This window comes from Lepisma saccharinum, chromosome 5 (genome assembly GCF_977018435.1).
Source record: "Lepisma saccharinum chromosome 5, izLepSacc3.1, whole genome shotgun sequence".
NCBI lineage: Eukaryota > Metazoa > Arthropoda > Insecta > Zygentoma > Lepismatidae > Lepisma > Lepisma saccharinum.
This window is the reverse complement of record NC_139233.1, coordinates 46,332,721-46,461,484: the sequence shown is the minus strand read 5'-3', so window position 1 is coordinate 46,461,484 and position 128,764 is coordinate 46,332,721. Positions and strand designations below refer to the sequence as shown.

At 37.1% G+C, this 128,764-nt stretch overlaps 3 protein-coding genes and 1 pseudogene across 5 annotated transcripts; 2 read left to right on the top strand and 2 right to left on the bottom strand.

Annotated features, from left to right (window-relative positions):
* Nucleotides 1–5,231: 5,231 nt before the first annotated feature.
* senju (UDP-galactose transporter senju) lies at nucleotides 5,232–32,543 on the bottom strand. 2 transcript variants are annotated; one of them, XM_083122499.1, is made up of 6 exons: nucleotides 32,210–32,543; nucleotides 22,865–22,982; nucleotides 18,473–18,519; nucleotides 15,875–16,014; nucleotides 14,602–14,778; nucleotides 5,232–12,548 (listed from the first exon to the last, which is right to left on the bottom strand). In XM_083122499.1, the coding sequence occupies exons 1-6, from the start codon at nucleotides 32,358–32,360 to the stop codon at nucleotides 12,060–12,062; spliced, it is 1,122 nt and encodes a 373-aa protein (XP_082978625.1). In that variant the 5' UTR covers nucleotides 32,361–32,543; the 3' UTR covers nucleotides 5,232–12,059. The 2 variants fall into 2 exon arrangements, with proteins under 2 accessions (XP_082978625.1, XP_082978626.1); XM_083122500.1 differs by lacking the exon at nucleotides 32,210–32,543 and adding an exon at nucleotides 31,900–32,031.
* An 8,534-nt stretch (nucleotides 32,544–41,077) lies between these two features.
* LOC145987795 (calmodulin-lysine N-methyltransferase) lies at nucleotides 41,078–121,414 on the bottom strand. 2 transcript variants are annotated; one of them, XM_083122497.1, is made up of 7 exons: nucleotides 121,161–121,404; nucleotides 110,331–110,471; nucleotides 58,678–58,750; nucleotides 57,011–57,145; nucleotides 53,065–53,314; nucleotides 49,239–49,491; nucleotides 41,078–42,302 (listed from the first exon to the last, which is right to left on the bottom strand). In XM_083122497.1, coding segments are annotated over exons 2-7 (924 nt in total). In that variant the 5' UTR covers nucleotides 110,333–110,471; nucleotides 121,161–121,404; the 3' UTR covers nucleotides 41,078–42,091. The 2 variants fall into 2 exon arrangements, with proteins under 2 accessions (XP_082978623.1, XP_082978624.1); XM_083122498.1 differs by lacking the exons at nucleotides 41,078–42,302; nucleotides 49,239–49,491; nucleotides 53,065–53,314; nucleotides 57,011–57,145; nucleotides 58,678–58,750 and adding an exon at nucleotides 71,712–74,377 and having other exon boundaries at nucleotides 121,161–121,414.
* LOC145987793 (glutamate--cysteine ligase-like) lies at nucleotides 111,672–115,947 on the top strand. Its single transcript, XM_083122496.1, has one exon. It carries the CDS (start codon nucleotides 111,908–111,910, stop codon nucleotides 113,819–113,821), a length of 1,914 nt encoding a protein of 637 aa, XP_082978622.1. The 5' UTR covers nucleotides 111,672–111,907; the 3' UTR covers nucleotides 113,822–115,947.
* A 2,259-nt stretch (nucleotides 121,415–123,673) lies between the features above and the next one.
* Nucleotides 123,674–125,826, top strand: LOC145988351 (glutamate--cysteine ligase catalytic subunit pseudogene; annotated as a pseudogene).
* Nucleotides 125,827–128,764: the final 2,938 nt, after the last annotated feature.

Sequence of the window (128,764 nt, the reverse complement as noted above, 5' to 3'; positions counted from 1 at the left end):
GGGAACCCATGTTAGGAATAAAATGCACGGTCATGAAAATAGGTGGCTGGGCAGAATTGCACTGGTGCCACATTTGAGAAAAGCAAAGCGAGCGTGGGACAAAAGTCACTGGTTCCCGCAGACTTTTTGGCAACATCAACCAGACTGCGTTGCCTAGTTCGAGCATCAGACGACTCTCTCTATGGGTCATATTTGAGTCATCCCTGATCTTTCGAGCAAATACTGTCAGTTTGAATCACATGGATTACAAAGACCAACTCTACAATGAGATCTTTCATTCTCTTAAACCTCCGAACACATGGGGTTGCACTCTGACGTGGCAACAGCACGAACTTCTGCAACCCACCCAATTTCATGGCCAGGCATTTAGTTTTACTCCTTGTGCTATAAAATACGTTAGTATTATGATTATCATTTAATTAGAAAAGTGGTAAAAAGGAGTTGGAATGCACTGACTCAGAAGTAAGAGTACATGCAGACACTGTATATTTTTAAGGATTTGTTCCTCTCTTGGAGGTTCCTGAAAAATTTTCCCTCAGATTATGCAAGATCTTCAAGAATTTTTTGAAAATTTAGATTACATAATGTTGAATACAGTTTTGCAGATTTTGGGAGTAGAAGGATAAGGATAATTACTGGAATGGGTAACTATGTGAACTGGTTTCGAAGGGGAATAGTGGTAGGTGCGATCCAGACCATGTTGGCACAGACAAGGCCAAATGTTTGTGTGCACGAAACTAATTCCTACCTTTGTAGCTTTGATTTATTCCCTAAATTCAAGGAACACTCATCAGCTACTGTTTCCATACGGTTCCAGACATTATGTGTGCAGTTCGCCGCTCCCTCCGTGACATCAAAACATCTGGGGCTGCTGACGGCATAATGCAGCTACCACAACAATGGCACAGGGTCATGGACAATGCCAGAGACTATATTAAGGGAACATAAAAGTGATTCTGTGCTATGCTCTTCCTGTACTTACATGTACCATCATGATCACTATACATTTCCAACCCATGTACTTTGCCATGTAGTTCCACGGACCACGATAAACACCATATCACGTTACCTCATTTCATTGTTGATTCATATCATGTTAACACTTTTTAAGTCTCATACTGCGATATGACACATGAGTGTTATGAGAGGATTTGCACCAGTGTCTTGTAGAATGCTAATTTGACACCATATGACTATCACCATTATTCGCTTACAAATATCTGCAATGGGATTGAGATTGATTTACTTTAGCTATTTTACTTTGCTTTTTGTGCCACTTTGGGCTAATTTGTGAAGATGGGGATGAGTGATGATATGATGAAATTGATGAATGGACAATCACAAACATCCATGCCCAGGCCGGGATTCGAACCCGGAACCCCTGGCATCGTAGCACGATGTGCTAACTACTCTGCCACGGGGGCCGGCTATCTGCAATGGGAGAGAATGAATCGTGCACAAGTCGGTGTTACAATGAGAATGTTGAAATACTGATAATATCCTGCTTACTTTCTGGCTTCTGATCATGCCAAAAGTCCATCTGATAAGCACCTGTTTTTCGCTACACACCTATTTGGCACACCAACACTAATGTTACATTTGCATCTACAGCTGCAACCATTCTCTTACTGCCTCAAACCCAATTACAGCAGATCCAGACATTGGCAGGAAAGTAAAGAACAGCTGCCAGAATGTAATTCTCCACGTGTGTATTAACATTTTGTAACGCACTCTGTATACAGAAAAGGAACACAGCATAATAAATAAGTGGACATTCTTATCGGCAGTACTTTAAAGAATATCCACAAGAGCAAAAGGTAAAACTGGCAATAGAGCTGTTCATTACATGATGTATACCCATGCCTATATGAAAAAAAGAGTTCTGTGCTGGGCAGAGCGGTAGCGAAGGGTTAAGAATATTCAGAGCATGAGACTCCCAGGGTTCATTCTTCTCCGCTGCCACTCCAACCAGGCACTGGGAAAGGGTAGCTGCCATTTATTATTACTATTCTTGGTAAAAAGAATGAAAATAAATAGCTGTCAATTTATACTATAATCTATTCTAGAATGAAATAAACAAAATCAATAGGTACAACTCTCCCACCCATTTGTTTACATAAAATAAAACCCCATTGGCCAAATAAAAAAAATTAAAAATTTGTATTGTGAGTTTGTTCAGTTCGTGCACGTTAAAAATTCAACTTAATAAATTGGAGGTACACACGCTTACCTTCCATATTTCCTCTGTCCGTGATGGTTTAGGAGACGAGGGGCAATAGCAGAAAGTGCTACTGTCAGCCACTACTGCAGTCTGACTTAACTTACATGTCTTTCTGGATCAGCTAGCCTTGCCTGCAGAGCACTAAATTGTTCTGGTGGTAGAAGCTCATCTTCTCGTGGTGTAGAATAACTGAGTGGAAAATATATCCTCTCATCCACTGTACTTTTGTTCCTTCCACTTCACCAAAAGACACACAGGAGTACGAGAACAATGAACGTTCTTCTCCTTTCCACACTTCGTATAACACCGTTGCACACCTCCTCTCGTCAGATTCTCAAACACACTCTTCTAAAATGCACGTTTCCCTCTTCCAACAAAATTTCTTAAAAAAAGGAAAGAAAAAAACAATCAGTTCTATCGCCCTTTGGCTCCTCTGTCCTCCCTTGAACCAATGGTCAAACATCTTGCATGGTTCCTCTCCATTTACCGGGTTTTGCAGAAAAAAGAGAAAAAAAAAATCACTTCTTGGGACCCCCTTTCACATAACACACACAACTGCCAACGTGTGTCCTTATTTACCCCTAACTTAGTTCCTGTACAAATTCTTTGTTGTAGCTTTAGTACTCTATTATTACATGTATAACCACTCATGATGACTATGCAATGGATAGATGATCCGATTATTAATTATTTTGTCCAAATGATGAAAATGTAAAGTTTAGTTAATTATATAGGGGTTTGGTTATAGTGGATCCTGGGGTGTTGCTGGAATGCAGGAATTGGGGTAGCCGTACAGCTTCTCTGTCTTCTGGGTTGACAAAGAAAAAGACAAGAAACGGTCGACTAAGAAAAACGAAGAAAGAAAAAAATGATGGGCTTGCCAATGAGGAAAGAAAATATGAAAAATTAAAAGCATAATACTAATAATAATAACAAAATAAAGGTGCGCAGTACAGTTCAAGTGTAGCCTTTGGTGCAAGCAGTCCCATGCTCAATTCCCGATGGCAGCTCTAAGTCTTGTTGGTCCAACATAGTTATCAATTGGGGAGCTCCTTGAAAGTAATCAGAGGAGACTCGCCTAGAAACCAGAAAACAATGGTGATAGGACTTGATGGGCAGTGACCATGCATCATGCAATTGAAAGCCACTTGGCAGGTTTTGGTCGTTCAAGTTTAGTATTATGTGAAATTGCTTACTATGCACAGAAGATATACAGGGTGTCCACAAAGTCTCTTTATAACTTTGCACATTTATTACGGACACCCTGTACTATATAAGTTCATAGTATTTGCTGTACACTCAACTGTCAATATCAAAGCTTAAATTGACATTGCCATTGTTTGTTTCAGGTGTCCCACTGACGTAGCAGGCTGCGACGTTATGAAAATGTGGTCCTCGCAAGGCAAACCACATCTGATACACAAACGTAACGAGATCTCCAGACTAAGTATGATAAAACCAAGGCATCTTGTCCTACTATCTGCCAATGGCACCATAAATTTATGGAGACTGGGTCCGTGTTGGATCAAGATCATAGTGGTCACTCACAAACACTGAATTAAATACTGCAAATTCTTTTTGTTCTGGTCTATCATTTGGTGCAAGTGCTTGGAACAGTTGCACTTTTTATGCATATAGGCATAAATGTCTACATAGGATCTTGTGTACCATTGACTGGAGCATTTGTGGTTCGCTACCAGCAGAATGAATTGACTTCTTCAGAACTTCGTGAAAATGAATCACGAACACATTTGATGTTCGTGAGCAGCCACTTGAATCTTTCTGGTGCTAATAACTGATAGTAGGACTAGATGATAGGGTTTTCTCATACTTACTCCGGAAATCTTGTTGTATATCAGATTTTGTTTTGATGAAACAAGTGATGCACTGCACTTTCTCTTGAAGGGAACACATTTTCATACAACACAGCCTGCTACATCAGTGGGGCACCTGAAGAAAAAAAAAACAAAAAAAATGGTAATGTCAATTAAAACTTTGATATTTACAGTTATACAGCAAACACCATGAACTTACATAGTGTCTGTAATAAAAGTGTAAAGTTGTAAAGAGACTTTGTGGAGAACCTGTATTATTTCGACGTTATTATTCTCACAGCTTGGTGTTATTTTTCCAAAAAAATATTTTAAAAAGAGTTTTCCTCAGTATTAAAATAAAGAGTTTTCTTTCATGCTTATTCTTAGTTCATTATTCGCACGACAGAACTTCAGAAACAACATTTTTAAATTAATCAACACCTGACTGCGTGGAACTTCAGAGTCTAATTAATTACAAAAAAAATATTGGAAAAAAAATTGTTCTACTTAAAACCTGATTTATATTACATAACATTCAATTAGAAAAATGTGGCATTTTGTCTCTTCATTACAAGATTAATGGCTATGAAAAAGATAACTGACTGAAAATCTAACAATTAGATTGAGAAGGATCGATTTTAATGTGCATTGTCATCTGAAAAATTTAAAAACAAAAGATAAATAAACATATATTCAATAAATTATGATGATAATAGAAATATATTCAAGTACTTTGGACTCCTCATATGCAGAAAAGATAGTCAAAATAACATAGTAGAAGCATAGTAATGTACAAAAATATGGCTACACTAAAAATGTGGTTAGCTGCAAATTTTCCATTTTTGTGGGATTTTTCACCACATATGAATAAAAATTGACAATACAAGGCCTAAATCAAGTTATTTAGTAACTTACTATGCGTAAAAAAGTGTTTAGCATATAATTTTATCCATCTTCTGAAGCAGTGTTATCACGAATGTGAAAACTAAAGCTCTCTGTGGCTTAGGAATTCCATGCCAATACTCTACCAAGTCAACCTCTGGCTTCCCCACAATTTCCACAACTTAGATGTCTGTAGCCAATTAATTTTTAATTAGTTCCTCCAACTGATGAGATGACACTAGTGTCAACATGCTCAAAGTTACCCAAAGACAAGATGTTACAGTTAATGTAAAATGGATATATATTTACACAGCATACATCTTTTTCATGAAAAGGAACTCCTTTTATTTCTCAAACTTCATTACATGTACACAACAAAAGCTATGAAATTTCACAACAGTTGGAAATACTATTCATCCCTGTTGTCACAATTCTTTGGTATTTATGGTAGGCTGAACCAATACTAATTATACCAATGCCGATACTTTTAACGATTCGCGACGTTACCTGAAAATTGTAACAATTGAAAGTAGTTCAGAATATATCTGTAAAATTCCGACAGAACTATACCATATCAATCTACCAAAGTTTTGGTTTGAAATGTTCATAATTTCACATCAGATAATCAATTCTTCTCCCAACAACATTGTTGCAAAAATTTTGAAGATTATGAATTTTGCATAATTTTCAGGATGTTTAAATTCCACAAAAGTGCTGCACAGCATTCTTGCAGACTACATAAGATGCCCACACACCTGAAATACTTTATGATATCGATAACAATACATTGATATTTGTATCACATCAGCCCTAGTTAATACACATCATTCCTTTTCCCCTTTTACCATAGAGAAATAGTAAAACTAACACCAACAACTTGACTAGAATACATTTGCAACCAAGCACCAACAGTTTGGATTAAGATAAAGAGACAACCCACTCACCAACACTATCACGTCTTTTATAAAGCAAAAACAAAATAATTTATCTAGAAATACGCAATTCAATATGTTTTAAGGTATACCTACATCACTCAATTACTTCATGCTTTCGCCTTCGCACTTTCCTTTCACATTTGTAAACAAATCATATTTGCCAGCAAATGATAATGTGTCATTCACATTTAGCTTCATTTACATTTCAAATTAACAGATATTAGGCAAAATAAAATAAGTAATGTTTATTTCTGTGAACTTAAGTACAGTCATCAACAATAAAAATGAGACACCTATATCCTGAAATACTCACTTCCCTGCAAGGCGTTATGTGTGTGTTGCCTAACTCTATGGCAATAAATGGATTTCAATAGCAAATTTACAATAACAAGTTGTACCACCACCGTAGAGTTAGGCAACACACATAATGCCTGGCAGGGAAGCGAGAATTTCAGGATATAGGTGTCCCATTTTTCTTCCCAGTGACTGTACATATTCAAAGAACTAAAGGTAATTTTGTAAGCACTCATCATAATCTAAAGTTTTGCGTTAATTAAATCTGGCATCTTTCACATGTAAATAAAGTTATTACACATGGTTTCTACTAAACATAAATGTTAGAATACAATAATTCAAGTCTTTTTAAATTCAAGCATGATAATTTTTGGAAATAACATTAAAAATATTAAACACTATCTAAAGCATACCAAATTCTTCCTGTTTTAGTATTTAACACATACCATTCTTTTTGACAAGTCAATGTAATTACCACAACAAAATTTTAGACTAAATGCATTGAATATTTCTTGCATGAAATAAAAATTAAATAAATCTAAAATTATTCACGTAAAAAAAGATAAATTTAATTACACTACCATACCTTCATAAGTATTGTGCAACTTTGTCTCTAAACTTTTTAAAAATTACATACAGTGAAACGTAAGGTGACCCAATACCACTTTGAACTAATGCCAATACCCTTAACAATTTCCACCAATACCATACAGATACTTGAAAATTATAATTAAAAATATTCATTAATATTAATACATAAACATTCCACTGCCTAGAGTTTTGCTTTCATTGGAATTTTAAAATAGCTCTTATTTAATCACAAAAGCAATTTTATTTCATATAATACTACTGCCAAGTAATTGAAAACTTTGAAATTTGCATATTTTCTTGGATATTTTGAATTTGTATAAGTTCAAAAGCCAAACACCAGAAAAGTATTGGCCATTATCACTGAATAACTCCCAACTGATAGTTTTCAGATACTATTGCTGCTGGTATCAGCCAATATTGGTATCGGGTCAGCCCTAGCAAAATGTTTGTTACACATTTGTCACAAGTCAGTGGATAAATAACCTAACCCAAAAAAAAAAATGCAACTCCACTCTATTCTGAAAATGAATTGCAGGTATATTATAAAAGAAGACATAACATCCAAGAATAGAAAATTGGAGGTACAAGCAAACATGAAAAATAACAAAAAAATAAAAACTATTCACCTTGTAGTTTACAGTTCTCACAAGTGCATGAACACAATTTTTGGTATAAACTAAAATTAAATGTCTGATGAAGAGTGTGTGTGATCTCCAGAAATGTTACATCAGAAATTGTCTTTATGTACTTCTAAGAACCATAAACTACGAGGGAAATAATTCAACAACGCAAGCAATACGAATATACAAAAAAAAAACTAAGGAACTGTATTAATAAAACATTTTCCATTACAGCTTTCCAAAGATTTGTTTGTATATTAGTAAAAATCATTGTTAAAAAGCAAACCTCTCTCTTTGTACTTATATAAGTTAAGATATTTCTTACATCCATATTACTCAAATGCATATATATTCATATACACCTTTAATTACACAAAACTATGGATTGATATCCATAAGGAATGTTGCACATAAAACTGTACAGTGTACCAATATTATACTTATTCATTCATATTTTCTTATTTTATAAAAATCAATGAAGTACATACCCAATCTTAATAATATACAAGATTTTTAATGGTTTATAATTTCATTTGTACATATTTTTCAAGGTGTTTCTTTGTAATACACAAGTAATGCACATTTACACACCTGAACTCAACCAAAGAAAAAAAATGTACTGTGAAAATTAAAATGCATCTTGTACCAAATTCTTTAGCTGAATATCAAAACATCAAATAAAATTATTAATCATAACACACTGTTCAAGACTGAATAATTTTGACCTGGTATTAAGTAACATTAGACAAAAGTAGGAAGAATACAAAACCATTAGTTTAAAATGCAATACTTCAAAAACATGACTTTTGTTTTGATTAAAACTTTAAGAAGCAAAAACAAAACTACACATTGAAATAGTTTTATGTATACTTAAAGTCTTGTAATTTGGTGTTTCTTTGTAATGCACAAGTAATGCATATTTTATATGTGTATCTATACGAATATACACACAATTATGAACAAATTAACATATGAAGAGTAACAATGCCAGAGAACATAGGAAATACCTGAAACTAAAAATACATTATTTTCTATTAGAGAAAACTTTTTAAATATCATATAACAAAACTCTGACTAGGCATACAAAACACTAGAATTGATTTTACGAGCACCTACTGCAAGTCAAGCACTCACAAAAAAACATGTTATTCAGTTTCATAATTACTTCATATGAGGACCATATCAAAAGTTTTGCACATTGTATCTTTCTTTTTCAAAAAACAAATAATTTTACAAAATTAATTTACAAGCCTTCAAAGTTATCTTCAGTTTTTCTTTATCACACCCCCCTCAATGTACTGGTAAATCTTGTACTCCCAAATGACACATTCATTGTTTCACACAAATTGATTTCTTCAGTTTCGGGGAAAGTATGAATGGGATCTACTTACTTCCTCACCCACCCTACAGTCCTGACATGGGTCCACCAGACTTTGACTTGTTCCCAAAAGTGAAGGAATCACTCCATTGGAAAATAATTCAGTAACATTCAGGATGTTTCTGATGAGGTGACTTGAGCAACCAGGTGAAAAAAGGAAGTGCCTGATGGAAATACGAGGCTTGCTCAAACATTGGGTCACTGTGATGACCCTCAAATTAATACAGGTCTATTAAGGTGCAATGTAAAGAGATAATGTAATACACCTAGGTCACTGGCTCACACTCCATTTATAAAGTTTCAGGGCAAAATTATACTGTCAACTTTTACAATACTAAACTAATGTAATAGCATAATTAATAAATAAATATAATAAAAGCAATTGTCAAAACTCACACAAAATATGACAGAATGGTAACTACAATATTCTCCTTCCTGCAATTCAGTGTGCACATGTAAAGATTAGGAATACAATAATTATCACAACTGATTCAGTTTATAATTACTAGTAAACTGGTTCAGTTTATAATTACTAGTACACTAACTCAAAATACATTGAAATCAGTGCACTGCAATTTCATTGTAGCAGTTTTTTCTGTAGAACAACTATTCCATTTTGCTTAAACATTTCTTAGGAACTGCCTGTAAACTGCATAGCCAAGATTTTTTAGGTGGTGCCCAACCTTTGATAAAATGTATTGGCAGTTGTTAGGGAAAAATTGTATTGAAGTAACAACTTACAATGTATCTATCATTATTTATATAAATTGTAACAGCTAAATTCATAAGATATTACTTTTGCCAAAATGTTATCGAACACATCAAACTCGCAGGGGAGAAAATTTATGGTCTTTACAGTTATTCTGCAACATTTACAATAATCACGTAAGATGCTAAATTTGCATTATTTTGCAACTTAGTATGAATGAATGAAAAATGTATAATATGTCATTATATCCACTTGTAAACACATTCTGGCAACAAGTAACATTCTTTATCATCACAATTGCAAAAACAAAACTTCCTACACATAAAACATGCAATATAACATTTCGGCAAGTCTCTTGCACGGCATGAAAGCAAGCAAGAATAGATTGGCATGCAATTGTCAGAATCTCATTTGCAAACTCATCACCCCATATCGAAAATAAATGACTACTTTCACTTCATTGCAGAGCAGTGTAATTTGACCCAATTTTGGGAGGGGCCCTGGCCCATTAAGCCCATACATTACTACGCCAATGAGCCATGCCATGGTATCCCATCAACAATTTGCCAATGAAGCAGACAGAGTATAACCAAGTAATTGACAACTCTGTTGACAACTCTTCTGACATAATCAGGAAGGTATTATTTATTTGCTTTTCGAATCTGTCATTTAATAGTGAAATGAAAATGAACACAGAAATACGAAATGCATACCATCATTACAATTAAAATGAGATTCAGGTAAAAATAAGCAAAGAAGAAGCACGTCATGGTAAATAACGAATGGTATAAAAATTTGATTAATGGCATACAGGCAAGAGTGTGGCATGGGGTCAGGGGACATCAGTATGCAAGGAAAAAGAGTCATGGACACAAAAGATCAAAATGGTCTGATGGCCCTCCTTTGCAATTGATAATCATTAATTTGATTATAGAAAATGGCAAGCGACTTCATATTTATGACAGTCAATAAAAGCAATATACATCAGTTACTTAGAATTTTAGTAGAATAACTGAGGGGAAAATGTATTACTTTGAAAAGTGGAGTGTAAAATGCAAATGCAGTTAGGAACTTGCACCACTTATATCATAAAATAAATGGTTACATAAGAGCTCTTTCCAATTTTCATAAACTCCTCAAACAAAAAAAAAAATCACCTAAACTTCAAAAACTTTCCTTGGCTGAGACTGGGTATTTTTTTTTTTTTTTAATTAGAATGATTATGTATTTCAGTGCATTAATCATCTGAAACCTGAAGAAAAATAAATAAAATCGTTGTCTCATCTGGTGTAAGTAAAAAAAAAAAGTCTTCCCTGATATATTGTAATAATAGTTGTTATTAATTTCTAATATAGTTGTTATTAATGATTCTTTATGACTGTTGAAACTATAATTATATTATTAGTCCATGAATTTTATATATATGACCAAACCTCCCTAGGAAAATTTTTGGTGATACCAATGCTAAGAGAGAACACCCACAGAAAAATACAACTCAAACAGATGTTCTCACATGATCATTCAGGCTAGATGGGGAATTACGTTCAATGTATCAAGAACTAACATAGCTCTCATCATAAATCAAATAAAGTTGATAGTTGTGTCATGTCTCGAAATGTAGAACATAAACTCCAATCTAATTTGGAAGATCACCCCAAAACATTTTTTCTACTTGGATTGACTAAAGAGCTTTAAAAATAAAAACTACTTAAGTATCTGATCTGTTAATTCAGTACCTACTTTTAAGTACACAAAATTATTTCACACAACCCTACCAACACGAATTACTGTACTTGAGCATTTTATATCCCATGTTGAGGATATTATCAACTACATAGTTTATCATTATGTATAATCAAAAAGGACAAAGAAAGAATATTATTGTAAACTAGTAATTTAACTAATAATTTCTGAACTGAATATATCTGCATATTATGTTGATTGTCAAATGTACATCCTGCACAAATTAATCAAAGTAAAAAATGTTGGTAGTTTGTCATGCAGTTTTCAAATTCTATGTAATAGTTGAGAGTGCACAAAATTAAAACTTACAAAAATATAGCTTGAAGCATAATTTCTTCAAATGTCACTTGCAGATACATAATTTCAATGTTGCTAATGTCAAAACTATAACATAGTTTTCTAGATTTCTAACACCATTTCTAGATATTATACTAAGTTTCTTAATTATTGCATTGTGAAACATAAAAAAGGTAAAGTTCCCTGTGCATATAGCACCATGCCATGAGGTGAAACGTGGGAAATTGAATATATTTTACATGCTGACAGACAGAGAAAAGTACAACTTCAATATAAATTCATATTTTAAACTATTAAGTACTTTCGAGTCATTAAAGTACTAGCCAACTTAGGTAACAGATTTTTGATAGTTAAAACCAAAATAAACTCAGGTTGGAACTTACAAAATGGAATGATTGTTCCACAGATCTTGAAACAGAGCTCACCACACTGCTATTAACCATTGTAAATACAATATATACAGATAAACACACATAAAATAAATAATTAACTATACAATCAAACAATACTGCAAAATAATTGTGCGTCTATTCTAAAGCATTTTTTTCTGTCTTTTAAAATAAGATTTCTTCCATTTAGACTGACTCCACCAATTTCTTCTCATCCTCCTCTTCGCCTTCTCTAGCATGATCTTGCTTTAGTCTATTCACAACAGGATTTTGCGAATAGAGAAACACAGCATAGGAAACAATAGCAATAGCAATAACAGTATTTACATAAATAGGAATACCAAAGAGCATCCAACAGACAACAGCAGTAAACATTAACTCCAGCGCACTCGCAAATGTTTTCAGTACGGAGTTCATACTTCTGAGGAAGAGGCTAGTTATAATTCCAATCCCAGCGTTATTGATCATTATCACAATTACCTTTGGTTGTATAACATTGCTAAGGCTGTAGTAGGAGAAGGCACTTATCAGCTCCCCCTTGGCCAGCAGAACCCCAACGTTGCATACAATCGAATCGAGGTACATGAAAACATTCTGCACCATTATGTGGATGTCGGCGCCATCTTGTTTCAATAGATACTCATTGTACACGCCAGCAAACACTGAACACATAGCCTACAACAGTAACATATATGATAATAGCATGATACAAATATTTTTTAAATAGGAATAACATAACCATAAAATAAATATTTTTGAAGCATGCTGATAATGTGCTGATTGCTCACAATTAAATACAAACTAAAGGTTAAAAGATTAAAAATCAGTAACTTACGTGTGTGAGCATGAGATTATTCAAACTACTACTGAAGAAGGAGGTAGTAAAACCTTCGAAATGTAGTTTGAATAATCTCATGCTCACACACGTAAGTTACTGATTTTTAATCTTTTAACCTTTAGTTTGTATTTTTGAAGCATCAGAATTTTTTTTTGAAAAAACTGTTTTGGCAGCGTCTGCTTCAAAATTCTGACTATTTATTCACATTATGAACAAAATTTAAATTTTCTTCTTACGCAGGTACATCACAATTCCGTGTATCTCTTGTGAAACATTACTTTTCTCGCCTAATGATTTCAGTGACACTCTGTCACCAAAATTAGTAGTGAATGAAGTATTTTTTCACAAAACATATGTGGAATTATTATATATTTCAAGAAGAGAATTCAACCATGCTTGTGCTATGAATATACAGTGAAAATTGAGGACTGAAAGTGGTAACCGTTGTAAGTGCCAAAAGCAAAAGTGTTGGGAAATCGCATCGTTCCGCAAAATCAGTCCGTAAGAACATTCACACTAGTGACCTCTTTACACGCCCTTTGAACTACTTATATGGCTACCAGCCACTTTTCACCTTTACCACATTATAAACCTTGCACAGTTTAACGTGGAAAACGGTGTTTGAATTATTGTGGCACTTACAGCATTTACCAATTTTAGTCTGCAATTCTTAGCAATTATACAGGTAAAAACAGTAGTTATTTTGTGAACAGTGATTTACACACCACTTAGCATTCTATATTTTCTCTACATTTTGATGCCACATCAGTTTCAAGAGCTACAAATTCAATACAATTAAATACAATATTTAAATTCTCAAGAAATTCTATATTTCAGTTTTATGAATCAAGCTTTTGACTTGATACATAAAACTGAATTTTTTTGAAGAATAAAGAAAAAATAAAAATTAGGTAACATAAAAGTAGTAGAAGATATAAAGACTGTGAAGAAAGAAGATAGAGTAGTTATGAACAACATTGACATAATCACAAAGGAAGAAACAATAATTAAAGAGTTTGAGTTTTGGTTTTAAGTCCACTTTATGCACAGTAAGGCTAATCGGGACTGGACTTACAGTTTAAAGTGTGATCTGAACCACCTTGCACCCTGGACCCCTTGAGTGCAAGGCAACAACACTACCACTATGCTACCACGGGCCATCGGAGAGGCCCGAATGATTGAAGAAAGAAGAAAAGAGAGAAGCAATGAAAGAATGAAAAAAGAGAAAGCATAATAACCATATAAAAGATAAACAAATGCAATCCTGAAGTGAACGAATCATTATGCAATGTGATCAAATCCATTCCTTGAGAAGAAATTTGAAGAAAGAGTAACTGCTGCCAGGTCATGTTTTTTCCATGTTTCATGATGTAGAGTGACTTTTTAAAAATTACGTACTTTTTGTACTGTGGACATCTATGAATAACGCAGAGTTCCACATGCATTAGCATTATTTTCAATTTGCAATAGGACTGAGCTAATACCAATAACATTTCATATACTTCACACAGGTAATATTCACTTTTAGCGCATATCTTTACTTTCTCAAGCTTTCAACATGCCATGTGGCATCTTTAGGAGGACACACAAGATTTGAGGTAAAAAGTGGTCAAAAGGTAGAGAGAATGTTTAAAAAGTTTAAAACGTAGACAGGAACGATAAAAATAAAATAGCAGCTACCTCGTCATGATGATATTTCTTCCATGTTCATATACCTTAACTTTTTTCACCACATTCTAAACTTTCTACGCAATCTTTACCTATTTACAATGTTTAGCCCAAATCTTGTCTGGCCCCCTGAGGAAGTCTCATGATGCAATGGAAGCTTTCAAAAGTAAAAGTACATGCCAAATGCATGAAAATGTTAGTATGTGTATTTCATATGCTTACCTGAAAAAGTAGCAGTAAGATGTTAAAACTCATATGAACCCCAGTGTAACTTTTCTCGGTTGAATCTGATTTGCTGGAAGATGAAGTGTCAGCAGGCAACTGCTTGATTATGCAGCCAACCGTAAGAATAATCAATGACACCCATTGCTTTGGACTAAGTTTCTTCTTAAAAACAAACTGGAAAACAAAGATGAAATCTAAGTACATGGAAATATGAACAATGTATAAGGGGGAGAAATAAAATAAGTATCCCAATTCAAGGCATGGCTCAAAATTATTGGGGTGGTGGGGGCAATCGTAGACATTGTTTTCTTTTGATTTTAGGGATGGGACAAAGGAACTACACTTATACAATATGGGAAAATAAACCCTTGAGTTTCAGGCTGTTGGCCACATTACTAGAAATAATCTAATACAGGACTCGCCCCACCAGACCTGCTGCTGAAGCAGATGGGATAGCCACACTTGCCTTCAAGAAATCTTAACACTAGAATTCTCAGTAGCAAATTGCATCTGGAGCTTTGTACAATTTATGTTAACATTACGGTTAATATCAGGGCTCAACCGAAAACACTTTGTGCAGACACTAATACTCTTATTGATTCCTACCTATATCAATACTTGAAAATATTTATAAATTTTAATGTACAAGTTTTCGGTTGATATAGTTATCGCATATCATATCAACCGACCAGAATTTGCTTTAGATTGATTGAAATAAATATGTTTAGTGCATCCACTTAGGCTATTTGCCCCCATCACAATATATAGGGCCAAGCTTTTTACCATATCTAAAATCAACATGAGGACTAAAATCTCCTTACCCACATTAAAAGCTGTGGCTGTAATAGGTCACTCAGCACACATAAGGAGAAAGCACAGCCCTACAAAGGATTGTAAGGACTGTAGACCCAGACACCAGAACCTCCTTGGCCTCCAACATTTCAGGTTGAAGCTTGGCTGCCTTTCACAAGTCAACCCTCAAACCCCAATTTTGCTTCAGAATTTTCACAATTTCAGAAAGATATTCATTTAATTACAAAATCAATTTCTCCCAAAATTGCTATTTCAAAAATAGTAAAAATTATGCAAAATGCATTTTTGTGTACTCTAAGAGACATCCAGATTCCAGAAAAGTGTCAGCCGGTATCAGTGAGACCAATACCACTGGTATCAGCCAAGTCCATATCTGAAAATAATAAAATGTGTATGCAGATCTATAAGTGAGTGTTATCTTACAATAATGGACCATGCAGGTATACATAATACTCACCTGAAATGCAACGCCAGTCAAAACAACTCGGAACTGTAGCAACAAAAAATATGTTGTAGGGTCAAATGCTGATAGGTTGACAAATGCCAAATTATTATACAGGCAATACAGAAATGCAGGAACAAAATACAGGAACAGCACTGGAAAAGAAATACAAATCAATGAACAATTGTTACAGTATATAAGAGGAATGATGCAAATTGTCTAAACTATTTTCAACCTGTGCCCACTCAATGCATTTTCAAACAGAAATCAAGTTTTGAATATTTTCACAAATTTCTGTAAACAAATAATGGTAAATATGCGATATCGCCCGGACGGATTTCTTCAAATTTACAGGAGAAAGTACTTACTGAAATGAGTTTCTTTAGCATTCTGGACGTTCTTGGAGGTATTTTCTTTCACGGAAAGTAAAAACTTCGTGGTTTAATGCTGCCGAACAAGAATTAATCACTTTTTACGTAAGAAATTGGCATTGCCTGCCACATTATGCCATTGTTTCCATTGTGTGCATGCAGATGGCGAGAGCGTTGAAAGTCACGCGATCCCTGCAGTGTTTCCAAACATGCCTTCTTTCTATGAAAATTTATATTTTTAACTATGTTCACTGTGCTTTCTTTTTTCGATGAATTTAGGGGTGAAATGAGTGCTAATGGAACCCAACCTAATCTTGTGTGAATGGTTTGTGGGGCTATCCGTGGATGGTTTTTGGGGCTAACGTCAATGGTTTGTGGGGCTACCCATGGATGGATTTTGGGGCTAACATCAATGTTTTGTGGGGCTACCCGTGGATGGTTTTTGGGGCTAACGTGCATGGTTTGTGGAGGTAAACAAGAAAAAAAAAATCGAAATAGCACGTAACTTTCCGTCAAGAAGGTTTGAAACACTGCTTGTGCACTGAAAATCGACAAAACACAAGCTGGCACGTCATGACGCGCGATGATCCATTACGAGGGCATGCCATATTGTCTATTACAGAAGCGGAACAAGTAAGACAAATAATCAATCGTAGTATGAAAAGTTGACAGTATTTAATGGAAAAAGGCATAACTTCACCTTAAAGAATGTTCTGCAAGGCAAAATAGGTGAGTACCAGTGGTAAAATTAAGGAAATAAATGAGTGAAAGGTGTCCGAGCGTTATCGCATATTTACCCAAATAATTTCTTATAGATACAAAGGCACATCAGCAGTGCTTGTAAATGCTTCACTACTCAAACCCAATCAACATGGGCACTCCTGCGTGTGCCAATTATAAGGTAATACTGCTCCACACTGGGACAACCTAGGCACCCTAGAAGTCATGACTGTTTCAGAGGTAATAGATCGTGTTAACCTAACAAAGCTAATGCACCATCTTGCAGACTATGCATGTGGGGCCATTTTGTTGCTTCACCCCCTTCCAATTAACTTTTCTGCTCCCCACACCGTCTAGCTTCATTTGGGTCAGAGAGACTGACGGGGAAGTATCGGTGTCCTTTTACAAGCATTCCTTCAGTGTGTTTTCAACTGTTTCTAATTTTGTGTGGCCTGGAGGATGGAACGTCAATCTCTACGTACACCAAAACTTCCATGACAACTTCGCAAGATTTTGCTAACATCCTGAATGTGGAAATGCATAAAACTAATGCAGTTGCTCAAAAACAACCAGGAAGGAAGATTTGTGCATGCTGCCCCTCAAGCAAGCAGAGGATGACCAAATTCTTCTGCTGCAATTGCTCCAAAGCTATGTATGATGAACAACAGTCAAAGTGTTGTTTTGAATGTACACAAGACTAATAAAAATGTAATCTTGTATTCCTGCATGCTATTTATATCTCTGTAAGTAAATACTAACTTTTGTAGTAAATAAAATATGTTTTGAAAAATTTATACTGTGTTTTAATTCTAAATAAATCTGTAGTCCAGCAGACGAATGGTTAGCTTTCTAGAATTAAAGTAACACGGACAGAAACAATTCCACATAGGTAAAACAGCAGAAGCAAAAAATCAGACGAAACAAGGACTGGCTTCGTAGCTCAGTTGGTAGAGCAACGGCACAATATGTTAGAAACTTGGGTTCAAGTCCTGGTAAAGCATGCATTTTTTCTTGGATTTCTGATGTAGTACATCTCCTGTGTAAGCCAAATCATAAGCAGACATATCTTTTAGCAGAGTATTGCTACTTTGAGTCATTTGGAGGTATGCTGTATAATACATGTTGTGCCTTACACAAAACTCATGCTCTGAAATTGTGTAAATGTAAACTAACAACCTTCCAATTTCGATATCAAAATTACTGACTAATATTGCTAGTTTTGAATCTAAGAGTGTCTCGAGACTTACCATGTGGTTATCTAATTGAAGTGGAACAAGGGTTCACCAAATAGCTCATGCCATTTTTCATAATGAAGCAACATGTGACACGTGCCACCTGAGATTGAACCAATCAACAGCAATGCCTCACATTGCAGCAGCATGACAAGCCACACAAGTCTACATTTGATTGGTGAAATCCTGAAGTGCAAAATGCACTTATCCCTAAAAGTTATGCACATGTATGTTAAGAATGATTAACAATTTTCAATTCTCACAATATGCAATTAAAATGTATACTGTACCTTTCTTATTTTTTCCTATTTCCTTTAGTAAATTTCCTAATGTGTCACTGAAAGAAAGAAGATATTTTTACTCATACATGTAAATGCCTGTTTAACTACTAAGCATCTGATGGCCTATTTATTGCCATTTTACAAAACTTACTGCAAGTCCCTTTCATCTTAGGTTAAACAAGTAAAACAATATTCATTAATACATAACCTTACTTCCTCTACAACACACCTAATTTCTTGTAGGTCTGCCTGACAACTATTACATAGCTGTTCATCTGCTCCTTTTATTCTTCAGTATCCTCTAACAACTTCCGTTAATATACATAGTAAAGTTAATTCAAGACATATTACACCAAGTACAGTCATTAGGGTTTTGTGGCCACAGGGTATCTAAACTGCACAGGTGGCAGACTTCTATAATGACAGTACACAAAAGCTTGTTCCCTGTCTCCATTCTGCTAGCAACTATGATGAAAAGTAGTCTCCAGTCACAGTTGGAAGTTGTATGCCATTTTTTAAAAAATGACCTAACAAGTTACTCACTGAATAGTCCTCGTATATTCTCAACAATTTCGGCAAATCCATATTCTCAGCCAGTCAAATTTAGGGATGGCCAGATATGGATCCTGGCAGATCCAAAATCCGGATCCTAAAATTTTTCGGATCCGGAATTTTCAGATCCGGATCCGGTACTTTTGGATCCGGATCCATTTTGCCATCCCACATGCGCTTCTTTGGAAAGTAAGGATGTGCTTATAACATATTGTTACCTGCTAATATACATATATATATATATAGTGCGCGTGCGCGATTTGTAATTAATTAATACACTTACAAGGGAGGTCTAAGTCTCCCCCTCCGATTTCCATGAAACTTGGCAGGTGTATAGAGGCCCCCCCTCAAATGTCAAGATGAGGAGAAATTGAAGTGGGGATCTGACCCCGAAACCACGTAAATATGGCATAGGAAGAAACAGGAGGCATAGGGCCTCTCTATACACCTGTCAAATTTCATGCAAATCGGAGGGGAACACAGGAGTCAGATGATCCCCACGTCAATTTGTCATCTTGACATTTGAGGCAGGTTTTGCCCCCTAAAACAGTTTTTTAGCCGAAACAAAAAAACATGTATTTCTTCCTTTGGGCCCATCAATACACCTGCGAAGTTTCATGAAAATCGGAGGGGGACACGAGGGTCAGATTCTTATTTCAATTTGTCCTCATCTTGACATTTGAGGGGATATTGCCCCCTAAAACACTTTTTAGCTGAAACAAAAAAACACGTATTTCTTCCTTTTGACCCTTCTATACACCTGCCACGTTTCATGGAAATCGGAGGGGAACACAGGGGTCAGATCCCCACTTCAATTTGTCCTCATTTTGACATTTGAGGGGAGGTTGCCCCCTAGAACAGATTTTTAGCCGAAACAAAAAAACACTTATTTCTTCCATTGGGCCCACTATACACCTGCCAAGTTTCATGGAAATCGGAGGGAGACACTTAGATAACCTCCCTTGTTAGTCTTACACTTTGTAATTATATAACACTGCATATATTATAATGTTTTATTTTAATTTGTAAAACTGTAACTGTAGAACAATTGTATAATTTTTGTATAACATTTCTATCTTGTTATATGTGTTAAAGGTTTCATCCTGGAAGGAATGTCTCACATTTATGTGTGTTTTCATTTCCAATACATTCGAATGAATACATATTCGTTTCAATGGCATTTACAAAATCATCTCTGACATTTTATGTTAAACAAGTAAGATTATTTTTGTGCACGAGTGTGTTAACCGATGCGTAGCAAAGTATTTTAGGAACAACACTTGAAAAAAATTCTTGTAGGACTAACTAATGAAAAATTTCTTTGTATTCGAAGATCATAATACCTTTTAAGGTGTGGTAATATTATAATGGGATTGAGATACGAAACTCTCGGATCTGGATCCAGATCCGGAACTTTCGGATCCGAAACTTTCAGACCCGGATCCAGATCCATAACTTTTAGATCTGGATCTGGATCCAAATGGATCCGGATCCGTTTGGCCATCCCTAGTCACATCACCACCAACTTGTAAATTCATTTAGTTTTGTTTCAAACCTGATGACACATTATTATAATGCCCATTTTGATGTTTAGTGCCTATTTTAAATGATCTTTCATAAAAATGCATTACTTTTGGTATTTTTTACTTAGTCTTACTTTCCTTCTCTACATTGGGTATCTCAACAGCACAATGTACTAGGGATGGCCAGTACATCCGGTTGGTTCCGGATCCTTGGGATCCGGATCCTAAAATGTTTCGGATCCGGAATTTTCAGATCCGGATCCGGATCTGGATCCAGAACTTTCGGATCCGGATCCGGTATTTTTGGATCCAGATCCAGAACTTTCGGATCCGTTTTGCCATCCCACATGCGCTTCTTGGGAAAGTAAGAATGTGCTTATAACATATTGTTACCCGCTAATATATATATATATATAGTGTGTGCACGTGCGCGATTTGAAATTAATTAATACAAGGGAGGTCTAAGTCTCCCCCTCCGATTTGCATGAAACTTGGCAGGTGTATAGAGGTCCCCCCCTCAAATGTCAAGATGAGGAGAAATTGAAGTGGGGATCTGACCCCGAAACCATACTAAATATGGCATAGGAAGAAACAGGGGGCATAGGGCCTCTCTATACACCTGTCAAATTTCATGGAAATCGGATGGGGACACAGGGGTCAGATGATCCCCACGTCAATTTGTCCTCATCTTGAAATTTGAGACTGGTTTTGCCCCCTAAAAAAGTTTTTTAGCCGAAACAAAAAAACACGTATTTCTTCCTTTGGGCCCCTCTATACACCTGCGAAGTTTCATGAAAATTGGAGGGGGACACAGGGGTCAGATCCCCACTTCAATTTGTCCTCATCTTGACAATTGAGTGGGTTTTGCCTTGTAAAACCGTTTTCCGTTTTTTTTAGCTGAAACAAAAAAAACACGTATTTCTTCCTTTGGGCCCCACTATACACCATGCCAAGTTTCATGGAAATCGGAGGGGGACACATAGGTCAAATGCACACTTAAATTTGTCCTCATATTGACATTTGAGGGGGGTTGCCCCCTAAAACAGTTTTTTAGCCGAAACAAAACAAACACGTATTTCTTCATTTGGGCCCGTTTATACACACACCTGCCAAGTATAATGGAAATTGGAGGGGGACACAGGGGTCAGATCCTCACATCAATTTGTCCTCATCTTGACATTTGAGGGGGTTTTGCCCCCCTAAAACCGTTTTTAGCTGAAATGAAAAAACACGTATTTCTTCCGTTGGGCCCCACTATACACCTGCCAAGTTTCATGGAAATCGGAGGGACACAGGGGCCAGATCCTCACTTCAATTTGTTTTCATCTTGACATTTAGCTGAAACAAAAAAACACGTATTTCTTCATTTGGGCCCCACTATACGCCTGCCAAGTTTCATGGAAATTGGAGGGGGACCCTTAGATAACCTCCCTTGTTAGTCTTACACTTTGTAATTATATAACACTGCATATATTATAATGTTCTATTTTAATTTGTAAAACTGTAACTGTAGAACAATTGTATAATTTTTGTATAACATTACTATCTTGTTATATGTGTTAAAGGTTTCATCCTGGAATGGAATGTCTCACATTTATGTGTGTTTTCATTTCCAATACATTGGAATGAATACATATTCGTTTCAATGGCGTTTACAAAATCACCTCTGACATTTTATGTTAAACAAGTAAGATTTTTTTGTGCACGAGTGTGTTAGCCGATGCGTAGCAAAGTATTTTAGGAACAACACTTGAAAAAAATTCTTGTAGGACTAACTAATGAAAAATTTCTTTGTAATCAAAGATCATAATACCTTTTAAGGTGTGGTAATATTATAATGGGATTGAGATATGAAACTCTCGGATCCAGATCCGAAACTTTCAGACCCGGATCCAAAATTTTTGGATCCGGATCCGGATCCGAATGGATCCGGATTTTTCGGATCCGTATCCGTTCGGCCATCCCTACAATGTACACGATAATCTCTTCTTTTTTGAGTGTCCCTTCATCAATTTCATCAAACCACCATTCATCGTCATCATCATGGTAACTTGGCAAAAGTAACAGAAAAGCAATGCAAAAATATGAAAAATACAATACAAAAAAAATTCATGTTAATAAATGTGTAAAACACTAATAATCATAACAACACATTCATGTTCACTGCCTGTTTTCATCATTTTTCGTGGCTACATACATCTAATGCCTATAAATCCATGCTGTAGTTATCATAGGATAAAAAATTTTAAAAAAAATGTTCATTTGGCAGATAAACAACAAAAATTACAATTTTCACATAAAATTGAACTTTCATTTATTTACTTACTCCTTGAGAAATATAGTAGCAGCAGCAAGCAACTTTACAACTTCTGTCATTAATACAACTGTCACAGTATTGTATGAATAGGCATTTCCTGAGCTTTGAGAAGCGGTCACCAAAACACCTGGAAACATGTAAGTGCAAAAGTTGAGTGAACATCCTCACAAACGAACAATTTGTGGAACAATGCAGCAATTGTATGAAAGTAATTTGAAACCCTGAACACAAAACCAGACATTCTTTAATTTTCACCTGGTAGATGGTATGATCCTATAGATATTTAGACTTCAATTTTGAAAGGTTAGAATTATTATATCTCATTTCCTGCAACTAAATATACATAAATAAATATATAAAATAAGTATCTATCTAAACTTTATTTACATAAAATTACATAGTTTTTCACAATGAAATCTCCCTCATTTTTACTTATATTCGAGGCGGGGACATTTAAGGCTGACGCAATGCAATGTGTATAATTAGTATTCTCTTATTTGTGCCACATTAAATATATATTATTTTAAATGATAAGAAAAATTTCACCCTGCATGCTCCAAAATTGTTAGATTTATTGAATTTGCCTAATCTGACAATAACTAAATAAAAATATGTTTCTGTGCATCAAAATTTTATTCAAATTACATCTAAACACCCATTCTTCAATAAAAAAATTGGGACGCATAAAAAATCAATGGTAGATGATTGCAACATGGAGTGAAACCAGTGTGGTATTTGAAAAATGTTCAGGGGAAGGAAATTTCAGTATCCTCCTTCAAAGCCTGTGATACTATGTGTACCGCAGAGCTAAAATTTAGAACAAGATAGCGGCAATTCCTTTTCATCCCTCCTACAAAAGCTAACCTGCCCAAACTATAAATTACTTGTTTTATGATAAGTTTTGCTTTCTTCTTTGTTTAGTATTCTACAGTATTGTTACTTCATTCATTCAAGCTTTCAAATTGACACAGAACAATGCTACATTCCTTAAGTTCTAACACAATGCACAAATTGAAGTAAAACAACTGGCCTTGTGAATCAAGATTATGATTATGAATCTGCTGAAACCATTCATTCTACCTCCTGGAAGAACACACTAGGCAAAAGCGTCAGATGCAGTTTTGGTTTTGGACCATGCCCCACCCCTCTTGAACTATGAAATATTTTAATGAAACCTACGAAAATAACAGTGACATTTTTATGGGGGGACAAGAATTTCAATATTGTGCTTCCATAAATAAATGAATTTGACGTGGAGAGAGTAGAGTTGCAAAAAAGCTGGCTTCTTTGGGAAAAAAACTGGAAATTTTGGCTTTTTACCAATTACAGCTAACCTATTTCTTTTGAAGTTACTGTTATGAGTTTACAGGTTTGTAGTAACATATCTTACAACTAGCTAAAAAAATTTACATGATGTAGCAGCCAAGAGACGGGTATTGGCCAATCCCAGTGGACACATATTGTATAGTGGTTCACACACATTTTTTTTAACCCTAGCTCATCGAGGTCTTGCAGGCCCACCACCTCATTTTTTAAAAAAATTTTCAACTCTTTGAAAATAAATTACACTGTTCCCTAGGATGTTCCCAATATTTCTGTATAACTTTTGTTCATAAAAACATAAATGTATTGTAATTAGGAGGCAAAATGCACTTGGTGGGCATAACAGGTGCTAACTTTAAATGTGTCCCATACATGACACTCATGCCAGTGACAGTGTACAATTGGTTGGTAATAAAAAAAAAATGGTATGCAAGTTTCTTGTACGGCATGGGTAAGCTAGGGTTAAAACTAAACATATTGTCCTGATGAACACATCTGACCATGAAATGGACTTAAAACAAGCTTTTACATATTTGTGTCTCAATTTAAATGTAGATGTCATAAAATATGAAAGAAATGTTAATTTCAAAATTATTGATGTTTCAGGACAATTAAAAATCTTTACTGTTCACAACACATATGCAGAATGTGTGTATATATATCCTGTTTAACGGAGCACTGAGACGGAAGCGACAAGTGGCTCTTGGAAACCAACCCTTAGAAGTAAATGCTACCTTTCGAACCAAAGCAACATAAGCTGCAACTGTCACTTGGCCCTTACTGTTTCCTGAGGGAACTTTCAGACCGAAGCAACAAGTGGTCACTTGGAAGCAGACCCTCAGTAATCCATTCAACCTTTTGAACCGAAATGCAACGACGAGCTAAACATGTCACTTGCATGTTGCTCGGACTAGACTGTTTTCTCAATGGCGTGCATCGTGCCGCTTAGGTCTGTTGTTTTTGCATGCACGGTGAATGTATTGCTTTATACTGAAGGAGACTGTGTTGCTTGTCATCTGTGACTTTAGTCTGAAAGCTCCTTCAATGGCACGCATCGATCTTGTATGTGCATTTGTGGCTGATGCTTGCTTATAGACTGAAGGGGCTCATGTCGCTTGTCACTTCAATGTGACACCCCCCAGTCTGAATGTTCTCTATACTTAACAAGATTGTTAGCTATTTCATTAGAAATTAAGATTTAATTTAACCTGTAAATCACAGAGAACAAATTGCAAGTACAGTTGTTGGAAAAAGGCCAGCTCTTTGATAGAAAGTTCCTTTTATAATCATGGAGCGGAATAAAGTAATGCTGTTACCTTGTAACAAGAACGGGTCTGAGGTTCAATCCTCAGTTGAGGCAGAGTGCTTCAATTCTCATTTCAAACTGTACGCCCAGTCCAGATTTCTTATAGATTTTTTTTTTTTAATTTTCAGCCAGCCTTAGTTGCTTCTGCCTCAGTTTTAGTGCCAGTGTCTCAACAGCCGAGCCGCAAAAGGTCCATTGTACCCAGGGGTTGAAGACGAATTTAGATCTAATTTTATATTTGACAGCAAGTCTAGATACATAATTGAACCATTTACATATGATTGTGTCATAGTTTATATAATAATATTAATTAAGGGTGCATATTAATTTCCATATAATCTTTAAAGGTCAGAAATGTATTTAAGAGTGAAATTGTTGAGATCAGAGCACCGACTTGTAAGAAATAAATTTACTGGGCTGTGGTCTGACGAAGGTTGAGAACCACTGCAACAAGAAGCCAAAATACATCACTAGTTGCTCACTGACCAGGTTTAGTAGCATTTAACCTTATTACACATAATGTACTGGAAAGCCAGAATACAAATATATTTTACTGAACACAAAATTTAATGTAAAGAGATTTGATACTAGATTTTCAAAAGGTAGAGCTGGAGCAGTATTTTTTTTTTTGCTTCATGCATGTGTTGGTGTAACAATTTCAAACATTGGAAATCACCATACTACTAGGTTCTATTAAAAACACATACAAAACTACTCTAGTTATGTGAATATGTTTATACTACATAGGTACAGTACGTAACATTGTTATTCATACACATAGAATTTCCGAGGAAATAATGTCAAATCTCCTGCATATGGCGATAGCCAATAGCAGCGCACTGCAGCAGTGCCATGTCGAAATCTCACACGGAAAAGAGACAGTGTGTTTGAGCAAAACGCCTTGTCACGGAACTAGGCAACGCCGCACGTCTGTGATTTGCTGGTGCTGTTCAGCTGTTCAAGGCCATATGCAGGAGATTTGACGTGCACTCTAGTAAATACAGGGTGGGTCAAAAGTTGCAATACACCTAAATAAAAGAAGCCACTGTGGGGATAGGTGTCGGTGAGTGTTGGATATGCGTGTTGGGGGGTGGGGGAAAACTTTATGATGAGGTTGATCTTGATGGCCGCCATCTTGGATTCAACTTCATTTTTTTAAATGGGAAGGGGGTCGTGTGACATAATTTTAGGCTAGAATTTTGTCAGGAATTAAATGGTGTTGTCCATTTTGACGCATATTTATTCGTGTAGGAGTTACAAAGGTTTTCTCTTCGTTGCAGGTTGACAGGACAACATGAAACTAAGCGACGCTGAATGGGTTGAGATCATCCTAATATCAGGGGAAAGAAGTTCTCGCAGCATTGCAGCTGATTTCAACGCTCGCCATCCAGACCGACATCCAATTTCCCACGCCACAGTTGCATCACTGCTGTCCCGGTTCACTGCCACAGGGAGTGTGAAAGATACGCCACGGTCTGGGAGGCCACGTTCATCAACAGATGAGGCGACAACCATCGCCGTGTTAGGTAGCTTCGCCCTCAGTCCCACAAGGAGTGTGCGTAGCATGTCTCATGTGACTGGTGTTGGCAGATGCTCCATACGCCGGATCCATTCATCCATTCAAGCTGCAGTTATTACACCACCTTTCTGAAGACGATCCTGACCGCCGGCTTCAGTTTGCGGAATGGGCAACAGCACAACTTGCAGATAACCCACAGTTCGCCCAGAATTTGCTCTTTACGGACGAAGCTAACTTTTACGTTAACGGGGAGGTTAACAAGCAGAACCTGCGTTATTGGTCAGACAGTAATCCACATTGGACTGATCCATCCAAGATGGTTGGACATACCAAAGTCATGGTGTGGTGCGGGATCTGGGGAACACGGGTCATTGGTCATGTGTTCATCCACAACAATTTGAATGCCGACAGCTACAAAGAGATGTTGGAGGAGCTGGTGTTCCCATCCGTAGCGACGGAGGATGGTGACTTCCCCTTATGGTTTCAGCACGACGGGGCACCACCTCACTACGGTCTGCAGGAAAGTGGATTACGCAACGAACAGTTTCCACAGCGCTGGATTGGCCGTTGAGGTCCAGTGGAGTGGCCTGCAAGATCCCCCGATCTCACTCCCCTGGACTTTTACCTATGGGGCCACCTCAAAGCCATGGTGTAAGCGGTCAAAATCAATGATCTTCGCCACCTGGAACAGCGGATCATTGATGCATGTGTGGCTATTACACCAGATGTCCTGTTACGTGTGCATACGGAGTGGCAGAAGAGAATGGAAATGACTGTCCAGCATGAAGGAGGCCACATCGAACACATCATGTAAAATGTGCCACTTTTCAAAACTTGAAAAAAGAAACCTTTGTAACTCCTACACGAATAAAGATACGTCAAAATGGACAACACCATTTAATTCCTGACAAAATTCTAGCCTAAAATTATGTCACACGACCCCCTTCCCATTTAAAAAAAATGAAGTTGAATCCAAGATGGCGGACTTCAAGATGGCGGCCGTCAAGATCAACCTCATCATAAAGTTTTCCCCCACCCCCAACACGCATATCCAACACTCACTGACACCTATCCCCACAGTGGCTTCTTTTATTTAGGTGTATTGCGACTTTTGACCCACCCTGTATAATCATTTTCATATGTACCTGGAAATTAATGTTAATGAAGGTTTCACCAACAAATTTCAATAACAATGTATGTTCAAAGTGTATAAACAGAGCACATAATTTGTGTGAAATGAGAAAAAACACGCTGTTTCATGCAACATTGTTATTAGTACAGGCAAGAGTTTCAACCTTCCTCACATAGAGGAATCACCCATATTCGGGCGATTTCGTGCAGTTTGCAACTTCGTAACAAGTTTGAACATGCAGGCACGCTCCCCATCAAGCGGAATGTTGGCATAGGTATTGTTGTAGGCCTATCGTCTATCTATGGGAAATGGGCAAGGTGAAGGAACTTAGTTCCGATCTGAAGGATGTTATTATAGATTTGGCCCTTAGAGGTTATTCGTTAAGAAAAATTGGACAAACAGTCAATAAATCACACTCCACAGTTCAATACATAGTAAACAAATTAAGAGAGGAAGGTTCAACACAGAATGTGCAAAGAAAACCAAAAGAGAGACGGTCGAATAAACGTGATGAACGCTTCATTTTAAAAAGAGTGTGAGAAAACCCCCGACTAAGTGTTCATCAGTTACGACCGTTAGTAGAAAATGTTGCTGGCAAGATGATGTCCGATCAAACAGAATACCACGAAAGAGGCCATATGTAAATTAGGTGAATCGCAGGAATAGACTTTCATTCGCAAAAGAGCACATCCAGAAGGACCAGGAATTTTGGGATAGTGTCATATGGTCAGACAAGTCCAAGATTAATATATACGGGTCAGATGGGATAAATAGGGTCTGGAGAAAATCAAATAAAGACAATGATCACATTAACACAGTTCCAACAGTTAAACACGGGGCTGTATGTCGTCCAAAGGTGTTGGTACCATCCAGTTTATTGATGGTATCATGGATGCATATGTCTATTTGGACATATTGAACAATGTAAAGCAGAGTGCCCAAAAAATGGACATGCCACCTATCTACAGATTCCAACGTATTTTATACGTGTATTTAGAAATGAGTGTCTATTTTATAGTAGATAGATAAACGAAAACCATTGAACAGGAAAACTACTGCCAACTCCTGTATTTTCATTGATTTCTGACACATTTTCTGAAAAAAGCCCAACCAAAAAAGCCACGAAAAAACTCCGCTATTTTTTTTCTCCAAAAAAGCCGTTCTTTCTTTCCACCACTTCCAACTCTAGGAGTGAGGCAGGCTCCGGAAGTCTGCAGTCTTGAGTAGTTCCAGTTTTATAACCATTGATGCAAAGCTACAAGACCTACTATACCAAGTTAGTCGGGACAGTACATTATTTTTAATCCTTGTCCACACTTCTTGCAGTTGTGATGTGAAGATGTCTCGTTTTTTGGTTAACTCTAATATATGTGTAAATTAAATTATACCTATCAGCAATGATTAGCTATTGAAATAAAGAACATGCCAAAATGTATTTCTAAACATACAATTATCATGGCTGTTCAATGGTCCTGGTATAAGAAATTGAAAGGAAATTTGAAAACATTGTTAACTTGTGGAACATATTACTATTTGAATATTCCTGAGAATTTGATGTAAACAATAAATACCAGCTGTATGATGTGTGACAGCTTTTGTCTGTCAGTGACTGTATTGCTGATTGTCAGATTGGGGAAGATATCTATCAGTGAGTTATTTTTTTTTCTATTACTCTGGACCATTAAGTTGCAACTGTACAATTGTACATTTAGTTCTAGCTGCAATACTACCCTATCTTTGGTGGTCACATCTAATGCTACAACAGCATTTCTCCGACCACTGTGGCAGAGTGGTAAGCATGGTGTGCTGTGACTCCAAGGGTCACACAGTGTTCCACAAATTTACGTGGTAAAATTTAAGTATCCCCGAAACGCATTTCTTCAAATTTACAGGAGAAATTACTTACCGAATGCAGTTTCTTTAGAATTGTGGAAGTTCGGGGAAGTGTTTTCTCGTATCGTTCATACAATTTTGCCGGTAAATCATCTATTTTTCGATATAAATATGTGACCGATGCACGAAAGCTTTTGCATCCATTTACTTCCAGGTGGATGTAGCCTGTGTGTGATGACGTAATCCCAGTCAGTGTTTCCAAACACACGTTTTGTAACTGAAGAACGTACGTTTCCGCAAATGGTTTGTGGGGCTATGTCAATGGTTCGTGGGGCTATGCGACAATGATGTGTGGGGCTAAACATATTTATTTCGAAACCAATTTTTAACTATTGTAATCTATACGTGACCCTACCTAACCTAACCTTACCGGATATGGTTTGTGGGGCTATGCGTCAATGGTTTGTGGGGCTACGTAGGTATTTTCTGGTGGAGTGGGGTGGAAACAATGCATGCCAACTGTGAAACTGTGACCGCCATTTAGCGTGTTACGGAAGGGAAAAGAAACTAACAAAACTTACTTCATACGTCGAAAATATAATTATTTCAGTGAAAAAAATGAAATGGCACCTTGAAGAATCCTTAGGAAGGTAAATATGTGATATAGCCCGAACAGATTTCTTCAAATTTACAGGAGAAACTACTTACTGAAATCAGTTTCTGTAGCATTGTCGAAATCCTTCGAGGTATTTTTTTTCGTGGAAACTGAAAACTTCACCATAGAATGCTGCGGAACAAGAAATAATAACTTTTTATGTAAGTAATTTGCATTTTCTGTAAAGCGACAACATTTTGCCATTGTTTCCATTATGTACCTGCAGATGGTGCGAGCGTCGAAACTCACACGGTCTCACCAGTGTTTCCAAACGTCTTTTTTTTTATGTGGGGCTATCCATCAATGGTTTGTGATGACATAATGAACACGAAAGTAGGTATTTTTCAGTTAAGATAGTTGAAACACTGCATACCCACTCCAAAACGACAAAACACAAGCACGACGATCCATGACGAGTGCACATCATATTGTCTGTTAACCAAGCGGAATAAGGAAGGCAAATAATGACTCGTAATATGAAAAGTTGACACTATTTTATGGAAAAAGGCATAACTTCACCTCAGAGAATCTTCCGCAATGCAGAAAAGGTAAGTATCAATGCTAAAATGAACTAAATAAATGAGTGAGAGGTGTTCGGGCTATATCACATAATTACCCATAACATTTAATATTTACACAAAATCTACATTCCATGAAACATCACTGACAATAAAAAATAGAAAAAATCTCAGAAAATACGGCCATTTACACTCCATAGCACTTACATAAAATCTAAACAAACAAAAACCGAAAAAATATATTCACAGGTTTGCCTGTGAAAATATATTCTTATACTACTACCTAATCATCAAAAAAAATGGCTAGACTCTAGTTTACGTCTTTCTTGCGCACTCCTTCTTGCTCATTTACAAAACCGTGCTAGCAGACAGCTGACGCTGCGGCATCCGTAGGGTAAGTAAGTTTCTCTTTTTACACTTTGTCAGTAACCATTCACGGGAACGAGGTTAGGTTAGGTTCCATTAGCACTCATTTCACCCCTAAATATGTGCTTCATCATCGAAAAATGTCCTCAGTACGTTCAATCACGCATATCCGGACAACATCGGTTTTTTCTCGATTTTCTCCTCCAGGAAATTTTTCCTCGCCTTGGGATGTACTTAGTTGAATTCCTTATAAAATAACCTTTCCAACGATATATGACACGTATTCCTTAGGAAAAGGACGTAAACTAGAGTCTTACCAAAAAAATATTACCTCCACGTTAATTTAATTAATGATGATTATCAACTGGAATAAATATATGGATTTGTTTTACCATAGTAGGAAATATGTGTTGTCTGGAATATTTTCGAGTTAAAAAGCAAAAACAGGGTAATATGACCCTGAATATAATGCTTCCATTTTCGCCGGTTCGATAACAGCGACAAGAAGAATGTATAAATGAATAAACCAAAAATTACGAAAGAACCAACATGAACAGAGACTATAAGAATCAAAGACAAGAAAAAAAAATCGGAACGCAGTAGGCAACCCGAACAATTTGTCTTGAATAGCTTTGTGTATATAACGTTCATTGCACGGGTGATGCTATCAATAAAATGCAATCACAGTAACACGTCACTAACCTTGATTAATGAATAGAACCATGTACGTAACAAAAATCACAACATCCCATTTTGTAAGAAACAATTCTGACCAATTAATGCTACCCATCGTGTATGATTTCAATTGACGAATAATCTCCATAATATTACAACGACATATCGTAATTTTCATTTGTTACATTGGATATTGAAAAATGTACGTGTAAAGGCTTGACACTTCGTCCTGTATATTTATCATTTCTTCATCACAAGCACAACGTTGCGCGAATAAACAATAGACGCACGCCCCCTTTTTTCCTTTTCTTCTATCCTGGGGACTTGATTTGCTGTGTGATTTATCTGTGATTTATTTGAAGACTGGGGGGGGGGGGGGAGCCTACCGTGCTGGGCCCCGTCAAGTATCTGACGCTCGCTGAGCAAGATTTTCGCTCGTTGAGCAGACAGATCAGTTACTAAAAAAAAAAAATATACGTAACCCTCCACCCACACACACACACACCTTCCGAAAACACTGAACACACCACATTTGGAGTGCAAAACTGCTTTCTTTTACGTAGTTCGGGGAACTAGAACGAACTCCCAAGAAACATTTGGTAATGACAACTTACACCACAATATGTACAGCCAACGGCAAAGATAATAGTAGGCAAATTGTCCATCTATTTTCATTAGAGGTGCGCAGGATCCCGAAAAGTCGGGACCGGGATCGGCCATATTTATGTCCCCATCATAAGTGTAACCTGATGGGAACAAGGGGGCTCTCGCCACCCCAAAATTTCAATGTTTTGATTTTTTTTTTTAACCTTCTGGCGCCTGAGGTTAATGTTCTGCGTGACAAAATTGGGCCCTAACTTATGCTACTATCCCCCAACTGCCCGACCCTGTGGCCGAGTGGTTAGCACATCGCGCTGCGACGCCAAGGGTCCCGGGTTTGAATCCCAGTCGGGCTTGGTTGTTTGTGACTGTCCATTCATCAATTTCATCATTTCATCACTCATCCCCATCTTCGCAAATTAGCCAAGAGGCACAAAACGCGAAGTAAAATAAACTAAATCAATCAATATCCCCCAACTATAAGAGACCTGCAATGCAAGGTTCTATTATGGTTTTGAACAACTATTGCAATATCTGCACATTTTTTTCAACAAAGATAATACTATCTTTGCAGGAAACTATAAATTAATTTGGGGCTGGACAGGCAAAGGTAATTGTAGTTAGCAGAACGATAGTTCTGTACTTGCAGTTCAGACAACCAATTTTTCTCCCACTTAAATGCATGGAGATTCAATCCTGAACTTTTTGTTATTATATTAAATTGCACATTTAATTGATTTGAATTGAACAAGCATAATAATGGGATAAGTATACTACAGAGAAAAAAATATGTTCGTTAGGTCATCAACTTTGGAATGCTAGCACTACTAGTAAAGGACTTCCATAAGGTGCAATGTTAAGTCCAACATTCGAACAGGTGTTCTCAGGTTACCAGCCAGGTTAAATCGGCAAATTCCAGGAGAATACCGTATGCCAAGTGAATGTGGGACACCAAATATAGACCAAACAGGATGCACCATTGAACAAAGACGTAATGAACATCAGTGCAACCAGGGTGCAACATCAGATTATTCCAACCATCACTCATATCATCATTCAGATTATCCCCAAAATAATTTTGCTTAAGAGGATCTAATGTATTATTTTGCTTCTCTTGTAAAGTTTATAGCATTTTGTAGGTTTGGTGCATATTACTCACAATTCCAGAATATAAAAGGACGTTAAAAACAATTAAACGTGGTACTATGCTAAGTACCTAGTGTTTTCATATGAACCTGAAGAAGGAGATAGTTAATCTCTGAAACGTAGTTCTACAGAAAGAAAAATAGGATCACCATACTCGCATACGTAAGTACAGTTTTTAACGTTAAACATTTTTTAACGTCCTTTTATATATTGTAAAATTTACTCTGAATTGTGCCAGATAAACTTAACTTTAAATACAGATTTGAACTGTTCTAAACCATCACGTTTGGGGGGCTGAGACATCAACTTTGGGGGGGGGGGGGCTATGACCGGAGACAGCAAAACACATGACTTATTACTATATACTATGTATATAATTATTATTCACTTTTATACATATATTAATCAGAGACAAAATGAATTTAGCCAATGACTTGTTAAAGACTGTTCGGAAATCCCCTAAAAGAATGCAAATATTTAGGAATATTATTGATGCGAATGAGAAGGCTGGCCATACTGGACTGCAACCACTTTGCCCTCGTCGGTGGACATTGAGAGCCTTCAGTATGCAACAGATCTTAAGGCACTATGAAAACCTTCTCCATATTTTTGAGAAATTTCCTGAAGAATGTGCAAGATTCCTGGAGACAATGTTTTAGTTCAAGACATTTTTCTTTCTCTCCCTCTACTGCCATGTGATGGGTTCAATAGAAGAGGTAAGTAAACTGTAAGATTCAGTCTCCACGCATTGGTGCTACAGAAGTGGAATCAAAACTAAAATACTTGACTGACATCTTTCAAGAAAAGCGAATGGATTTTGAGCAGTTCTGGCAGAAATGCACGGAGGGCAAACCCAGCCTTGTTGATGAGCCAGAATTGCCCCGGCAACGTCACTTCCCTAAGAGACTTGAAAATCCTGATGCTGCCAAACCTCACAAGTTCTACACTCCGAAATAGTATTAAAAATCAATATACACTGACGTGTGTGACACAGCAAAATCATGTGTTAAACGAGGACATGAATCTACTGGACTACTAAAAGTAACAGCCGTAGAGAAAGAATGCATCATCTCAGCTGCAAACAATTGCACAACAAATTTTCAGCAAACACAAGAATTCTTTCGCCAAGATTTGGATGTCGATAGGCACTCCTTTAACATGTCCATGCTTGGTGATATCGCCAAGCAGAAGAAAGTGGTTCTAACTACCATGTGTGACATAAGGAAGTTTATTTTGGAAGACAGCACCCTCCGGGAGCTTCTGCCTGAAGTTGCCAAATTCATGATGGTCCTCCACACTGTGCCAGTGACGACAGCCAAAGCCGAAAGGTCATTCAGTGCTATTTGCCGACTAAACACATATTTGAGATCTACAATGAGGCAGAAGAGACTAAGCAGCTTAGCGGTACTCCACATACATCAAACTGTGCTTGATAATTTGGACCTGAGATCGCTCGTTAATGAGTTCATAAAATAATAACCCAGTGTATAGAGCAATTTTTGCTTTATTTTTAAATCATGTTCATATGTTTTTGTTGTGTATGTCACTTTATGTCTTAGTGTACATGCTTTTTTTTATTATTATTGCAAAATTAAATTAAAAAAGTAAAATATTGTAGCAAGAACAAAAAAGTAAAACTATTTTCCTGCGATTTATGTTAGAATTTATGTAAATAATTAAATAACTGTTAAATATTCGTTATTTTATGGGTACGTCAACACTAAAGTTATTTGAAACTCATCACATGTCTGTTGCGGACATAAAACACACCCATGCCCTTGCCGGGACTCGAACCCGAGACCTCTGGATCAAAGCGAGTTGAGTCAACCACCCAACATGCTTGTCTACCGAGCATAAAACTGTTAGGTTGACCTCTTAATGTAAATACATACTTTTCAATAAAGATGTTAATTATCTAAAAAACAAATGAGCAGACACAAAAGACAAAGATACTTTGAAACATTTTCTAAACGTTTTTGATGTTACATTTCATTTGCATGAGGAATATAATAGCTGCTTAAAGACTGCTATACGAAGACATAATTTTTATTTTTAAAAACGGCAAGGAGTGAGTTATTCATTCATTTATTTCAGTGATTAGAGCCCTCCCCCCAATAATTTTGACAAGTCGGCACCCTTGCCTGAGGTCGATAACAGATACTTATCATATCAACTGCTACACTGTTAACATAAAACATTCTTTCATTTGGACTCGTTAACATAAAACATTCTTTCACCTGGACTCCTGAGTGTACATCCATAGAAGGAAACCATATAGCAGATGCTGTAGCTAAATACACAGCTGAAGAATAAATTCATCAATTGTTTCGGATTAAATTTTCTACAAGAGTGCTCGAGTCGTTCGCTAAAACAAAATTATTGGAAAGTTGGCAGAAACAATGGCCAATTACAGGGAAGACTTAAGGGAAATACTATACAATTCAGTCACATATACCTAAAGAACTTTGGTATAAAGATATTAAACTTTCGAGAAATACTTTAACAACCCTTCTTAGATGTCGGCTAAACTAAGCCCCGCGTCAGGGTAAGTTTGCAGCAGGTTTTCGCATATGTAGATCCAAACGTGCGCACAGAATATAGTTCCGCTGAGACAGGTTCCATTCCGACACAACTGCACACTTGCAACAAAACAGTTATTTAATTTGTAATATGCAGACAAAATGATACATCCATTAGCAGGTATGGACTTGATCGGATGCAATCACTGTGCAGACGAACTTGAATCCTCAGATTCGCCAACAAGGCAGTCGGTAGTGCTGAAGGAACACAAAAGCTCAAGAGCGAGTTGAGTGAGACTGAATATGTTGCAAAGCGCATGGAATCAGTGATATCAGTGTTGGACATCCCACTATTTTAACCCTATTTTTGTCCTGATTCATTGCTATTTGTGCTGTACAGCTGCAAGAATGGCTGAATCGAGGTCTCCTGTTCAGTGCCTGGCTTTGCCCAAGTGTTATTTTGAGCATCATCTGAAGGAAAAAGCTCTTAAAAAGTTAAACAAGTTGTTTTAAATACATATTCCTCCTTACGGCAACAAGACCAAAATAAAACAGGGAGTGAGGTGATTTGCCGTCAATGAGCGCATGAACTATCTCGGATGTTGAATGATTTGCGGTTGAGTTTAGGAGTAGAAAATGATTGTTTGTTGTTTGACGACAAAAGAATCTCCACGGTATTAAAAGATATCGCCGTGAAAAAAGACACAACATGTTAATTATTTAGACGAGGCATGCGTCAACGTAGGTCGTACATTGATTCAACCATGGGAGCGTGCAAAACCACCACCAGGGCTGAAGCAACCCACAACTGGGGAGAGGGGAGGCTTATTGTTTCACGCACTGGCGGCAATGAAGGCTTTGTTGAAGATGCATGTTTACTGTTCTCTGCAAAGAAAGGGAAGGGTGATTATCACCAAGAAATGGACAGACCAACAATTGGCTCCTGGTTTAGTGAAGTGATTCATAAATTGAAACCAAACAGAGAAATAGTAGCAGACAATTCACTGCATTGTATATATCACCAATAACAAATCATGCTTTTTTGGTAGTATAAACTTGATGGGCGTGTATCTTATAGTAACGTATGTATTGCGAACGAAGCAACCAAGATTTTCATAAATTTATTTCTTTCTAAACAAGAAACAATAACTCTCATTAAATTCAAGAGGGACCTGTCATTTACTTTTACCTTTGTTTTTTTTCTTTTGCACGTGCTCGGCAATTACACACAGATATTTCGCGATTTATATTAAGTAGGGACACATTTATTACATAATCTATGCACAGAAAGTACTTCAAAAATTGTATGGTTCAGGAGACAAAAAGAAGCAAAAAATGCATTCCGCTTGATATGCATGTACGGGTTTTGATATGTTAAGGGGTTGGCAATACTGCCAATTCTCTCATTGTCTGCGATACGAAGAGTTCGGTGGTTCAGGCAAGACTGGCACGGATGATTCTGAGCTCCGTTCTCGTGTGGATTAATACCTAAAACCTGCTGCAAACTTAACCTGACGCTTACAACCTTGTCTCAAAGACTAGGAAGATTGTGCAATCCCCAAGCTACCAGTGTGGTGCAACTGAAGCAACACCTGATCATATTATATTTGAATGTTGCCTCAATGTAACTACATGTGATTATTTCTTAAGAGAACTAAAAAAGCAGGATATTATGGGGCACATGTTTTGTCAACACTTTTGAGGACCCCGAATATCAAAATAACATATATACTTAGCAGCTATATTAGAAGAGAAAAAATTGTATTATGAAATTGTGAAATGTAAAAGCAAATGTAACTGAAAAGCTAAAACCAAATAAAATAAAATAATAATAATTAAAAAAGTGTTCTTGGGTTACTAGCCAGGTTAATTCGACGTTACTGTCCAACGTTTCAAGCTCTTGTTCAAATCATGCCAACAGGAAAGCTGAAAAATTATGTTGTGCCCGTATGAAACAAATTTTGGGTTTTATTGGAAAATCATGGATGACCGCAGGATTTGTTCAAGGGGGGGGGGGGCAAGCAAGATCATTTTTCCAGGGGGGATAAAAGGCACATTTTTCCCTGTAATAGTGTTGTTGCCTCAAAAAACACTCCTTCAAACGAAAGTTCCTGCAACGCCCTTTAATTACCATAAATTACTGTGACTGAAATGAAATTATATGTGTGTAATAAATAGTGTTAGGTTTAAATTAATTTTCCAAGGGGGATTATACCCCCTTTTCCCCTTCTGAATGTGCTTGCCTGCAAATAAACAACAACCACTTAGAACTGGTCCTACAATTATTATTAAAGGGAAATGGCAAAGTTTCTTTATGTTGTTTAATAATGTTAATTATATGCATTTTTAGCGGCCATTTCATAACTGCGCACACAGCAACACCTACGCTGTATCAAATGACGTATCATGGTTCATCCCTCGCTTCACTCACAGCATCATTTAAATAGTTTCCAACAACTATCCAAGCACTTCAAAAACTAACAAACTTGAGAGACTGACAGGGTTAGTCACGTCTTCCCTTCTTGTCTAAGATTGCACCATCCTTTTACTTTGACATACCCGAAGTACAGCACCTGTACCTGAAGATATATTCTGTCAAAAAAGTACCGGGAATTGTTAAACAAAACGCACAATTTTCATTTATTCATCACTATTTATTTTGTCACCTTCAAAGTAGGCCCCATTTGATGCAACACACATATGCCAGCGTTTTTTCCAGTCTTGGAAACACTTTTTATAGGTGCTTTCCGGTATGGCCTTCAGCTCCTTCCACGAATTTTGCTGTATGGCTTCAATTGAGTCAAATTGGGTAGCCCGGAGAGGCAATTTTAGTTTTGGAAACATAAAGAAGTCACACGGGGACTGATCTGGTGAATACGGTGGTTATTTATTGTGTTTTTGGCCTTAAATTCGGTCACAACTGTCGCTCTATTAGATGGTGCATTATCGTCGTGTAAAATCCACGAATTGATCTTCCACAAATCTGGCCATTTGACGGATTTTCTCACGCAAACGCTTCAATACGGCCAAAAAATATTCTTTATTGACCATCTGTCCCTCTGGAACGAATTCATGATGCACCAAACTATGAATATCGAAGAAAACAATGAGCATCACCTTGACTTTTGAGCGACTTTGACGTGGTTTTTTCGGTTTTGGCTCGTCTTTTGTCCTCCATTCTGATGACTGTTGACTTGTTTGCATGTCAAACTCGTAGACCCATGTCTCATCACCAGTTATGATGTGTTCCATGAATGTGGGATCAGAATTGGCACGATCCAGTATGTCTAAAGAGACCTGCTCACAGTACTGTTTTTGAAGAAAATTCAGCTCTTTTGGAACAAGCCGTGCGGCGACGCGTCTCATGCCCAAAATATCCACCAAAATCGAACGAACAGACTCGTGAGAGATGTTAAGGTCAGTAGCTATCTCTCTTAAGCTGGAATGGCGATTATCAAGCACAATTTCCTTCACTTTTGCGATGTTTTCATCGGTTGAAGGTCGTCCAGAACGAGGCATCTCTCGGCCCTCCTTGAATGCTTTGTACCATTCGTAACCCCTTTTTTTATATATAAAACTGATTCACCACAAGTCCTTTCTAAAATTTTTAGCGAGTCATCACACAAAATTCCGTTCGCAACACAAAATTTAAGGCAACTCTTTGTTCAATAATTTCGTTCATTGTGAAAATCGTGGTGCACTACTTAAGTGGACTGATTCAACCTGCTGCTGTAAACAAACTGGTTGACAGATCGCGCTCATGTTTGGCATAGAAATTAAGTACAGAGCTACCAACTTACGGAAAAAAAGATTTTCAAAAAATCATTGCGCGGGCCTTTTAAATTACAAATTCCCGGTACTTTTTTGACAGAAGGTATTTCCACCGTTAAGAAAAAGTCTGAATGCATGCATGACCTATTCTGGTAAATGTCTCTCTTATTTTAATTTATCGTATCTAATTCCAGCTTTCATTCATTACTACTTGTCCTTCTCTGCAACAAGTTTGCATTTATTCCAAGAAGTTCGGCACAAAAATGATCCAAATAGAAGATTGAATATATAATGAATGCGCTTCAAACTTGAACCCCACAGGGCAACACTAAATGGGAGGAAGCAGCAAGGGAGTCTCACTTGCAGCGAGGACGGTTTTTTCTGCTGCGGAGAGCACGAACTGCACATGTCCATTTGCCTGATACGAAGGTTCAGCAGTATCCTCTTCCATGTATTTTCCCCATATAGCCACCCCGAGCTTCCGCCTGCCGCCAGATCTCTCCTGTATGGGTTCATCTTAGGAACTGCTCCTGCACGGCCGACTCGTGCTTTCTCTTCCTCAGCAAAAGAGTTCGCAATGTTACGGTTACGGTTGCACTTTAGCAAAAAATTGTGAAAAAGTATATTGTTCATTTTCGAGGTGAATACCATACATTACAGGGGTTTCATTGATCCTGGGCACTATTGGGCCAACCGCACCTGGTTCAACATATGTGGGAATTTGGTCCTGAGATTAACAATTAAAAGAATAGGTTTTATAAATTCATATTATTATGGTAGAGAAAAGGGAAATAGCCAACAGTATTGATCAATAAGAAAATCAGACTACAAAAAAATTGTACATATTTATTTCATCTGTCAACATGTTAATTTCTTATGTGTTGTGTGTTTGTACTTGATACAGAATATAAAAATGTTTCATGATGAATTTGCCAAGTTATTATTTTTTCCATGGAATGCACGATATAAGATAAATTCTTTGCAATTGTCCTTGGTACCACTTTTATTATATTAATAAAATAACTTGAAGATGTATGTACCTGTAGTGGTTAAACGTCCACTAAAATTGTCAACATTAGAATCGTATAGACTAAGGGACAGACCTTCAGTGATTTCTTGCTTCATCCTGTTTTATTGGTGTTTTAAAATAATTTGTCTTGAAGACTACACATCTACAGAGTTCAAACATTGATTCATTGATTTGATTAATTTTACTTCACTTTTCTGCCACTCTTGGCTAATTGCAAAGATGAAGATGAGTAATGATATGATGAAACTGATGAAGGGACACTCACAAAGAACACAGGCCAGGATTCGAACCTGGGACCCTTGGCATCATAGCATACTGTATTAACCACTGTGCCTCTGAGGTTGGCACAGTTTAAACATTGACAATTACAATGTATTTTTAACCACTGCAGGTATATCTTCAAGTCATTCTATTAAAAATTATATCAGTTAGGCAATGAGAAAAACTGAAGTTATACACAATTAACTTTCTTCTTACCAAATTTACCAACTGACGAAGTCCAGAAAATAAGATCATAAAGAAACAAAGTGGCAACTACAGATGCAATCAAGATAATTTACAACTGCATTACACTGGATTATAATAATTGTCTCCAGTGGATAAAAATAAGATTATATACATCATATATCACGTGAGTAAATTAAACTTACTCTTGACAGGTTAGAATTAATCTCTAGTGTGAAATATGCACACAAAAAACATTATGTAAACAGGTCATCAATTATGTCACATGTTTTCAAAAACACCGTCAAGTGTCTGTTCACACGTTACACACTTTTAGAAAACTGTCGTCTTTGCTCAACAGCTGGTTTTATAATATTTCACATATGCTTAAAAAAATAGTTAATCATCATCTAATCTTTTCCTCATGTTTCTCTTGTGCCCTGAAGGAACTTTACGTTTTTTAAATGATGTTGTTTCACCACTCCCAAAAGATTCAAGACCTTTCACTTTCTTCTCCTTGAACTTGAACTGTGGTTCCTCGGAAGCAGATGGTAACCTGATCTCAATGTATTCTTGTTCCGGAAGTTGTAAATCAACACGTTCTGTAGACCTGAGGAAATGAGAATAATGTTTACACTAGTTTTGTTGTCAGATGTCTCTATTGAAACTCAATTGAGATATCTATATGTTAGTAAAACAAAGTTGCACATGCCTGTGATACAAAAACAAGGTGGCCACTCTAAAACCATGATAAAATTCAAGTACAATTCCAGGGTTTCAAAGTGAACTTTCCAAAAATTCAATAGTACAATCAGATGTTTTCTCTTTTTCAACCTTACGTATTACCTCTAACCACCCACATGCACACAAACCAGTGTTGGCATTTTGCCATTTTTTTTCTTCAAAAATTAAAAATGAAATACATTTTTCCCTGATAGTAATATATTGGAACATTCATTTTGTATTGTTTTAGCAGTGACGTGCACTGATGAGTAGCTAGTCTAGCAGAGAAAGATCAATCAATCTCACAGCTCTAATTATTTTCAAATCACAAAGCTCGTGCTTTCAGGTCCACCAGTCTATCTCCTATAGGACAGATAGGGGATTGGTTTCTCTTCGATTCCTTTGTAAATCCTCTAAAGAACTCAGGAGAAAATTTTCTGCAGTACTTATGTTCTTTGTATTTACACAACCTTTTACACGTTGTACAATATGTATGTATAATGTAGGATGTAGTTTTATTATTTATGAAATGGGAACGTGTTATGTGCAGACAATAATGTTATGCTTTCTTTCTTTTCTCTTTTTTCAAATATGGAATATATTAGGTTAGTCAAAAAGTAAATGCAATGTTTTTCTTTTCTTCCGTAGGTTGGCTGTACAGCTTTCTGCACTCGCAAGCCGATAGATAGTATTGTTGTCTTCGCCTGTGGCAGGTTACAGCATCATCACTTCAGTTTGCTCTGCAGTGTTGCCAAGTAAACATGGCTGCGCCACTGTCCATGTGCACCACAGAAGAACAGCATTCTGTAATCCGTTTTTTGTGGTCTGAAGGTGTACCAGGAGCTGAAATCCATAGAATACTTTCAGCACAATACGGTGACAATGTTTTACCACTGCGAAGTGTTTACCAGTGGATTGAAAAGTTCAAAAGCGGTCGAACAAGTGTGAAGGACGAGGAAAGAACAGATCGTCCAGCCACATCCACTACTGATGACAACATTGAGCAAGTCCGTGAGCTGGTTCTGAATAACCAACGAGTGACTGTTGATGAAGTGGCAAACCATATGCACGTTAGTCATGGTTCTGCATATGAAATTATCCATAACAGGCTCAACTTTCATAAAGTCTGTGCGAGATAGGTCCCTAAAGAACTCACTGATGAGAACAAGCGAAATCGTGTGAGAATCTGTCAGCAATTATTGGACAGACATGCTAACATGCCTTTTTGAAACGAATCATCACTGGAGATGGATCCATCACTTCGAACCTGAGAGCAAACGCCAGAGCATGAAATGGAAACACCCTGAATCTCCAGTGAAAAAAAAAAAAAGTCAAGCGTCAACACTCTGCAGGAAAAGTGATGCTCACACTTTTTTGGGACTCAGAAGGGGTAATTATGGAACATTATGTGGAAAAGGGGACAACAATAAACAGTGAACGATACAGTGATATGCTTTCGAACAAGTTGAAGCCTGCAATTCAAAGCAAACGACGAGGTTGATTGTCGGAAGGCATTCTTTTGTTGCATGAAAATGTGCGTCCCCATACAACCGCCAACACCGCTCAAACTCTTCAGAATCTGGGCTTCGAGGTGTTAGAGCATCCTGCATACAGTCCCGATCTCGCCCCGTATTACCATCTGTTCGGTCCATTTAAAGATGCTTTAAGAGGCCGTCAATTCGACACAGATCAACAGGTGAAGGAAGCAGTGCATACGTGGCTTGCTACTCAACCGAAAACCTTTTTTTCTCAGGGTATCGGAAAGCTTGTGGAACGTTGGACCAAGTGTATTGAAGTGCAGGGGGACTATGTTGGAAAAAGATATAATTGTAAGTTTTCTATTGTTGCTGTGAAAAATAAAAATAAATGATTGCCTTTACTTTTTGACTGACCTAATATAATGATTAAATTACAAATATGTGCTCAAGCTCTCTCTCTCTCTCTCTCTCACTCTCGTTTTAGTAGTGTTTTATTGAAATATACTAATCTCTTGGCCTCGAACAGTCATAAATACGGATGTATTTATTTGGGCAAGAGAACGTGCATTCATATTGTTGTTGGTTTGGTTTATTTTTGGCTTTTCTGCCACATTTGGTTATTGCAAAAATGAGGATGAGTGATGATATGATGAAACTGATTAAGGGACCTCATATGAACAATCCAGGCCAGGATTCGAATCCGATGAGTGTGCATTCTTGTTCCTATGTGTTATACTCTGCAAATTTAGAATGAAAATGTATCTCCGAACACAAAGCCAAATGAATATTATTGAAGAAACTACAAAAAAATGTGTTTTGTTATCTGTGTTATTTCTGTGCATAAAGTGGACTTAAAACACCAAATCAACCAACCGTGGGGAGTGGTTATCACAGCATGCTACGACACCAGGAGTTCCAGGTTCGAACCCAGACCTGGGCATGGGTGTTCTTTGTGTTTGTCCCTTCATTACTTTTATCGTATCATCTTCGCAATTAACCAAATGTGACAAAAAGCGACGCTAAGTAACAAAAATGAAATCAAATCATTGAGTGATTGCTTGATTTGGTTTATTTTACTTCGCTTTTCCACCACTTTTGGCTAATCGCGAAGATGATATGATAAAATTGATGAAGGGACACACAAGAAGAATACCCATTTCCAAGCCGAGATTCGAACACAGGATATCTGGCTTAGTAGTCTAATCAAATGTTTTTTGTTTTTTTTTTCGAATGGGGGGTGAGGGTACTTATTTTTAGTACTCATTCTCATTTTGCAATCTTTTCCTGTGTTTGACGTTCCATCTTTTTGGAATACTGGGCCCTAAATGGGAAAGGGGCATGACCCACACCAAACCCCCCCCTTGAGCATGCCACTGATTGCTACCCCAAATGTCGACGTCACCACACATCACTGTGTTTTATTCACTGAATCAAAAACTATTTAATATTTTCTGTTAATATAGTTAAGAATTAACAATCATGGTCTCACACCTTGAAACGATTAAACTAAAAACATACATAATTCGTGCCGCAGCACACCATTGACTGCCGACTGCCGGCCGCAATTCCACCTGATTCTACTCTGAGGTGGGAGATCAACCAACCAGTTACGGGGTGACGTGTGGTCAGCACGACAAACCCCTAGTCGTCGTCGTAGGTTTTTAAGACTGGGTTATGCTACTCATTCGTAGCTCCCCAATTTAATCATGATGGTGAGTGTTCACCAGTCTCATAACAGTTGGGCTGAAAAGTTCGTAGGCTGATTCATAGATGGCGTTACTAGAATTAAATCCATGTGATTTTTACTTAGTACTAACCTTCGTGTATAAATTTCACAGCTGCCGGATAATTAGTTCGTGAGATATAGCATTGTGAGTGAAGCAGCTTTTGTTATTGTGAAAAAATGGATAAAAAAAGAATTTCGTGTGTTAATAAAGCATTGCTTTTTGGCGAAAAAAAATACTGTTGAAGCCAAGGCTTGGCTTGATAAACATTATTCGGACTCTGCACCAGGAAAATCAACCGTTGAGAAGTGGTTTGCTAAATTTAAACGAGGCGAAATGAGCATCGAAGACGATGCACGCAGTGGATGCCCCAAAGAGGCTGTTACCGACGAAAACATCAAAAAAGTCCACAAAATAATTTTAAATGATCGTAAAGTGAAGTTGATCGAGATAGCTGAGACTTTAAAAATATCAACGGAACGTGTTGGACATATTGTGCATGAATATTTGAACATGCGAAAGCTGTGTGCAAAATGGGTGCCGCGCGTGCTCACAATCGATCAATCTGATCACATCACCTTCAAACCGGCCAAGATCAAGAATATGTCGGGCCCTACCCCCATATCCCCTGAATGTTCCTTCATTGTGCGGTGCTATATCAGGGTGGCCACTTTAGGACCATGATAAAATTCAAGTATAATTCACAGTTTTCAAGGTGAACTTTCCAAAAATTGAAGGTCACCAGAAGATGTTTTCTCTTTTTCAACCTTACGTATTACCGCTTCTCACCACCCACACACATACACACAGAGATATATTAACAATATAAAGGGTTTGTGTGATTCCAATGTATCCAAAAATTCAAAATCAATTCAGATATATTTTCTTGTAGTTTACGGTTATTACAAGCATAAGAAAACAGTTTTTCGTTGTGACATTTCAGGAGAACTCGCGCTCCCTTCATCAGACATTTATTTATATTTTGACTAAAGATACAGTTATAACAATGGTTAGCAATTTTTTAAACAAAAAGAATCCATTATATGTTACATTCTTGTAATATAGCAACCTAACTGTGAAAAGAAGCAGTCTGTTTTATTTTTATTTCAGATAAAAAATTTTGATCACATTATTTCTTATTTAAAATTATGAATCCCAAATATCATCAGGTAATTCAAAATCATCATTGTTTTCACAAAGTTTCTTGATGTTTTCTGTTACATTAAATTTTAAAGATGGTGGCTTACTAAATTTGTGAAAAAGATTTTCTTTTTTTTTTTGATTTGATTTAGTTTATTTTACTTCGCATTTTGTGCCTCTTGGCTAATTTGCGAAGATGGGGATGAGTGATGAAATGGTGAAATAGATGAATGGACATTCACAAACAACCAAGCCCGACCGGGATTCGAACCCGGGACCCTTGGCGTCACAGCACGATGTGCTAACCACTCGGCCACAGGGTCGGGCATTTGTGAAAAAGAAAACTCCATACTGGATCTATTTTATCATTTTCATTATTTAATTTATTCCAGTGTTCTTCTGCAATAAACGAAGCTTCCCTCTACCATCTTTAAAATTTTGAGAAATGAAATGAATCTTCTGAAAAATGTTTGGTTTAATTATACCACAATTAACTTTATTCTACTTTCAAGACATTTCAATAACATGTAGTCAATTCTTCTTTGTAATGTTTTATTCATGGAAAAAATTATTGTAAAAATTGATCATCACAGGTGAAACTATGTGGCTTGAGAACATATGGAAGTGACTAATATTTAAGTGCTACCACATTTCAAAATTATAAGCTTTGTTCGTTCAATGTTTTATCTAAATATTTCAGATCCTTTTGATTTTTTGTTTCTTGGATGTAAGTTCGTATTATTTCTGTTAAAAGTCTATTTCTAGCATGATTTGAGCAAAATATCCTGAAAAAAAACACATTAATTATTTTGAGTATTATAAGCTTGGCTAAGCTTTTATTTTACAAGTTTTCTCAAAATGTTGACAATTCTAGAACCTTACAATCATTTAAAGCAATAATTTACTACATTTTCTGGAAAAACCCACAATTTTAGTTGGTTTTTTCATGGTGGGTTTTTCCAGGGGCGACCGCTCATAAGGACGATACGGACGCCGCGTGTAACCACAAGTGAACAAACATTACATTAACATTTATATATTAACTTTTACATTGTCTAAATTGCAAATATTCCATTGCTTATAGATCGTTGGTTAGTCAGTTCTGTATTCATTCTTCCGCAACAATTGCAAACTTTGCACGCCACCGTGCTGGGGAATATGCAACTTGGAGAGAAATATGGCGGGGTGCCATCCTCCCACTTTACGAGACGAAGAGCATTCTCGGGTGCGGTCGCGAGGGGTAAGAGGCGAGGGAACTGGCTGAATAACATGCGCGGGATCTGTGGCTGGGAGGACGGAGGGTTTGTCATCCGAAACCCACCCCCTAGGCGAAACTGGCCCTCTCTCCAGCCAGAGAATGGTGAACAATGAAGAGTTGCCAGAAGCAATGAAGTTAACATAAGAAAGAAAATTACCAACCGTTGAAAAAAAATGTACAGACTCTTGCTTGATTTTTGTTATTTACAGTCGTTTTCTGCTACTTTTCGGTAATCACGATGCAGCTTTTTTTTTCCTACCTCAACTAAAATAAAGTTAAACATTGAAAAACTTGCCTCAAGGCATTTATAAATATGTATAAATTCAATGGAATTTGGATTAATAAAAACTTGCAATTTTTCACGTCTATGGAGAAAAATTCAAGCAGAATTCATGCATCTTTCCCAGAGCTAATATTTCATGCATAATTTCTGGAATTCAAGGAATTCCCAATGAGTAGCTACCCTAAAAAAACATATTTTGATAATGTTAGCTTTCCATTATGTATTATGTAGTACTAATTTAAGTCATACACAGATATTTATCATAAAACTTGTTGTTTTTTTTACTGCAAAGTTCTTACTGGCTGTCTGTATAAAGACAGCCACTGTATATGTAAAGAAATGTTTATGTACTTGGTGTGGTTTTCTATTTTGTTTGACAATATCTCCGTAGAGTGAGGGGAACGAGGTTTGGGAGTGGAGGTGGGTTTGGGTGGCCTTGTAGAATTTATGGAGGTGTGGTTGAACTTATGACTGACGTATATGCCATCTCTTTCATACTGAGGTGTTGGCACATTGGGGTAAGAGGTGGATGATCGCTACCTGGAAACAGTCACTGATAGGGATATTGTAATGGTTGGTATACAGCAGCAGAGAAGTCCAAGTTTTGGGTGGAGGAGTGGTTGTTGTTGATTCTGAGGTTGAGAAAGTGGATGTTTTCCCCAGTTACTAACTCTCACAATCTGGAAATTACATTTAGAGTTGAGATTAAAAAAAATATCATGACCTGCGATCATGTACACTGGAATTTTTTTTACCATAGATTACCATAGACTAAAAAGTATTTTATGCTTTATGTTTGTCTGTATATTTCCTATAATACAATAGTGATTAATTCACGTGAAATGCACCAGATTACAGACAAAATACCAAACAATAGGTTGTGTGAAATAAATGGAATAATAGTAACAATCTTCATAATGTACACCTAAGAAATACATACCTTGTTTCTACAGCTTGCCAAGCACCATAGGGATCAGACCTTGGTGCTGGTCCAATTACAGTTTCTGGAATTTCTTCTTCCTCCTCCTCTTCAGCCTGAGCTGGCTCTTCCTCACTTTCCACTTCCTTTGTTTCATCATCATCATTTTCCTCTTCATTTTCATGTTTCACTTCTGATGTTTCACTTGGTTTGTTTATCTTCTCCTGATCACTTAGTGATAAAAATCCTTCATCTGGTGGTTCCCATTTTGATTCTGTTACAAAAAACATATATATTTTTTAAATGCCATGTGCTATAAATAACATTTTATTATACAAGGGAAAGTCAATATATAATCTAGTGTGAAATTCAGGATATACGTTTTATCAGTAGTACGTGGCAGCGATAGGAAAAGGGGGGGGGGGGGGGTGAAAAGCAGAATGAATGTGAATATGCCAAGGTTAGTAGAGTCAGTTGAACATGTGGTTGTCCTACATGAAAACAGCAGTTGTAAGTTTCTGTGGCAGAAATGATTCACCAGAGGAAACCCATAAAGAAACATGTGTAGTTTATGGCGATGGGTGTCCGACACAAAAAACTTGTACCAACTGACGAATAAGCTTCATCAACAAGGAAGTCTATGGACGTTACAACTGAGGCAAGTGGAGGAAATAGTCTTGTTTGCTTGGTTTTAAGTCCACTTTATGCACAGAAAGGCTAATCGGTACTGAAGCTGCAGTTTAATCCTTTTGGGGCAGGGCCTGTAGATGCCAGAAGTAACTCATGGACGGACGACGAATATTTCGTCAAACAAATGTTTTGGTAATACAAGTTTAATAAACAGGATACCGAATTAAAAAAAAAACAAAAACACATGGAATCTTTTTGGGTTTATTCTCCAAGCTTTCACCTCACATCTGCCGTCATTCTTGCATCGCCAGGCTAATTGTTGTGCTGTCATTTTCACCTTTATATAACTTGGGGCAATCAGCAACTAGTGGTGGTTTGCTCTGATTGATGGGCACTAGCGAATGGGCTTGACTTTGAGTTCTTCTTTTTTATAAAATTTACTATTTGTACTATCGTATTAGCCTTTATATTACTTGGGGCAATCACCATATAGTGGCAGTTTGCCCTGATTGATGGACGCATTTCTGATGACGTCACTGCGGCCAGTTGTAATGAAAATTCTCCTTGATTTTGAGTTTTTTCTTTTTCTTTTTTTTAAAAATACTATTTGTATTATCGTTTTGATACTACGTATTCGCCTTTATATAACTTGGGACAATCAGCTACCAGTGACGGTTTGTTCAGATCGATGGGCAAATTTCTGATGGAGTTTCCAGTCAGTTGTGATAAACATTCTCCTTGACCTTGAGTTTTCTTCTTCTTTTTTTTAAAAAAATACTATTTGTATTATCGTTTTGATACTATGTATTCGCCATCACATAACTTGGGGCAATCAGCGACAAGTGGTGGTTTGCCCAGATCGATGAGTGCTACTGGATGGGAGCTAGCCAAACACTGAAGAAAAAAAAAAATGAAATTCCTCTGTCTGTTGCTTCCAAAAATGGGTACACATCAACATGTTTATCTTACCAAAAGAAAGCCTTGGAGATTCTGAATAAAACGAGACCTCATTAGCATTTATCGTGTTATTACAACTTTTTTAAAAAAACATTTTCCAGCATGTTACATTTTGCTTAAAATGAGCACCGTCCTTGGGGAATTTCCATGCATGACGAATATTTCGTCATCCGCCTCGAAAGAGTTAAAGTGGGATCCAATCCGAGCCACTATGTGCCTCCACCAGGTAAGATAATCTATGCTAACCAGTATATGTCAAAAGACAAAGTAGCTGAGGCAAAGAGTTGCTCTCATGGGACTGCCTACATCATCACACACGAATGTTATTTGCTAGTCGCTGTTTCAACGATGTGAAAGATGTTATAAACAAACTCGCATGTCACACAACTAGCAGGTTTTCAAAGACTCGTTAAATGATGGGATAAGTGTTTGAATATGTTGGTTGGTTGATTTCGTGTTTAAAATCCACTTTATGCACAGTAAGGCTAATCGGGACTGGAGCTACAGTTTAAAGTGGGATCAGAACCACTATGTGCCTCCACTGGGTATCAAACCTGGAACCCCTTGAATTCAAGCCAACAACGCTACCACTGCGCCATCGAGGAGACCTGTCTGAATATGCGATTGTGTGGAAAGATAAACTCAAAATCAGGCAAATACTTTTTTTTCTCCTATCCCATTCTCCAACTTATATACTGGCTTACCCTCACATATGAAATCTTGCAACATACAAAACTAAAACACGGAAAACACTAGTAAAATGGTTTCTGATTTTTTACACACTTCTTCAACATGTAATTCTAATTTGTTGGTAGTCATAATTTTCAAATCAAACTTGAACCTTCTTCAGAGATGTGAAAAAAGGAGAAGAAGGGGAAACAAAAGTGAAACATGGTTAAAAGGTACAAAAACTTATCCCACAATCATGTCAGTGGCACTTGTTACTGGTGTGAAACCACATTTTGCTTGTCGCCTATTACGTGTTACTTGTCATGTTGGTCTGATGCTGCCTACGAAATCTTGGATTCTGGAAAAGAATCAGTCTTAGCTAAACTTCAGAGCTTTCAGAATACATTAATTATTGAAAATTAGGCAACTAGGAAACACTGGTCATAGTACGGTCAGTGTGTCAACTCCAAAATATTCAATCAGTCTTTTAGGTTGTACTCTGGGCTAGGCATGGCAAAATCTGGATAAAAATTTCATCTGGATATCAGATAATTTTCTATCCGGATTTCAAATATACAGATATTGGACATTTTGCTATCTGGATATCCAAATTATCTGGATATTCAGATTATCCGGATAAAATAAATTGCGATCTGAATACACAGATAATCTGAATAATTGGATGTGACAAATAACCGTATTAGTCTGATATCCAGATTATCCGAATACTTGTACTATTGGCATATATTCAGATATCTGTACTATCCACATTATCTGGATAGCTGTATAATCTGGATATCCAAATTATCTGAATATTTGGAATATCAGGATATCCATATAGTTTGGATATCTGAATTATCTGGATATTTGGATATCAGATAATTTGAAATCCAGATATCTGTTATTCGGATTTTGTGGCCATCCCTAATCTGGACAGCACAAAATAGTAGATTTTCATGAACACTTTTAGAACATGACAAATTCTTTCTATGCCTTCTCTTCCTATTTTATTTTTAGGTATGTATCTATTACTCTGCTATTTTCGTGCTCAGTGTCTTAAATGTGCAGTAGTGTATGCAGATGGGTTAGTGATGTAGAATTTATACAAGAAAAACCCAAAATGAGCACTCAAATTAAAAATGTGTTGAATTTTGTTTAAGTCCACTTTTTGCTCAGATAGGCTAATCACGATTGGACCTACAGATTAAAATTGGATCTGAACCACTGTGCAATGTACCTCCATTGGGGATCACACCTGGGTTCCAGACTATAAGACATCATCATTGCCACAATGTCATCAGGCAGACACTCTAAAAGACTCCTAAAATACCATATGAAAAATGGATATTTGTCCGAAGGGAACATTGATCTAGATTTACATGTTTGCTGGGGGACGCTAAAGGGGGACAGACTGGCCGAGTACAGGTGACCAGCCACCACCTTTCTAGCATCCTAACTGATGGAAAACTCAAACTTCACATAACACAGTTTCCTGAAAAATATCAATACAACTGAAACCGAATCCTAGACACAAATAAACTACTGTTAGTTTCAGAATAGAAAATAAATAAAAATGTGCAACAACTTTTACCTCCTGTAACACTGTTCCAATAGTATGTGTAACCCTCATCCGACTTTGCTTCATGCCAAATTTTCTCTTCTGTGTTGGAGCTGCTTTCGACAGCTTTATGATCTGCTTTCGGAACTTTTGCTTCATTTCCCTCCTTTACATCAACAGGTTGTTTTGCACTTTCAGCGGCTGCTGCTAATTGCTCTTTTAACATCTTTGACGTAAGGTCATCGTTTGTTTCCAGGTCTTTCATGTAGGCTTTCATTGCTGCCTATGTCAATGAACAAGAGGTTATTATATGAATTAAATAGACAGACCAATATGAAATTTACAAATGGCGATAACCATATTCTGCCGATCCAATTTTAAGTATCAAAAAATTGATGAAGACCCAGAATGGTTCGTTCACTATTTTAGTAATACACTAGACTCTCGCTAATCCGGCCCTCAATAGTCCGCCCTCTCAGTAGTCCGGCCCACATCCGGCCTGTAGTCACTCAAGCAGAAATGACGCGCACAACAATGAATTATCGTGTTCAACAATGTTGTTAGTTAAAAATGTTAAACAATGCTATACATACGTACAATATTTGAAATTGTGACTTTCTTACAGTAAAGTTCAGTACATACTATGGCTTCTAAAAGGAAACACGTAAAGTACAGCCTGTATAGTTCCTGTGTGTTTAAACTATATAGTAGTATGTAATTTCCGACCCTCTCAATAATCAGGTACTTCCGCAAATCCGGCACCCATACGTGCAAGGAATGGCCGGATTAACGAGAGTCTAGTGTATAGCCAGGGAAAGAAACTATGTATTTAGAACGTTACTTTACCAAAGTAGTGCACCTATATTAGACTTATACGTACAAAAAAGGAAGTACTCATCTATGAAACTACTTTTTAATTATTTGCTATAACTTTCAGTGATCCCATTTGAAAAAAAAATTGTACTATTTTCTTTCCTGTCTTGACAAAAACCTTCCAAGCAGTGGTCTAGTGGTTGCCAAAATAATAGCACACCCACACCCACAAATAAAGAAATGTTTTGTGAATAGTTGCATACTTCCCTTTCAGAATATTAATTTGCCATCACATCATTTATTTATTTATTTATTTATTTATTTATTTCGTCTTCTTTTACATGGCGAAGTTAAGGCTGTGGAGCCTTTTCTTCCACTTGACCATGTTTACAAAAAAATTGAATATGAAATAATTAAAATATTGAAAAAAAATAAAGAAAAAAATATAAAAATTACAGAGAAATAAAAAATACAAAGAAAAATTACATATAAGAAAGTTAATCTAACCTATAGATACGGGCACACACACACACACACACACACATACATATTTTTGCCCTTACACACGTACAAGCATATACATAACACTACACTTTCTTAAGCACAGTCCAATATTACACATACTTAAAACACAGTCCAAAACGATATACTTTGACGATAATTCATCTTAACTATTACGCTAAATAATTTTTGTGCCTTACGTCCTTCTATCATTCTCTGCACCCGCCATATTATTAGGGAAATCAAACATTTAATTTTCATTGTATAATATGTGTAACTTTAACAATTTTTTGAATGTCACAATTGAGGAAGAGACATGAATTTCAGGTGGCAACTTGTTCCAAAGGCCTGCTGAGTTAACAGTAAAAGAATTTGCATAAAAGTTGGATTTGTGGAGTGGAATGGAGAGCAGAGACCTTTCATGCGATCTGGTGTTGCAGCTGTGAAAGTCGAAAAGATGTTGAAATCGGTTATAGAGATATTGTGGGTGTTTTAATTGGAGGATTTTGTACAGTAAAATTAACTTATGAAAATTACGTTTATCGCTTAATTTAAGCCACTCGACCTTCGCAAAGTACGATGTCAAATGCTCTGAATATTTTAGATCGAAAACGAAACGAATGCAGGCATTTTGAATTCGCTGCAGTCATTTAGCTTGCTCGTGATTGACATCCAAGAAAGCAATGTCGCAATAGTCAACAATGGGAAATACAAGAGACTGGACCAGTTTAATTTTTATGCGTTCAGGGAGGAAGTTTTTGAGCCGATAGAGTGAATGCAATGCACCGAAAGCTCTTCTAGATACAGAGTTAACTTGCTCTGCCCAGGTGAGATGGTGGTTGAGTATCACACCCAGATTCTTAACAGTAATGGAGAAGGGCAGATGAATATCATTTACGTTGAGTCTAGGGAGGCTAGATTTATCTATTTTGCTCAAAATTCTAGGGGAACCTACAAGAATACACTGGGTTTTAGTCGGGTTTAGATATAAGCCATGGTGTGCAGACCAAGTACTTATTTGTTTAAGGTCATTGTTCACAATTTCTATTGCATGCAGTATTTCTTGCGGGGGGAAAGAGAAATATAACTGAAAATCGTCGGCATAGATATAGTATTTACAGCAGTTAAGCACCGTCGGGAGGTCGTTTATGTACATAGCAAATAAGAGGGGGCCGAGTACAGTGCCTTGAGGGACACCACATGGAATGTTTTTCCACGACGATTTTCCATATAGGTCAACGACACATTGTTGACGTTCTTGTAGATAGGAGTAGAACCAATTAACCGCGGAGTCGGTTATTTCCCAAAACATGAAAAAAATCTTATATTCACAAGAACAATATCAAAATGTCACAATTGGAGTTTGATACGGTATGTCACATACAGCTGTGAAAAGTGAAAAAGGTGGGAGTATTGCACATGATTTCTTGATTTTTATTGCTCATGAAGGAGAGAACATTCTGGGTGCTACATTCTACATAGATGAGGTATCCTTCCATTTGTCTAGGTACGTAAACAGTCATAGTTCCTGAAACTTGTCTTCCACCAATATATCATCATGTGTATAACTGCCATGCATGATCAGAAAATTAGAAGTTTCATGCAAATGGACTGTTTGTACCGGAGTGCACGCACATGTACTAGGCTACTTTGAGCAAGATGAAGTGATGGTTTACGTAAAACTTATGTCTATAGTAGTGATTCTCAAAATTTTTCAGTCCGGGACCCACCTTAGAGGTAATCATAGAACCCTTAAGCATGGGCGCTGGCAGAATTACTTGTAGGGGTGTGCACCCAGTTTATAATCATATTTTTGCTAACATCGAGTAGCTACTTTAAGAAGCCCTCTTTTACAACACTGGTTGAATTTAAATTGTTAAAACAATATATCTTAGTAATTTAAATGTCGTAGGATTTTAAAACATGGGAAATAAATTTTCGAGCCCAACTTCGCGACCCACCAAACGTCCACTTGGGACCTAGCAGTGGGTCGTGCCCCATAGGTTGAGAAACGATGGTCTATGGTGTTTGGGCATTATGTTTCTGGACACATTTGGCCTGTAAGATCCTTGGACCTTTTTGCCTATTTTTCCTGTGGTGTGCAATGAAACACACTGAATATTCAGATAGCCCTGCACATTGGACGAATTGAAGACTGCAACAAAATCTGGTAAGTTAACATGTGTCTGGTGACATGCAGGACTTTTTGATCACCCTGTACTTTTCAATATTATACTGCTTTCTTTCTAGTTGATTTAATTAGGTCATTAGGTATTTCCACTAGCAGAAAGGAAAGCATAAGCACTGCATTTGTTATTTTTGAAATAAAGCTTTCCTAATTCTATAGATGGAAGGGCTACCCAAACTATGATCTGTGAAAGTTTTTCTTTTTTCACTTTTATGGGGCCTGCTTTAGCACTCTCAAAACCTAATTATTTTGAGTACTATGAAATATGGTCCACAACAAATTGCTGAAGTAATAGACTGTCCCTCCATACAAAAAAGTTTGAACATCCTTATAAAATCATTGCAATGAGGATGAATGGTGATTGTATGAAAGAATAGGAACTGCAGGGATGATACTTTCAGTTACACATGAAATGCACTCAGCCACTCTGAGGTAACAATAAGAATAAATACAAATATAAACAACTGTTTTACTAACTTCCTCCATTTTTCTTATCTGTTCATCTACTTTAACTTGTTCCTTGAATTCCTTCGTGCTTTTCTTCCTTATTTCTCCTAGCCTTTGCTGAACATTTTCTTTATGCCTTTTCCCCTTCTCATGAAATTCAACGCTCTGAAAAAGTATAACACAGTATTATATTCACCATAATGATAGCCTAAAAAGTAGAGATATTACATTTTAAAATGTATTAACTCTTTTAACTCACGGCGAACAGGATTGTGCAGCAATGTAATTGCTCAATTTAATTCTTTCATTTAAAAATAAGATTAATCTAGGGTATTAATGGTTGACAACATAACATCAAACATTTTATATCAATTGGTAGGCATTGTAAGAATTGAATATGACATGCCATTCTGTCTATTGAAATGTGTATGTTCTAATAACAATTCCATTGAAAGTCAATAGAACCGTTACAACCCAGAAGTGTCCATGACTGTACAAACGTTGTTTCAAAAAAAGTTAAAGCTACTCTCTGCATATTGCAACATGCAGTGAAGGCATATGAGGGGAGAGATCTAGAGGTAGGGGCTCCACACATACATAATCTCAGCCATATGTGGAGGCAATATGATCACCACCATGCTCCAGGCACCTTTACCTCCCAGGTATATATTTTATTAGAGGCTGGATGAACCCCAGAGCAATTCCATGTAGTGACACTGCTGCAAAAATTCCCACTTGAAATCACCCACCCTGGGAAATGAACCCAGGTCTCCACTTGCCCTACCGACTGCCCTACAACACCCCACTGAGGTCACGGGATTGCCAAGCAGGTTTTTAATTGGCTGATGCATGGTCAGCTCATTCGAGTCCCATTGCTGCTCTTGTCTGGTTCTTGAGAATGGAACTCACTCCCAAATTTTCCTAATCATGCTTGCTAAACATAAACATTTTAGGGACTCCTACCAGGAACTGAACCTGAGGCTGTTCACACCGAAGTCAAGCACTAACCATTGGCTACACTGGAATTCTATGTATATCAAGGGTGAGCCATACAAATGCCAATATTCTTACGAATTTTCATTAATACTAATGCTTGGAAATTGCAACAATTAAAAGTTGTTCAAAATATTGATTAAAATTAGCGTGTAAGTATTCCACTTCCATTATATGCATCAATTTACCAGTTTTGCTTTAAAATATTCAAAAATTTTACCACAATATTAAAATAACTGTTATGTAATCACAAAATCCAATTTTTTCACACAAGACTTTGCAAAATGCAGCACGCTACAACACCAGCGGTCCCAGGTTCGAATCCTGACCTGGGTATGGATGTTCTTTGTAAAGTATTCCTTCATCAATTTCATCATATCATCACTCATCATCTTCCCGATTTGCCAAAAGTTGTAGAAATATGGAGTAAAAGAAACCAAATCAATCAAACTAGTGCAAAATGCATGGAAACTTTGAATTTGCATAATTTTCAGGATGATTAAGCTTGGAGAAAATGTCGTCCAATCTTTTTACGGGCCCAAAGAAAAGTATTGGCCACTATCTGAAAATAAATTCCAACATTTTGATATAGGTAGCACTGTTATTGGCCAATTCTTAGTCATTGGCTACAGTATTCCCTCAGCCCTAATACGTACATATGTATATGTATGTGTGTTCACATACATACTACAACAGAAACTTACTGGTTTGTTATCAGCTATCCAACACTTGCAGAAGTCGCAAAACTTCTTGGCTTGAGATTTCCAATAATCAGCCCTGAAAAAGTACAAATATTCATTGTTGTAAAAAATATTCTAAATTTTAAAAAAATACACACTTCAAAACTACTTGTATGTCATTAATTTTCAGTGTCATTCTTCTCTTGCATCTGGGTTGTATTAAAAGAATTGTAAAAAAACAATAAAAACACTACATAAAGGGTGGGGTAAAATTAACTCTCATGTTGAATTTTGGCCTTAATTTTTAAAACTTTTTACATGTGGCAGGTAGAATAGCTGGAAAGTCATCATGCATAAATACACAGCACAACAATATGCAGAAAATGTATTATTTTCTTTTAGAAACAGGTCAGTTGTGTTAATGAGAATATATCAAAGACGTCACAATCAATTGGTGGCCATGTCAATGAACAAAACACTATATTCTGGGTATGCAAAAACCCACACATCATTACATCCGCAAGAAGTTGTGCACTATTCATGCACAAAATATCAAAACATAATTTTTTGAAAACAAAAATGAACGAATATCCGTAAATGGGGAAAATTACCAACATATGCCTCAAAGGCATTTTAAAGCGAGATACTGGAGAACAGAGACTGATCAATATGTGGTTTTTGAACAAGACACCACAGCATGCAGACAGCTAACAAATTTAAATAACATGAAATCTGAAAGACCTTTTTCAAGGTAGATTAATTACTAATTTTGCTGATCAGTATGTCCTGAAAGCTCACCTGATTTAACACCTTCAGACCTATTTTTATGGGATTCTTTAAAGAACATGTACATGGATAAACAACAAACTCTTGACCAACTGTTAAAAACCATTAGAAAGAAATCAAAAACATACTGTTTGAAATTAAGTTAAACAAAAAGTGATTGAAAATACAAGATGACCCAACCTTATTGACTTTCAGAAGTCACCCAAATGCCAACCTTATTTCCATATACAACACCCTGGATTGCATTTTGCAGACTAATGAAGCTCTGGTGCATGGACCCATAGTCAGATATGGGGCTTATGTTCATGCATGTTTGATTATCTTTTCATCAATCATCTTTCATCCTCATCTTTATGATTAGCCAGCCCTCGTGGCAGAGTGGTTAGCACATCATGCTATGACTCCAGAGGTTCTGGCTTCAAATACCGACCTGGGCATGGATGTTTGCGAGTGTTTATTCATCAATTTCATCATGTCATTACTCATCCCCATCTTCGCAAATTAGCCAAAGGTGACACAAAAAGTGAAGTAAAATAAAACAAATCAATCAATCAACTTTATGATTAGCCAAAAGTAACAGAAATGCAAATTAAAATAAGTCAAACGAGTTCTAGTGTTGCTTTTTGTTGTTATTTTCTTATTATTCACCAAGAAATTGCAGTAATATAATTAGATGATCATCATGATCACATAAATGACTAACCACTTTCTCCCAAAAATTAATTCATCTTTACATAAATAAATATAAACTATTACACCATTTACTGCAATTGTTAATTAACAATAAAACAATTCAAATTGAGTTATTCAAACAAGTGTTCTCAGGTTACTAGTCAGACTAATTTGATATCAGGGTCCAATGTTTCAAGCACATGCATTGGCTGGTAGCCCGAAAACTCTTGTTCAAATCACGTCACTGAGAAAGCTACATTTCCTACTATCGAGTTATATTACATAAAGTTATCCTAATTCCTTTTCATCAAGTGAAGCAGGGTGTCTACCAAAATAACAAATCCAAAATTCTTGACTTTTTCCCCACTTTTTTCTAGCATTTATTTAACAAAATATATATTTTTATTCAATGAAAAAACCCTACCAGAAGGTTGGTTAAGATGAACTTTACTATACTTTAACAAGAGATTTAGACTTGCTTTAATTATTAATGCATGAAAAAATTAATGCTTCAGACTTCATCCTGGATGGGGAATGGCCAGATTACTTTATTTAATATTTTTACAAAACTTCAAGCATATAAGAATGTCATTCTTAAGAAACAAACTGAACAAATGCAACTACAATTCAAAACAATTTTAGATTTCCAAATATGAAATTTTATCAAATCCCAGTACAGGTATATTACAATGTATGTTCACTATACTGTAAAAAAATAGCAAAAATTCTTGACCAAGAGCATAATTTCTTGGTCAACTACCTGTTGATTTCTTGACTGGTAGACACCCTGTGAAGGGAATCACTCAGTTGTTGTGATATTTACCATCTGTGTGAAGTCTTTTTTTTCAAATATGGAAAATCACTTGGTGCAGAAAAGTACACGGTCTTATCTGAATAAAAATCAGGAATAAGGAACAACACAAAACAAAATGGAAATAAAAGACAGCAAAGGGCATTTCAGACATCTCATCCCCCATTGTCAGAATAAGGAAGATTCAGTTTCGACTGAATCTACAGGTTAAACTTGGATCCGAACCATTGTATTTCCTGGGCCTCCCCGATGGCATAGCAGTAATACCGTCAACTTGTAATCACAGGGTTTTAGGTTCAATACTAGAGGTAGGTACACACATGTTTGGATCCCACCATTATAAACTCTAGGTGGGGTCCTGATTAGCCTGTATGTGCATGAAGTGGACTTTTGCCCTCATTGGAAATTGACCTCTTTGGAAAGGGCTAGCAGAAAATTTAGTATGTAATTTGGGCTCCACTTCAGACTGAAATACAATCTCGGTCACTTCTGGATTGTAACATCACCATGTAAAGTCAATGCAGTTGTTACAACCCAGAAGTGTATATAACTGTACATTTCAAAGTACGTATATTCCAAACTACAATGTGCTCCACTGGCAAACCAAACTTGGGACCCTTTGTTTACAAGATGACATCAACCATTATGATATCGAGGAAAGACAGCTTTAGTCATGATAACAGAAACTACATATTTGGAATTGTATTTAAATATAGTACACATTGTTAGGGGGAGGGAGGGAGGTGGGAGAGAGAGAAGGGAAGGAACTCTCTATCTCTCACACACACACACAATTTCTCTCTCTCTCTCTCTCTCTCCCCAATCCCTCATCCTTCTCTATTATTTTCTTTGTAGCAAGAGGATGAAGGATGAAGATGGATGATCAGCATTTATACTGAATGATCAAAAAGTCACGCAACCCATGTAACATCTGGGTGCATCATTAAGAAGCCACTATGACCACCCAGGTCTCCCGATCTCACTCCGCCAGACATTTTCCTCATGGGGATTTCTGAAGTGCGCGGCCTACGTAACACATCCACACACTTTGGATGAACTGAAGACGAATATTCAACCTGCTGTGGACAACATTTCATGTGATACACTCCAGAGGGTCTTCAGGAACATGATCGAAAGGGTGCACATGTGTGAGGAACTGAATGGTGGCCATTTCCAACATCTGTTATAGTCCCTCCATGGGTTACGTGACTTTTTGATCACTGGGTAGCATTATTACATTGATAACATTTACTATTACTAAATCAATTAAATTTGCTGCTTGGAGCAGCAGTGCCTACCCATCAAAATTGTTCATAAGTGTTCAAATTACTGTCAATTTCTAATTATTTAAATTAATAATAAAATGAATGTACTTACATATGATATCTTAAATATTTGCATAACCACCACAATAAAATAAAAAAAAATGAAAAGGTATTTGCACGTGGTACTTAACTTATAATTTTAAAAAAAAACTAAAAATATTCAAACTTGAAGATCAAGGGAATCACAAAAAAACAGAAATAATTTCCAAACTTCTTTCCACATGTTTATTCTCTTCTGTATCACTTGGGTGAACAATATTGCATACAAAACATATATGGCACTATGCATGTGCTATTAATTTAGCTTAGGGAAAAATGCTATAATAGCAAACATTCCAGTGATAACAACAATATCACTCAATTTCTTTATAAACCATGTGGTAGGAACATCATTCCAACTTGGCCACTTTTTTGTTTTATCTTTATAAAATGGCACTTGCCTATGTAAAACATTTAAGGCAAAATATTTGGTTCGCATACATTAAGGCAGGGGGAAACCCAACTCCTACACTAGACACACACAAGTCGTAAAATAAACCATTGCAAATCTTTATAATTGAATACTCACATGGTGATTTAATACTGACATGGTGAAACACGTGCGACAAATGCACTTGTTACAAAATTTTGAATACTAGTTTAGTTTTTCACAGTAACTAACTGTGGAGGGATAATACATAAGGCTTCAGCATCACATTTCTGTTATTTGTCAATTAATACTTATTTACAAAGCACCATAACGCTATTAAAGTTCTATGTGCTATAGTGTGGTTCATTCTAGCATTAAAAATACATGTTCCTATTGTATACTACAATTGCAATTTCAATACAAAAACCTGTTTTTAAACATGGTAATGTAACGACGGATTGGATCATTTAACAGCAAAAAGTAATAAGTGAATGTCCATCACCATGTTTTTCACAACTCCATCCCTTAAAAGAATGTAGAATAAAAAGGAACAAAAGTAGTGATGGACAATTTGTCTATTGCTATCTCAGCCACTGATTGTACTACTCAGTTGATTCCGAAAATTAGTGTTGTAATTTGAAACGTAAATATGTAACTTTAATGATTTTTAACCAAATACATGCTACTCTTATTTATCACCTATTACAATGGATACAAATTTAGAACATTTTGGTGATTGAGCATGTTACCTTACATTGGACAATAAAGCGATTTGTATACTTTTGTAAGGAACAAATAAAGAACATGGGAGATGCTTTTTTAATGTCTTGACAATCTTTAAAAGTAGGGCTCAGCTGATAGCAATGCCAATACTCATGCAGATTCCTACTGATATGGATACTTGGAAATTTAAACAACTTTACACTTCTAATTGGAACTACATCATATTAATCTCCTGGCTTTAAAATATTCAAACTTTCACATAAGACAATTATTTAATCGTGAACTCCATTTTTCCCCTGATGATGTTGCCAAAAAATGAAAATTATGCATTTTGCACAACTTCCAGGGAATTTAGACTATGCAAAAGTGCCATACAGCACTTTTGCAGACTCTACGAGACACTGGCGTATGCAGAATTTTCTTTCGGGAGGTGCTGGAATTGTAAAAGTGGATAGCGCATAGTTTTGTTCTCGGTAGGATAAACAATTAAATATTTTGTATTTTGAGTTTTTGCTTTAAGACTACATTATACACAGATAGGCTGATCGAGAATGTTTCTACAGTGTAAAGTGGGATCCGAACCACTATGTGCCTTGGATCTTTTTCATTCTATTAAAATTGTACTCTAAGACAAAAGTGGTAATCTAGGGTCATTTAAAGGAGGTTTGAGTTTGCATCTTTCCCTTTTTTGAGTTCTTACCTTTTTCATTTGAAAATTGTGATCCTGTCAGGGGCTGATGGGGTCTGCAGTCCCATCAGTCCTTGTGTATGCTAGTGCTCCGAGACACCCAGACTCCAGTAAAATATCAATGAGTATTGGTGATTAATTTAAACTGATATTTGTGATACCAATTAACATATCAGCATCAGTTATCAGTTCAGCCCCAGTTAAAAGTCATGAAAACATGGCCCATTTATTGGCAGTAGTAAAAAATTTAATATGTTGAAAAATCAAAACCAGGTGTAAGAGATCCATCCCATCGTTACATAATTCAATCGAAATTAGGTCCACCCAAACTTATCGCAAATTTAGTCCCTAATTCAATTATTTTATTCAATGTGGCTGTGAACATAGAAACTACACTTAGTAGAGAAAAATGACATATTTTAAAATGGTACCCCCATTCCCATTGTTGCATATAATGCACTTCAGGATTTCAACAATACATTTCAACAATCACAACAGAGAGAACAAGTTATGACCACAAAGTTTTAACAGTGACATAAGTTCTATTTTGCCTGTACACACCAATAACATTGTTCTGAACACACCACAATAATTATTTGAGGCACATAGCTCTCATCTCTCATACAATTGATGGAAGTCATAGTGGTACTTAACAACTTAATATGGGGGGAATCAGAATCACAAAGCTGACAGCAGTAAAGGCAATGTAAAATTATATTCTTGAAATATCTATTTATAATGGGTGGGGACACACGTTTTGTAACATAGAATTACTGACTAGTAAAAGATAACGTGAGGACTCAAATAAAACACTGAACACAAATGAATTTATATACATGCAGTGTAACTTGGATCTTTCCAATATTTTTTTTTTTTTTACTATTGATATAGGAAAAACTCAACAAGCACAATATCAATTATTTCTTTCTTTGAAAGTCACAAATACAATATAAGAACAATAGTTTCAACGTGATGCAATGGAAACAACTTCATGTTTTTGACACATGTTAAGTATATGAAAACATTAATCATAAAAAAGGTCAAATGTATCAAAAATTAGATGAAGTCACAAGATGTACATTGTTTTATCTTCCGAATTTTCAGGCTGATCTTGATCATTCTTCAGGAAAAGGAGAAAAGAATGTGTGGTGGAAGGGTTAAAACCTGGTTAGGACAACATATTTGTCAATTAAAATTACATATTATTCGAAGGTGTGAAGTATAAAATTGAATGGATGTGTGCCGAATGAATAATACATGGTCACTCTGATCAGATGAAGTGTGAAATATGTATTTGTACAATTTTCTTGAATGTTCATAATAAAAATTCACTTTCTGTGAAATGGTTGTACATGGCACATGAATATAGTCTTATAATTTACCCTGCATTTATAGACTTTGTCTTGTTGGCATTTATTTTGGAATAAATAATAATATAAACGAGGTGCACTTGAATAAGAGTATATTGTACGAACACCTCCATATGTGCTGTTCTGTGCCTTAAAAATAGATTTTGTTCTTAGCTTTTAAGCATTCTATATTTGAGCTTCCATAATTAACTTGTTAACTGTGTTATTTTTTTTAGCTCATTATCTTTAACCTCCCCTGGGTATGTGGTATTTCTACAATGCCAGAGAAGATTAGCTATTACAATATATATATTTTTTTCTATTAAGTATTCAGAAATACTTAAAGCACAAACTAATTCTTAATTTTAATTGCTACAACAATAATTGTTATTGTTGAAGCACATAGAATTATTACTCAATCCAGCTATTTCTGTTGTAAAACTGTTCCTGCAGCATACCATGCTGTATAATGGTGTCCTCTGATGGACAAAATCTCAATTAGTAAAACAAATTCTGGCTTTCTTATGGCTTCTGGTAAAGAAAACAACATTACCGTGGAATCATAACATCGGCTCAAACTTCTCATAACCAGGGAATGTTGGCTGTTACACGTGGACATATTATGCCAACATACTGGAGGGAATACGTATATACACACGCCACACCCAGTTAAGGGGTTACGTGGGTAAAACAATCAACTCTTCACACAAAACAGTCAGAAAATGCAATAAGCAAATATGTTTCTAATAGCAAAAAAAGGCAGAATTAATACCATTTCCATGAGTGACAACATTAGTTGGTATAAACATGTGAATGATTTTAATTAAATGAAATTGTTCACACACAAAGTCAGACACACATGACAACCTTATAAATTATTTTTGCAAAGGTAGTGTGTTTATGACAATTCACAAGCATCTACATGTGCTTTAAATTAAAAAGAAACCAAAGTGCAATTTGAGAATTGGCTTATTAAAATATTTTTAAAATTTACACTAAAAGAAGAAATTCTCTATCAATCTATTTATTAAAAAATTGCACTCTAAAAATATTTTCAATACTAGAGTATAATTCATACTTATTATTTTTGGTCCCCTAGCTTTTCAGCATGACAAATTAGTCCTGTACTTGTGCCAAACTTTGCAAATTTGGTAATCAAAGGCTACACTGCATGTATACAATTTCAGAAATACAATTGTCTATCATACAAAGAAACACCTAGGTATATAAAGAATGTACAGGAATTTTAGTGAAAAGTATAATAATATTTGAAACAAGAAATGTGAAATATTTAGTACAGTACACTCTAATAGAAATATTTTTTTCTTAATTCCCAAAATAATTTTGTATAGTGCAGGAACATTTCACACAAGCATATGAAAATATATCAAAATTTAAAGACTACGATGCACACATAATCAATAATTAAGAGAGCAAGAAAACTTTGAGTAATCACTTATTAAAATTGTCAATAAATTTACACAAATAACTTTTATTTGTGACTTGTCATGTTTGTACTCTGCAACTCACTAATTTACATACAGACTTAGAACACAAAATCAAAGGTCGGCAATATGACATTAAGTAAAGTGCCAAGTAATGTACGCTTAATAAAACATTTAATGAACCATCTACTTACACACATGTAGATAATGTCAAATAAATAAATATACCATCATAAAAGATGAATCACACAAATGTGTCATATTCTGCAAGTCATTTTTCCATATGATTATTGATACAGATTGCAAAACATACTAACATACAAACATAATAGTGTGGTGTTAAAAAATAATAACTTCCTGACAAAAATGTCATAACTATTATGGTACAACAAAAATGATAAAAAAATGAAAGCTGTACCTGTAGTAAAAACTAACTAAATAAAATTTATCTAATAGTATGTCCACATTTATTTATATATAATATATATATATATGAGAGAACAAATTCATTCAGCAATTTTAACATGATAAAACCACATGCAATACAATGCTACAAGTATGTCATTTCGCAAAGGATCAGATCTATGCATTTCATTATTCATGTATGTATGAAGGTATGTCTTGATATTCAACATAAAACAACACAACACCCAGCAAGGTTTGCACGTTAAAGTATTTAACATATTATAGAATAAATTATCTTCAGCAAATACTTCGGAACATTAAAAAAAAAAAAAGGAAACTTTCCTTCTTTAAAAAATGGCCACTAATCTGATTGGATAGCAGTTTAAGTGCATTTCCACACAAAATAAAACTTTGGGATTTTGGAACACGGCACTACTCAATGGTGAGATGTAATTAGTCCCAGAGCAAATGTTGACAATCTACAGGTGAATGAATTATATTAACCAATAAAAATAGATTTCCTATACTTTAACTTGACTTTAGGAAAATAAGAGAAAAACTGAGAAACTAAGGAAAGAACAATATAGTATGTGGGTAAGCATTATGACTAGTATTTATGAAATATTTTTAAACAGATGCTATAAACTGTCACAAATTTTGCATATTGACTGTCACTTCTTTAATTTTCGCATCTGTAATAACTAATTACATCTTCGATACCAACATAAAGTTACAATATCATGAACAATATAATTTGAAAAAAAAAAAATCAATTATCACAAGCAAGCCAAAAAAATAATAAATTTAATATATTCTTTACTGATAAGCTACATGCCAGAAACAAAAAAGATGTATCATTAACATTCCTAAAAGAGGTAGAAATACTTGGCAGTTTATTAAAACTTATTGGCAGTAGCTTGTAACTGCTGGAATATCATATCTATAACCGAGAAAAGGGTTGTTCTCGTCACTAACCAGTTTCACTGGCTTAAAGAATATACACAAACTCATCTGACCACAATGTTGATATTACACAAAAATATGGCAAAATTTACAAAAAAAAACTATTAAAAAAAACCTTTTGCAAAGAAAATTTGCATAAGTTATTTTACAACATAAAATAAAAAGAGCCACCTAGCATAGTCATGCGTATGTGTAAAGCTTCTCTACTACAGCAATTGTAGATATGGTTGTATAATGTTGAGATGTTTCTGAACTTACAAAATATGTTAAGAAACTACAAAAAACAATATGAAAAAACAAGGACAATCCTGAAAGTATTTAAATAATGTTATTTTAATTTTGCCTACATGTCAGTTGGATCACTGTGATTTTGATTGTTGGGTTGACTATAGTGGTTACTAGAAAATAATGTTGGCTGGGAGAAATGATATGCCAATAGTCATACAAGAAGTGAATAAAACCAGCCAGCCATAAGAACCAGCAATATAAGCATTTATTGATACAAAAATTATCAGAACCACTCCAACATTACGTGACAAAATCCTTACAAATACCTTAAAAATCAACAACTCAAAATGCATGACTATGAGATGTGACCAAAAAACACAAACATTAACAAACCTTGAAATATCAAGGACATAATATTTATTCATAATTCAAATAATACACTGACCAGCAGTAATGTCTAGAAATAAGTATAATGCCAATTTTTGAAATATGACTTATTAAACACAAACACACATTTGAAAAATAAAAATATACAAAACACTTGAGCAAGACAGGTAAGGGATTAATGGACGATAGTGATGTCTAAAGTTTTCCATAGTGGTAGAAATAAACAACAGGATGTATGGAAGAGAGGGCATGGTTACCTTGGTAACCTTCGTATACACTCATTCATGCAAGACTCTACTCTGGTTGTTGAGCCATGTGTAAACTAGAGTTATTAACTCTATGGCATTTATTGCTGCAGCAATCTAAGTCTCCACGAATAGCATAATTCACATGCTTGTTTTTCCGAATAAGTATTAAATGGGGTAGCTAGAAAAAGAATAATTTTTAAAATCAGTAAAAACGAACTTTAGGGTAAGAGGCATAACGGTGTTGCCTTCCTGCCGCAACTGCAGACATTAGTGCATTGGCAACAGCATCAACATGAATAAATTCAAATTCGGAGAAAAATGGAAACTTTACAGTGTTGTGTTGTCTGTAAATGGAATTGGAAGTGCAGCAATCATCAAGGATGAGATCATAGGCCATCTGAAGGTGTTCACATAATCATAACTCTCCCATAAGTGATGAGCAGAGAGAGATAATCATGATATCTAGCCAGACACTCACCTAGTCCTATTCATCTCCCTGCATGATTTTCTCAGTACCACTACACTGCCATTAATTATAGCCCCTCAAAATGTCTTGTATTGTGATGTTTCAATTGCAAGAGCAACGCAAACTTTGTCCCTTTTATGATCAGATAGGCTAATCAGGACTGGACCTAAAGTTTAAAGTGGGATAAGAACCACTGTGTGGCTCCATGGGGAATCGAACCCAGGGCACCTTATTACGAAGCAACGTTACACTGTGCTATCAAGATCAGATGGAATATTGCCACACAATGCTATGGTAAGAGGCATCTGATTGGAAGTGGTTCTGGGAATGTCCTTGGTGGAAACTCAGCACGAAGACAATTGGGGAGCTACTTGAAAACAGCAGTAGTGGTTCTGGTCTAAAAAGCGAGAAAACAGCAAAGACCATATGTCATCCATCATAAGCTGCTTGGCTGTCAATTGGTTGTTCATGCCATGGAATTAATATTTTGGTTTGAAATAGGTATGTTGAAATTAGAGCACCCCACACACAGTAAAGTCAGGGGTAAATGATAAGCCGGACATTTAAGTGGTGCCTGGTAGAAAAAAAAATAGGACATATTGCATCCTTTACTTCTAAATCCATATGTATCCCTCATCAAATATCTATTTCTAGACTGCATGTAAAGTTACCAAATGCACAATGTGGGAATGGCAAATAAACTAAGTTTGTGGAATGGAATGGTATGGTGGGAAATATACAGGATATAGGAATGGTACAAACAACAACACAAAGCAAATGGAATATTTAAATACTTGATTCTTGGATAATAAGGCTAATAATAATACTTGATAATGGAATGGAATCTATTTCTGGAATGAGGAATTATAATTAATTTAACATATATAAAATACACACACACAAACAAAAATTACAATGGGGGTTTTAACTTCCCATTCACACTTATGTGCAAAAATCTTCATATACAGCTTAAACAAGTCATATTTAAAAAATGGCACACATCGTACCTACAGGTATTATACAAAAAAAATACTACATAATAAGGGAACTAAAAAAGGAAAAATTACCAAAAAGGTGTACATAATCAGACAGAAAAAAAAAATTCTACGGTTGTGCCAAATGCAATTTAAATTGCAACAGTTAAAAAACATAGATATGGACAATGATATGATGTAATACTTGAGTTCAACATCCCTGGTACATATGCAGAAGTTCAAAGTAATATTATTCTATGATAAGCAGATCTTGAATGTCATGGTACAAAAATCAGAAGAGCATAATTATCCAGTAACGACAAATGTTAATATATATATATATGCGTATCACTGTAAACAAGAATGCATTTCAGTAGAAAATACATTCTCTTAACCATTTAATAAAGATTGTAGATGAAATTTCATTTAACACTTTCACTGCCAGTCACCTGCAAAATGATCACTGTAGGAACAATGCTTTCATTATACTTTAGGGCAATTCAATAGTATATTGAAAAATTACCTGGTGTATCATTTAAACAAATACGAGAGCAGTGGTTTTATATTGCAAAGTTAGTATTAACACGTATTTTAGTTATGTATACTACATAAGAAAACACCAGAGATGAGCTGATATCACTTTCGACCAATATCAACAGCAAGCTTACTGATTCTCACTGATACCAATGCCCGAACATTGCAACAAAAGCTGTGTTCAGAGTATATTCCCCTGCAATAATACCACATCAATCTACCAGACTTTTCTCTAAAATATTCAATGAATCAAGATATTTGGAATATAAACACAGCTGTCATTTAATTTTGCAACATAACATAAAATTATGCATTCTGCATAAGTTATAGGATAATTGGACTTCCTGATGGGATTTCATATTGTTGCAGACGCATGAGATTCTAGACTGCAGAAAATATCGGCTGGTATTGGTGGTTAAACTTGAACTAGCACTTCCCAACAGCCATACTGATATATTAGCATCAGTATTTCCTCAGACCTAGAAAACACCCCTTCACTTAATAACTGTCATATTTCTGTAAGAGGACCTCCCCGATGGCATAGTGGTAACGTTGTTGCCGTGTAATCAAGGGGTCTCAGGCTCAATAACCGGTGGAGGCATATAAACTGTAGGTCCAGTCCCAATTAGCCTTTCTGTGCATAAAGTGAACATAAAACAACAAGTCAATCAATCAATATTTCTGTAAGATGAACAAGTAAACAAGAAAATTTGTGATATGTGACCAAAAAAAAAAAGACAATGCCTTTATAAATTGGATGTAAATACAATCAGTTGTTGTTCCATAGAGATGGGATGGCACTATTGTCCCATAAAAGTAGACAGAGACAACCCTAGAATAGCTACATTGAATGGCGAAATTCGGGATGAAATCAGAAGTCACTTACGAACAGGAAAACTGGCAATGACAGTGCTAAATGTTACATTTACTTCAGCCTCATGTTTCATTATTATATTTAAAAAATTTACTCACATGGCACAATTCATTATTCTTGAGCAGCCTCAACTGCCATCAGCAATTATTGAACATATCCACATAATACTCAATATGATTTGCACTTGCAAATAAATAGAATTCTATGCAGTTTTCCTTACTAATAATGACTAGCATCAAATTACAGTAACATGCTTCTAATGTTAAAGTGTTTAGGTTGTTCTAACAAGTATGTCAAAATTACCTTCAAAAATTGAAGAATTGTGAAGCATGTCATTTTGATTTTTCCAGAAAATGAAGGTGAAACAATATGGGTGGGGCTGATTGGAAGTACACAGACTATAATAGATGTACTTCATGTCAAAATGATTCTTTTTCTTAAACATGGAAATTTTTCTACCAAAATTTAAGTTCCAAATTTCCAATAAATAATAACACATTGAATGAATTGCCAAGTAGTTAACCACAATCATGTGAAATTATTAATTATTTCAAGTGAGTACGCTGTCTACTATTTGTTTTTTACTTTTCTGCAAGTAATCTTCGTTTAATTTCAAATGAACACTTCAGATATATTAATTGTATCTACAGCCAAATGAATCGTGGAAAAATTACAAAAAACAAAAGAGAGTAAATTAAATAATCCCATCTGACAAAACCACAATGTAGGTAATCATAAGATGATTTTTTTAAAAATTCCACAACCCATGTAATGATATATGTAACTTAAGGCTACATTATGTAATTATGGGATGTTCGTGTCATTTTAAGTAACAAACCAAAATTAAGTTAATTACTGAATAGATCCATATGCACTTCTATTTTTGAAAGATCAAAGTAATTTTATTCTCAACACAGCAGTTCCCAACAAAAATTTGTTGAGCATAATGAAACATGCTTGGTTCAAAACTTAGAAAACCATTCCAGTAATCATCTAATTTACTTTTCTTCAATTTTGACATTAATATATCTGTAGTAACTTTTTCTAAAGAGATTCTTAATAACAGTCACTTGATCAAAGTCAAATGTGCAATTATGCAATAAATTTACAATAATAACCTATTACAACATGAAAATCTCAACATATTTGAAACAAAAATAAATTCATGTGTCCCTGTAACATTTTACTTCTCTAAATATGGCATAACATCCTGAAAAGCATAGTTCCAGGCAAAAAAAAAATCTATGAAGAACTTTTCTGCACATATACACTCTATAAAACTATTGTCAATATAATTCTTGGAGTATCTGCCAGCAGTACTCGCAAGGCACATTTATCCCTTTTTCTTTACTTTGGTACTAGGTTGGGAATGCTTAATTTACAACTTTTAACAATTTTTTTTGCAACCATTCTTGTGTTTCTTAAGCTGAAGTAGTATCGGGTAGTGAATATCTTCATCGTACTCGCATGACTGTTTGCATTCTATGTGCTTATTCCATACATGGTCATTATAGAAGTGGTCAACGGAGCAGTGGAACCTGTTGCTTGCCTCTTTAACAAATTTATCAAAAGTGTCCCCTCTTTTCGGTGCCATAACTAGACCAAGGCCACTATCTTTAAGTACGGTCCAGAAAGTCTCGACCAAATCCTTTCGAGCCTCGTCAAAGAACAAGCAGTCTGCGGATACGGCGACATCGTATTTGTTGTGCAAGTGTTCGTACGTGTGCTTCACGTTCCACTGAAGGATGGAAGACGTCACGCACGTTGGGCCGAAATCATTCTGGTTAATGATATGCTGGACGTTGTCTATGGACAGCTTATTCCCGTCGGTGAGGTGGATCTCCTTCGCGACAGAACATTTTGCTAGCATTATACCGGCCAGGCAAGTCATGCCGCCTCCCAGTTCGATCACAGAATTACCTTTGAACAAATCTATATTATTAAGGCAATAGTATGCTAGAGCTTCTTCAGAAGGCCAGATGCATATGTTTCCCGTGTTGTTGAAGCCGATTAATTCAGACGCGGAGAAGTTTTTCGAAAGATGCTTAATTTTAACAGAAATTCCCTGAAGATATGGGTACGAGTACTCAGCCCACGTACCATTATCTTGCTCATTATTATAATCATGAAGTGGCTGGCTTTTAAACAATTCAAAAGACGTAAACCGACGGACGGATACATCTTTAATGGAATGATCACAACGCTTCTTCTGTAAAACTTGAGCCAAAAGCTTCCACCTTCGACGTGCAAGTTCATTTCTATTTGAATTTTGAGCATCTAGCTGAGAGCCATTACAAACTTTAGACATCACTGGTGAGAGGGGGCCAGCTAGTCTCTCTCCACTCCAATCTGAGCTTCGTCAATGAAAAATTTCCACCATGATGTTTGGTCACCCGTACTTAAATAATAGACATGCCTTGGGTTCAGCATTTTCTGCCTGGAAGGAAAACAAATTTGCATTATTCCTCCTCTCAATTGCAGGCATTATTGCACATATTTATACACAAATAGAGAGATAGAGAGAGACATAAACTACCCAAAAATACCCACTCAATGAAAGTCTTTCCACAATCCAAAAAAAATTCTCTTGGAATTGATTTGTTGTTCCCACTTTATGCACAGATGGGCTAAGTGGGATTGAACCTACAGTTTAAAGTGGGATCCGAACCACTGTGCAATGTGCCTCCACCGGGTATTGAACCCAGGACTCCTTTATTCTAAGGCAACAATTCTCAATAGAATGGGAGGAAGTAGTAAAGGTCATGTATGGCATCAAAAGTTAAATTCCTGATTTAGAGTTAACTTCACTACGAGGGTCACTATTTATATTTTGAGCCTAACAATGAAAAAACAGGAATTTGGCATTGAAAACTGCTTTATTGTTTTTCGAAGTATTCTCCTTTATGGTCAATACACTTTTGCATTCGTTCGAACCATTTGTCAAAGCAGTTTTTCCAATCTTCTTGAGACACCTCCATAATATGGTTTTTGAACGCATCAACGGCATCTTCCGCCGACGAAAATCGTTGTCCACGCAATTTATTCTTGACATTCGGGAACAAGAAGAAGTCATTGGGTGCCAAATCAGGACTGTACGGCAGATGACCTATCAATTCGATTTTTTGACTGTTCATAAAGTCGGTTGTTAGACGAGATGTGTGACAGCTGGCATTGTCTTGATGAAGAATGATCCGACGGCGTTTGTTTGTTTTCCGTATTTCACCGAAGACCTCTGGCAAACAAATTGTTGTGTACCATTCAGAGTTGACCGTTCTACGTTCCTCTGAAGGCACAGTTGCCACATGACCAGTTGTCCCGAAGAAACAGGCGACCATTTGTTTCGATGTGCTTCGAGCGTGAACAACTTTTGTTGGATTGGGTTCATCTTGAAACACCCATACAGTCGACTGCTGTTTACGTTCCGGCTCATATGCATATATCCATGATTCGTCACCTGTTACAATCTTATATACGTCTTTTGAAGCACCACAATTGTATTTATTGAGCATTTGTTTGCACCAATTGACGCGAGCATCTTTTTGAGTTTTTGTCAAATTGTGTGGGATCCAACGAGAACATACCTTTCTCACAGCTAAATGATCATGTAATATTTTATATATGCTGGTGGAACTAATGCCTATGGTTGCCTCAATCTCACAGTATATCACATGACGATCTTGCAGTATTAGGTTTTGCACAGCATCAATGTTTTCTTGAACAACAACTGATTTTGGACGACCTTCGCGAATCTCGTCGGTGAGCGAATGGCGGCCACGATTAAATTTGTTATACCAGCGTTTCACAGTGGCAAAGGATGGGGCTTCATCGCCAAATGTGGAAGTAAGTTGATCTATGCACTCTTGTCTTGATAATCCACGTCGAAAATCGTAAAAAATCATCGCATGAAAATGTTCACAAGTTAATTCAATTTTATTGTTGTCGTGCAATCTCCAAGGCAACATAAACAACACAAATGAAGCTACTGACAAAACATTTGAAGTACGTTATGGTCAATAATGCCAGACGATTCTGTGCAAACGTCAAATCGCGCCTAACTTCAATCAGTGTTGCCAAGGCTCAAAATATAAATAAAGACCCTCGTATACATAATGATAACAACTAGAGAATAAGTGAACCGATACCAACCCGAACGTTATGGAGGTAAGGTAAAGTTCCCTATGCATATGGCACCGTGCCAAGAAGGCATATTTAAAGGATGTGGGGGTACGCCCCACACGTTCTCTATCTTGGACATTATGGAGGTGATGTGATCAGCACCACACTCCAGCCACCTTTGCCCCCCCCTTGAAACCTGAACATCATGGGAAGTGCTGAATTCTGTGAATTTTGCTTGCGAATCCTGAACTAATGGAACAGAAACAGCAAAGGGAGTCAAGAATAGTCGAGTCTTTCTTCCTGTCTCGCCCTCCTTTGCAATAAACGGGAATTGCCAAATGACAAAAAACGCGAATTGCCAAATGAAAACAGGACCTGACAGCTATTTGCTGGATTTTTGGTGCACTAGATAGGAGGTTGTCTAGTAACACCTTCCCAGCTGTTGGTTCGTCTAAGCTAGTCATTCTCAACTTTCGTGAGACCAAAGCCTTGTAAATTTCCCTTTTCAAACTCGATGAGCCGATCCCAACAATTTTACTCGTAAATACTTTCCAATTTTTTTTAAAAACTTTATACATTAATTAATATGTATCTACCCTTGAAATTAAATCTGAATAAATAAATTATGAAATAATAAAGAGTGAGACTTGGATTATGCGTAGGTTTACTGACAAATATAAATATTTGTTAATGAGAATTCCTTCACACACAAAATTTAGAAATTTCTAGAGAACCTCTCACGGCCCAGTGGTGGAGAAACTGGTCCAAGCTCTTTTGAGGCTGAGATCTGTCAAGCTGCACATAATGCATAGTGCACCCATCACTGTCACCATCAGGATTTCTACTTGGAGACCGTACCAGCTCCACTAAAGTGCTCACGATGCTCAGTTAACACTTATATTCAGAACGGAAACTTGAATCACAAGTGTGCTATAAAGCAAATATGGGTGCACATTTTACATTATGCATTTATATTTCTTCTATTTTGTATTGCATTTCTGTCACTTTGCAGTAACTGTGATAAGCATGAATGGTGTTAAATGGAATTTTTGGAAGGAACACTGACATCCAAGTTGGGACTTAAATTTCAATCATACACTGGTAGACAATTGTTAAAAAAACAAACACATATTGACCCGTATCTTTTTCATACACAACTCCGTGTCAGTTTGTTGCCAGAAAGAGACAAGTAGAGGGCAGCAAGGAATCGTTGCACCCATTCAGAAAGGAACGTGTGCGCTTGGAGCATCGTTATCAGGAAGACTGCAGTGCTGTGGCAGGAGGTGGTACCCACTGGAGACAGTCAAACACGGTAGAGGCCGTTGGCAGTGCAATACTGGTGTGCAACAGAAGAAGCAGGTAGGAAGATGGCGAGAAGAGTACATTTAAGTGATTACGAACGGGGCAGAGTGGTTAGTCAGCTGGAGTAAGGGTGAAGTGTCACTGAAGTGGCACGTGTTATGGGGTATCGAAAAGTGTCATTTCCCGACTTCACAAAGCTATTCTTACCAGAGAAACAACTTTGCGTATGCATGGTGGAGGTCGTGGAAGGTGTACAACTGCTCGCCAGGATCGGTACATCGTACAGGTGGCAAAAAGGAATCGATCTGCCACTCCAGCCCAAATTGCTCAAGACCTTGTCGGTGCTTCAGGTGTCTGTGTGTCCACAAAAACAAATACACGACGACTGAATAGTGGTAGGTTGTATGCCCGGAAGCCAGTTAAGTGTGTGCCATTAAAACCAGCTCACCGTCATGCCAGATTAAACTGGTGTGTGCAGCATCGTAACTGGGACCAAGACAGATGGGCAAATGAGATGTTCTCCGACGAATCGCGGTACTGTGTGAAAAGTGATTCTGGACATCAAATGGTGTGGACAGAACGTGGAACACGATATCATGCACAGCACATCTGTGAACGTAACAGGTATTGGGGGGGGGGGGGTATTGGGTATTAATGAAAAATGTGAAAACACCACTGCACATCTTCACCGCAGGATCCGTTACTGGAGAACGGAATTCTACCGAGATCATGGAAGGTTATGTTCGTTTTTTTTCGGGGTGCAGTGGGCCCTGACTTTCTTTACATGGATGATAATGCGCATCCACACAGAACTGTCCAAGTGACAGAGACACTGGAAAGAAAAAACATCACCCGCATGGACTGGCCTGCATTTTCACTGGATCTCAATCCCATCGAACATGCGTGGGATGCTCTCGGAAGGCAGTTGCACAAAGAAATCCCCCACCCCGGACCAAACACGTGTGCAGTTTGCTGTGCAGTCCGCGGTGGCCATACACCATGCTGATTTCCTCTGGACTCACTCTACACATGCTAAATTGTGATTCATGTGCTTTCCTCACTTTGTTTTGCTTATGCTGGTTTTGCTTTATGACATCTTATTATTTTGGTTGATAGGGAATCCCCATCATCTTTTCTCAATAAACCTTAACTGATATCTGTACTTATATATTGTTCACTTGTTGCACCCTGATCACATAGTCAAAAGTTATTGGTCAAAACGTGTTTGTTCCTTAGCAATTCTCAACCAGTGTAGTAAGGATGTTTAGTAATGGCATGTGGAACTTTTTACACTGAACAACATACAGCACTTAGTTTGGGTGGTTCCAAGAATGCTAATACCAAAAATTCCGTTTAACAAACAGTTATAGAGTTCCAGAAGGAGATAAAAGTTGGAATGCAGCAATATCACAGAAAAGGTACAGGATTTAAATTAATAATAGTGATTATAAGACATGTTTTAATAATTTTAGTTGCAGAAGTTTAAGGAGATTCTGTATCTAATCTTGTAATTAGCATTTTCTAAACACTGCCTGAAAATTAAGACCATCCAGACACACTAATAATTAAGCTACTTTTTTTAACCAACAGAGAAAGCAGTGGATTTTAAGAGGATTTCAGTCTATCTACTCTCACATTATTAGTCCTGTGCCCAGGTCAGTGAGCAACCTGGTTTGATTCTGTTCTATTAGTCATAAAGGGTTGATATATGCCCTCACGCAAAACATCAGCTTCTTGCCTTTCAAAAAAATTTCTACACATCAGAGAAGACATGTTATTTTTATTATTTCAATAGGTTAATTAACATTTAACCCAAGGAGGGAGTTATCTTTGTCTATTACCCTAAAAACAAACTGACAAAGGGACACTTTCAATGAGTAGGTATGTATTAGCAAAAATAATTTGAATAACTAGCCCCCTCTTGCACCGATTAATGAACATTGCATTCCAATATATACATATTGCAATATGTAAAATACTTAAAAAATCTAATACACAAACTTCACATTTGCACCTGTAGATACAAGCAATCTATCGCCTGTAAGATTACCATCTTACAAAATATACACTAAAAACTCTATCTCAATTTGATGGATTTGGGAATATTTTGGATAAACAACATTCCATTAAAAATTAGTGAAAATTACACAAACTATAATACAGCATCAAACTCTAAATTATAGTTACTGCTGTAAAGATATAACGATTTTTTTAAAAATCTTTTCAATACTGGTTTACTTGTATAATGTTATTAATAGAGTTACAGACCGTATTGTGTGTACAATGTTATATCATGTAGAAACACTTCAGTACACTATTAAGTTTTGATTGTAATGGCAAAAAAGGTTTCTTCATATTTTCAACAAATAACATTTTCAGAAGAATGTGTTTATAGTGTATTTACGTATATTCATGAGATTTACCACAGCATACTAAATAATATGGAAGTGATCTTATCTGAGAGATGCAAATATAAAACTCATGTTTCTTATACAGTAGTGTTTCAATTTCTATTTCAGTTCTGGTATGTCAACAACGAGGATGATGGGGAAAGCTCATGAAATGGTGATTTGATAATCACAATGATACACCCATGCTGACTAGGGTTTGAACATGATACCTGTGGCATCGTAGCATGTTACATTACCCAATCTGCCATGGTCAATGTAACATACTACAATGTTATGTTGCTACATGCTACATACCCACGGAACATGCCAAATGATTTATTTTTCCATTGGGTGATACACGGTCAGTGCACATGGAGTCCTATTGCTGCTGCTCACAAAAGCCCACTACTATTTCTTTTCAAGTATCACCATAAATGTCCACACAATGCTGGGTCAACACTGAAAGTTTGGGGGCTCCCACCGGAAATTGAACCCTGGACAGTTCACACCAAAGGTGAGAGAACCATTTCATTGTTGCGGGAGAGTATTATTCAGTCAGTTGACCTAGGAATTCTAGGCAAGAAAAACCAAATCAGCTTCAAAGGTCAAAGGTATCAAGTTGGACTCTATAAACAAAATTAGCCCCTGAAGAAAGTAACCAACTTTTACATTATGCTATAAAAGTTGCAATTATAAAACTTACAGATTAAATTAAGTTCTATTCTTACAACAACAGATAATTCCAATGAAAACATTTTACAGGAATTCAGCAACACTTTTACACATTTATTTTGGTTCTCACAATTAGCAGCACAGTAAATTATCAGCTTTTCTTTCAGATTTTCCACTTGGACTCCATCTTTTCTCAGAATCATTTTTAAAGCAGAAATGGTTCTCTAGGCAGAGACTGGTGTGAAAAGGTCAACCATTACTCATAATGTATGCGTTCCAGAGCATGAAACTGTAATTGGCTGTTGCTATCGTAGTGCTCTGAATGATTATGAAAGAGAACTGACCCTCTCAGAGTTCAGTTTCCTGAGGCAGGCAGTTGATTCCTGCTCTTCCTCTCTACTCTTCAGATTTATTCCGTGATTACTTTCTGTTCCCGAAAGTGAAGCTGCTGGTGAAATTACTTTTGATTGAACACAGGAGCATCCAACAGGTTGTGAGGACCATCCAACAGGTTGTGACGTCCAATCGTCAAGTCATACCACATGAAGACTTGCAGATGTCATATCGATAGTTGGCCAAACGTGCCAATTTCTGTATGGATGTACTTTGCGTAATAAACAGGCAATGTTAAATTATTTTGTTTCATTTTCACAATATAAAATCAGTCTCATTACTTAATTGTCGGACTGTGTAGTATCTCACAAATGAAAGTAGTGAATGACACAACAGAACGAGGCATCAGCCTAATCCCCCCTCCCAAAAAAAAAGAAACTCTGGCACTAGATGAGGGACAGAAACAGTTCTTCTTCATGAAATAAAAAAAAACACAAAAACAGGTTTCCAATTCCATAAAAAGCAAATTTAATATTGTAGGTTTCTAAATGTGCAACTCTTAAATACGAGATTCACATGCAACTTAACTCTTTGCGGCTCAGAAGTGGGATAAATTTCCCGACCCTTCCGGCACGGAGAAGGTTTGATTTTTTTTTTTTACATTAACACTTTTAATATCTTTTATTTTGACATAAGAATACATATTTTCATAATATTTCTTAAATTCTATTGTAATTGTAATTTTAATTTGAAAAAAACTGGTGGTTATCAGCACTAACCACCACGCAAATGTAACATGTTTTTTTATGCAACATATGTGAATGAAAATTGTGAAATACACAGGTTTTCTTTACCTAAATTCAACTTCAATTTTGGTGAAAGGTTTGGAAACAGTCTTTATCCTTCTGCAAACAAAGGGGCACATTACAAACACTGCACATCCATATTGTGCGGACTGGATTGCTCTTCATGCTACACTTAGCACATCTTCTTGATGTGGATCTCTTAGGTTGATGGCTTGCACTCTGGTTCCTAATACTCGGCATGACACTAGGTTTGTGGTGCTTTATTTCTACACTTCTGTTTGGGGAGTGTGTGGAGTTGCTATTCTTTTGGAGAGCAAACCTATATATACACATCCCTCATAAATTCCTTGTTAGTGAACTTCTCACCTTCAATTTGATTGTGAATAATAAAAGCATTTGTTAGAGCTGCATAAAGAAAGTGAAAAAATAATCTCAAGTACCATTTCTTACTTTTGCGGTTAATCTGGTAATCATTCTTCAGTCGATCAAAATTATCGACAAAAGTCATATTTTTATTGTACTCCTTCACAATCTTTGGGCAGGGCACATCTCTTGCCTTCCTACTGATGGTTATTGTATCATTAGGATTGTGGAAATTACACAAAAAGTTCACTGCTCGTTTATCCTTCCATCTTATCATTGTTATGCCATCATCGGACTGTTGCCAATCATATTCTCCTCTCTTTAGTTCCTTCTCCCCTTTGAGACTAGGTAGGAACTTCCGTGCAGGATTCACTGTCCCACAAGCAAAAAATATTTTTGGCTTTTATTTTGAGTTAGCAAGAGCTCATAGCTATTGAAGTAGTTGTCTACAAATAGAACATGGTTTCTATCAATAAAATCATGACAGAGACTGAGAACAAGTCGGGAAGACAACCCTTTCTCACCTTGCTCGCTTGTTTTCCCAGTATAGATTTCGAACCTGTGGTTATATCCAGACGAGTCACAGAGCATCCATATCTTGAAACCTCTTTTGATTGGCTTATCCCTCATGAATTGTTTCATACTAGATCTTCCTTTGAATTTTACCATTGATTCATCGACGACAAGTTTCTGATAAGCTTTGTAGTTTTGCGTGAAAGAGTGTGCCAGATTGTTCAGAAATGGTCGGAATTTATGTAATCTATCAAATTGTGGATCACGACGCTCTGGTTGAAATGTATGTGAACCAACAGCCAACCAAATCTTTTTACACTCATTAGTTTTGAAATATAATAGTCATGCCAGTCTGGTTTCGATGACCAATAATCTCTGTAACTTGACATTCATTTGAGACCCATAAAAATGTTCATTCCTATAAATACTCGAATTTCATCCATGTCTGTTGGTTGGAAGGGCTTACCTTGTTGTGTAGCATATAAGTTCGTGTGAAACACAATATGATTGAGCAGCTCATCATTGAAAAAGAGTGAAAAATTTGCAAGAGGGCTCTTATCTTGCAGTTCCTTCACAACATCAATCGGTCCCACCCTACTTGAGAAATGTGGCACTGGAATTGTTTGATGAGATGTCTGATCACAGACTGGTGACCTTGTTACATGAACCAATGGCACAATTGGAGTGCTCACCGTGACCTCACTGGAACCATCCTGTTGTCTGACGCTCATTGATGCACTAACACAACCTGTGGCACTTTGTGTTGATGTCGAAGGTCCTTCGTTATTAGGAATATTACACCCAAAAAATTCATCTTCAGAGGACGTTTCTGCAATGCACATTCCTTCTGCACTCATTTCTGGGTGAAAAGTGGGATCTGCATCTGAATCATCACTACTGAAGTCCAAATCGGAGCCTGAGGGTATGTCCTCAGCATTAAAAAAGTCTCGAATATCCTGATCAGTCAGCTTCTCCATGATTCTAGGAAATATGTAAACTTTACATAGAGTTCCGAAAGCAACCAAATATGCATGGTGGTCAGCAACACTAACCACCTACATATGAAGAGTTCCTTTGTGAACGACCGCACAAAAACCTCCACTTCTTGGCACAGACGTACCCACGGTAATGGGGAAATATAAAAGCACAATGGATTTGGCAGAAAATGAAAAAGAACTACCATTACAACAATTAGTCATTAACAATCACTGTTTACAACAACATTAAACAAAATCGGCACCATAAAGGAGACTGGAGTAAACATAGGAAACAACAATCCCCAAAATCTCACTTCAGACAAAAGGCGATACACCATAAACCGAAACATTCGAGTTAAAATACCGCACAAAACGAAAATTTGCATTTCAAGTGGTGGTCAGTGACACTAACACTAAGTAAAGGACAATCTTGAGGTGGTTACCATTGGCAACCACTGCGCTGCAGAGTTAATTAGATAAAAAGTGTAAACTGGGACTACCCCTAAATATTGTTTGTTTGAAGTAAAACTTAAAGTGTTTTTTAGTCACATGTCAACATAGAAGCAGACTCCATGGGGCTGTTAATGTTAACGATGTGGGGGCAGAGGCCTCCAAATAATTTTGGTTAAGAGGATCTAATGTATTATTTTGCTTCTCTTGTAAGGTTTCCTCTGAATTGTGCCACATGAACTTAACTTTAAATACGCATTTGAAATGTTCTAGACCAGTTGTTTCCAACTTCAATAGGTCCGAGGGCCAAAATTATATCCAGCAGTTGATTGGCGGGCCGTTTTTTTTTTGGGGGGGGGGAATTAAAAATTACAAAAATTGTAAGTACTGAACTGAAAATGTAGTACTTTCGCATGACCTAAATTTCTAAAATGATGCAATAAAAACAATGGAATCACAAATCAAAATTGTATAATTACAATTTATTTCACAAAAACCCCAATACTTATGGATGAATTGAAAGAAATGAAAAACACACCATACAAATAAGAATACTTCATAGTAAGTGTTCAATGTGAAAATTGTGGTCGATGTGCTTCTTTTATTAAAGTTGGAATGTCCACTTCAATTTCTGTATTTGAAAGTCTCAGAAGGTGAAGCAGTGAAGAATCTGCCAGTCGGCTTCTGGAGCGGTTGTTGATGAACTTCATTGAAGAAAAAACACTTCCACGCGTGTATGTGCTGCCGAACATCGATGTCATTTTTTGTCCAAAACTACGAAGGTTTGCAAAGCATTCCTTTGAAGGGTATTTGAAAATCTCTGGCCCCTTTTCTTGCCTAGTTTGAAGGCACACATCGTCTTGCAAATCACACAATTGAAGTTGGAAATCTCTTCGTACTTCGTGAGTAGTAAAACAGATCTCTATAGCGCCGCTCTGCAGTTTGTTTCTAACCACAAAGAGTGAATGAAACATTCGCGGAAGCTGTGGAGTTCATTCCGCATAGCGAAGGGGTGAAATGCATGGTGTGACGAGAAAGTTATGTCTCTTTAGAATCTTCTGATGATCATTATTGACTGCCAAATCAATTCTACCTGTGATAGTGTCTTTCTTCACAGAGCTTCCGTTTCTTCGGTATAGAACGTATTTTAATAAAAATAAATAAAATTAACGTTTTTGCAAACTGGCATCGCGGGCCGCAAAAAAGGCAATGGGGGCCGCCAGTTGGAAACCCCTGTTCTAGACCATCAACTTTGGGGGGCTGAGACCGCTAAACCATCAACTTTGGGGGGCTATGACCAGAGACAGCAAAATACATTCAATTCAATTCAATTTTCCTTTATTAAAGGGCGAGGTTCAGCCTGCGGCTGTTCTACCACCTAACATGACTTATTACTAGAGCCCGGAAGTTCAGGCATTTATTTTCGTTAAAATAGGCAGGCAAAAAGGCATTTATAATGTGGAAAATAGGCACTAAAAATGGGAAAAAAGGCAAAATAAACTCAAAAAGGCACATTTGAAAGTCACTTACTTTTATCTATAATTTCTGGCAAAATGTTAATGAAGCATACATAAAACAAGTAAATGTAGCTGGACTCATTTCGATAACAGCATTTTCACCTTTTAGAATATCACAAATTGTTTTCAATTGTTTCAAGTCATCATTTGCACTCACTACCCATTTGCACTCTCACACAACAGCTGACCCCTTTTCTCCTGACACTTCCATCATCTGCTGCATAGATTCCTCGAAGATTTTCATGGATGCTACAAGAGTCTCACCTCTTTCTTTCTAGCTTTGTAATTGTCTCTGGCAATGTACCATAATGTGCAAAAATAAACGACAGTTCATTCTTCAGTTCTGAATAGCACAGGAGTTTTTTCACTTCACGAATTGAAGCCCCTTCATTTTCTGGAAGAGCATCGATCACCTCACTGATTTTTTCAAGGTGGTTAGCATAATATATAGCTGCTGATATCCAGGTTCCCCATCTCGTCAAGACTGGTTGCGGAGGTAAACTAAGCTCAGGTGCAACTTCCTGAAATGTTCGGGTTCGAGAGGGAGATTTCAGAAATATCTTATTTGTGTTCGAAATCAACATGTCCACTTCTGGGTGCAACACACTAACTTTTTCGGCGATTCTGTGCATTGCGTGGGCTACACATGTGATATGAAGCATGTTCGGGAAGAGAATTTTCAATGCTATGGCAGCCTTCTTTATATAGGGAGCTGCATCGCTGATAAAAAGTAACACGTCATCATGATGTTATTATTATTATGTATTATTATTTCCATAGGGTTACAATTAAGCCATACATTTCATTTTGAACAAAATTAATACAAATAATGACTTGATGCCCTATATAGTAAAAAAAAATATGCAAAAGCTACATCTAAGGAAAATGTGATGAATTTACATTAGTATATATAGTGTTCTATAGTAGCAATGTAATAAAGAAAGTTTGAGAGTTATACACATTTAGAAGAAAAGAAAGTGTAAAGGTGTGTGGGTTTGGATATGAGTGTGTATGGAATTGCTGTTCGAAGTACAGGGATGAAAATTTTAAAATATATGTGTGTGGGTGGGGATGGTGAAGAGGGGGGGGGGGGGTAAGCACTGAAAATAATATTACTGGAGTTAGAATTTATAGACATGTGAACGTAGAAGACGACAGAACTGCGCTTTGCTGGTACTGAGTTTGATCTTCGTCGGGAGTGAATTCCAGGTTACCGCTGCTAAGTACGAGAAAGACTTTTGACCAAATCTGCTTTTGTTGGGTTTGGGGATTACAAGGTCTCTATGTAAGGACGATCTGGTGTTTCGGGTGCTGAACTCTGAGTGGAGCTTAATCCTATGATGCAATGGAGATGATTTGTTATGTATGCTATGGAATACCTTATTCAAGTAGATGTAATGTATTCTCGAAGTGACTGTAGGTATATTGTAAATCTTGCGCAATTGTTGGGAATTATATTCTTGGGGGTTCATGTGTATGATTCTTAAGCAATTGTTTTGGATAGTTTCAAGTTTCTTCAGATGAGTTATATTACCGCCAAAAATAAGACTAGCACCATACTCGAATACGGGACGAATAAATGAAAGGTAGAAATGTCTACTCAGATTTCTATTAAGATATTTACGAATTTTTCGAAATATGTAAATATGGTGATAGATTCTACGAATATAGTTATTTATTTGATAATTAAAATTTAGCTGAGGGTCGATAATGATTCCGAGATATTTTAAATGATTGCTCAAAGGTACTCTGGCGTCATTAAGGGTAATATCTATCGTGTTAGCCGGGATTCCCTTACCGGTGTGAAGCACCATGGCCTTCGTCTTTGCAATGTTAAGTTTCAGGTTGTTCATGTTGTACCACGTTAATACTTTGGGGAATGAGTTTTCCATTTTCTCCTTTACATCCTGGTACGTATCTCCAACATGGACGAGAAAGCAGTCATCTGCGTACAGAGTAATCGATAAATCTGAATTTATTAGTGTGATATCGTCAATAAATAGGTTGAATAATTTTGGGCCAAGTATAGAGCCTTGTGGAATGCCTGCAGACACTGACTGCTCGGTGGAAAGTGAACATCCTACTTTCGTTGATATTTTTCTATTTGCGAGAAAACTTTCCATCCAGAGAATTGTTCTGCTATTGAAACCAAATCTGTTCTTTAATTTTTCTATTAGCAAATTGTGATCAACGGTATCGAAGGCTTTGCATACGTCAAGGGAAATTAATCCAACTAGGGAATTGCTTTTTTTGTCCAGTGTCTCGCTCCATTCATTAATTAAACTAAGTAATAATAATTCCAAGGATACATCCTTCCTGAATCCATACTGTCGATCAGACATCAGATTGTTGGCTTCCAGGAAAGTTGTGAGTTGCTTCTCTATCGTTGGAAATTGGCCACGTTTGAAGGACAAGTTTATTATGTTGGCGAGGGGCTCCGCTATAAGTGGGGCCAAAACCACCAGAACGCTGTTGGGAATGCCGTCCGAACCTCCTGCCTTTTTTACGTTTAATTTATTAAGAATTGCCAAAACTTCATCGACCTTAACAGATTTTAATGTGAACTCTTCAATTTGTTGGACAACAGCTGAATTGGGGTCTTTTCTTAGAATATTAATGTTCGAATTGCGAGGATTAATGTGCGCTGATGCTTTGCATATATTAGAAAAATGAATATTTAAGTAATGAGCTATGTCGGACGGGCTCGTTAGGAGGACATTGTCGACTAGTAAATGATTAATTGTAGCTTTTGATTCTCTACCCGTGATCTCATTGATAACCTTCCATTTGCAGTTGTTATTGCTAGTGGTCTGGTTCACCATATCTCTGTAGTAATTTAGTTTTGCCTGCCTAGTAATTGTTGTGCAATGATTTCTAAAATATTTGTATTGCTCCCACGTATAGTCACAAGAAGGATCCACCGCTTTCTTGAACAAGCGGTTCTTCTCTGAAATTAATTTAATAATTTGAGGGGTGATCCAGGGCTTCCTGCTTTCTCTCACCCTGAGAGTTTTCAAGGGAGCAAATTCGCCGAGTGCAGTCGAAATGAGTGACTGCAGATGACTGACCTTGTCGTCCACGGTTAAGTCGGGAGATGTACTTGCGTAGAACGGAAGAGAGGACGCGAAGGTGAAAAAATTAGGTTTGTATATTTTATGAATTTTACGGGTAGTAATTAACTTCCTTGGCGTGCGCGTTATATTAATTTTGAGTGTGGTGTAAACGAGAAAATGGTCACTCATGTCCTCATAGACAGTTCGTGTGACTGTGTGCAAGTGAGGGTTCGAGGAATAAATCGATTAACGATTCGGATGTCCACGTAATTCTTGTAGGCAGAGTAACGAGTTGTTTGTGTCCTAGGACTGATAACGTTTCCATTAATGTATCTGAGTCTTTGTCATCTTTCAGCAAATTTACATTCATATCTCCAAGGAATATTGATAGATGGCTCGGTGGTAAGCTACTGATCATCCTTTGCAAGATTGTGGATGCTTTTACAACCGATCCGCTAGGAGGTCTATATCCGCAACCTATGATAACATTTTTATTTGTTTTTGGGCACGAGACTCGCACCCATAGTCCTTCCAGGTCACTTTCATTGACCGAAATTACGTTAGAGGCAAGAAAGTTGTTCCTAACGAAAATAGCGGTACCGCCTCCCCGGGTGTCTCGGTCGTTTCTAAAGAGATGGAAATTTGGAATGCTGTATAGAGGGTCAGGAATAGATGATTGCAGCCATGTTTCGCTCAATGCGATAACATCGAATTTTGTTATTTCGGATGCGGAGAATTCCGTGAATTTGTTGTCGAGGGACTGAACGTTCAGGTGGCAGACGTGAATGTGGCCTTCCCCCTCCGTGAGCTGGACGTCCGGCAGGGTAGGATACAACCTCAAAAGCACTTGCTTTAAACCTGTCGGCCCCTTGAAATGTGGGTCAGCGGTCGGGGAGGGGGTGTCTTCGAGGCTAGGTACTTGGGGTGGAAGATCAGCCATTTCTTGCGGACGCAAATGACACCATCTGGCCAGAGCAGAAGTAGGGAATTTGAGAATAACTGAGCTATTGAAGAACCATTGACACTCTCTCTAGTTGTTCTGACGTGAGAAGAAATGACGAGGATTCTCCGCATGTTGGTTCCATAGTTCATATGATGACGTTGGCTATTCAGCGTCCGATAGCGTCAGTACTTTCATCTGTTTAAATCCAAACCTTCTTTCCACCAACTTCAGCACGAATTCTTTGCAGAGCTTCTTCGTAGCAGATGCTTAAATATGTTTTCCGCAGCGTAGATTCCGACGGCACCGTTTCTTTAGTGTATTTCTCCAGGAATTTCCTCAGTGACTTGTTTTCCACTTTCCAGAAAGGTATCCCTGCTTCCATGAAAGCTTTGCACAGTTCAAGAGAAAACTGAGATTGGCTGTTGGATGAAGTGCCCACTGTTGAAATTAGGGATATCTTCTTCTGTCCAACCTTTTTGGCAACTGCAGATTTATGTTTTGCTGTTGACACATGCTGAGATATAAAGTATTTTTTCTCATGGTTGAATGTTTTTTCACATATCTTGCAGAGAAGAATAGTACCATCTGTCAAAAATGTGCTTTCACCAAATTCATGCACGTAAACCATGTAACTTACCACTTAATAGCACACTAAATTTCGGCATGATGACAACTACACGATCCTTCCTTCCGAAGTGCAGAACTAAACTAAAGATAGAGAACTTGATTTTGGAATCCATGCAAAGGCCCTTGGGCATTAGTGCTCTTTCTTGTCAATAACCTCCTGACACGGACGCTAGACGTGATGACGTAATTGTGCAGGTGTTCTGCAACAGGTTTTCAGCAGTCAATCATTCACAAGGACATGTTAACGAAAGGGCAATATCTTAACTCAGCATGAAATACTATTTTTTTTTTAAACACACTTTTCTCCTTCAGCAATGTTGAAACATACGTGAGTTCAATATTACTTAAATAAGGCGAAAATTATTCACATAATAAACGGAAGAAAAATAAATGCCAACAACGTTTTTTGGGAGAAAAATAATTTATTTACACATTTTTTTTAAAAAATGTTCAAATTTCATTGAAAAAGGCAAAAAAAGGCATTATAATTAAAAATAGGCAGTGGGGTCCCAAATAGGCAAAATAGGAAAAATGAAAAGGCTTCTAAAACATTCGAAACAACATAAAAAACGTATATCCGGAAAAATTTTATCAATATATGCAGTAGATAAAAAGAGGCATTTTGCCAAACTTCCGTGCTCTACTTATTACTATATACTAAGTATATAATTATTATTTACTATTATACATATATTAATCAGAGACATAATGAATTTAGCCAACAACTTGTTAAAGACTGTTTGGGAATCCCCTAAAAGAATGCAAATATTTAGGAATATTATTGATGTGAATGAGAAGGCTGGCCATACTGGACTGCGACCACTTTGCCCTCGTCGGTGGACGTTGAGAGCCTCCAGTATGCAACAGATCTTAAGGAACTATGAAAACCTTCTCAATTTTCTTGAGAAATTTTCTGAAGAAGATTCTACTGACGCAGCATCAAAATGTGCTGGATACCTGGAGACAATGCTTCACTTCAGGACATTTTTCTTTCTTTCCCTCTACTGCCATGTGATGGGTCCAACAGAAGAGGTAAACTGTAAGATTCAGTTTCCACGCATTGGTGCTACAGAAATGGAATCAAAACTAAAATACTTGACTGACACCTTTCAAGAAAAGCGAATGGGTTTTGAACAGTTCTGGCAGAAATGCACAGAGAGCAAACCCAGCCTTGTTGATGAGCCAGAATTGCCCCAGCAACGTCACGTCCCTGAGAGACTTGAAAATCCTGATGCTGCCAAAACTCACAAGTTCTACACTCTAAACTAAAACAGCATTATAAATCAACAAACACTGATGTCTGTGACACAGCAAAATCATGTGTTAAACAAGGACTACAAAAAGTAACAGCCGTAGAGAAAAAAAATGCATCTTAGCTGTGAATAGTTGCACAACACACTTTCAGCAAACGTGAGAATTCTTTCGCCAAGATTTGGATGCTGATAGGCTCTCCTTACACATGTCCATGCTTGGTGATATCACAAAACAGAATAAAGTGGTTCTTATGCGTGACATAAGGAAGTTTCTATTGGAAGACAGCACCCTCCAGGACCTTCTGCCTGAAGTTTCCAAATTCATGATGGACCTCTGCACTGTGCCAGTGACGACAGCCACAGACGAAAGGCCATTCAGTGCTATTCGCCGACTAAAGAGATTTTGAGATCGACAATGGGACAGAAGAGACTAAGAAGCTTAGCGGTAGTCCACATACATCAAACTGTGCTTGATAATTTGGTCCTGAGACCGCTCGTTAATGAGTTCATAAAAAAATAACCCAGTGCACAGAGCAACTTTTGCTTTATTTTTAAATCATGTTCATATGTTTTTGTTGTGTATGTCACTTTATATCTTAGTGTACATGCTATTTCTTTTTATTATTAAAAAAAATTTAAAAAGTAAAACATTGTAGCAAGAACAAAAAAGTAAATCTATTTTCCTGCGATTTGTGTTAGCATTTATGTAAATAATTAAATAAAAAATATAAATATTGTAAATATTCGTTATTTTATGGGTACGTCAACACTAAGGTTATTTTCAACCCGTCACATGTCTGTTGCGGACATTAAAACACACCCATGCCCTCGCCGGGACTCGAACCCGAGACCTCTGGATCAACATGCTCGGCTGCCGAGGCCGGCATAAAACTGTTAGGTTGGCCTCGTAATGTAAATACATACTTTTCAATAAAAATGTTACTTCTAAAAAAACACAAAAGACATAAAGAGACTTTGAGTTTCTATGCAAAGCAACTCTGTCACGCAATGGGAGGGGCATGCACTTGATTGAGACTTGCAAGCCAACCCAGTAGTTCGGGTACCTGACAGGAGCCATGTGGGCAGGTGGTAAGGCAATATGCTGAAGGGTGCTTGTTGCACAGGTTGCATAACATTTTAGGTGCTATTTGGTTTTTTCCAGGTCTAGTACATGTCTCTGTATGTATGCAGGGTAGCCACTATAGGTTTTTCTTGTATGTACGCATTGCTTGCATTGTAGAATTATTTTCGTGTAGTTTACGGTTATTACAAGCATAAGAAAACAGTTTTTCGTTGTAACGTTTCAGGAGAACACGCTCCCTTCATCAGACATTTATTTACATTTTGACTAAAGATACAGTTATAACCAGGGGGTGCTCGTTGCTATGTAAAGTACGTATGCATTACATCATCTGGGAGGATCGGGTTTGACGCTGCTCCTAGCTATGTGCAGTAAGTTTGGTGCGGGGTACATTTAGCTACTAACACGTCGCAAAAATCGGAAAAAGCAGGTTATTGATATTGTCGCATTCGATATATTCTTATTGTATTATTTCTCTTCAAATGAGATTGTTTTGTTCATTCCACCTATAATCATGCCTAATTGTGCAGTAACAAGCTGTGAGAATTATAACCAAAAAACTAAAGGAAGTGATATAAAATATCATAGATTTCCAGCTGATAATCGCGTAAGTAAACAGTGGATTCGTGCTTGTGATCGAGAACATAATATTAATATTAAAAATGCGAGAGTGTGCAGTGCCCATTTTTGTAAAGAAGACTATGTGCGAGATCTAAGAGCAGAACTTCTGTGTTTGCCAACAAAGAAAGTACTGAAGCCAACTGCAGTGCCATCACTAAAATTACACCATATTACTTCAGTGCAAAATAATAGAGAATGTGGTGTTGCAAATTCTCCTGAACCTTCCTCTTCAAAACATGAATCATTTTTAGGATGTGCTGATAAAGACTGTGGAGATGTATGCTACGAGAGGTGTGAAATAAGGAAACGTTCCTTAAATAAGCTAAATACTATGTCGCCGAAAAAAAGAAAAATAGACGTAGGTACAGAAACTGCTAGCAAGGTTTCATTGTTGGAAAACACTATTCATCGCTTACAGAAGAACAACACACGTTTACATAAAGAAATTAATAAGTTAAAGATTAAGATCAAGCTTTTGCAACTTGCTTTAACCAAAAAACTAAACAAGTTCAAAATCTTCAACATAACCTAACCGACAATTTAACAAGAAAACTCACAAATATCTTGGGGAAAGTGTTCAGTGAAACTCAAATACAATACTTAGTACACGGTAAAACGAAATCCCTATGGACTAAAGATGATATAAGCAAAGCGTTGACTCTTCGAGTCGTTTCAAAAAAATGTTACATTTATTTGAGAAATACTGTAAATCACATTACACTAATAATTTGATTAAAAGTTTGTTTTATTTAATTTCGTATTAATTATGTTCGGGTCTCTGAGATCCATATTTTCAGAAATTTTACGTATAGGAGGATGAGGAAGTAGAGTGTAAGATTGGCATTTCGTGCTACAAAATTTGTGTTGTAAATAAAACCCCAAACCTTGAAAACGCAAGTCCAGTTTGTAATTTCCATAAAATGTTAATTTTCAATATCAAAGTGAGGTTGTACAAGTTACCGTGCTGATAAGTTACAGTTGTGTGAAATCGTTTTGCGTATTAAAAGCTACAATACGTGTACGTGCAAGCGAAGAGCGAAAGTGTACAAATACGAATGTAACACCCTTAACTAGCCGAACCTACTCGAAACTGGATGCTAAGAACACCAAACCTAATTCATCTAACCTACTAATTCAAGCGTACAGGAAGGGATTTACGAACACACAGAAAATTTAGCTCCTTGATAATATTAAGCAAAGCCAAAGCGAGATGCAAAGGACAACACGGTAAGCTCACGTATAGTCAGGAGAATGTTGCCACTATTACTGCATTTTTTTGTTTTCAATTCCATAAATGTATTCCTTTGCGGTGGACAAGCCAGGTAATGGTAAAAATCAAACAGTAATAATGCCTTTGAGGATAGGGCGTAAGATGTAGAAATTTCATGAAGTCCCTAACATGACAACAGCAATCTACTTCTGACATACATACAGTCATATAGTACACACGTACCGAAATCTTGTCATGCGATTAATGAAGAGATTATCACCCTGCAATCTAAACTTGGGCCAAATTAAGAATTCAAAGGACATAATTAATTCTTCAGAGAATAGTTTTTCTATTAACTCTGTCCATTTAATTGATAATCATTAATTAGATTTAACTTGATGTTCACTGACATTAGGTTAATAATGTTGATAATTATATTTCTCCCTTGTACATGTGACATTTACAACAGGTTAAGACAATATATCTGAAGCATAAATGAAAATATAGCAAATAAGTTACAAGAAATCACAATGAAGTACTGTACAAGGGTATGAATCGTTAAATAGTAAAATTTCATTTTTGGACTTTGTCTTTGATTTTCCTATTACATTTCCAAATACATTTTAATCGTCTATAACCAGGAAAAACTATTCTATATGCCGAGCTCGTGGCACAAGTATATAGTTCGTCAACTACACCACAAAGAGCTTACTGTTTTAAAGAAAAATTTCCACGAAAGGAGAGTATGACATCCATTGTTTACACTGAGTAAAAAGGTACAAAATCATTCACATTATATTTGTGAAATATTAAATTGAACGAAGTAGTAAAACTTCATTAACGGGCACTATATTTATTTCATATTTGGTCTAGGAATTAATTCGTACGGTTGTTACGCACACATTGAAGCTGTAGTTCAAACACAAAATACATAAATACCTTAAGAAAAATATTGTCCATCGCGAGCCATCTGTCAGGCAAGTTACGGATTCCGTGGCGAAAGAAGTCCTCATCCTTTGAAGCGATCCAGTCAGAGACCCATTTTTCTATATCTTCTGAAGAAGTGAACCGCTGTCTAATCAAATCGTTATTCATGCAATCGAACAACTAGTAGTCCGAAGGAGCAACATCTGGTGAATACGGTGGGTGGGGTAAAACTTCCCATCCGACATTTTCTAAATAGGTTTTGACCGGTTTTGCGAAATGTGGGCGAGCGTTATCATGTTGAAAAATAAGTTTATCATGTCTGTTCTCCCATTCTGGTCGTTTCCTGGCCAGAGCTTGCTTCAAACACATTAATTGTCGTCGATAACGTTCTCCATTAATAGTTTCACCCGGTTGCAGCAGCTCATAGTACACCACACCTTTCATATCCCACCATATGCACAGCATAACCTTTGCACAGTGAATATCTCGTTTCGGTTGTGATGGACCTGGTTCACCTGGCTTCACCCAGGCCCTTTTTCGTTTCGGGTTCTCGTAATGGATCCACTTCTCATCGCCAGTAACAATGCGATGCAAAAACCCCTTTCTTTTCTGTCTTTGAAGCAGCAATTCGCAAATGGTTTTTCGTCTTTCAACGTCTCTGTCTTTCAATTCATGTGGAACCCAATGTGACATCTTTTGAATCATTCCCATGGCTTTGAGGTGTTTGGAAACTGTTGTTTGATCAACGTCTAATGCTTCTGCAAGTTCTTCCTGCGTATGACACGAATCCTGATCAAGCAATGCTCTCAATTCTTCGTCTTCAAATTTTTTTGGCTGTCCAGGTCGCTCTTGGTCTTCCAGGCCGAAATCACCACTTCTAAACCGTGCAAACCACTTCTGACACGTTCACTCAGCTAGCGCATGGTCACCATACACTTCCACCAAAATACGATGACTTTCGGTAGCACTTTTCTGCATGTTAAAGTAATTTAGCAGAACACCCCGCAAAAACACTTTATCTGGCACGAACTGCGCCATGTTCAGTTGACTCCAAAATGCTGTTGTTGACGCGTCAATCAACTGCCCTATACTTCGAACGAGGCATGCTGACAGGAGTTTTCAACGCATGTGTGGATACACGGAACTGTGGGACGATACGCTCGTTACGCCATCTCTTGTCCAGGTGCACAAATTAATTCCTAGACCAAAATACAATGCTCAATATCGTGTACATAATGTTATAAAACAGGAATATACATTTTATTCAAGAACTGTAATTTCCTTTACTGTCGTTAGAAGGCAATTACGTGACATTTTACTATCTTGTCTTCGCGATTAGCCCAAAGTGGCAGAAAAGCGGAGTGAAACAAATAAACAAAATAAATCTATGAAACGATCATTTCCTTTTTAACTCTTTCATTCATGCAATTCTTCTTTAGCATGTTAAAATTATAGTATACTATGATTGTAGAATGAAAACATGGTAAATGAGAACATGCGCAACTATCTTTGTAACACATCGATCAGAAAGTTTGAAAAGTATGGATTTTCACAATACGTTTGCGAGTTTTGAATTATGTTACTACTAGTACCTCCCCGATGGCGCAATGGTTGCGTCGTTGCCTTGTAATCAAGGAATCCCGGGTTCCATACTCGGTGGAGGGACATAGTAGTTTGGATCCCACTTTAAACTGTAGATCCAGTACCGATTAGCCTTTCTGTGCATAAAGTGGACTTGTTGAAACACCAACTCAATCAATCAGTCATGTTACTAATCATTAAAGGAATGCCTCAATACCATCCCGAAGTTTCGATAATTAATAATTCCCCCTCCTTAAAGTAATAAAACACTTCCCCTCTCTGAACCTCGCATAGAAATTATAGCAGCCGTTTGCTTCGGCCAAGCCCCGAACGAACATAACCGAAGGGGCGCCGAGCATAACCGATCCTCCCATAATACGTCACGTGCTCGTGCATGATCGGCAATTTTCGGATGGCGCTACCTTATATATTAAGTTACCTTGGTTATAACAATGGTTAGCAATTTTTTTAAACAAAAAGAATCTGTGATATAACGGATGTTGTGAATGTTACATTGTTGTAATATAGCAACCTAACTGTGAAAAGAAGAAGTCTGTTTTATTTTTATTTCAGATAAAAAAAATTTGATCACATTATTTAAAAAGTGATGGGAAACAGAGTTGAATGTCTGGGAAGCTTCGTTCATTGCAGAAGAACACTGGAATAAATGAAATAATGAAAATGGTAACATAGATCCAGTATGGAGTTTTCTTTTTCACAAATGGAGTTAGCCACCATCTTTAAAATTTAATGTAACAGAAAACATCAAGAAACTTTGTGAAAACAATGATGACTTTGAATTACCTGATGATATTTGGGATTCATATTTTTAAATTAGAAATAATGTGATCAAAATTATTTTTTTCTGGAATAAAAATAAAACAGACTGCTTCTTCTCACAGTTCGGTTGTTATATTACAACAATGTAACATTGACAACATCCATTATATAATGGATTCTTTATGATTAAAAAAAATTGCTAACCATTGTTATAACTGTATCTTTAGTCAAAATAAAAATAAATGTCTGATGAAGGGAGTGTGTGTTCTCCTGAAACGTTACAACGAAAAACTGTTTACTTATGCTTGCAATAACCGTAAACTACAAGAAAATAAGCCACTATAGGACCATGATAAAATTCAAGTATAATTCCCGGTTTTCAAGGTGAACTTCCCAAAAATTTAAGGGTACAAGCAGATGTTTTCTCTATTTCTACCTGTTAATTGTATAAGAATTTCAAAATAAAATTACTTAATTAACTTCAAGATATCTTATCCTGCAATAATCTTCCCTTTGTCAGATAGATTGTTCTGCAAAGGACACTAACAAAGTAAACAGATTGAATGAATTGTGTTATATTTTCCACACAGCCTTCTTTTCCTTCTTCTATCAAAATATGAGCTAAACTAAAAAACTTGCCTCGAGGCATTTAGAAATATGTATAAATTCAATGAGACATTGATTAATGAAAGTTGCAATTTTTCACGTCTAGAGAAAAACTCACGCATAATTCCTGGAGCCAATAATTCATGCATAATTCCTGGAATTCAAGGAATTCCCGTTGAGTAGCCATCCTGGTATGTGTGTCTATGGGTTGTGCAGAGCGTGAAGTGGACATGGTTCCATAGTGGCTATGGAAACCATTTTCGACTCATACGTTTAAATTTGAATTGTGGCAACAGGGAAATGGCTTCAAATGGTACTGCAAACCTCCAACCTATGGAAAGTTTGAAGGTTGCATGGAAATCAAAAGCATCATAGCATATAGACGTAACAAATTCTTGATGTTCTTCATTTTTCTGGATCTGCTATCCCAACAGAAAAATGACATCAGGAACATGCCTACTAGACACATTAGCCCTTTCTAGTTTGCTGCACTTTTTAACTCTCTCTGCACTTATGCTTCTAGTTGGTTCAATGGTGTTGGGTCAGTATATTGTGTGGGTATGGTTACGTGGTGCATGCTAACTAATCAATTTAACGTTTAAATCAGCAGACAGAATTTGTTGAATCTTCTAAACTTGAACACCACTATTGGTTGAATGTCATTTCCTTGCACCAGCCTGACACCGGGATATTCCTGCACTACACCTAGAATCAAAAAGTAGAGCACAGTAGATGGGGCTAATACCAACTTGCTTTTATCATAGGTAGATTATCTAAAGAATTGATGATCAAGTGGAATACACCTGCACTACACCAGGGTGCACCCCCCCCCCCTCAGACCTTGGATGTAGTCCCCCCAAATTCATTCATCATAATCCCCCCAAATTATTTTGATAAATATGTAGTAACTTATTTTAATTTGGATGAAATAAATGTTAAATAGCCCACAACTTAATGATAAGATAGGAAAATTTAACTGTGTACACCATTGGCGAATGCAAGGTTCTTTTGGGGGGGGGGGGCTGGAATTGTAAATGTATATATTACACAGCTATGTTCTGGGAGGAGACAGGATACTTTTTTTAAAAGTTGGTCAAAGCCAAAAATGGTAATCGGGGGTTGTTTTAGGGGGAGTTTGCTTTCATCACCTTGCCTTTTCCCAGAGTTCTTTACATCTTTCATTTGAAAAATTTGATTTTCTCAAAATTTCAGGAGCATCTCCTCCCACCCTGCATACACCAGTACAGTACACCAAATATTTGTGCTGCAGTTGTCTTAACCAAAACTAGTTTGTTTGTATGACTGATTCAATTAATGTTTCATACACAGAGCCGTAGATAATGAACATACAATTTAATGCTTCCTGCAACAAATTCTCCTCCTATACTCAGAGTATTTCATAGTCAAAATTTTCTGGATTGTATCTAGAGTGCGAAATGCACATCCTGCGACAAGTTAGAAATGCACATTTTACATTGCATATTTTTCTGTTGTATTGGGTTATTTACAATGCGATATTTAGTACAGTTATTATACAGCACAGGCAATAGACGGTACAGTCAGTATTTCTAATAGAACAACATCGTTAAAATGATACACCTCCAAGAAGAAATCGAAAGGGCCAAGTCCCATGAAAAGGTTGGATGGGAAAAAATTGGAAGCAAAATTGAGATGCTTGATTTGTGGGACAGAGTGCTTTCCTGTTGAAGATGCCGACGGTACCAGCATCAGTTGATTTTCTTTTACCGATACCAAAGATTTTCAGTGGCTAGAAAAGCAGGCAAAGGCAACAGCTCGTCTCAACATTTGTCCTTTTTAAAAGTTCCTTCACCCTTCCTTGTGACAGATTGGGAGACCAGCACAGGAAGTTCCATAGATTTTCCTAGAAACACTGGATAAAAACCCACCCTCCTGGGAAGCTGATTGCAAGATCAAAGGCATGGGTAGTCACCCAAACGTGACTATGAAGGCATGTAACTGTTTAGTTAATGTTGTGGGAAATAAACCATTGATTGCCAATTCTTGCTTGAAGCTCGTGGTCGTTAGATAGATGCATGTTTTTAATCCCCTGCTGCACTAATGCCGGGTCAGGTAGTTGCGGAGTTCTTGGAAAAGAGAGATGAAGGTCACTTGTGAAATTAGCTTTGTTTTATCTAAGTTCAAGCGTGAATGGGAATCAGCAATTTATACTTATCCTCTTCAATTCTGTCTTTCGTGTTGTTCCGCAACACTCCACCCTTACCGGGCCGCTTCTGGCAGGAAAAACCCAAATAAACAACTAAAAAGGCTCGTTAGTCCTGGGTTCCCATCCCGTTCCTCACCAGAGCGCTCGGAACCAAAGAATCAATCACAGGCAAGAACTTACTGAAATTAATGTTGCAGGGTGATTGCTGAAAACTCGCAGAAATGGGCTTTATACATTTATTTACAATTTAACAAAACAAGGCTCGGATTCTTCCAATAATTCTCTAAGTTACATTATTTACATTCCTCTAATGTGAGCCCCACGGCAGAACTGCCAAGTGGAAAGCTGAGCATCGGCAGAACTGCCTCGGGATGCTTTTTCTCAAGGGAGGCCACTGGAGCCCGAAGATCGCTCTCCCTTCTGCTATCCAGTTCAAAAACACACTCTCCTGGTCCTCTGACACAGGCCATATTTATACTTCCTCCCGCGTCGCATGGGGGAGGGCTGAAAGTTCAAACCTTATTGGCTCTTATAAGCTACACAGAACCATGGAAGAAACCCAAGCATACAAATTCATACACAATCACAAAAAAGAAACAAAAAAACAAATACTGTTTGTAACAGTATTATACTCCCCTCACCGAAAAAAAAAAGGGCTTACCCAGGTAAGTCTGTGAGTCCAATGTCCTGGTGAGGTTTGCCTGAAAGAAATAAAAACACTAACACCGTCCACTTCACTTCACTTCACTGACTTTACACTTTCCGGAATAAGTCTCTCCGAATGTTCCTCACTGCATCCTGTGATCTCTGGAACCGGTGACATCCTAATTCATCGTCGTGAAGTCCAATTCCAGGTGTGGGCTGTTTGACATCCATGGCAAGGACGTCCTCTTCCAGGCTGCTTCCTTCTTGTGAGGTTCTGGGATCGAACCTCTTCCCATCCACTCCTAGGGTAGGAGTAATATCCAGCACGTGAATTCGCGGCACTTCTCTGCTTAATTACTACAGAAAGTGCAACACTCGCGAGTAAATATGCCTCCGAATAAAAACTTTTAACTAATGGAGATTTCAATTAGAACTGTCCCTTTAAAGAAACTATTTTTAAGGGATGCGGCAAAGGAGAAAAGACTGGTTTGTTATGGTCTACCCAGCTGTTTCCCCCGAAACTCCATGGGGTGTCTCTGGGTCAGCTGACCGTTCTTCCCGGCACCTTTCGTTTCCACCAGAAACCGTACGTCACGCTTCGGGCATCTTTTCACCTGGTTGTTCACTGCTAATGCGATCGAATCCAAGTTTTCTGACCACCTGCTGTGTTCTGTGCAAAACTTGGCTATCGCACTCTTTACTGTCTTAGTTGCTGCTTCTGCGAGATCTGCTTGTGGACTGTATGGAGTAATGTGAACGGTTTTGCAGTTGATAGTCTTGAGTACTTGACGAAACAGGCGGCTACGAAACACACTTTGATTGTCACTGGTAAATATCGATGGAAAGCCGTAAAGGTGACAATATTTCAATAAAGCGTTGGAAATTGTCCTAGCTGTCACTGTTGTCAAAGGTGCCAAAATTATCTGTCTTGTGAAAGAATCTTCAATGAGAAATACGTAGCGATAACGCCCCTTAGAACTGGTCGGAAATGGTCCAAACAAATCTCCGTACAATTTCCCTCCTGGGCGTGGCTGATTGCGACTTCTCATGAATCCCATCTTTTTAGAGGAATCTGGATTGTATCTCAAACATTTGAAGCATGATCTGCAGTAATCTCTAACATCAGAGTAAACATTTTTCCACGTAAACTGTTCCAAAATCTTGAACAGCGTCTTAGCTGCCCCTAGATGTGCGGCGTGAACTTCGTCATGGGATATTCGCAGCACTTCCGGTTTCAACGAATCCGGTGTCCAAATCTTTTGCTGCTGACCAAACACAGGAAACATCCCCTTCCCTTCTTCAATGTTCCTGTAGAGTATTCCATCTTCATCCAGGTAAGAAGTGCTCAGATGAAAATCGAAAACTTTCCTGTTCAATTTCTCATCCAATTGAACTTCCTCTCCCTTAAGGCACGCAATTAACAAAGACAAATATGAGTCCTTCTGTTGCTCTCTTGCCCATAATCGCTTATCTTCCAAGTTAATATTGCCGGTTGTTATTTCATTTACTTCCAACTTCTTTGCATTAGGTTCTATTGCTGATTGAGTGCAACTGTTGATTTCGCCCCGAAGCTCAGGTGTTACATCACCAAGGAGTTCAACAGAAGCGGTGTCAGGGTTGTCTCTCAAAAGACGCTTGAAGAAAACAGAGCAATACAATTCTTCATCTTCGCTGTTCCGTCCATCATCCGAAGTAGCAAGTGACATTACATCCTCCTTAATGTCCACTAAGGTTACTTTCTCTCGTTCCGTTCCCTGCGAAGCCGAAGTACCGGGACTCGAACCAGAGTCCTCTCTTCCCAGGCAAGTAGGCTTCTTCCTCTTCCTCTTTTCCTGGAACTTACTGAATTTCTTATTCACATCCTTCAGATCGCTAATCGGAATATGATCTTCTTTTTCTTTCCTCGCCGATAAACTTTTCTTTTTCCTGACTTTTTCGGCTCTGGGGGTTTGCAACTCTTCTTTGTCGCGGTTCTCTTCTACGTGAATGACAGTGGAAGACAGGAGGTTACTAGTTTTCTTCTCTTTCTTCCCAATTGTGTCAAAAGGAATAATATTAATATCGTCCCTCTCATTCAGAAAAGCCCAACCATTCAACGCGGGTGCAATTAAAATCTTCGCCCTGGCCATAAAACTTCTACCGGCGATCAGGTCATTCTGGGGATTCTCCAAAACAAAGAATTTCTCTCGAACCCGTTGACCATAGAAAGTTACATTGAAAAAGACGTGTCCCACAGTTGTTGTTTTCCCTTCAGCTAACTGTACATTCAGCTTGCTATGACGTAATTTCGCCCCCTTTCCTTCTAATTTCCGAAATAAAGACAAACTCATGCAGGATATATTAGCCCCGGTATCCATATACATAGGGATCTGAATTCCATTTATTTCTCCAAAAACGAAAGGTTCCTGAATTTTACTATTTGACATCTTTACTTTTGTCGAATTACATGCGCGTCTCACTGTCACGCCCTGTCCATGACGTTCTCTTGACTCTGAAACATTATCTTTCCTTGCAACTTTGTGAAAACTTGCCAGATGTGCAGTTGATTGACAAATATAACACTTGCGTTCTTTGCCAGACATTCTTGGGTGGTCAGTCGCTTTTGTCTCCCTCGAAACAGCAGGGGGTTCCTTCCCTAACCTAGAATATTTGGCAGGATCCAGAACATGTAATAGATCCTCCCCCGCGGCGCTACTCGCCCCTCTAACGGCCACCAGCCCCTCGGACTGAGGAGGTGTGGCGCCTCTCAAGGCAAAGTTAATGATTTCCTGTTCTGTCTCATACTGAGGAAACGTAGCGTTTTCCAACATCTCTCCCTGTAGCTTCAAAGCATACTCGTGAAGATCTTTCATGCTGTTAAAATTCTCACATCTTAATCTCTCACAATACACAGGGTTACATTTACGCCGAATAAAATTAACCTTCTCTTCGTCTGTAGCGGTGGATTTTGCCCTCTCGAACCATCTATCTATCTTGCGAATATAGACTGCCAATGACTTGCTCTTTAGCTGAAAGCGAGAATCCAAGAATCGCTCTAATTCCCGTTCGTGATCCAACCCATGAAAATTCTTGAGCAACAAATCCCTGAATTGCACATATCCTTCAAACGGGCTTGCAAAATGAAAGAATTCCTTCGCTTCTCCTTTGAACGCTAACGGAAGGTGATACAGCAATAATTCCTCTTCATTTATGCCCAAAAGATCCCTGTATTCATCCAATTCATCCAAAAAGCTATAAACTTCCATCCCTTTTGTTTCCCCATTAAAAATCGGTAATTGTACTCTAATGTCGTCTGGAAGAATCCTCGGCCTGTTTGTTACTCTTGCATTATTTCCTGTACCCATTGTTCGAGTCGAACTCGTTTCCTCAATAGCGGACGGCAACGTAGATTGAGCCCTTGTCAGCATTTCGACCCTTTTACAGCAACAGTTTCCCTTTCTTTGCCTGTGTCCTTTCACACAAAAATCCAAGGACGAGACCCCAATAATTCTCTGTTCCGCAATACTCCACCCTTACCGGGCCGCTTCTGGCAGGAAAAACCCAAATAAACAACTAAAAAGGCTCGTTAGTCCTGGGTTCCCATCCCGTTCCTCACCAGAGCGCTCGGAACCAAAGAATCAATCACAGGCAAGAACTTACTGAAATTAATGTTGCAGGGTGATTGCTGAAAACTCGCAGAAATGGGCTTTATACATTTATTTACAATTTAACAAAACAAGGCTCGGATTCTTCCAATAATTCTCTAAGTTACATTATTTACATTCCTCTAATGTGAGCCCCACGGCAGAACTGCCAAGTGGAAAGCTGAGCATCGGCAGAACTGCCTCGGGATGCTTTTTCTCAAGGGAGGCCACTGGAGCCCGAAGATCGCTCTCCCTTCTGCTATCCAGTTCAAAAACACACTCTCCTGGTCCTCTGACACAGGCCATATTTATACTTCCTCCCGCGTCGCATGGGGGAGGGCTGAAAGTTCAAACCTTATTGGCTCTTATAAGCTACACAGAACCATGGAAGAAACCCAAGCATACAAATTCATACACAATCACAAAAAAGAAACAAAAAAACAAATACTGTTTGTAACAGTGTGACTGCTGGTATCGGCCAATGATAGCTATTTATTTCCGCCGAAAGCCGGCCCCTATGGCGGAGTGGCACATCACTCTACGATGCCTGGGTTCGAATCCCAGCCTTGGCATGGATGCTTTGGAGTGTACATTCATCAATTTCATCACTCATCCCCATCTTCACAAATCAGCCAAAAGTGGCACAAAAAGCGAAGTAAAATAAAGAAAATCAATCAATCAATAATTTCAGCTGAGATAGATTGAGAACATACGGCTTTGAATGCCAGTACTAAGAAAGATAAGCTAATCAGGACTGGACCTACATTTTAAAGTGAGACTTGAAGCACTATGTGCCTCCACTGAGTATCGAAACCACGATCTATTGATTACAAGGCGATGGCGACACCATCGGGGAACTTTACTTTTCATCAAATGGACGTACCATCATTCTTTTTGTTATTCAATTTTTTACTTCTTTGACATTAATTTGCTTGCCATGACAGTTGTTTTTACACAAATTTTAGCGGTCTTAAATACACATAAGCTAGATGATGAATATTTGCTTTTTCTGAGTTTATAGTGTCTTTTTACTATTTATGTATTAACAATATTTTTAGTCAATATAGAAAGAACAAAATAAGTATTAACGTTGTCTTTCCTCAGTTTCTTAGTCTGTGGTTGCATACAACAATACTCCATACGCATCAGAGAAATTAAGTACTAATAAATTAATTTTCATATTATTACAAATAATTATATTAACATATTAAATAGAAACAATTTTATTATTATATTTCTGAGAAACTTGGCTCTGACTGGCTCCCCAAATTATATTTCTAGATATATCCTTAGCGATGTGACGAGTTAGTATGACTCGGTAACTAGCCTTTGTAATTTTATACTGGAATTATACAAGTATCGGTATTGTTATTGGTGGGTATCAGTATTGGCTCATCTCTATTAATATCCACACAAGAATTAAACTTTAAATTTAGAACTTAATAAGAACTGGCCACTGTCCTCCTCCCAAATAATATTTATTACCCATCTCTTAAGCCAGTCTCATAAGGTAGTTAAGTAGGTCCTCACTTCCTGACCTACCGCCAACTCGAAACCATAAGATTTCTTATGTCTCTCACAATCCTTAAAATCGCATCTTTAAAAATGGTGACTGCAGAAACATGCAAGTTTAGATGCTAATAACTGCTGAAGATTTGGGAAAATAATATCTGTTAAAAGAAAGAGAGAATAACATTGGCACTGTTGAAAAATGCAGCACATGTAAACCATGGCAGTGAATGTGAGTATATAACATATATGTTACTGCAAGTTGATATACCACTTTACGGACACGCTAGCATAAAGTTGCATTACCCATATATTATGATAGAAGTTGCATATAATAATGAAACCCTTCTCCTACGGTTTTGAAATATATTCCCCAATACAAACTAGTAAAATAAATTACATAAACTTCACAACATTCAAAGTGCGAAAATTGTGGTGTTTACATTAAGTTACCATATTATATTTATATTTTATTGACACTTCTTTGCTCGTAAAATACTTATTGTGAAATTTACTTTGAAGTCCATGAAGAACTAATTACAATTCATAATTTATATATCATTACAAATCTAGCAGATTTAGCTACTGCTGTGCTACACACAGTACAATATATCTGTTACAGCCAGCCAACAAACCAGAGAGTACACGTATACATATCTGGCTGTTCAGTAATGTTTACTTTAAAATAGTATTCGCGTCGGTTGTGGACAGTAGGAAATATAGACATAATTCTGATTGGTAGTTCTATGGTGTTAACGATGGATTTAGAGACGGTTTCTAATTCTGTCGGGAACTGAATAACAGAATTGTTAAGCAAGAAAGATAGAAGTCGATCACAAAGTGAGGACGTATCTACTGCCGTGTGAAATTGGCATTAGCAGTATATTAGCAGTAGACGAAGTGATTATTACATGTTAACGAAGTTCAACTTCTGTCCAACGCTGAATCTTTTATTGTCCAATTTCCATCACAAAAAAGTAAATAAAAAAATCCTCCCCCCTCAAAAAAACTGTGTAGACGCAACCTGCCTGTGGGCATCCCCGCACTACACCTAGTGTCAGAAAGTGCAGCGAACTAGATGGAGCTAATATAAATGTTTTTGGCTCCAGTATCCCTTTCTACACCCAAAATTTCAGGAACATTTCAAATATTTTCGTGAAAATATTTTGTTCCTCATAACCAACAGCGTTTGTAAATACGAGGGTCACTATTTATATTTTGAGCCTAACAATGAAAAAAACAGGAATTTGGCATTGAAAACTGCTTTATTGTTTTTCGAAGTATTCTCCTTTATGGTCAATACACTTTTGTATTCGTTAGAACCATTTGTCAAAGCAGTTTTTCCAATCTTCTTGAGACACCTCCATAATATGGTTTTTGAACGCATCAACGGCATCTTCCGCCCACGAAAATCGTTGTCCATGCAACTTATTCTTGACATTCGGGAACAAGAAGAAGTCATTGGGTGCCAAATCAGGACTGTACGGCAGATGACCCATCAATTCGATTTTTTGACTGTTCATAAAGTCGTTGTTAGACGAGATGTGTGACAGTTGGCATTGTCTTGATGAAGAATGATCCGACGGCGTTTGTTTGTTTTCCGTATTTGACCGAAGACCTCTGGCAAGCAAATTGTTGTGTACCATTCAGAGTTGACCGTTCTATGTTCCTCTAAAGGCACAGTTGCCACATGACCAGTTTTCCCGAAAAAACAGGCGACCATTTGTTTCGATGTGCTTCGAGCGCGAACAACTTTTGTGGGATTGGGTTCATCTTGAAACACACATACAGTCGACTGCTGTTTACGTTCCGGCTCATATGCATATATGCATGATTCGTCACCTGTTACAATCTTATATACATCTTTTGAAGCACCACGATTGTATTTATTTAACATTTGTTTGCACCAATTGACGCGAGGCGAGCATCTTTTTGAGTTTTTGTCACATTGTGTGGGATCCAACGAGAACATACCTTTCTCACAGCTAAATGATCATGTAATATTTTATATATGCTGGTGGAACTAATGCCTATGGTTGCCTCAATCTCACAGTATGTCACATGACGATCTTGCAGTATTAGGTTTTGCACAGCATCAATGCTTTCTTGAACAACAACTGATTTTGGATGACCTTCGCGAATCTCGTCAGTGAGCGAATGGCGGCCACGATTAAATTCGTTATACCAGCGTTTCACAGTGGCAAAGGATGGGGCTTCATCACCAAATGTGGAAGTAAGTTGATCGATGCACTCTTGTCTTGATAATCCACGTCGAAAATCATAAAAAATCATCGCACGAAAATGTTCACGAGTTAATTCCATTTTATTGTTGTCGCGCAATCTCCAAGGCAACATAAACAACACAAATGAAGCTATTGACAAAACATTTGAAGTACGTTATGGTCAATAATGCCAGACGATTCCGTGCAAACGTCAAATCGCGCCTAACTTCAATCAGTGTTGCCAAAGCTCAAAATATAAATAGTGGCCCTCGTAGTGTGGAAGTTAATTTAGATCTACGTGCTACGAAACTTAAGTTGTTTTTTTTAAATTAAAAAGGTTTTTCACAGCTTCTATGATAGCGGATGATGGATTCATGTCACAGGCGCACATCTGAATTTTTTTCTTTTTCTTCTTATGATTGACTTGTGCAATGGGAACATTTGCGATTGCGATATGTTATTTGTGTGACATATTGGCAGGTTGGACATTTCAGACATTGGATCTCATTTATGAGACTTCAGAAATTGGAATTAATTATTTCTTTTTGGCAACTGCAGGCCGTAAAGGGGAGGGTTGTATTTTCTAAATAACTTGTGGGATGGTACTTGTTTACTATCCGTCGGACAGATTTCTTCATTTCTACAGAAGGAACTACGGTACTAGTTTACTATCCTTCGGACAGATTTCTTCATTTCTACAGAAGAAACTACAGTAGAGCATCGATTATCCGAACGTCGGTCAACCGAACGACCGCTTAACCGAACTGTGTACTCGCTCACTTTCAGATATCTGTAATGAAAAAAGTACGTGACTTAGCTGCTCGTAAGCGTGTAGGCTTGCTTAGACAGACCAAAATAAAGGATTTTTTTAAACGTTAATTTTGTGTACTGTGTGTATTGTTCATGCAAAATGCGTATGTAATATGTACATATTTTTGTTTAATAAACTGTACCACATACTATATATTCCTACTAAAGTTGCCTTTGTACGTTACTTTGTAATACATACTTAAAGAGATGCCTGTTTTTATGAATAAATTTACTGTACAGTACTTCTTTTTGGCAAATAAACATGTACAGTTCGATTATCCGAACAAACCAGTTTTCCGAACACCCATGTCCCCCAATTACTTCGGATAATCGACGCTCTACTGTACTTACTGTAATAAGTTCCTGTAGTATTGTCTAACATCTGGAAGGTGTTTTGTGCGATGTGGGAATGTTTCATAGTGGAAATTCATGTTGTTCGTTGAAAATTAATTCTCCATGAACCATTGGCGCGTGGATAGGTTAGTTCTGTTAGGTTAGGAAACATAGTTAAAATTTGGTGTTGTGTTAGTATCAGGATCTAGAAATTGGAAATAATTGCGAACCATTGGTGCTAGCCCCACGAACCATTGGCGCGTGGTTAGGTTAGTTCGTCTCAGGCAAGCGAAAAAGCCTATCAGAAAGACGTACTGGTAATGTAAAAAATTGCAAGTAATTTCATCAAAACAACGTTGATACACCTTCAGAAATGTTCCGCGAAGCAGATACGTACGAACGAATGTCAAAAATTGACGAAACAAAAAAATTAGAGGTGTCCGAAGGATAGCAAATTTTTACCAGCAATGTAAAAAAGTGCGAAATATATGATTTGTAGGTGTCAACCCCATACTATAGTAGTACCTGGGCATGAACCAAGAAAGGCACCTTCCCACACTAATGAAACTTTTGCTTTCCAGTGTGTTGATAGATACTTTTAATTGGCAGGGATAGTATTCTTTCCTTTTTTTTTCTTTGTTATGAAGAGAAGGATTTTTTAAAATGATTTTAGAACCATGACATTTCATTAGACCATACATATAATACTTTACACACTGACGTAGCTAATACAGAATGTATAAAATACTGGACTTCCTATTTTCACTACAAATAGCTAAAACTAGGACATTCAGACTTCTTGACAACATAGCTCTATAATTACGCCAATGTTTCGTCCTGGGCAAATTTTCGCATGGGGCAAAATTCATCTCACAACACTGAGAATACTTTAAAGATTGATTTTCATCATAAGAGAAAATACAAGTAAAGGGTGCTACTTACATGCTGACTACTAGTTAGTTCGTCACCGAAACTCCTGTCAATATTACCAGTATTTTCACATCTCCCTCGACATACCACCAGATTTTGCAAACAAGTCCAGCTACAGCACCAGCATGCTTCTTCTTCTTCTTACAATATTCCCTGAATATATATTTATAAATTTTGAGGATCTTTTATCTATTCTTGCTATGTTGTAAACAAATGTAAGTTACACATTCTTACACAAAAATTATGATTACTGAAGTATTATGGCGAAAATGTTTACATTTACAATTTCAAGAAAGCGATCATATCTAGGGGTGTGCGGGATCTCGAAAAGTAAGGACCGGAAACGGAAAAAAAATTCCCGTCTCAACCCCGACTTCGGGGAAATGACTTCCCGAATTTTCGGGATCCCGAGTAGTCGGGGAATACTGAATGGTCATTTTAAAAAGTAATTAATTTTTGACGTTTTCAACATTGTAAATGTCTGGAACGTATCGGAAATTCTTAGTTTTTGTACCAGAAAAGCAAAAACATTCACTTAAGGTGAAAATGACGTGTGGAATTAGAGATTTCCAGAGCTTCGGGAAATTTGGAACATTTCCTGTCCCGTGAATTTTTTCCGTCCCGAATGTAGGTATTTAAAAAATTTCCCGTCTCGATACGAACAATTCTGTCCAGCACACCTCTAATCATATCATCGCGGTTTCTAATTTAGAGAAAGTGATGTTCAACATCGTATACGTGATTAGTATTCCTACAATTCGAAGTTTATGTCAAGCAATTTAGGATAATGTTTGGCAGTGTCTGCTGCCACGTTCTTTTTCTGCTGGAACCTCAAAAAAGATGCGCGTGGCAGCAGACTCGGTCTTTGTTTTATTGTGATTTCATCATGATATGTATGCAATTACGTCTGTAACACACACTGTTAAGTTTTAGCGATTACTTACACAAAAATGATTTAAGATTAGGTCCATTAGCATTCTTCTAATAATAAACCTAAATGCTCTCGCAGTTAGGTAAGGTTCTGTTAGCATTAAAATAATATCGCTAAATGCTTTCTAAAGAAAAAGGTTCTAAATTACCTGTACATTCATTTCCACTAATCATAAACTTGCATTTCTCTCGTCTTAATCTGTTCTTAAGATTTGTAACATCCTCTTAGCAGACGAATTACGTGGCAGCAGCAAATTTGATGCTTATTCTTACTGCTGACACGTGCGTGGCAGCAGACTCGGCCATAATGTTTAATGTGTGTCGGAATGCCATTTTATTTCATTTCTTCAGTAAAGGAATAGTGTTGTAGAAAATATATAAACGAAGTTTGGTGTAGTGGGTGGGTAATCTGTGAAATAGTCTGGCTCCTACGGATGCGCGTGAGATATGTGCCTAGAAAGTTGGTGAGCGGCATTCCGATCTACACATTCCGCATCAAGACTAGCCATTGTCTGTAGTCGTCAGTAGTGATGTTTCGTTGTTGATACTGGTGAACAACATTGCAGTGGCGCGTGAAGAACTACATTGCTGTTCGTTGGTAACTGTTGATTCACAATTGTGTGTGCAGGAACCAGCACGGTCCGTATTTCGCTGGTGTCATGGGTTTACTCTCGGAAGGCAGTCCATTGACTTGGGAAGAGACGAGATCACTGGCAGATTATGTAAGAAGTCACGGAGTCGTACAATTCATCAATTTGTACAAACGGGTTCGAGATCGGCAAGGTGATATTTTGAAGTGGGGAGACGAAGTGGAATACATACTTGTGAAGTTCGACCATGAAATGAGAGCTGCTCGTGTTTGTTTACGTGCATCAGAAATATTGAATATTTTAGAATTGAAAGCTCCTGATATGTGGAGGCCAGAATATGGAGCTTACATGCTTGAAGGTACACCAGGTAAACCGTATGGGGGACTTCTGGCTCATTTTAATGTTGTTGAAGCTAACATGCGATACCGCCGTGAAGAAGTAGCCAAGTTATTAAAGGACGGCGAGGTAGTGTTGTCTCTAACTAACTTTCCAAGACTAGGATGTAGGTTTTTCACTAGTCCTGGGCGTCTTCCAGATCCTAATCAAAGTTGTTCTAGGTCATTATTTTTCCCAGACGAAGCTATTTACCCTGGACATCCACGATTCAAGACGTTGACAGGAAACATTCGTCAACGCAGAGGAGAAAAGGTGGCAATAAACATTCCAATATACAAAGATGTAAAAACTCCAACCCCCTTTAAGGAAGATTTCAAGGAATATGGAGATGATGGTGAAGCCGAGAGAGCAAGTTTACCAGATCATGTGTATATGGATGCAATGGGTTTTGGAATGGGATGCTGTTGCCTTCAACTGACATTTCAAGCTTGTAATATTGATGAAGCAAGAACTCTATATGACCAATTAACGCCATTGTGTCCCATTATGTTGGCCCTCTCTGCTGCTTCTCCATTCTATAGAGGGTATGTAACTGATGTTGATTGTCGTTGGAATGTAATTTCATGCTCTGTAGATTGTAGAACAAGAGAGGAACGTGGATTGGAACCTTTAAAAAATAACAAATACCGCATCCCAAAATCACGTTATGATTCTATAGACTCGTACATTTCACCAAGTGGGGAGAAATACAATGACATACACCTGATCTATGATGAAAGTATTTACAAGCAGTTACGTGAAGGTGGTATTGATCATCTACTTGCCCAGCACATAGCTCACTTGTTTATAAGAGACACAGTATCGGTGTTTAGTGAAAAGGTGCAACAGGATGATGAAAAGGACTCTGACCACTTTGAGAATATTCAGTCAACAAACTGGCAAACAATGCGATTCAAACCACCACCGCCAGATTCATCGATAGGTTGGAGAGTTGAGTTTCGCCCATGCGAAGTTCAGTTGACTGATTTTGAAAATGCTGCTATTGTATGCTTTGTTGTATTGTTAACTAGAGTTATTCTATCATACCAACTTAATTTGCTGATTCCAATCAGCAGGGTAGATGAAAACATGCAGAGGGCACAGAGACGTGATGCAGTTCGAACTCAAAAGTTTTGGTTTAGAAAAGATGTTACAACAAATGTTTCACCACCAGAAGCCACATCTTGTTGTAAAAGTCAGGGCTGCACGTCCAGTGATGAGTACACAGAAATGTCCATTGATGAAATTATCAATGGAAAACCAGGAATATTCCCAGGTCTAATTCCACTGATTAATAGTTACTTGTCTGGCATGGATGTTGACGCAGATACCCATTGTTCAATTCAACAGTACTTGAAGTTGATAAAACTAAGAGCGTCCGGTAAACTTTTTACCACAGCAAGGTGGCTACGGCATTATGTTCACAACCACCCAGGATATCAGCAAGATTCAGTTGTTTCAGAGGAAATCAATTATGATTTGCTACAAACTGTTGTAAAAATACAAGGTGGAGATATTCCATGCCCTGAACTGTTGGGCAATTGTAATTCTTCCAAAACCTCGGAGAACATTCCTAATGCTTTAGCAAAGGGTGATGACTGTTGTTGATTCCATGTTGTTGGTTTTTATCAATGTGCATTACTTCCTCTTAAATTTTTTAGTATTTCTCCTGGAAGGGTTTTATAATATTGTGGGGAAGAATTGTATTGCACTACAGATTTGCTTGCAAAAGAGAATATTAACAAGGCCAGTGTTGTATTTTTTGTACCAGCGATTTTAACTGTGATAGCATATTCTGTTATGTTTGCTAATTAAGTATTTTTATGTTAATAACTGTACATTTTACAAGCTCAAAGCTTGGTTCGTTTGAATTAAAATAACAGTAGCACAAAAGTACATTTTTCAATGACTGTAATGAAATTATTTTCACCACAGTTTATTTTTTTATGCATAGAAATAGGTGGTGCATTGAAGGATATTGTTTTCTCTGGTATAGTTGATGGTAAATGTAATTTAGACAAATACTCCACAGCTATTTTCATTCTTTCCTTTATGTCCTAGGAGAGAAAGAATTGTCAATTTTGAACCTTTTATTGGACAAAAAGAGGGGACTGACTGAAGACAGTGATGGAGAATTTGTCTACTGTTACAGTTGTCATCTCCCGTTCATACTTATTTATCTACTTGTAATTTATATTGGTTATTTTACATTCTTGTGCTGGTAATTGTAGCAACTGCTTTGTGCATAAGTAACTCAATCCTTTTTGCAAACATTTTGCCATATTGTTTTCACATTAGTTTTTAGAGTATCTTGGTGAAAGAAACTGAAATTTCTTGGATGCTCTTTTATATTTCATTGAAACCTGTGTAAAGAGGTGGTTTGAACAGGTATTGAACCTGGATCTTCAGCATTTCATACCAGCAAGCTACGAAGACAATCTTGACACTCGCCAACTAAAACTTCCATAAGTTAGATATCTATGAATTTTCTATGAGTATGTGTTGAAACCAGAAATTCACATCATGTTTCAGGAACTGGTGTGGCATGCCAGAGACTCAGGTTCAGTGCATGGATGACCACAATTTTTACACAACTTTTCATTTGAATTATGCTTGTTAATGTTAATTTTTTTTAAAAAAAATAATTAGCATTGTGGTTTTACCTACATTTCATTGACTTTTTTGTTGTATAGAACAAATTGTAGAAGCTGCACATATAATATTTAAATGCAATTCTTACTCGTTTAAAAATATTTTTTCATTTATTAATGGTCTCATTGTATGCTGTACTTCTGCAGGTTGTTTCAAAAGTCCCCTAACTAATTTGCATGTTATACGTAATCACAGTTGGGGTTGTGAACTTTTTTAAATAGTATGTAGAATCTATTCCATGCCTTATTCTTTAAACAATCACCATTGGGGATTGCACAGTTTTTAAAATACTATGTAGAATCTGTTTATTGGTCCACACACTATTCATTATGTGAAGTAGCCTACTTGTTATTCATTGCCACAAAGATGCTATCTATCCTTGCATGGCATGAAATATGATCCAAATTAGTTTGTTGTGTCAACGTATGTTTCATTGTTCAACACGAAAAATAAGTCTGCATATTTCTGTATGTTGCAGTGCCAGGTGAAATAAGAAAGAATGCATATCATGCAAGACAAAGTGAATTTCATATTGACACCAAATATATTAGAGATTGTGTGATTGTGTTTGATTTGATGTTTAAGTAAGAAGAGGTTTACTTGGAAATGTCAAAAGTGTGCACTCTGCTCTTTCCTTCTAACAAAGATCACATTTCTATACCCTAAAAAGTAATAATCTTTGGCACATTTCTGAAGCAAAAGCTTCACATGTTGTTTTTTTCGTACAGCTTATTCTTGTCAGGAGGATATGAATTGTTTTTTTGTTTAATTTTGGGCAAAACTACATCGCAATATTTTTAGAGCTATCATATTTATCTTGTTTAGGGGCTTCAACAGCAGATAGGGATGGCACAAAGTTCAAGACAACATTTTGAACTTGAGATGAGTCTTAGTGTGTCTCGCTCAGTCTTGAGTTGTAATGTATGATACTTGAAAATCAAACTTGCTTTACCATGCAATTTATTCGGCCATATCTACCTGAGTATTTATATATATATATTCTGTCAAAACAGTACCGGGAATTATTAAATAAAACGCACAATTTTTATTTATTCATCAATATTTATTTTGTCGCCTTCAAAGTAAGCCCCATTTGATACAACACACATATGCCAGCATTTTTTTCAGTCTTGGAAACACTTTTTATAGGCTCTTTCCGGTATGGCCTTCAGCTCCTACCACGAATTTTGCTTTATGGCTTCAATCGAGTCAAAGCGGGTACCCCGGAGCGGCAATTTTAGTTTTGGAAACAAAGAAGTCACACGGGGCCAGATCTGGTGAATATGGTGGTTGTTCGATGGTATTTATTGTGTTTTTGGCCTTAACTGTCGCTCTATACGATGGCGCATTATTGTCTTGTAAAATCCACAAATCTGGCCGTTTCTGACTGATTTTCTCACGCAAACGCTTCAATACGGCCAAAGAGTATTCTTTATTGACCGTCTGTCCCTCTGGAACGAATTCATGATTCACCAAACCATGAATATCGAAGAAAACAATGAGCATCACCTTGACTTTTGAGCACCTTGGACGTGGTTTTTTCGGTTTCGGCTCGTCTTTTGTCCTCCATTCTGATGACTGTTGACTTGTTTGCATGTCAAACTCATAGACCCATGTCTCGTCATCAGTTATGATGCATTCCATGAATGTGGGATCAGAATTGTCGTGATCCAGCATGTCTAAAGAGACCTGCTCACAGTACTGTTTTTGAAGAAAATTCAGCTCTTTTGGAACAAGCCGTGCAGCGACACGTCTCATGCCCAAAATATCCACCAAAATCGAACGAACAGACTCGTGAGAGATGTTAAGGTCAGTAGGTATCTCTCTTAAGCTGGAATGGCGATTATCGAGCACAATTTCCTTAACGTTTTCGATGTTTTCATCGGTTGAAGAGGTCGAAGGTCGTCCATGTCTTCGACGACCTCTTAGCCCTCCTTGAACGCTTTGTACCACTCGTAAGCCCATGTTTTTGATAAAACTGATTCAACATAAGTCTTTTCTAACATTTTTAGTGAGTCGGCACACAAAATTCAGTTTGCAACACAAAATTTAAGGCAAACTCTTTGTTCAATAATTTCGTTCATTGTAAAAATTGTGATGCACTTCTGAAGTGGACTGATTCAACCTGCTGCTGTAAACAAACTGGTTGACAGATCGCGCTTATGTTTGGCATAGTAATGAAGTACAGAGCTACCAACTTACGGAAAAAAAGATTTTAAAAAAAATCATTTGCGCGGGCCTTTTAAATTACAACAGAAGGTAGTTATATATTTCATTTATCGCAAATGCAAACCATTTTTTAGTGGCAATTGTGAACCTGTGTGGCAGGGTTGCATATATTCAAGTTAAAATTTCATGGTTTGTAGCATCAAAATCGGACATTGAAAGAGCAAGGAGTCTTGTCTCATCCTGATACAATCTCGAATAGCAGGATTGTGTATATGTGATAATTTTTTGTAAATTGTAATGAATGCTACACATAAAATCGTATTTAAATTTCTGTGAGAGGCTATTTATGAATCTTGCATAATATTAATTCTGCGATACATTTAGAAACTGATCTGCGTAGTCCTCAAAAACTTGTAACACATTGCGATTGTCCATTATGTTTCCATTCATAATTTGAATGAAAAACATGTAATTCTTGTAATTGCTAGCTGCATATTTTACAGAGTAAATTTTTATTTTTAAAATATTTAAATAGTATCAATGCTCCTGTTCAGACTCCTTTCCAATGAGACAGCTTTAAAAACAAACATGCTCGGAAAATTTAATGTGTTTTCATATAACTTGACTTATACACACACGCACACAACAGTATGAATAATCAGTTTAATAAAAATAAAATTTTCTGGTTTTCAAAGTGACTGGAATAAATAGACATTTATGGTATGAAGAAAGTACTTGAATTAAGGTGTTCTGTTTGGGCATGTGTCCATTTTTATGCAAATGAGCATACTTCAGTGTATTTTCACTGTGAAGGTGCAAAGAATTTCCACTTTCATATATTTCATTAGGATTAAATTTGTTCTTCTGTCAATTGAAACTGACAGCTCTTCTGGGTGCAAATCCTTGTTGGCTGACAATAGCTTTATATTTGAAAATTTGCAGAAAGGTTTTATTGTACATCAGCGGTGTCAACTTATTGGACCCGTTCGACTCTAACCTACCCAATAATTTACTATGTTATCATTATTATTGTTGGTGTGCAATTCAGGGATATTTCAGATCGAAGGGATGCATGCCACTTGGAAACAACCCAATCAAGAGTAACGTTTCAAGCAATAGTGCATGACAGGGTGCAGAAGCCTGCTATCGACTGGTGAAATCCTCAAGCAACCACATGTTGCTTAGGTGTAAAATCTCCCTTGTTTGTCTCACCGCCAGAGTCTGGCTGGCAGCGTTTATATATAGCTAGGCATGGCATCAACAATGAACAAGTGTCTTTATTTTCTTGAGTGAGGGATGAGTGTGTTTATTTGTTAGTTATTAAAAAATATGAAAGGTTAGTTATTAAAAAATATGAAAATGTTGGCTACAAGTAAATGGAACATAGTGCCTGGGCAAATTACTAAACACATACATTTCAAAGTTGTTCTCATGTCTCCATTGTCACATCAATCTTATGAAAATTAATGTGATACATGAAAGTGAGGATTCATGACATTTTTTGTCAAATGTTTCAGCCCACCCAATGTTTTTCAAAAGTTGGCACCGCTATTGAACAGGGTCAACCAAGTTATAAGGTGTGTTTTATAAGTGTTCTGACTAGAAGTGTGTGAAAATATCTAAGCACGTGCATTAAGGTTATTTGGAATAAAAATAAAACAGTGCAAAAGTAATGTATTTTTCCATGGCTTATGAAAATATTTCATATCTTGTTTGCTACTCGATAATTTGATAATTGTACGTGTGAAGAAAAGTATACTCGCACTTTCACAATTCATAATGCAGAATAATTCTATTTCACTCCTTTGTCTTCTATTAAAGCTACACTGGTTGTCATGTTATTTTCATAGAATGCATTGGCTATGAACAGATGTAGATCTATTGTTGTTTACTCATATACAGGTTTGCTGCGCATCTGGAAAACCTGAAAACAAGGAAATGTCCATGAGTTTTGCAGATCATCTGGAATTTACGTGCATTTTGAGAGTCTGCAAGAGAAAAAGTTGAAAAATGTTTTTCATTTCCACTTCCAGATTCGGTTCTTGTGATTCCACTCCCCAAAACGATTCAGTTCGAAAACTTTTTCCTCTCGTCCTTATGATTCTCAATCTGGTACAAAATTACAGTTTGAAATTTTGTTCTACATAGACTCTTAGGTAATATATTTAATTTTCACCCTTTTTATACTAGGCTTTAGAATAAATATCAAAGTAGAAGTTGTAGTCCAGACATACTGATAGATAACTAAAGCAGGTCGACAATTATTTTACGTATCTTGGTGTTGTTGGCATTTATATTTTGGTGTAGCAAGAAGGGAAATTTTGTTAGCAAGAATGTAGAATTTTACATAATGAACGTTAGCCTGACTGTTACCTGTTGATTCTCCATAATAGTAGTAAGTACATGAATACTGCAGACAGTAAATAGTGTCTTAGAAAATGCTGCTTTTTTGTTTCCATTTGTAAGCGCACAGCATCTGGAGAAATTTTTGTTGCATGTAGGAATTGTGTAGCAATTCTCCCACAAAGTAAAAAAATTGGTATGGTTTATAAAGTTTATGTTGTTTAGATCGCAGAGATGTGATATGGTGAAGTAATGTTCCACTGTTACGTTAGCCTGAAGGCTAGATGCAAGTGATTACAGCTCCAAGCACATTTCATGCCGGTTGTAATTTTACATTATTACATGCTCTGTGCATGTAGAACGAAATTTTCTTTAAAGAAAGTGGTGAAACTGAATATTCATAATAATTAATGCACCTGTATATTTCATTGAAGAACACGATGATAAACATGTCTAGGGAAAAAAAAATGTTGATATATGAACAGCACTGATGGTGAGTTGATGAAGTGGAAGACAGAATAGCCACTAACAAGCATCCATTGATTAATCAGGATGTGAACCCAGACTTCCTGTAAGGAATCGTGCATACAACTAAATGGCACCCGCAACTTGCAGTCTAACACACACATATATTTGAACTTTAATTTGCAGTCTAACACACACATATATTTGAACTTTAATGTCAATTAGACGTAGAATAAAGATGTAATAAAAATATAGCAGTGGACAATTCGTCTACTGTTTCTGTCGCCCTTGGGTGTACACTGGATTACATGGCTGGTAGGACACACACCATTGTCAAAAACAAAACACACCAATGTGTGTACATTATTGGTGTCAGAAATTTTTGTTTGAGTTGGGATCAGTCTGTTGATGTTAATATTACTGGACCAGTAGATATAATAACAAAAAATAGAATAACTATGCACTTCAGTATATATTAACATTCTGTAAAAAAAACAAAAAAACCGCTGTGTTGAATAAATTACAAATCTGGTGAATTGACCAAAACAGCTTCCCCAAAGTAAAGATAATAACCAGCTATCACGTGAGTACTTCATTCCACTGACAGGGCCGCTGGAGACAACATGTGCTTCGTCCTCTGCCAGCCAGAACTCGACGACCACTCCGTGTGGGAATTTTGATCTTAACTGTGAGGCTTGCCGTTGCCAACTTCAAAATATTTAAATTTCTGGATAACTTCCAAAACCCTTTGGTTTAAAATGTTCTCGAAGACTAATGTCCTGAATATCAGTTATTAGCCGTTTGTGATCTTGCTACTGTGAATACAAAATTGAATCAACTTGATCTAAACAACGTAGTAAATTTAGCTTTCTTTTCTATTCTCGCGATAATAATGCTGTGGCTCAACAGCCCGTTAGGGCCTTGGCCTATCTACCGACAGCCAGTCTCCCTCCCCAATCCTACCTAGAGGTGTGGAGATCTTCATCCAGTAATGGGGTGACGTGGTCAGCACGTCGAACCCCCAGCCGTTACTGGAGATATCCGTGACCGGGTCACATTACTCACTCGTAGCTCCCCGGTGGGTTGCCACCGGTCCTATACACAGGCCGAAAACCCAGAGACTGAACACCGCGCCTTTTCCCACAGTGCATTTCACGGTGGAGTTTGCCGTAAAGTATCAGCTATTTTATAGCACGTTCGGTCGATGAGAACGCATCTGCCGGCAAACTGGATGCAGCATCAGCGTAACTGGAACCGTAATGTAATGAGATAAGCTCGTACAATTACATTGACAGTTACAATTAAAATAACCACGTACCTTCTTACAAGATGTGTTTATAATATTGTCCTCTTGCCTCCACACATTTACGGCATCAGTCTGAAATGGCTCCAATTTCTCTCCTGATGTTTTGTTTCAATTCTTCTAATGTATGGCTCCAGGTTTAAAAGTTTGGTAGCTCGCCACGCAGACGTCATGGAAATGTGTTTCTTGTGCAAGGCACCGGAAGGATTTCTGAGATTATGTTCCCATCCAATCGTCCTCCATCGTCGTCTAGTTTCTCCTCAATAAGCACACACAGTTTCACCCTTCGCTTCTTATCAAGACCAGACCCTGTTTTCCTAAATTGGTAAATAAGTTTTCGAACACTGTCTCTGTGTGGAACGGAACATTTGGGAATTCTTCTGCAAAACGCCTAACTTCTCTACAAGAATTCGTAATGACATAAGAGTCATACATAGAAATTCGTTGTATTCAATTGTACAGTCAACGCCAAAGATAATGGTAGGCAAATTGTCCACCGCTATTTTAATTACTTTTTTATTCTATATCCTGTGTTGTTTTAAGGAATGAAACTATGTTGGTTCGAAGTAGGCACTGTTCTCTGCTTATTGACGTCATTATTTCAATGGTGGTGGACAATTCGCCAGTCGCCTACTGTTTCTTTCGCCGTTGCGTGCCATTGTCAGACTGCAGAAAAGCACCAGCATTACGTAAACTAAAACAAACCAATCTAAAGAGCTTGTTAACAACTTAACAGCAGCTATCTGTATGCAGAAGCACTGACACGTCCAGTGCCAAGGTCAGCGTGCAGCTGTGGGTCTAAATGCCGGCAGATGCGCTATCACTGCCCGACGCACTAACCGCTGCTCCACGGCCAACTCGACCGTGAAAAACACGTGTATATATATATATATATATATCATAGACGTGCGCAGGGGGCCAAAATCCTTGATGAAAGTTCAGTCGGAGAAAGAAAAACCTAATTCCATCTCACTGTTTTATTGAATTGAATTATTGTTTTAAGTCTACTTTATGCACAGAAAGGCTGATCGGGACTGGACCTACAGTTTAAGGTGGGATCCAAACCACTATGTGCCTCCACCGTCACTGTTTTATTGTATTGATAGTCAATAAACAGGGGCGTACATAGTGTGTATCCGGACCCACCGAAAAGCACTCTTCTTAGAAGAACCCCAGCTTCCGTGGCACAAGAGTTCTCTGTTCTCCCCTCCCCTTTATTTTCCTTCTCTGTGGTTCAGACTAATTTACATATAGGCTAAACATGATTTCGTACAGCAGATTCAAAACGTCTACACGTAACTTATTAATTTCCAATTTGTGACTAATTTATTCTGCAACCACATAGGTGTAACACAGCTAGGCTAACGAGTAAAATGCGCGAGTCTTAATAACAAGTAATTTGCTGGAGAACGAAGTGAGATAGTCCAATTACATAGGTCACGATTAGCCTTACTGTGCATAAAGTGGACTTAAAACCAACTCAATCAATCCAATTACATATACATAGGAAATGAACCCGCCGTAGTTGCTTGGAACTTTCGTCGGTTTGAAAATACTTTATTTTTTAAAAAAATATATAATAATATTGTTTAATAATGGTAATAAGATATATCTACACTAAATTTCTAAGTGAGAGTATTAGGAGGGGCAACTGCCTCCCCCCCCCCCCCCCGTCCGGACACCTATGGTGTATATATAAAGAAACAAAATTGGGTAAAGGGAAGTAAAGAAGTCTTGAGAGTTTGACGTACCAGTGCCTTTGATTTCGTTTTCTTCGGCGCTTGTGTAGACGCTCTGTCGCAACAATGTGTTCAAACTTCTTGTTCTAGGCCTTTCTTTAAAAAAAAAAAAAAAAAAAACATATTTACGCATGTGAAACGCACAAAATTTTCCAAATTTGATGTCCAGAAAAACTTTGCTGTGTGTTGTTTCCTACAATTTTTCACCTACTGGAACGTTTTGTGTATCACCGAACAATTGAGCGGGAGATCAAGTGCGCACCTATCGTCACACGGGAGCCGTAACATCGGTATTTGTCGCGCGAGGTACAGTGGGATCCATGAGTATTACCGTGCAAATTGTCCATCACCATGTTCGTGCACTTTATTTGACCCAATAAGAGCTTCAAGAATTTAAAGAAAACTCGAAACAAGCTGTTGACAACTTCTGCACCAATATACATAAAAATTCATCACTTAAAAAAACTAATGAAAATAGTCATGGACAATTTTCACGGTAATACTTATGGATCCCACTGTACCTTTTGCATTTCCGATCAAATTGGCGCGGATTTGCGGTGGTCATTCAAAACATTGAGAAATGTCCTTTAATGATTGTTAACTCAGGTAATAATAAATTATAATATAAACAACATTTTTTGTAAATTCTTTACTGACAATTGAACATTGCCATTTGTGATACATTTAAACGACCATGCTTCCAACAGACATCATTTTCTCGTCCACCAATGCACGCTCAATTTCATTTATTGACCTGCCTGTATAAATCTGCATTGTGTTATACGTTCCAATTTGCCAATATAACGTGGCTATTTTTCATGTTGTGATTTGTATGTGACGATTTTAGTAACTTGATTGTTCGTAATGTTAAATTAAGAAAATTATAGCTGTATGTTGGACGAGAATAGCAATGGGTTTACTAACAGAAGGCAGTCCGTTGTCCTGGGAAGATACTAAATCATTAGCCGATCATGTGAGAAAGCATGGAATCATTCAGTTTATTAATCTGTATCATCGTCTTAAAGACAGAAAGCGTGATATATTGAGTTGGGGTGACGAAGTTGAGTTTATGTTAGTGAAGTTCGACCACGAAAAGAAAACTGTGCATGTGAATTTACGAGGTACTGAAATAGTGCATACATTATTGAATAAGCCTACCGACAAATCACTGTGGAGACCAGAATATGCCGCCTACATGTTAGAAGGCATTCCATCAAAACCTTATGGAGCTTTGGCTGCACATTTTAATATAGTCGAGTCTAATATGCGTTATCGAAGAGAAGTAATCAACCAACTGCTTGGTCCTGATGAAGTTGTCTTGACACTGTGCAATTTTCCAAGGCTTGGATGTCCGAATTTTACATATCCTAAAGCTGTTCCGAATCCTCAAGATGGTGTAACAAGATCTCTGTTCTTCCCTGATGAGGCTATATTTCCCGATCATCCTCGTTTTAAGACACTAACAAGGAACATCCGCGAACGTCGGGGAGAGAAGGTTGTGATAAATGTACCTATTTACAAAGACAAGAATACGCGGTCTCCATTTCTTGAAGATTTCAGTATGTATGGCGACGAGGGTGAAGCTCGAGCTGCAAGCTTACCTGATCATGTGTACATGGATGCCATGGGTTTTGGAATGGGTTGTTGCTGCGTTCAAGTGACCTTCCAAGCTTGCGATGTCGATGAAGCAAGAACCCTATACGACCAGTTAGCCCCTTTCTGTCCCATCATGTTGGCTATAACTGCTGCGGCGCCATTTTATCGTGGGTACATTACAGATGTAGATTGCCGATGGGGTGTCATTTCATGCTCCGTTGACTGCCGAACAAAGGAAGAAAGGGGAGAACTGCCTCTAAAAAGCGACAAATTCCTCATTCCCAAATCACGGTATAGTTCCATAGACGTATACATCTCTGAAGAGTCTAACAAGTACAATGACACGAAAGTAATCTACGACGAGAAGATCTATGAAGAACTGCGCAACGGTGGAATCGACCACTACTTGGCACAGCACATTGCACATCTTTTTATTCGGGACACAATTTCCCTGTTCAGTGAAAAGGTTAACCAAGATGACGAGAATGACTCGGACCATTTTGAGAATATCCAGAGCACAAATTGGCAGTCGATGAGATTCAAACCACCGCCAGTTAACGAACCCACAATTGGTTGGCGAGTAGAATTTCGACCATGCGATATCCAGTTCACAGATTTCGAGAATGCTGCCATGGTGAGCTTCATAGTCCTTGTAACTAGAGCGATCCTGTCCTACCACTTGGATTTTCTTATACCCATCAGCAAAATAGAGGAAAACATGGTCAGAGCTCAGAGACGGGATGCAATATTGAGAGAGAAATTTTGGTTCAGGTCGTGCATAACCAAAAGCACTTCCTCGCCAGAAATCCTATCCGCCTACTCCAAGGAGTCATTAAGCAGCAGCAGCCCTTACATAGAGATGACGATTAATGAAATAGTTAATGGTAAAAAGGGCATCTTTCCGGGACTTGTCCCACTTGTCTATAATTATTTAAACAGCATGGACATAGACACCGATGCCCACTGTTCTATCCGACGATACTTGAAGCTCTTAGAAAACCGGGCATCAGGTGAGACTATGACCCCTGCAAGATGGATGCGAGAGTACGTCGAGAAGCATCCTGATTACAAGAAAGATTCGATCATAACAGAAGAAATAAATTATGATTTATTGAAGGCTATTTCGAACATTGGGTCAGGAGAGGAGGATTGTCCGCAACTTTTCGGAAATTATGTGTTCTCTACTTCTAGATCGTCAGATGAAGTACCACATGCCATATTGTGTGATGATGTTTCCGTACAGAATTCCTCCAAGTCAAAATAGCAACGTGCTATCTTTGAAATGGATTTTCATGTTTTCTTATCGATACAGATAAAGTGTAATTTAATAAAGTACAAACGGCAATACTAAATAAGCCTACATTTTTTTTATGTAAAAGTGAAACTGATCGTTATAAACATTATATCAGTTTGCTAATCTTTGCGACTCCGGTTTGAAGTTCAAACCTACTCCATGCATATTGTTATGCATTCGCTAATATTTCCACTCAACTTTTTGGATTATCACCAAGTCATGGATTAAAAACAGGCCAGAAAAGTTGGCCGTGAACAAACACTAAGCAGTTACACAACTACACGAAATACTTTGATGACGTTGTTATCTTATCAGCCTTAAGTATTCCGTGACTAAGTTTGAAATCACAAACAGGATAAGCATGATAGGGTGGGGGAAGAAGAATGGGAATTTCCCTGTTCTATACTTAATTTGCTGAGTTTTGCTCTTCTAAACCTCTCACAATGCAACTAGGGAGGTTTAGAAAACTCTGTCTTCACAGAATAGACACGATCGCCTCCTATTAATTTTTGAAGCAGTGCACTCTTCTCTCCTTTAGTATTACAAATTTCAAACACAGTTTCTAACTAGAATAATATTCCACGTGGAAGAGGGTAAGCCAGGCCCGTAGCTAGAATTGATCTCCAGGGGGTGCTTTGTAAACAAAGTCCATTTTTCAAAAGTTTAACAGTGTTAAATGAAAATAAATTATGTGCGTGTGTGTGTGGGGGGGGGGGGTTTAAAGTTACATACAATTTAGAAATATACAAAAACTTCGCTTGAAGTGTTAATTGACTGCTATTGAAATCATCCCTTACTACACAATCCCATATTACTCTTGATGATACAGATATTTATAATCACACAAAAAATGTTCAATATTCAATCATAGTGCCTACAGTACATTCCACCCCTGGACGAAGCAATGAAACACCCCTTCGCTCCCAAAACATGGGATCTGTTGACCTGTGACGCAGATGCGGAGGGAATTTGCATGATGACGTCAAAGTCACAGATTTCTGTCTAAAAGAGAGGTCGCAACAGTGGCAGCAAAGGTACAGATAAATAATATAATAGCTGCTGTTCATGTTATGTGAATTTATCCTTCACCAAAGTTGTGAGCAAAATAATATGTGCTGTCTACATTTTCACTCTTCACTGCAAAAAAAATTATACAAAATAGTTTTACCTAATGTCAAGGGGGCTGACGACAGTTCCAGGAGGGACTGATGGCAGTTCCAGGGAGGCTCAGCCCCCCCTGAGCCCTGCCTGGCTACTGGCCTGGGGTATACTTAACTACATTCTTTTGAAGTATAGGTATATATGTAGCATCCCCACGGGCCAAATATTTGCCTTCTTAACCCTCCCCTCCCCCTATGTACCACTCACATACAGGAAGATGTGGTATTAACAGCTAATCAACAAATAATGTCACCCCGTCCTGGTATTGCTTGGAAATGTTACCAATTTCTTTTAGGGAGAATTCACACCAAAGCGACAAGCGATACGTGTCGCTTGAGGATTTCACCACGAACACAAGCATGTGCGGCCTGTTATGCCGCTACGGTGTGAAACGTTGCTGCTGATTGGCTCGTTACCAAATGGCATGTGTCGCAGGGGCGACGCCAGGATTAATCATCAAGGGGTGCTGAGGGGATGCGGAAAGAAATTTAGGGGGTGCGATGCTGAAAATAAGGAAAACTATGAAACACACATGCAACCTTTCATACCTGGGAAGTAAGGTGCCAAAACGGAGGGGGGGCAAGGATAGTTTAGCATAGTGCGAGGGCAAAAATAGCAAAAATCGGGGGGAACTGCTTCTCCTAATCGCCGCCACTGATTAACAAAAATCACTGACTGAAATGAAATTGTATGTGTGAAATATGTATAATAACTTTAGATTGACATTCATTTTCCAGGCAGACTGTGCCCCCTTGGCTTCCCCCTGGACTTACATAATGATATGTATTAAGTCTTCTACTCCAAGAAAGTGGTCGTACAGTGTAAACATTCAGATACACGTTACAGTCTTATTGAACTATGTAGTGAAATACAAAATGAAATTATCCTTGCCTTTAAAAAAACAATTTTTGAACCTTTTCAATGTAACCAATGGAGGTACGTTGTACATTCCGTCTGCCACTTCAGGACAAAACGCGAAGTGCACAGCAACTTCGTCCTTGTTAAAATCCCTTCTGCCGTACTATCCCCAACAACGAACTGTACATTTTCTTCGTGAACATTGGGCCTCTTTCTAACGAGTTTTGAAAAAGTCTGGAATGGAATGGAATGGATCAAATACACAGAACGTATTAACAAGAAAACTACCCTTCATGTTACAACTCGCGTTACATGAAGCAGGCCCGTACCCAGGGGGGGATGTCAAGGGGGCCATGCCCCCCCGTCGAGCCATGAAAGATTTTGATGCAAACCTACAAAAATAACATGGATATTTTTTCTTAAGATTTTGTAAGAGTTTAGATTTTCTTCTTGTACTATAAATGAATGGGTTGTGTCTGATGAGAGGCAGACTCCAGACGTCTGCAGTCTACTATATTTAGTAATTTTAGTTTTATAAAAATTTATGCGAAGCTACTAAATGTTCAAATTTCGTCAGGACAGTTCACCTATTTACTCCCTGTTTTGACTTTCTTCAAACTTCAGTCTTGATGAAAAAATGTCCTCTTTTTGTGGTTAATTCACACTCAGACATGTTTTTCATTATAAGGATAATTCCATAGATTTGGTGGACACATTCAGGGCACTAATTCTCATGGCGGAAGGGGGATCTCCCACCTTCCCACCAACGATCTTGTTTTATTAAAATGTTTCCCCCATTAAAATTTTCCGAGGGTAAGAGTTTGTGTTATAACAACAATGATAAGCAGTTTGGACTTCAAACATACTTTACTAAGAATGACATCATAAACACATACAAAGAAGGAATAACAAAGAATGATGTCTGCCTGTGTGTGAATGATGCGGATCCAGCGGAAAAGAGTAAGTACACA

Coding starts and splice junctions, on each gene's coding strand:
- senju (XM_083122499.1), bottom strand. CDS start 32,360: ATGAAAATTACGATATGTCGTTGTAATATTATGGAGATTATTCGTCAA. Junction 22,983..32,209: donor GGTTCTATTCATTAATCAAG/GTTAGTGACGTG, acceptor ACATGTTTCCAG/GTGTTTTGGTGACCGCTTCT. Junction 16,015..18,472: donor AATAGGAAAAAATAAGAAAG/GTACAGTATACA, acceptor TTTCTTTTCCAG/TGCTGTTCCTGTATTTTGTT.
- LOC145987795 (XM_083122497.1), bottom strand. Junction 53,315..57,010: donor AGATAAGAAAAATGGAGGAA/GTTAGTAAAACA, acceptor TCATTGACATAG/GCAGCAATGAAAGCCTACAT. Junction 42,303..49,238: donor TGGCAAGCTGTAGAAACAAG/GTATGTATTTCT, acceptor TCATTTCCTCAG/GTCTACAGAACGTGTTGATT.
- LOC145987793 (XM_083122496.1), top strand. CDS start 111,908: ATGGGTTTACTCTCGGAAGGCAGTCCATTGACTTGGGAAGAGACGAGA.